Source organism: Terrapene carolina, unplaced genomic scaffold (genome assembly GCF_002925995.2).
Source record: "Terrapene carolina triunguis isolate 2854851 unplaced genomic scaffold, T_m_triunguis-2.0 Scaffold132, whole genome shotgun sequence".
Taxonomy (NCBI): Eukaryota; Metazoa; Chordata; order Testudines; family Emydidae; genus Terrapene; species Terrapene triunguis.
This window is the reverse complement of record NW_020664483.1, coordinates 18,610,797-18,754,975: the sequence shown is the minus strand read 5'-3', so window position 1 is coordinate 18,754,975 and position 144,179 is coordinate 18,610,797. Positions and strand designations below refer to the sequence as shown.

The following is a 144,179-nucleotide window of genomic DNA, read 5'->3' as shown; positions in this document are numbered from 1 at the left end:
TCAAACTCAAATGTTATCAAAAGTATGGAAATGTACAGTGAAGCCAACCAAACAACTACAATTCTTCCCTGTAGTGACACAATGCAACAGCCATACGATTAAGGCATTTCAGTATTTGTGGTCCCAAATGAGATTAAGCTGATTTTTAAAGACACAGATTACCAGCCCTCAACCCCCATCATGTCACTAAATAGAATCATAGAATCACAGAACTGGAAGAGACCTCGAGAGGTCATCTAGTCCAGTCCCCTGCACTCAAGGCAGGACTAAGTATTATAGATCATCCCTGACAGGTGTTTGTCCAACCTGCTCTTAAAAATCCCCAATGATGAAGATTCCACAACCTCTATATGCCATTTATTCCAGTGCTTAACCACTCTGACAGTTAGGAAGTTTTTCCTAATGTCCAACCTAAACTGCCCTTGCTACAATTTAAACTCATTACTTCTTGTCCTATCCTCAGAGGTTAAGAACAATTATTTTTCTCCCTCCTCCTTGTAACAACCTTTTATGTACTTGAAAACTGTTATGTCCCCTCTCAGTCTTCTCGTCCCCAGACTAAACAAACCCAGTTTTTTCAATCTTCCCTCATAGGTCATGTTTTCTAGACCTTTGATCATTTTTGTTGCTCTTCTCTGGACTTTCTCCAATTTGTCCACATCTTTCCTGAAATGTGGCACCCAGAACTGGACACAATACTCCAGTTGAGGCCTAATCAGCGCAGAGTAGGGCAGAAGAATTACTTCTCGTGTCTTGCTTACAATATTCCTGCTAATACATCCCAGAATGTTGTTCGCTTTTTTTGCAACAGCATTACACTGTTGACTCATATTTAGCACTATGACCCCCAGATCCCTTTCCGCAGTATGCCTTCCTAGGCAGTCATTTCCCATTTTGTATGTGTGCAACCGATTGTTCCTTCCTAAGTGGAGTACTTTGCATTTCTCCTTATTGAATTTCATCCTATTTACTTCAGACCATTTCTCCAGTTTGTCCAGATCATTTTGAATTTTAATCCTATCCTCCAAAGCACTTGCAACCTTTCCCAGCTTGGTATCGTCTGCAAACTTTATAAGTGTGCTCTCTATGCCATTATCTAAATCATTGATGAAGATATTGAACAGAACCGGACCCAGAACCGATCCCTGCGGGACCCCACTCTTTATGCCCTTCCAGCATGACTGAACCACTGATAACTACTCTCTGGGAACGAGTTTCCAACCAGTTATGCACCCACCTTATAGTAGCTCCATCTAGGTTGTATTTCCCTAGTTTGTTTATGAGAAGGTCCTGCAAGACAGTATTAAAAGCCTTACTAAAGTCAAAATATACCACATCTACTGCTTCCCCGCTATCCACAAGGCTTGTTACCCTGTCAAAGAAAGCTATCAGGTTGGTTTGACATGATTTGTTCTTGACAAATCCATGCTGACTGTTATTTATCACCTTATTATCTTCTAGGTGTTGGCAAATTGATTGCTTATTTATTTGCTCCATTATCTTTCCGGGTACAAAAGTTAAGCTGACTGGTCTGTAATTCCCCGGGTTGTCCTTATTTCCCTTTTTATAGACGGGCACTATATTTTCCCTTTTCCAGTCTTCTGGAATGTCTCCCGTCTTCCATGACTTTTCAAAGATAATTGCTAATGGCTCAGATATCTTCTCAGTCAGCTCCTTGAGTATTTTAGGATGCATTTCATCAGGCCCTGGTGATTTGAAGACATCTAACTTGTCTAAGTAATTTTTGACTTGTTCTTTCCCTACTTTAGACTCTGATCCTACCTCATTTTCACTGGCATTCACTATGTTAGACATGCAATCGCCACCAACCTTCTTGGTGAAAACCGAAACAAAGAAGTCATTAAGCACCTCTGCCATTTCCACATATGGTAGCATTAGGATTGTTTGGGTGCCTTAACTATACATTTCAGTAACATAACATGTTTGAATTTCCTTTAAATTAAATCTTAACTCTGAATTCCTGCATATATAATACTTGGTATAGGGATAACTACAACATCCCTGTAAGATATTTTACCCTAAATTACTGATATGCACTCTCAACTCTTAACTCTATCTTAACACAGTTTGAGTGTGAATTTTTTTTTTTATTAAAAATGTCATACATGAATAGCAAACAAGAAGCCCAATGAGAATATTACCATACAATGTAATGATCTGATTATTTGAAGTATTTTTTTTTATTTTAACTTTTATGGCAATATTCACCAGTATACTTTATAGCTGTTTTATGCCACTCGGGAGCAGCACAAAGCAGCAGAACATACTTGCAAGATAGCTGGCATTTACAGCTACTATGCATTGCCACAGTGCAAACCAGCTGCACTGCCATCCCAGTTCCTCCTTAGCTCCTGTCCTCCAAAAATCCCCCAGCTCTTGCACCTCCCTACATTTCACAGCACATACCATCCAACTTCTCCCTCCTCCTTGTATCCCACACTCATTTGCACACATGCAACACACCAGTTTCCCCCCCTCCTTCCTGTTCCATTCACCCTTCCATATATACACCTAGTTTCCCCCTCCTACCATCTGCTGAGGAGATCTGGTGCAACAGGTAGCCTTTTAAAAGAAATATATAGGATTATGTTTTGTTTATTTTTCTGCCATTAGTTTTTGAAACTGGAAGTTTAGATATCAGCAGAGGCTGGTATATAAAAAATCTCCTCCTCCATAGAAAATTTCAAAACTGGTGCCATCTCCAATGATTCTCAGCTGGACTGAGGTCATAGCTGCCCGCAGGTAAAACGCCTTCTTTCAAAATGGCCACAGCCTCACAATGTTTTCAGGGAGAGTTAAGCAAGTAGCCTGTGTCCTTTGTCCTACTAAGAACAACTGGAAATGGCAGCTACCATGAAAGAGGGCAGTTCTAGGTGGAATTATTTTAAGTAGAACATAGCCAGGAATAAAACAGGAAGCCGGGGGGTAGAATGAAGAATGGGGAGAGAGCACAGAAATTAGGAGAGAAAGCGAGGAAAAACATACACATAGAAAAATAAAAGAAAACTGAGAGGACAGACAAGAGAAAAGCAATAAATAAGATAGGCTGCAGATCAGGGAAAAATAAAAAAAAGAAAGTGGGAACTAGATATATAGGGTAGAAAATATAGGAAAGAAAGGGGTAGGGACTTAAGAAAACAAGAAAGGAGATTCGTAGAGACAGATACTTCTCCCCTCCGCACAATGCCAACTTGTGGTCTGTGCACCACCTAACATAGAACACTTCCAGGCAGTCTGAAGAGCTGCTTCTGTCACTGTTAGTTGAAAACACACAGGGAGAGACAGCAAATTGCAAAGTGACCTGGAGAAATTAAAGCAGTGAAGGATGAAGGCCACAGGGTAAGAACTAATCCTAATAATAAAGGGCCATACGCTCCACTGTGAGAAGCACAGGGGAGCAAAATGAGCAGGAAAAAAAAAACCCAAAACATACCAAAATGGCAATGTCCATATGGCATAGTCTCCCTGAGACTACAGAAATTCCTCCATATAACCATATAACTGGCACTTCAAAAATCTGGAGGCAAGAATCCAGGGTCAGAGGCAGGATTAAGATCAAGGAATGGATGCTCTCCAAGGCACTACCACTTTACCCATTCACATGCAAAAGTCCTGACCCAGTGATTATCTTATAAAAGCTGCCCATCCCCAGGGTGGATAAAACTTGATATAATTAATTAAAAAAAAATTAAATTTAAATTAAATATGTCACCAAGACCAGATGATATTCACCCAAGAGTTCTGAAGGAACTCAAATATTAAATTGAAGAACTCCTAACTGTGATACATAGCCTATTGCCTAAATCAGCCTCTGTACCAGATGACTTGAGGACAGCTAAAATAATGCCGATTTTTAAACAAGGCTCCAGAGGGGATACTGGCAATTATAGTATTGTTAGGTAAGCCTAACTTCAGTACAGTAGAACCTCAGAGCTACGAACTGACCGGTCAACCCCACACCTCATTTAGAACCAAAAGTACACAATCAGGCAGCAGCAGAGACAAAAAGAAAGCAAATACAGTACAGTACTGTATTAAACATAAATTACTAAAAAAGCAAAGGGAAAGTTTAAAAACAACATTTGACAAGGTAAGGAAACTGTTTCTGTGATTATGTGGACTCCTCATTATTTTTGCTGATACAGACTAACATGGCTACCACTCTGAAACCTGTTTCTGTGGTTTTTTATTTAAATTAAGATGGTTAAAAGCACCATTTTTCTTCTGCATAGTAAGGTTTCAAAGCTATATTAAGTCAATGTTCAGCTATACATTTTTGAAAGAACTATAACGTTTTGTTCAGAACTATGAACATTTCAGAGTTATGAACAACCTTCATTCCCAAAGTATTTGTAATTCTGAGGTTCTACTGTACCAGGCAAATTGGTTGAAACTATAGTAAAGAACAGAATTATCAGATTCATAGATGAACACAATGTCTTTTGTAAAGAGAAATCATGCCTCACCAATCTATTAGAATTATTTGAGGGTGATCCAGTCAATACAGTATACTTGGACTTTCAGAAAGCCTTTGACAAGGTCCTTCACACCAAAGGCTCTCAAGCAAACTAACCAATCATGGGATAAGAGGGAAGGTCCTTCTCATGGATCAGTAACTAGATAAAAGATAGGAAACAAAGCGCAGAAATAAATAGTCTATTTTCACACCAAAGTGAGGTAAATAGTGGGATCCTCCAAAGATCTGTACTGGGACAGGTGCTGTTCAACATATTTATTAATGATCTGAAAAAGAGGTGAACAGTGAGGTGGCAAAGTTTGCAGTAGATACTAAATTACTCAAGATAGTTAAGTCTGACGCTGTCGGGGAAGAGTTATAAAGTGATCTCACTAAACTGGGTGACGGGGCAACAAAATGGCAGATGAAATTCAATGTTGATAAATGCAAAGTAATACACATTGGAAAAAACAATCTCAACTATACATACCAAATGATGGAGTCTAAATTTACCTGTTACCACTCAAGAGAGATTTTTGAGTCATCGTGGATAGTGCTGTGAAAATATCCATTCAATGTGCAGCAGCAGTAAAAAAAGCTAACAGAATGTTAGGAAGCATCAGAAAAGGGATAGAAAATAAGCCAGAAAATATCATAATGCTACTTATATAAATCCATGGTATACCTGCATCTTGAATACTGCATGCAGTTCTGGTCAGCCCATCTCAAAACACAGATATTAGAATTGGGAAAAGTACAGAAAAGGGCAACAACAATGATTAGGGGTATAGAACAGTTTTCATTGGAGGAGAGATGTTTACAGCTAAGATTTTGTCATGGTTATTTTTAGTAAAAGTCATGGACAGTTCACAGGCAATAAACAAAAATTCACAGAAGCCGGGACCTGTCCGTGACTTTTGCTGCTGCAGCTCCATGGTTTCCCCCATCACTGTGGTAGCTGGAGGCTGTGGAGTTCCCCCTTCGCCCACTGCAGCTGGGAGCTGCAGGGTGACCATATTTCCCAAAGAGAAAATAGGACACCCCCAGCCGCTTGCCCGAGGCGTCCCCCTCCCCCCGTGCGCTGGAACCCTGAGGAGGGCCCCCTCAGGAGTCTGTCACCTGTCGCTGGAACCCTGCCAAGGCCCCACTGGCTGTCAGCTCCAGAGTCCTGCAGCCCCTGGGGCTGAAGCAGAGAATGTCACAGAGGTCTCTGAAAGTCACGGATTCCGTGACTTCCATAACCTCCGTGACATAAACACAGCCTTAAAGATGTTCAACTTAGAGAAGATTCAACTAAGGGGCATGTGATAAAGCAGTGGTTCTCAACCAGGGGCACGTGTACCCCTGGGAGTACACTGGTCTTCCCGAGGGTACAACAACTCATCTAGACATTTGCTTAAGTTTTACAACAGGCTACATAAAAAGCACTAGCAAAGTCAGTACAAACTAAAATGTCATACAATGACTTGTATATACTGCTCTATATGCTATACCCAGAAATGTAAGTAAAATATTTATATTCCAATCCATTTATTTTATAATTATATGGTAAAAATGAGAAAGTAAGCAGTTTTTCAATAATAGTGTGCTGTGACACTTTCGTATTTTTATGTCTAGTTTTGTAAGCAAGTAGTTTTAAAGTGAAGTGAAAATTGGGGCATGCAAGACCAATCAGACTCCTGAAAGGGGTACAGTAGTCTGGAAAGATTGAGAACCACTGTGATAGAGGTCTATAAAATCATAAATGTTGTGGAGAACATGACTAAAGAAGTGGTGATTACCCCTTCACATAATACAAGAACTAGGGGTCACCCAATGAAATTAATAGGCAGCAGGTTTAAAAAAACAAAAGGAAGTATTTCTTCATACAATGTGATCAACCTGTAGAATTTGATGCCCAGGGATGCTGTGAAGGCCAAAAGTAAAACTGGATTCAAAAAAGAATTAGGTAAGTTCCTGCAGGATAGGTCCATCAATAGCTATTAGCCAAGATGGTCAAGGACACAACCCCATGGTCCAAGGTGTCCCTAAATCTCTGATTGCCAGAAGCTGGGACTGGACGATAGGGATTGGATCACTCGATGCTTGCCCTGTTCTGTTCATTGACTCTAAAGTATCTGGCACTGGCCACAGTCAGAGACAGAATACTGAGCTAGATGGCCCATTGGTGTGACCCAGCATGACCATTCTTATGTTCTTAAGAATTAAAATTATGTTCTACAGGTTAAAATTTTAAAACTAAACATTTAAAATTAAATTTGAAAGTGACAACCTATATTAAGGCATACCTTACTATAATCATTAAATACAAAAAAATATTAAGCAGTAAATGTCTGCTATCAAATTTTAAAGAAAATCAGGCCACTGAACCGGTGGAATTCCTCGCTAAGCACCTGGTACCAGAGTTGGAGCTTTTTACAGCAGTAGCCTCCTCTGCAGGTGCAGAGAGCCTATTTTCTGTTCAGTTTATTCAGCTAGTGCAATTCAATGACTAGTTCAATCAAAGTAAAGAACCCAAATGGGAGATGAAAAAGCAGGAGAGCTTGTTTTCCTCTTCCAATCGATGAACAAAAACTGGATCTGAGATGATGAATTCTATTACTTCTAAAATCTTGAAGGGCATGGTGACTAGAAACAATCAGTTTAATTCATTAACTACAGATAATGCTACTTTTGTTAGTTTTAAATGCAAAATGGCTGATACAAATTTTCATCCAAGGAGGTTGACACAAATCTCAAATAAAAACTTAATCATTCCTTAGTAAATAACAGCTGCATCATTCACCATCTTCTAACATAATAAAAGATGGAAAAATTAATAATCTGAATAATGTAAGTTAAGCTAAATAGATGCTTAAATAAATTTATATAGATATATTGTAGCCTCCTGGTTAGTAAAAAGTAGTACCAAATTTTGCATAAAGGCTAAATGTAGTTGCAAATAATATGTTTTAATGGTTATCAGCTAGTATGTATAAATCTTTCTTTAGGAAAATAACTAAAATGTACCAGTGCAAAATACAACTAAAAGCAATTAATTTAAGGTTGTCTACTTGCTGATTTAAATCGCTTTGAATTAAAATCAATCCACCCTGCTCATCCTACTCTAAATCAGACAGACAACCACTCCTAACATCAGGGAGATGCTGAAGCAGCAGAGCTCTTACAGTAGCGGTGGGCAACCTGCAGTCCACGGACGGCCCGTCAGGGTAATCCGCTGGCGGGCCGCCAGACAGTTTGTTTACAATAAACTAGCCGCTGCTTCCCACAGCTCCCATTGGCCGGGAACAGTGAACCACAGCCACTGGGAGCTGCGGACAGCCGTGCAAAAGTAAACAAACTGTCTGGAGGCCCGCCCGCAGATTACCCAGACGGGCCGCAGGTTGCCCACCACTGTCTTACAGGAATCAATGTTGTAATGAGCTGCATGGTCAGGAACTTTTATGGAAGCACAACACACCTGGCACATGTCTCAGGATCTGCTTGGAACATCCACAAGTTTAAAGACACCAAACCCACTTCTTGTTAGAGTGAAAAGCAAACACCCCACAAAAAGTTGGAAGAAAACTTCTTGAGTGGGAACTTTCCTATACAGGAAATTATTTGGTCTCAAGTTCAACACTAGCAGAAGTGACAAAGGGACATCCATAATCATATTAAAGCAATTTTATCTTGTCTCCTTAATTCTATTTGAATAATTTACTCATGTAACCAAGAGAAGGGCTGTTACTGTAGAGACTGTGCAGAATCATGATCAGGTATATGGAAAGGTGGTGGCCCATCAAAATATTTCTATCTTAAAAAGATCCACAATATGAAGAAGTTTGAGAGTCACTGCTATAATGTGATTTCCCCAATACCATTTTCTACTATAAGAAATACTTATCCAGTATCACAAGATTAAATCATAATACTCATTATATACAAGAGAATGGTTGTAGTAACTGCTTGTATTTGGTTCATAACACAATAAAACTGAGCAGAATTGGATTTACATAACTAATCTTCAGCATTAATAATAGACTGGTTTGTGTAATGGGAAAGAACTATCTTCAGTAGTATAAATCAGACAAATTTCAGGACAAAAGAAAAAACAGTGTTATTTTAGATAAGACCAAATAACGGCAAACTCTAAAAGTTGCATACTCAAAAAACTAAGGCATCTTTCTAATTTTGGAAACCTCTTTAAGCTCGAATTCTTACCAATTATAGAGTGCTTTTCATCTTCAAATTGCTTTACAATTACAAACATTAACGTGAAAGTTAGCTAGACATTATCTTTTACTCTCACCTTTGTTTTTGCTTTTTAAAGTAATGGTTTTCTTTTAATATGTCAGTTTTATTAAGGGGGAGGGTGTCTCTCTTTCCATTTTACTTTTATGTTTCTTCTTCTTTCCTGGTTATTCTCACCTACTCCGAGCTAGGCTCTACAAAGCTCACGGTCACAGGCAACCCCAGGAGAGGGAACTATTTATGTAAATCTATTTTCATTTTTTAAAAATTGCTAGCCTGTCCCCTTACAAAGAATACCTACCTTATGTTTTCAAGGCTATGTAAATTGATTGCTAGCTTTTAAAGAAACAAGCAGCATGGCTCCACTTCTCCCACAGTTGCGCTAACATACTTTTTATATAAAAGTGAGTCAGTTATCCCAACAAATCCACCCCACAATCTTTTGGAAGGTTCTGCACATAGAGACTTTATAATGGTGGACAGGAAACAATTAAATTTGGCAGCAACAGATACAGCAAAATGTTGTTTTACAGGCCTCTCCAAAACTACAAAGGCTGGCTCTAGACAAGTAAGATCATTAACTTCCAAATTTAATGATAACCATTGAATGACTAGTATCAGAGGTAGCCGTGTTAGTCTGTATCAACAAAAACAACAAGGAGTCCGGTGGCACCTTAAAGACTAACAGATTTATTTGGGCATAAGCTTTCGTGGGTAAAAAAACCTCACTTCTTCAGATGCATGGAGTGAAAGTTACAGATGCAGGCATTATATAATGACAAAAGACAGGAGAACCTCACAAGTGGAGAACCAGCGTTGACAGGGCCAATTCGATGACTAGGAGAGGTGTAGCAGGATTCTGCCTACAATAGTTGCAAAGCAAGTACTCTGTATTTTCAGCACTTTTGCCAACAAAATACTTCCACCCCCAACGAGCGGCGTTTGCGTTGTTGACAGGAGAGCACTCCTGCCGACAACGCGCTGTTCACACTGACACTTGTCGCAGCAAAACTTTTGTCTTTCCAAGGGGAGTAAAGGGGGGAAGGGTTAGCACCTCTGAAGGACAAAATTTCTGTCGCTCAGTTGACAGTGTAGATCGCCTTAGTGATATTTTTCCCCATAACAAAAAATTAAACATTACACTGTACTGGAAAAAATTGGGATTTTTGTTCTACTTCATTGTAAGTACAGTTTCACTGTTAGAGGTTCACTAAAAGAAGGTTTCACTGCACACAGAATGTAACTAGGATCTCCGCATCCTCCAGGAAGGTCTAGTCCTCATGCATTACTAGATATGTATTATATCCCTTCAAGAGTATCTGATAGAAGGCCAAACCAGCTGTCTTCAGTACCTAAGTTATAAATACCAGCAAAACCCCTGAAGTTAGTTTCAAGTGTTTGATAGGTTTCTAATTTAAAAATCAACAGTTTATTTTGTAACAAATTTTGCAGACCATCTGAAAATTCTGAAGGCCATGAAGCTGCGTGTAAATATTTTATGATATGCCCATCTGTTTGCTAGTTATTGTGCTGTTTGTTATATGATTACAAGAGGGGGGGAGGGGTCACTATCTATGCAGGAAAGGAGACAATTAGTTGATAGCAACTGCTGTGAAGTCTATCCCTGACCCCCTGGTTGGCCACATAAATTGGTTTAAGCAGGTTCAAGAGACAATGAGGAAACAAAGGATTTTGGAAATGATCAAAGGATAGCCCCTAAAGAACAAGGGAGAGAGAGAAGCAGAGACTGCAGGGAAGGAGGCCAGATGAAGGCAAGAGGCCAGTTACCTGGAGGGCTGCACTCAGATGTAAGAAGAAGTCGAAGGTGCAGCAAGCCCTGACCAGTGACAAGTGTAACTAAGAACAGGCCTTTGTAATGCTTGCCAAATAAGAAAGACAGCCATTGGAGTTTATAAAAAGTCACTACACTCTGTATGCCCAACTCATGTTTGTTTTGTTTTTTAAAGATGCATGACTTATAAATATATTCCATTCTTAACTCTTGGAATATGACCATTTTTAGTCTGGTACCCACATGAATCCTTAGGCGTATGCATGTACAACATTTTCTGTTTTCCCCAGACAGTTGGTACACAGTCACAGTACACAACATAGCAGCTGTAAGTGTTATCACATCACATGCTGGAAATGTATACCAGCTATGAACATGTTTCTTGGCTAGTACGCTCTTTGAGGCAGGGATCATTTATTTCAAAATGTTTGTACAATGCCTAGCAAAAGAGGGTGCTACACAGCTAAGTTTGGCATGCTTCAATGTAATACTTAAGCTTTGTATTTTAAAAAATAAATAATTACACTGATCATTACCATTCATAAAAACTACAATTTTTTAAAATAATGGGCCCCAAATATTGCTACATTTACTCAAATTGAGTAGTATTTACTCATAGGTAGACCCGCTGACAAATGCGATAGGTTACAGAATCAAGCCTAAGGACTTGACATCCTGCAATGAGCTGCGCGTGCAGGCAGATCCCTGTACCAATATAGAGGTCATTCCTGGACTGAGGCTCCAATCCTGCAAACACTTATGCACATGCTTTATCTCACTGAAGTCAAACAGGACTACTAATGTGCTTAAAGATAACCTTGTGCATAAGTATTTGCACTATCAGAGCCTAAATTGGTAAAATTCATCGTTCTGTCCTATGAACAAAATAGGGAATTCCCATGTGCTCTCAAGAGAGCATCAAGGCTCAGCAGCCTGTTTCTTTGCTGAATCTCCTGTAATACAAACAATGCCAGATAATTACATCAGGAATTTTAAATTAAATAAAGACAAAAGGAAAAAGTATTTTTGGGGGGAGGTTGTTCTGTATAATAACTGTCCTCTAACAGTGAAGCAAGATGATGCCGTTGAACTTCAGTTTACATTCCTGGATCTCTGTCAAGATACTAATTCAGTAGTTTTAGTACAGTTAAAAGGCAACCCCAAATGCTCATCAGACAGGAAAGAAAGTTGCTAGCAGTCTCAGGCTCACACATTTTGGGCATGATCTCATTCTTACTATGATTTTTCATTTTTACTGAAATATATTTTTTAAAATGAGGCGTGCAATGATTTTTTTGGTGCATATAAATTAAAAATTCATGTAAATAATGCAAGGGCACTAAAGTAAAGCTATACAAATAAAGATATTAATAATAAAGCTAGGACTCCCTCTTTAATTCACTCTATTACATTTAGCTTTTCCAGGTAGCTTATATATTAAACCACCAGTATTTTAATGTCTAAACACAAAAAATTATATTCAGCCTTATTACAAATGACACTGTTACTGTGGGTTTAAGACAGCTTTTTATGTTGTTTGAACAGAGTTTATGGAGGTTAAATGTAAGACAACAGGAAGCATAATTTTCCCCAGGAAATTAACTACCAAAGTCATCTTCCCTTTTCAAATTTAAGAATAGCAAGATCACATCATTAAAATATACAGATTCACCAAGGGGAAGTCGTGCCTGACTAACCTAATTGCCTTCTATGATGAGATAACTGGCTCTGTGGATGAGGGGAAAGCAGTGGATGTGTTATTCCTTGACTTTAGCAAAGCTTTTGATACCGTCTCCCACAGTATTCTTGCTGCCAAGTTAAAGAAGTATGGGCTGGATGAATGGACTGTAAGGTGGATAGAAAGCTGGCTAGATCGTCGGGCTCAACGGGTAGTGATCAATGGCTCCATGTCTAGTTGGCAGCCGGTTTCAAGCAGAGTGCCCCAAGGGTCGGTCCTGGGGCCGGTTTTGTTTAATATCTTTATTAATGATCTGGAAGATGGTGTGGACTGCACTCTCAGCAAGTTTGCCGATGACACTAAACTAGGAGGCGTGGTAGATACACTAGAGGGTAGGGATCAGATACAGAGGGACCTAGACAAATTAGAGGGTTGGGCCAAAAGAAACCTGATGAGGTTCAACAAGGACAAGTGCAGAGTCCTGCACCTAGGACGGAAGAATCCTATGCACTGCTACAGACTAGGGACCGAGTGGCTAGGTAGCAGTTCTGCAGAAAAGGACCTAGGGGTCACAGTGGACGAGAAGCTGGATATGAGTCAACAGTGTGCTCTTGTTGCCAAGAAGGCTAACGGCATTTTTGGGCTGTTTAAGTAGGGGCATTGCCAGCAGATCGAGGGACGTGATCGTTCCCCTTTATTCGACATTGGTGAGGCCTTATCTGGAGTACTGTGTCCAGTTTTGGGCCCCACACTACAAGAAGGATGTGGAAAAATTGGAAAGAGTCCAGCGGAGGGCAACAAAAATGATTAGGGGTCTGGAGCGCATGACTTATGAGGAGAGACTGAGGGAACTGGGATTGTTTAGTCTGCAGAAGAGAAGAATGAGGGGGGATTTGATAGCAGCCTTCAACTACCTGAAGGGGGGTTCCAAAGAGGATGGAACTCGGCTGTTCTCAATGGTGGCAGATTACAGAACAAGGAGCAATGGTCTCAAGTTGCAGTGGCGGAGGTCTAGGTTGGATATTAGGAAACACTATTTCACTAGGATGGTGGTGAAGCACTGGAATGAGTTACCCAGGGAGGTGGTGGAGTCTCCTTCCTTGGAGGTTTTTAAGGCCCGGCTTGACAAAGCCCTGGCTGGGATGATTTAGTTGGGAATTGGTCCTGCTTTGAGCAGGGAGTTGGACTAGATGACCTCCTGAGGTCCCTTCCAACCCTGATATTCTATGATTCTACTACCCTATTTACAGATAAGCCACTGTTAAAAAGAGAAGGCATACATCGAACACTTATCTTTAATTAACGATCCAATTATCTGAACCTCAACTTAAAAATGGTTTCCAAACTAGATTAATTATAGAAATCAAGTAACATTAGGCTTCACACATTTAAATTTATGTTTTATTCCAGCCTAAAACATTAACATTCAAACAACCAATCTTTATTAAATTTATACATTGAAGCCATCAGGCCACTAGCAAATGAATTCTCCCTTCCAATAAAGTTATCAGACTAATACAACACTGATAACTGAACTACAGTCAATCTGTTAAAGATCAGCTGTTTGAAATAAACTGGCAGATCAAACACACAATCTACATTTTATCAAATTTTGCCCTACGCTCCACCCCAAATATTGTATTGGGGGAGGGATGATAGGATAGCATATGTATGCAGAGTTGTTGTAGCCCTGTTGGTCCCAGATATTAGAGAGACACACAAGGTGGGTGAGGTAATATCTTTTATTGGACCAACTTCTGTTGGTGAGAGAGAAGCTTTCAAGCTTAAACAGAGCTGAAATTGGTCTAACAAAAGACATTACCTCACCCTCCTTGTGTCTCAGGATAATAATGATTAACATAAGTAAACAATGAGAACAAGCACTGCTCAAAACAAGATGTTAAAATTACAAACTTGATCAAACCAGCTAGTAAAGTGATTTTAACAATCAACAGTTGCCTGAGGTTAACTTGTAATCTGTTTTATGCATGTCTCCAGGCCCTTAGGCCTACTGTTACTTAGGTTTATAACTAAAATATTGCTCAAAAATAGCAATGTTGATCATAGCTAAAAAGCAAGTGTTTACAGCAAGAAAAAAGGGGGGCACTAAAACACATGTGAACAGAGTGATATGTATCAATGTATTTTAAAACGGAACAACCCCTGTGATCAGGCCTCTCAGGAGTTAAAAAGGGAATGAGTCCTAAGATAGTACTTGTATAATGATCTACATTTCACTCCATCACAGTAAGATCTGCCTCTAAACTGTATATACATTAATATCTAAATAGCATTTATGAAATGTAAACCTTTTCAAACTTGCGTCTAGTCACAGATTTACACACAGATGTGTTTATTAAACACCCCAGCATCTCCACACCAAAGGTATTTGATTAAGTTGGTTTATTTATTAAACACTGCCTACGTACACAACATTACAAAACACGGAAGAGATACCGGGCCTGCCCCCGACAGCTTAGTTGGAACCGGTTCCAAGAGATGCCCAAGGCCTGCTGCACAGGAGGTGACAGATGCTTTGTACCGGATTCGGCTGCGGTGGGGTGGAGGGCCTACCCCCAGGGCTGCAAGCGTGCAGAGCCCCGAGCCCCCCGCCTTAGGTAACTCCCACTTGTGATGCGGGAACTTTGGAAGGAGCAAGAGCCAAGTCTCAAGCTCTGAAACGCCAGGGCGCTCGCCGGCCCAAGAAACCGTTTCACAGCCGGGACAGACGCGTGTCAGGGCCGGGTTCCCCCCAGCCAGCCCCGTCTGAAAATAGCGACGCAAGACTGTTGCCCAGCCGAGGACATCAAATATAATGGGTGGGGGGCGGATCATCCTCCCAACCAGAGCCGCCTTCTCTGCTCACGGGGAACCTGCCCAGGCCTGGTCTCCAGCTCCTCAGCCACAGGAGCAGCTCGCAGCTCTTCGCCCGGCACCACTAGGCCTTGCTGCGGCTTCCCGGGCCGCGCTGGAAGGAGCGGACTGGGCGCCACCGGGAGGCGGCTTTGGGGGAGGCCCAGCAGCGTTACGAGGCGGCACGACCTCCCTGCACTGCGGGGCCCAGGAGGGGAGAATTATGACCCCGCCCGGGGCCCAGCCGGACGGATTCTCCCTACCCCGTACGGAGGAGTCTCCTCAGCCCACCCCCGCTACACAGGAGGCCCAGCCGGGCGGGAAGGCCGTTATACCGCCTGCGGGGGGGCCCGGCTGGGCGAGGGGGCGGCCGCACTTACTCTCATTTAACACCTCCAGCAGCTCGGCGCAGCTCTCACACATTGTTCATTAACAGCAGCAGCCGCCGCCGCCGCCTCCTCCCGACCATTGATTGATCCACTCGGTGCTGATTGATGATTGATGGGGGGGAGAGGGGCCGGTCTGGGAGGGGGGAGGGGGCGGCTGATCAATGCAAATGAGCCTGTGGCGGCGGCGGCGGCGGCGGGGAGGAGAAGCCGAGTCACTCACTGGCTCCCAGGGACTCCACGCGCCGCCATTTTGCTGTGGGGGAAGGAGGAGGGGGGCAGGGCGCTCGGGCTCAGCTCGGCTATTTCCGACCAGGCAGGGGACGGAGGCGGCCGAGTCCCTCCGCCCTCGCCCCTCCCTCCAGGGCCGGCCCTCTCCCCCTCCCACCCCGGACTGAGCGGCGGGGGGGTGGGGCGGAAGTTGGGGCCGGAAGCGTAAAATGGCGTCGGCTGCAGCTTGCTCCTCGCTCAGGCTGCCCCTCCCCCACCCGAGGGCCAGGGCACGGGGGGAATCCCCTCAACTCCCTCTCCCCACCCGAAGGCCCTTCATGGCTTCATGGAACAGCGATCGGCTCTGCCTGGAGCCATTTCATTTCATGATTCTTACTCCTGTAATCAGTGAGAAATGTAACACTTTTAGAACAAACGCCAGGCTGTGGAACAATCTTTTATTTCTTTAACACTGCAATTAAAAAAAAAAATGCAAAGTTTGCCCTGGAATCTAGAACTGACATCTTGCCTTTGCAGCTACCCCTGTGCAGTCACTCGCCCTAATCACATACTCAGCACAGGTCACTCAACCCACACATTCATTTGAGACATACGTTTTTCAGATAAAGCTTGCCGTTCTCAGCACCGGAAGAGGGCACCTTTAGCCTGAATGTACCTTTACCAAAATGTACATATATTGTTCCAGTGTAAGGTATCACATGGTCTGCTTTGACTGCTCTTTCCCTAAACCCAGTAGTTTCTAGATTTTAAAAATTGCCTTTTCATTCGTGTTGTACCACCCTGTGGTGAAGTAGTATATTGTTCTACATAGATTTACATAACTGATTGCCCCATAGCATGGGAATAGAATAGATGCAATGCAAAAGTTGGGATTTTGTTTAAACAAACAAAAACTTGGCCAATATTTTTAAAAGACTATAGTGATTTTGACTGCCTTAGTGATTGAGTGCTCAAATGGTGAAAACTTTAAAGGGTCTATTTTCAGCACTGTTTGAAACAGTGCAGTGTTAAAGCACACTAGGGTAATTTTAGTATGCACTAGCAGGATCTACACAGACCAATTAGCAGGGAACAGGTTAGTGCATTCACAACCACATAATGCACACTGCATAATGATTTGCTACTCCGCTAGATATACCCTGAAGTCCAGAAGTACTAGTCACTTGGAAATCTTGTCTACACCTAAACAACAGCAAAGGTGTAAATTCCTCCTCCCACTCCCTGTTCCTTTCAATAAAGTGTTAAGATCAAAGCACAGTTTGTATATTTAAATGCTAAATTTATTAAGCCTAGAGCAAACGCCCTTTAAAAACAATGGTGGGTCAAATTACTCCATTGTAAGAAATAGGTCAAATTCTATTCTCAGTTACAGCTACTACCCCTGGATATAACCCCCATCGATTTCAATCAACTTTCCTGTTGCTAGTTGTTATCCAATTACTTAACTAGAACAGCTATAGTCCTCACAACTATTCCAGAATAGCTCCCTTTGGAGTATAAGGCCTGGTCTACATTATGAGTTTCGTTCAAATTTAGCAGCGTTAAATCAAATTAACCCTGCACTCGTCCACACAACGAAGCCATTTACTTCGAAATAAAGAGCTCTTAAAATTGATTTCTGTACTCCTCCCCGACGAGGGGAGTAGCGCCGAAATCAACATTGCCATTTCGAATTAGGGTTAGTGTGGCCACAATTCGACGGTATTGGCCTCCGGAAGCTATCCCACAGTGCACCATTGTGACCACTCTGGACAGCAATCTGAACTCAGATGCACTAGCCAGGTAGACAGGAAAAGCCCCGCGAACTTTTGAATTTCATTTCCTGTTTGCCCAGCGTGGAGAGCACAGGTGACCACACAGAGCTCATCAGCACAGGTAACCATGCAGTCCGAGAATCGAAAAAGAGCACCAGCATGGACTGTACAGGAGGTACTGGATCTGATCGCTATATGGGGAGAGGATTCTGTGCTAGCAGAACTACGTTCCAAAAGACAAAATGCCAAAACATTTGAAAAAAATCTCCAAGGGCATGATGGAGAGAGGCTACAATAGGGACTCATATCAGTACCGCGTGAAAGTTAAGGAGCTCAGACAAGCCTATCAAAAAACAAAGGAGGCAAACGGTCGCTCCGGGTCAGAGCCGCAGACATGCCGCTACTACGCTGAGCTGCATGCAATTCTGGGGGGGGAGGCCGCCCCCACTACCTCACCCCTGACCGTGGATTCCAAGGAGGGGGTAATCTCAGCCATGCCTGAGGATTCTGCGGACGGGGAAGATGAGGAGGAGGACGACGACGAGCTTGCGGAGAGCACACAGCCCTCCGTTCTCCCCAACAGCCAGGATCTTTTTCTCAGCCTGACTGAAGTACCCTCCCAAGGCATTATCCCAGACCCTGAAGCCGTGGAAGGGACCTCTGGTGAGTGTACCTTTGTAAATATAAAACATGGTTTAAAAGCAAGCTTTTTTTAATGATTAATTTGCCCTGAGGACTTGGGATGCATTCGCGGCCAGTACAGCTACTGGAAAAGTCTGTTAACGTGTCTGGGGATGGAGCGGAAATCCTCCAGGGACATCTCCATGAAGCTCTCCTGGAAGTACTCCAAAAACCTTTCCAGAAGGTTTCTGGGCAGTGCAGCCCTATTCCGTCCTCCATGGTAGGACACTTGACCACACCATGCTAGTAGCAAGTAATCTGGTATCATTGCATGACAAAGCCTGGCAGCATATGGTCCCGGTGTTTGCTGGCATTCAAGCAATATCCGTTCTTTATCTCGCTGTGTTATTCTCAGGAGAGTGATATCGTTCATGGTAACCTAGTTGAAATACGGGAATTTAATTAAGTGGACAGAGGTGGCCGTTCCTACTGGGCTGTTTGCCTGTGGCTGAAAAGAAATCCTTCCCTGCAGTTAGCCAAGTATGTGTGTGGGGGGGAGGGCGGTCATTGGCGCTGAGCTTTTCACGTTTGGCTAGCAGGGATCTTCCCTGATACCAGCCATGCGGTGGGGGGAGGGGTAAAGCGATCATCCCAGAGAATTGGATGGAGGGGTAGTTTGGTTTCTGCTGCTGCACGTTAACAGGAAAACCGCAGCACTCAACGGGCTTTGCTTGGTATGTGGGAAAGGAGGGCGCTGCTTTTAGGAAGGTTGCAGAAGCCGAAAGACAATGGCTTACCATGGCCGCATGCAAGCCGAATTCTGTTGCCCGGACCTGCGTCTGTGATCTCTAACACCAAAGCCACAGGCACTCAATATAAAGATGCAAAATGCGACCTTGTACCGAAATCACATGTACTATGTAATGTGAATAGTGTTGTTCACTGTGAAAGAGTATAAGCATTGTTCTGTAAAATGTATCTTTTTAAATACTTCTCTCCTTTTTCCCTCCCTCCCGCAGCTGCAAATTTTTCAAGCCTCCCTCCTCCGTCGTGAAGGCTATCTCAGATAAGGCAGCGAAAAAAAAGGACATGAGACGAAATGTTCTCCGAAAATCATGGAATCGATCCGCAATGAAAGAGCTCATCTGAATGAGTGGAAGGACACGGTATCAAAATACAGGAAAGATGACAGTGAACGTGAGGCCATGAGGGACGCTTGAGATGAGAGGTGGCAGGCTGCAATGCTGGGGCTGCTGCATGATCAAACGGACATGCTCCGGCATCTGGTGGAGCTTCAGGAACAACAGCAGGATCACAGAGTGCCACTGCAGCCCCTCTATAACCTCCCTCCCCCCTCACCATGTTCCATAGCCTCTTCACCCAGACGTGTAAGAACGTGGGGGGGGGGGAGGCTCCATGCACCCTCCCATTCCACCCCAGTGGACAGCCCAAGCAAAAGGCTGTCATTTTGAACTTTTTTAGTGGCCTTTTCCTTCCCTCCTATCCTCCTCCCAAACCCCACCCGGGCTACCTTGTCAGTTCTCTCCCTATGTTTATAATCAATAAATAAAGAATACATGATTTTTAAACTATAGTTACTTTATTTCCTTTGAAACCAAGCTGTGATTGAAGGGGGAGGGTGGTTTGCTTACAGGGAATGAGTCAATCAACGGGGCGGGTTTTCAACTAACAGAACTTTCACACCGTAGCCTGGCCAGTCATGAAACTGGTTTTCAAAGCTTCTCTGATGCGCAGCGCTTCCTGGTGTGCTCTTCTAATCGCCCTGGTGTCTGGCTGCGCGTAATTAATAGCCAGGCGATTTGCCTCAGCCGCCCACCCCGCCATAAGGTCTCCCCCTTACTCTCACAGAGATTGTGGAGCACACAGCAAGCAGCAATAACAATGGGAATATTGGTTTGGCTGAGGTCTGAGCGAGTCAGTAACGTGCGCCAGCGACCCTTTAAACGTCCAAATGCACATTCTACCACCATTCTGCACTTGCTCAGCCTGTAGTTGAACAGCTCCTGACTACTGTCCATGGCTTCATGAGCCATGGCATTAAGGGGTAGGTTGGGTCCCCAAGGATAATTATAGGCATTTCAACATCCCCAACGGTTATTTTCTGGTCTGGGAAGTAAATCCCTTGCTGCAGCTGTTTAAACAGAGTAGTGTTCCTGAAGACGCGAGCGTCATGAACCCTTCCCGGCCATCCCACGTTGATGTTGGTGAAACGTCTCTTGTGATCCACCAGTGCTTGCAGCACCATTGAAAAGTACCCCTCGCGGTTTATGTACTAGCTACCCTGGTGCTCCAGTGCCAAGATAGGGATATGGGTTCCATCTATTGCCCCACCACAGTTAGGGAATCCCATTGCAGCAAAGCCATCCACTATGACCTGCACATTTCCCAGAGTCACTACCTTTGGTAGCAGCAGCTCAGTGATTGCTTTGGCTACTTGCATCACAGCAGCCCCCACAGTAGATTTGCCCACTCCAAATTGATTCCCGACTGACCGGTAGCTGTCTGGTGTTGCAAGCTTCCACAGGGCTATCACCACTTGCTTCTCAACTGTGAGGGCTGCTCTCATCTTGGTATTCTGGTGCTTCAGGGCAAGGGAAAGCAAGTCACAAAGTTCCATGAAAGTGCCCTTACGCATGCGAAAGTTTCGCAGCCACTGGGAATCATCCCACACCTGCAACACTATGCAGTCCCACCAGTCTGTGCTTGTTTCCCAGGCCCAGAATCGGTGTTCCACGGCTATAACCTGCCCCATTAACAGCATGATCTCCAAAGCGCCGGGGCTCGCGGTTTGATAGAATTCTGTGTCCATGTCCTCATTACTTTCGTCGCCGAGCTTCCGTAGCTGACTCCTGCTCGCCTGGTTTTGCAGGTTCTGGTTCAGCATAAACTGCACGATAACTCGCGAGGTGTTTACAATGTTCATGACTGCTGTCTTGAGCTGAGCAGGCTCCATGCTTGCCGTGGTATGGCGTCTGCACTGTTCACCCAGGAAAAAAGGCGCAAAACGGTTGTCTGCCGTTCCTTTCCCGGAGGGAGGGGGAAGACGTACCCAGAACCACCCGCGACAATGTTTTTGGCCCCATCAGGCATTGGGATCTCCACCCAGAATTCCAATGGGCGGAGGAGACTGCGGGAACTATGGGATAGCTATGGGATAGCTACCCACAGTGCAACGCTCCGGAAGTCGACACTAGCCTCGGTACATGGATGCACACCGCTGAATTAATGTGCTTAGTGTGGCCGCATACACTCGACTTTATACAATCGGTTACCAAAAATCGAATTCTGTAAATTCGGATTAATCCTGTAGTGTAGACATACCCTAAGTGTCTTTTTCCAGGTTAGTGGATTAAGCTAAACCAGAAAAAAGCACTCTTCTTCCAGAATAAGTGTGTCCAAACAGGAAGCTAGTGTTGCATAACTATTGTACTTGAAAGTTAAGTAAAATGTGAATGTAAAGTGTAGTCAGGCACTAAAGTACAACATGGGACTACAAGTGAGTAAGGGAAGAAGATTCTGGCTCAAAATAGTGAATCCTAAAAACACCCCTGTGAAATATTATTTTCCCAGTTGCAGATGAGGAAACTGAGCCCACAGTAAAGCTTGTAAACTGCATTAAATTAAATAGTTGTAGATTTTTTTATTTTCTGTTAGAAATAGAGGAAAACAAAATAAACTATAAATGCAATATCATAAGTGTAGTCTCAAGCAATGGGAAGTTAAGCAATAGAAGCTAACAACGTTGCACATATGTAGTAGTTATGTTTTCCTTGTTACAGAATTAATGTTACATTTAAAAGAAATACAAACATGTTAAGGGATAGACATGCACAGTAAGGTGGCACATCCGTGGCTCTAAGAAGCCATGCAGGTCGATGCCACCAGTTCCCTCCTACACGGGAGCACAAAGCCAGCAGCAGAGGGGATGGAGAGCGGGTATTGGAATACAGATAGGGACCACACGTCTTGAAGAAGCTCCAGTTGGGGTAAGTAACCTTCTTCAAGTGATGGTCCCTATGTGGATTCCAATAGTGGGAGAGTAGCAAGCAGTGTTCAGCACGGAGGTGGGCACGAGGTCTTAGCAGCAGTCAGTGTGTGTAACACAGCTCATCCGACGGCAAGTCTGCCAACGCGGCGGGGCAATGGCATACCGTGTGGCAAAGGTATGGACAGATGACCAAGTGGCCACACAACAAATGTCCTGTCACGGAATGTCTGTGAGGAAGGCTGACATGCTGGCATGAGCCCGCGTGGAATGAGCCGTGAGCCCTGGTGGGGGACGAATGTGAGAGAGAGTATAGCCATCAGTAATACAGCAGCAGATCCTGCAGGAAACAGGTTGTGAGGAGAGAGCATTGTCTCAAAAGTAGTCAGCAATGGCAATGAAGAGGTGTGGGGAAGTGCAAAAGGGGCGGATGCATTGAAGATAGAATGTGAGTGCCCTACGTACATCCAGGGAGCGGAGTGCACAGTGCCTCGGGGAAGCATGTAGCTTGGGGTAAAAGGTGGGGAGATGTACACATTGATTGAGGTGGAACAGGGATGCCACCTTAGGGAGAAATTTGGGGTGGAGGCGGAGGGAGAATCCGCCATCATGGCTGCTCGTTCGCTGACACAATGTGCAGAGGTAATGGCCACCAAGAAGATGACCTTCATGGAAAGGTGGGTGAAGGAGCACATGGCACGGGGTTCAAAGGGCAGCTTAGTGAGGGCAGAGAGGACCAAGTTAAGGTCCCAGGGAGGGGTCGACTTGCAGACCAGAGGGAAAGACATTGAGAAGGCCGCAGAAGAAGCAGACAGTAGTTGGGTCAGTGAAGATGGAGAAGCCATCCACCGGAAGGAGGAAGGCACTGAGCGCCGCCAGGTGGACATGAACTGAGGAGTGGGTGAGGCCAGATTAGCTGCCAGGTAGCTCAGGATGACAGGGATGGAGATGTAGCCACGGTCACGCGACCAAAGGGTGAAGCAGCACCATTTGGCTTCATAGGAAGCTCTGGTGGATGGGCACTGGTTGTGCGTAAGGATGTTGCAGATGGGAGCAGAGCATACCATGTCTATCCGTAAGCCCCATCCAAATATCAGGCCGTGAGGTGAAGAGGGCGAGACTGGGGTGTTGGCTGTGGCCATGGGCCTGTGTCAGGAGATCAGGAAGGCAGATCAGGGGGTGGACGGAGAGGAAAAGAAGGTCCGTAAACCAGTTCTGGCAAGGCTAAGTGGGGGCCACAAGGAGGACCATTTACAAAAACCATGTTGACTCTTCCCCAACAAATTATGTTAGTCTATGTGTCTGACAATTTTGTTCTTTACTATAGTTTCAACCAGTTTGCCTGGTACTGAAGTCAGGCTTACTGGCCTGTAATTGCCAGGATCACCTCTGGAGCCCTTTTGGTACAGAAGCTGGTTTAAATAATAGGTTACAAACTACAATTAGTAGTTCTGCAATTTCACATTTGAGTTCCTTCAGAAGTCTTGGGTGAATACCATTTGGTCCTGGTGACTTATTACTGTTTAGTTTACCAATTTGTTCCAAAACCACCTCTAATGATCGCATGAACCCATTCTGTTCGGATCACCAATCTGCAAGCACACTATCAAAGAGCCTTCTGGTTTTGCAAAAGAGAGCAAACCTATCAAGCTTTTTGCAAAACAAGCTGTTTCCTGGTAATGTGCAGGGCATGCAGTAAAGTTTTCCCCACAGTGCACCATGGTCTTAGGGCTAGAGCAGCCACCTTTCGGGGGGCGGGAGGAAGGGCCCCTAGGGACTCTGGGATAGTTTTACTTTGACTTGGGTCTGCACACTGCAGTGTGGACGCCATAGCCCTAGGTTCAAGCATGGGTCAGAAAATTCTTGCCCTAGGGTTAAAATACAATGTGGATGCTCAAGCCCAGTGTTCCTTAACATGGGTCACCTGACTCGAGTCCCACTAACCCTGGGCTTACGTTGCAGTGTAGACATATCCAGTGTTTGGTAGGTCCAAATCCCAGTCTTGCACATGACCCTCTATAAATGGGTCATTTTTAGTGCACACAATTGTGTGCTGCATCAGACACTGACTGATTCAACCAAGGCAGTACTTCTGGTAAATTGGTACAGTTATCCAGAAAGGATGGAATCCATTGCAGTGGAGAATCCTTGATTTCACTAAAAGGAAACTGTACAGAGAAATCTCCCTTTTTGTATCTCACCACTGGTAAAAAGTAAAGTTATTTGTGAAAGTCTACAGCTGGCTAAAATGCTCATCACCAGTTTAAATTATATATATTTTTGAAGGGCCAGATATGATAGATTTTTTCAGTCTGCTCAGTACATGTAAATGTAAGTGGTTCCCACCCCTCCATTTAAATTTCAAAACTAAACCCAGCCATCTCTTGCTATTATACTTCAATGACTCAAACAGGGTATTTGCATTTTTAACCATTTGCTTTATAAAGCCTTATGTTTCAACCAACACAACTAGACTTTTAAGTCAACATCTTGTGAAGATGAAAAGTCACAACATTTGGCTTTCCCTAGATGAGAGAGAATAAACTGGAAGTAATTTCTAGTGATGTATATTAGGACACACATTTAACATGTTTTATAACAATAGGTAACTCTCACGTACAGCTGAGTCTTACTAAGAGTTTACAATGAAGATGATGTCTAACTGGCTTTTCAACATTTCACTCAGTGAATTACTCTCCTTTGTGTACTATATTGAACAGAAATGCACAAATGTTATCAACTACTGTGGGGTGTGGTAAGAATCAGTGTGTATACTGAAAGATCCTGGGGCCCCAATGTAGAGATGAGTCTCAGGCCAGGTCTGCTATACTGGCAAAGATTTCTAATGTAACATCAAGTTGAGGGACTGATTTTTTTGCCACATTTCTATACTGGCAAAGGCCCTACTGTGCATCATCCCTCTTGTGTTGGGTGGAGCTGGTGCTTTGGTGTCTGACCCTGAATGAGAGGATCATCAAGTGCCAACAACACCTGAATAGTCACCCTGGTGGGACAATGGAGGTTATTGGCAAATCCATTAACTTTTAATGACCCTCTGTCAGCACTTCCACTCAAGGGCTGAACTATGGTAAATCTTAGCATAAGAAAGAAGAGAAGGTATCACAGACTGATTTTTTTTAAAAGAGATGTTTTTCTAAGCCAGGGGGAGACACTATCACCAGAATGAGAAAACTGAACAGGAGATGGGGCAGGAAGGGCCTGGACGCCTAGAAGAATGCTGATTAGAACCAAAAAGGCTCTCAGGAATGGTGAGGAAACTAAGAGTATCTTTACAGTCTGATAAAAGATCTACAGCTGAGCTATTGCTGGCTTAGGTTATCTGTCTTAGGCTCATAGTGCTCAAGTGGTGGGGCTATAAAATGGCAGTATACACATTCGGGCTCAGGCTGGAGCCTTAGCTCTGATATCACATGAGGGGGAAGGTCCCAGAGCCCAGGCTGCAATCTGAGCCCAAATCTCTACACTGCAGTTTTTAGCCCTGCAAGACCAAGTCAGTTGAGAGGTGGTGTCATAAGAATGGCCATACTTGTCAGACCAATGGTTCATCTAGCCCAGTATCCCATCTTCCGACAGGGACCGATGCCAGGTGCCCCAGAGGGAATGAACAGAACAGATAATCATCAACTAATTCTCCCGTCGCCCATTCCCAGCTTCTGGCAAACAAAGGCTATGACACCATCCCTGGGTTTTTATGGTAGAGTAGCCATAACCTCAGGCAGGCAAGTACATACAGGTAGTTTTGGTTTTTTGCTTAGATCAGTAACTTTCTTATACTTTTCAGCAGTAAAGTGTGTGTGGTTAAGAAATTCCTTTGCAAAGCCCGTGCTCTGATAGCAGTCGTATGGTCCCTGAAGAGTTAAACTGTAAACTGAAGTGCCCACGAGGGTGGAGTTCTTGCTAGAGTGTACATAAGCTACTGAGGAGACTTGTGGGGTTCAGCACTGGTCTCCAGGTCTAGGCAAGCTGGGCCATGGGGACCCCACCTCCCACGAAGGTATACAAGACAGAGTCTGCATCCCAGGAATGTGCCTGAGAGGCCAGATCTAGAGACACTGTCAGGACACCACTTTGAAGCTCGTGGGGGCCAAGTATATGGAATCCAAAGATTGGGTCCAATGTAGCAGACTTGTGACAGTCCACAGGAGGGAACTCAGCCAAGGCTGTAACCCCAGCATAGGCTGCATCTACCGTAGGAGCTAAGTTCCCTCTAAGCTGCATAGCTGGCTATCAAGGACCACGGAGGCAGAGAGAGGCGCTTCTCACTCGGCCCAGCCCCACTGAAGCTGCCGTGACCGTGGAGAGGCACCCCAGCCCCGAGCTGCTGCGGCTAGAGAGAGCTGGGGGGGAATCCTCTCATCCTGCTACAGCCCCTGGGGTAGCCTCTCTCCCTGTCCCCCCAGCCAGAGCCCTCACCCCAATCCTCTGCCCCAGCCCTGAGCCCCCTTCCACACCCCAATCCCCTCATCCCCACCCCCACCCCTGCACCCCCAGCCAGAGCCCTCATCCCACTGCACACCAACCCTCTGCCCCAGCCCTGAGCCCCCTCCCACATCAAACCCTTCAGCCCCAACCCCACCACACATCATCTCCATATTGGTGCACATCAAATTCATCCCGCACACAGCCGTAAAAAGTTAAAGGGAACACTAGTGAGGAGGGTTTGCTGGTATCGCTATATTGGGAAACTTGTTCTAGTGTAGACTAGGCTTCCCCTACTGGGAGTTAAAAACCCTATTCATAGGTCTCAATTTTGGGGAATAGACCTAGAGAGATCACCACACACATTATATATAAAAATTAGTTATATGTGTGGCTTATCAAGGAATCTCTCCCCAAAATCCTCAGGTCAGCCCTGTGAATGGTGGTATGGCCATGGTGGGCAGGAATGTTTTACAGGAAGGTGGATGGATAATAAAAAATATTGTTTTGCAGGCCCAGCCAAAAATGCCAAGTCTGGATTTGGTGTTCAGCTTTCACAGAAATACTAACAGACATAACAAAATCTTACTTCATTAGACACTGACAAAGGTGATACCAAATTCTACCTAAATGAAACAGGTTATATCTGCAGCACCACTAAAAAAATATTTATTGTGAAAAGTAGACTTCAATCCACACACTTGTTATACAGCACATTTTCTTAACTGAAGCCAGTTACTATGGCTTCTGTAGAATGTAGCTTCCCGCCCTGCCCCACCCTCAGGCTAAGTTCATCAATACCTACTCACAGGGGCGGCTCTATGTTTTTTGCCGCCCCAAGCACCGCAGTCAGGCGCCTTCAGCGGCATGCCTGCGGGCAGTGTGGGGTCTGGCGGCGTTTCTGCGGGTGATCTGCCGGTCCCATGGCTTCGGCGTACCCGCCGTCGAATTGCTGCCGAAACCGCGGGACCGGCGGACCTCCCGCAGGCACGTCGCCGAAGGCCGCCTGACTGCTGCCCTCACAGCGAATGGCAGGCCGCCCCCCGCGGCTTGCTGCCCAAGGCACGCGCTTGCTGCGCTGGTGCCTGGAGCCGCCCCTGCCTACTCAAAGTCTTTCATGAATCAAGAAAGACGTAGGATTTGTGATAATACGAGTAGAACATGAATTGTCAGAAAGCTTCAAGTATGCCAACTAAATTTACATACAGATTTGTCTAAGAAAACTGAAACAAGTTGATAGTAGTAGTTTGAGGCAATGGCATTTAAAAAAATATTTACAGGGTAGTCAGATTTTTCAGGTGAAAAATCAGGCCCCTTATCATGGTGTGGGAGAGCTCACCGATGATGATTTTACCAGAGTCAGGACAGCGTTCACAAGAAATTTTTGTCATATAGGAGGTGGCAGGGAAGAAAAAGCTTCTCATTCCTCCCTCTTTTCATTCATTTTTCCTCAATCACCCCTCTTCTCTATCTTGCTTTAATTTTCTCTGTGGTTCTGCTGCCCTTTTATTCTCACCCTTGTATCTCTCACTCTCACTGACATATCCTCCATCACGTCCATTTTCAATCCTGCCTCCCCCATGCTCTTTTTTGTTTCTCCTGTCACAATCCAGTGATCACCTGTGGTGCAAAGGAGATAAGCAGAGGCATTTCCAGCAGTCCCATAGTGCTGCATATGGCAGCAGTGCGGCTGAGCAATGAGCTACAGGCTCACCGGTTGCAACAGTGCCCCCAGTTTCAAGTTCCAAATGGATCCAGAAGAGGGCTAGTGTGAGAAGGACAGTCATCAGGAGACTGCATGGCAGCACTAGTATATCCCAAAACCTGGGGATGGCCCATGAGGTGCACATGCACTCACCCAACATGCAGTTTCACCAGATTCCATCAGGTAGCCAGCCTCCCAGGGTTATGCTAGGACCAAACACTACTTTCTATAATAATGTTAAGACAGATCCTGAAAACTGTTCTTCAAAGGTGTGTTGCACATGTCCATTCCAATGTAGGTGTGTCGCACCCCAAGCACAGGTGATGGAATTTTTTTCCTTTGTGGTATCCATTAGGTTGGCTCTATCGCCTTCTGTGCCGCGCGCTCATAGTGTTGGTATAAAGGACCCTGCTGACCCTGCGCCCTCTCAGTTCCTTCTTACCAGCTGACTCCAACAAGAGGAGAAGGGGGGTGGGTTTTGGAATGGACATGTGCAACATCTCAAAGAACATCAGTTTCAGAAAGGTTACTAACTTTTCTTCTTGGAGTGCTCCCACATTTCAATTCCAATGTAGGTGACTCTCAAGCAGTTGCATAGGAGGTGGGCTCGGAATTCATGAACCCTGAAGGAGGGATTCCTGGAACTTTTTGAGACTATCCCAGAAATTAAAATTGTACCGGCCCAGCAGGGCCTGATGGTTTGCCACCCAAAATTGCAGGCTGGCAGTAGAATAAATCTTTCTCCCAAATAAATCAAGTTTCTTAGCATCTTTGTTTTTGGGAGTCAAGGAGGTGGGGACCTGCTTGTCTTTTTGCTGGCTGCAGATACAACTATTGAGCCCGGGAGCAGGTGGGGATAGCGGTATTGAAACCTTTGGCCAGCACAAAGTATTTTTTCTCAGCCCATTTCAAGGTGGGTGGGATGAAGGAGGAGGTCTGCCACGAAGCTATCTTTGGATATCTTGAGGACCCCCTCATGCACAGGCAGGGCGACCCAGGCGGGCGTAGAGGCCAAGAGGACGTTGAAGACAGTGTCCTCCTGCTTCGCTATCTCCTGTAACTAGAGCCCCAAGTTCTTGGCCGCATGCCGTAGAAGGGCTTGATATTCCCTGAAGTCATCCGGCGGGCTGGCTCTGGAAGGTCCTGCAACTGCCTCGTCTGGAGACAACAAGGAAGACTGGACCACTGGTGGGGATGCTGGAGTCTCGACCACCGTCAGAGAAAGAGGCTTTGGGGTAGGCATAGGTTCCTCTGCCCTGACTTCACAACGGGCTTCCAGTACCAGGTCCAGTGCCGGTGGGGCCACCACTCAATGTTCCGCCAGGGCTGCCAAGGAGTGCTGTGAAGGAGGCATAGTCATAACCAGTACACCCTGTGTGCTCCAATAAGGCCACTACACTGGCCACTGGCCGTGCTGCCAGTGCAGTGTCGCAGACAAGGGAGCGGACTCCGGTGCCCAATCACGCCAATGAGACCTTGGCAATGGGCTAAACTGGCCTTCCGTATCAGAAAAACCACCTTCCGGCAACCAGGGAGGGACTGTCGATGCCTGTGTTTGTTCGGTGATCGTGGCTACTGGTGACAATTGCCCAGGTGTAACCGAACAGTAACTGTAGCGTGGAGAGCGGTACTGGTGCCGGGGAGACTGGTACTGGGATGGGGAACGCTCCCACCATGCTGGTGATCGGGACAGACCACTGAGAAAGTGAGCAGTGCCGGGAATACTAACGGGAGCGTTGGCTCTGTGCCAGAGAATAGAGCTGTGGGGATCTGGGAGCTCAACTAGGAGACTCTCGACACAATGGGGATCTGCCCCGGGATCCCCGACACGGTGGTGAAGATTGATGCCTCCTGTCCAGCGACTGGCGTTGTTCCCCTGTCCCCTGAGGGGTCTTAACGGCGGGCTTGCCCTCTTGGAGAAACTTAGCCGGGTCCTGCAGCACTGGGGTCGTCATCGGAGCAGGTGGAGACCTGTGCTCTCTCTGCGCCGAGGGAGCTGGGGATGACGAAGGTGCAAGCAGAAGTGCCGGTCCCAGACCGCTCCCAGGAGTCAGTGGCAGACCTTTAAGGGAGTTTGGCACCCCAACCAGGGAGGCACGATCTCGTGACTCTGGAACAGACTGGAGGGAGGCCTGGGTCCCTTGATAGATGACTGTGGGCCTTCTTGCTTGGTGCCGGGGGAGAGCTTCTTGGCCTTCTTCTTTGGCACCGGTGATGGCGAACGGTGCCAGAAGGAGCCAGGTGCTGGTGATGCGCTATGCATGGAGGCTGTGGCATTCTGCACAACCTGCCTGGATGGCTCAGAAGCCGGGCGGAGGGTGGAGTCCATCAGAAGAGCCCTGAGGCAGATGTCCTGCTCCTTTTGGGTGTGGGGCCGAAAGTTTTTGCAGATCTGGCACCACTCCTTAACCTGTGACTCCCCCATGCACTTAAGGCAGCTGCCATGGGGGTCACTCACAGGTATAGGCCTGCTGCAGTCCGAGCAGGGCTTAAACCCGGGAGACCGAGACGAGACGTGCCGCGCTTGGGGCAAAGTCCTGCTGGGACCCTAACTACTAACACACACTTAACAACTACAACGACTTAAGACTAGCAACTATGTACAACGGCCTTAAGGCATGAAGTTCAGAATGGTAGACAACTGCTAGCTCTTACTAAGCAAAAAAGGTGCTCCGACTGACTACCAAGGGTAGTAAGAAGGAACTGAGAGGATGTAGGGCCGGCGGTGCCTGATATACCGCGGCATGAGCACGGCACTTCAGAGGGCACCACAGCCAGCCCTATGGGGATCACTGGAAAGGAATCGATATGAGCAATCACTCGAAGAAGAAAGGAAGGCCTTTCATCCTCTCTGCTATTGCTATGAATAGCAGAGTTCATCTGTGAAACAGCTTGGTCCTGTGTATATAGACCGCCAGGGCTCACCTAACATCCAGAGTGTAGATTTCGCTCCTCCCTGTTCAGATGCAGTTTCGGGAAGAACACTGGTAGGAAGATTGCTTGACTGCAGTGGAACTGCAAAATCACTTTCGGAAGGAAAGATGGGTGCGGATGCAGCTGCACCTTATCCTTAAAGAAGATCATATATGGGGGTGCTGATGTCAAGGCATGAATTTCTGAAACCATTCTGGCTGAGGTGATGGCCACTAAAAAGGCCACTTTCCAAGAGTGGTGAACCAGCAAGCACGTTACCAGTGGCTAAAACGGGGGACCCATAAGCTTCAATAAGATGAGGTTCAGGTCCCAGGAAGAAACAGGATCTCTAACTTGGGCAGGGTATAACCTCTCTAGGCCTTTAAGGAAATGGATAACCATCTCGTGTGAAAAGACAGACCAGAGATCGACCAGGGGCTGGAAGGCCAAAATTGCTGTAGGTGGACTTTGAAGAAATAGCTAGACACTGTTGTTTCAGATGCAAAAGGTACTCTAATATAGACTACAACAGAGATTGCACAGGTGGAAGTCTGCGCTGGGAAGGCCAGATGGAGAACTGCTTCCATTTTCGGAAGTAAGTGGTCCTGGTGGAGGGTTTCCTACCGCCTAACCAAACTTTACAGACTTACTTAAAGCATGCTTGCTCCTCAGGATTCAGCCATGAATCATCCAGACTGTCAGATGAAGAGCTGAGGTTTGGGTGGAGCAGCTGACTGTGGTCTCAGGAGATCAGGTCTGGGTATAGCGGAAGCAGAAGCGGGGCCTCCACAGAGATGGGTGGTGAAAGAACGGTTACTTACTTTTCGTAACTCTTGTTCTTCGAGATGTGTTGTTCACGTCCATTCCACATTAGGTGTGCGCGCGTTGCGTGCACAACCATCGGAAACTTTCCCGCTTTGGGGCTCCCGTCGGGCTGGCGGGGCCCCCGCCAGAGTGGCGCCACTGCGCCATGCATATATACCCCCGCTGGCCCGACCCCCTCCAGTTCCTTCTTGCCGGCCACTCCGACAGAGGGGTAGGAGGGTGGGTGGTAGAATGGACGTGAACAACACATCTCGAAGAACAGTTACGAAAGGTAAGTAACTGTTCTTTCTTCTTCGAGTGCTTGTTCACATCCATTCCACATTAGGTGAATCACAAGCTTACCTTTGGAGGAGGGTAGGAGTCACCGATCGGAGTCCCGCCAACTGCCGCGTCCTCCCGTGCCTGCTGGTTGACCGCGTAGTGGGTCGTAAAGGTGTGCAGCGATGACCAGGTGGCCGCCCTGCAGATCTCCTGGACTGGGACCTGAGCCAGGAAGGCCATGGAAGCTGCCTGCGCTCTGGTCGTGTGGGCCGTGACTGCTGGAGCTGGGACACCAGCGAGGTCATAACACACCCGAGTGCAGCCTGTAATTCACGACGAGATTTGCTGTGTTGACACCGGACTGCCCCTCATCCTCTCAGCCATGGCCACGAATAGCTGCGTGGACTTACAAAAGGGTTTGGTGCGCTCCAAGTAGAATGCCAACGCTCGGCGGACATCTAGGGTGTGCAGGCTGCAGTGACTCGGGTCCGTATGGGGTTTGGGAAAAAACACCAGCAGGCAAATGTCCTGGCCCAGATGGAATTGAGAGACCACCTTTGGGAGGAACTTAGGGTGTGGGCGGAGCTGCACCTTGTCTTTGTGAAACAGTGTATGGTGGCTCCGAGGTGAGAGCCCTCAGCTCCAATACCTTTCTGGCCGAGGTGATCGCCACCAGGAATGCCACCTTCCAGGAAAGGTGGAGAAGGGAGCAGGTAGCCATGGGTTCAAACGGGGGCCCCCGTGAGCTTAGAAAGGACTAAGTTGAGATTCCATGGGGGAACAGGGGGGCATGAGTAAGGGAACACCCTTTCCAGACCTTTGAGGAATCGTCCCACCGTTGGGTGGCAGAAAACCGAGCTACCTAAAAACCCTGGGTGAAAGGCGGAAATAGCCGCCAGGTGCACCTTAATCGAGGACGGGGCCAGCCCTTGTTGCTTAAGGTGCAGAAGGTATGCTAGAATGGTCGGCACCGGGGCCTGGAGCGGTTGCACCTGTTGTGACCCGCACCAGCACGAGAACCTCTTCCACTTGGCCAAGTAAGTCGCCCCCGTAGAGGGCTTATTACTACCAAGTAGAACCTGCTGCACAGGAAGGGAGCACTGGCTCTCCAAAGCATTTAACCACGTAGCTTCCATGCCGTCAGATGCAGCGACTGCAGGTCGGGGTGGAGAAGCTGCCCTCTGTCCTGCGTAATGAGGTCCCGGTGTAGGGGCAGGGTTATCGGGGCCTCCACTGACAGCTCCAGGAGTGTGGTGAACCAATGCTGGCGGGCCCAATGCAGGGGCGATGAGAATGATCGACGCCCTGTCCCTGCGTACCTTGAGCAGTACCTTGTGTATTAGGGGGATGGGGGGGAAAAGCGTATTTTAGTTCCCTTCCCCACCGGATCGTGAATGCGTCGACTATTGAGCCTGGAACGAGCAGAAATGTGGGCAGTGGGTGTTGTCCTTGGTAGCGAACAGGTCTACCCGGGGAAACCCCCACCTCTGGAAGAGCGAAAGAATGACGTCCATTCTGAGCATCCACTCGTGCATGCAGTAGGACCTGCTGAGGTGGTCCGCCAGCTCGTTTTGCTCCCCCAGGAGATACACCGCCTCGAGGTGAATGGCATGGGCTATGCAGAAGTTCCAGAGGAGGAGAGCTTCGAGGCAAAGCGGGGAGGAACGGGCTCCGCCCTGCTTGTTTATATAAAACATGGCGGTCGTGTTATCTGTCAGAACTGTCACGCTGTGACCACTCAGAGTGGTGTGAAAGGTCTGGCATGCTAAATAAGCTGCCCTGAACTCCTTCACGTTGATATGGAGCGATTGCTCCATCCCCAACCACAAGCCCTGAGTTTTGAGGTTCCCCAGGTGAGCCCCCCCATCCGAGGTCTGACACGTCTGTTACAGCGTCAAGTCCGGCTGTTGTGCGACAAAGGGGATGCCCTTGCAAACTACGGTCTGGGACTGCCACCACCTCAATGAGTCCAGCACGTCCCCTGGGGCTGTCACTATCAAGTCTAGGGGGTCCCTGCCAGGGCGGTATACACGGGCGAGCCAAGCCTGCAGAGTTCTGAGTCTCAGTCTGGCATGCTTGACCACATGCGTGCAAGCTGCCATGTGGCCTAGCAGTCGCAGGCAACATCTGGCCATCTTAGTGGGGAACTGGAACAGGGAGCTCACCGCCTGCCGGATGGCCAGGAATCGTGATTCTGGGAGGCTCGCTCTTGCCTGTACCGCGTCTAGGACCGCCCCTATGAACTCCACTCTCTATGTTGGGACGAGAGTGGACTTGGGAACATTGACCAGGAGCCCCAGTTTGCAGAATAGATTCAATGTCGTCTGTACATGAGTCCGAACCTCTTCTTCGGACCGACCCGCCAGGAGCCAGTTGTCGAGGTACAGGTAAACTCGAATCCTCAGTCTCTGCAAGGATGCTGCCACCACCGCCATGCATTTTGTGAATACTCGTAGGGCCGCAGCAAGGCCAAACGGTAAAACTGCAAACTGGTAATGTTCCTGGTTCATGGTGAAATGCAGAAATCGGTGATGAGCCGAGTGGATGGTGATATGAAAGTACACGTCCTTCAGGTCGAGGACAGCATACCAGTCTCCCGGATCCAGAGAAGGGATAATGGTGCCCAGAGAGACCATGCGGAACCGGGCCTTGATCAGGAACTTGTTGAGCCCGCGCAGGTCTAGGATGGGACGAAGGCCCCCTTTGGCCTTAGGGGATGAGGAAGTAGCGGGAGTAGAACTTTTTCCCCCTTAGGTCTAAGGACACTATCTGAACCGCCCCCGCCTCTAGGAGCGAGTGAACCTCCTTTTCTAGGAGATGCTCGTGAGAAGGGTCCCTGAAGAGGGATGGGGAAGGGGGGTGCGGGATAGATAGGGAGGAAAACTGTAGCATGTACCTGCTTCGCACCGTGCGTAACACCCAATGGTCCGACAATGCTGGACCACGCACGGGAGAAGCGGGACAGGCGGTTGAGGAAACACGGGGATGGATCCGGTGGATGATCTGATATGCTGTCCTCGAGCGCACCTTCAAACGCCTGGCTTAGAGCCTGACTGAGGCTTATGTTGGCCTTGGTTCTGGCTCGGCCTACTGGAATTATTGTTATTATTGCGCGTCCTCCTATTGTCTGGACCTCAGGGGGCAAGCTTGACTCCTGAAGCCACGCTGAGCACCGCATGACCATGCCTGATGCTATTGTCCTGGCTGCCGCGTCCAAGTCCAGGGACGCTTGGAGGGAGGTTTTCGCTACGGCCTTGCCATCCTCCACCAGGGCCGTGAACTCCTGTTGGGATCCCTGCAGGAGGTTGTCCTTAAACTTCCCCACTGCCGCCCAGGAGTTGAAGTTATGCCTGTTGAGGATGGCCTGTTGGTTAGCAATCCTCAACTGGAGGCCCCCTGATGAATACACCTTCCTGCCGAACAGGTCTAGGCGTTTTGCTTCCTTGGCCTTGGGGGCCGGGGCTTGTTGCCCATGGCACTCTCTCGTTCACTGCCGAGACTACCAGTGAACATGGGCTCGGGTGACAGAACAAGAAGTCGTAACCTTTTGACAGGGCGAAGTAGTTGCACTCCACCCCTTTGGCCGTTGGTGCGCTGGATGCCGAGGTCTGCCATATAGTCATGTAATTAGACTGAATGGTCTTAATGAGCGGGAGCGCTATTCTGGAAGGACCTTCTGGGCTCAGAATGTCCACCATGGGGTCTCCCTGCTCAACCGTCTCCTTGGCTTGCAACCCCAAGTTATGGGCCACCTTACGAAGCAGTTCTTGGTGGGCCTTGTGGCCTAATGGCGGAGGTCCTGACACCGCCGTGCCTGCTACTGCTTCATCCAGGGATGACGAGGAAGTTAGCAGCTGCTCAGCTTCCTCCTGCTTGTCTCCCTGGTCCCCCTCTCCCCCAGGGGAGGGGCTTCCAGCTCGAGCCGGGGCTGGTGGTCCTGGGATGGCACCGGGTACGGTGCCGGCCTCGCCGGTCTCTCGCTTGGCGAGGCCGCAGGCGGCTTGGACACCGTAGCTTCCCTTACAGGAAAGCATCGGTGCAGGGACTGGGACCGCTGTACCGTATAGCTGGCCCTAGAGGGAGCACCTTGACACTGGTGATAGGCCCAAGGGGTCCAGAAGGGCAAGTGTCCTGGCGGTCCCCATTGTGGTAGCCAGCCAGCTTGTTGTTCCCTGCTGTCCGGGGCCCATTGCGGGTAGCTGTATTGGCCCGAATCTGCGCCGGACTCTGGCAACGTTGAGCACGAGGGCCACGGTGGTGCTATCGACCTGTGCCGGCGGGAGGCTGATGATCGGCTTCTGGCTCATCGAGACCGGTACCGCTGTTCTCGGCAACTCCCGGCTCGACTCCTGCTGGTGCCAGTCTTGGGGGGGCACTGGGGAGCGCCGTGTGTCCTGCACCAACCCCATGCGTTGACTCGTCTCTGGTACCGAGACTTCTGTCTGAGTCAAGGGTAGCTGGGAGTCCACGGACTCAGAGCTCGACCAGGACCAGCGCCAGGAGCGGTACCGGGACAGTGACCTCGAACAGCTGGCTTTCCCCTCGACGGCACCCTGGGTCTGGGTGCCGGAGGCTTCTCCCGGGCCGGGAAGGGGCTCGCCGCCGACAATCTGATGAGGTCTTTTGCAGCCTCAAAGATGTCAGGTGTAGAGGGCTGATCTATCATGCCCTCGAGCCCTGTGTCCGCACTGAGCTCACTTAAAGCTGGACTCGGTGGGCCTTGTGGAGCCGGTGCCACCAGTGCCGGAGTGGGTACAGCATCCTTCCCGCTCTTCCCGGTGCCTGAGATGGCGCCTGTCTCCTTTGCGGGGAGCGTCCGTGCCTCTCCTTTGATTTTGGCTTGGGCCGCACCAGGGAGGATGAGTGGTGCCAGGGCCTATTTTGGCGTTCCGAGGCCAACGGCTTATGATGCTTGGCCGGTACCGGGTGTCTTGACGACTCGGGGGCGCTCCGCACTGAAGAGGCTGGGGCCGGTGTTCGGCCTTCCGGGCCTGTTGGCTGCAGCGCGCCCTCCATCAACAGCTGCCTTAAACAAAAGTCTCTCTTTCTTTGTTCTCGGCTTAAAGGTCTTGCAAATCTTGCACCTCTCTGTTTGGTGAGCTTCCGCCAGGCAATGTAGACAGGAGTCATGGGGATCAGTAACAGCATGTGGCGCAAGCCTTAAATCTGTGGGCCTGCAGCATGCCCTGCGGCCCGGGGTGGGTGCCGGAGTCCTCCAAGTACCTAATCTATTAAGTATTCAGCAACAATGAAATGCTAACTAACTGATAACAGCTATGCAACACTAAGGCTAAGGGAACTGCTTCTCTTACGAGAGTAAGAGGTTGTTCCAATGCCATCACAGACGGTAAGAAGGAACTGGAGGGGGTCAGGCCAGCGGGGGTATATATACAAGGCGCAGTGGCGCCACTCTGGCGGGGGCCCCGCTGGCCCGACGGGAGCTGCTAAGGGGAAAAGTTTCCGACGCTCGTGCACACGACATGCGCACACCTAATGTGGAATGGACGTGAACAAGCACTCGAAGAGGAATGAATGTTGCCTGGGCCATACAGGAGCTATGAGAATGATTCATGCCCGGTCCCACTTGATCTTCATCAGAACCTTGTGCATTAGTGTGATAGGAAGAAAAGCATAATATAAATGATCTATCCACGATAGCAGGAAGGCATCCGTAAGAGACCCCAGGCTGTGGCCTTGCAGAGAGCAGAACTGGTGGCATTTCCTGTTGCTTCAGGTACCAAACACGTCTATCTGGGGAGTCCCCCACAGTTGGAAAAAAGACAGTTACCTTTTCCGTAACTGGTGATCTTCGAGATGTGTTGCTCATGTCCATTCCATATTAGGTGTGTGCGCTTGCCAAATGCACTAGTGCCAGAAGTCTTTCCCTCAGCAATATCCGTAAGAGACTGGCTCTGGCGCCCCCTGGAGTGGCACGCACATGTCGCAATATACAGGGCGCCGCTGGTTCCCCCCGACCCTCAGTTCCTTCCTGGGGAAGGAGGGCAGGTTGTGGAATGGACATGAGCAACACATCTCGAACACCACCAGTTATGGAAAAGGTAACTGTCTTTTCTTCTTCCAGTGCTTGCTCACGTCCATTCAACTTAGGTGACTATCCCTTCACATTCTTCTTCGGCTTCATGACCAGAGCCATGGAGACTGGTGCTAGCTCATGAACGGCGCCGGGGAGGAGCATTGCGCATGGAGGCCACGGTGCTCAGTGCGGAGTCGGACCACTGCTCTGGTGCTGGAGTGAGTGCTGACTCCATTAGGAGCACTCTTAGATGGATATCGCGCTCCTTCTTCGTCCTAGATTTAAAGGACTTGCAGATAAGGCATTTGCCACTTATGTGCCCCTCGCCTAAGCACCTTAGGCAGCTGGTATGTGGATCACTGACAGGCATAGGCCAGTTACAGGGCTTAAAGCCTGGGGACCAGGGCATGCCACGTCCCCTGGCTGAGTCCCGTTCGGGATTAACGAAGAGTTGAAAACTACTACTAAGGGTTTAACTAAGAAACTACTATTTTACAGGTTTTCAAAGTTCACAAGAACAAAGAACAAAACAACGCTAGCCGAAGCAGATGTTCTAGCACCGCTGCTGGCAGCAAGGAGGAACAGAGGGTGGGGGGAGCCGGCAGCGCCTCTTGTATCATGCCATGTGGGCGCCACTCCAGAGGGCTCTAGAGCCAGTCCCCTACAGATACTGCTAAGGGAAAAACTTGTGGCACCAGTGCATGTGGCGAGCACACACACCTAATATGGAATGGACACAAGCAAGCACTCAAAGGACTCCTTTACAGCTACTTTGTGTTTCTTCTTGGGCATTGGTGATGGGGACTGGTGCTGAGATTCTTGACTGGCAGGAGTGTTCTGCACCAAAGCTAAGGTGATTGGTGCACTCTGAGTGACTCGGCTCTGAAATGGATCTCAGGGCTGCCTCCATGAAAAGGACCTTCAATCTCGCCTCCCAATCCTTTTTTGTGCAAGGTTTGAAGTCCTTGCAGATCTGGCAGAGGTGCTTTCTATGAGACTCCCACAAGCACTTGAGACAGCTTGTATGTGGGTCACCCAATGGCTTCAGGAAGCACAGGGCTTGAAGCCCAGTGATCGAGGAATGTTCTGGCATTGGGGAGCAGACGAACTTTGTTAACTAAGTGAGGAGTCCAACTACAATATAACTAAAAAATGACTCTCACAACTTTAAACTATATACACTAGAAAAATAGAGAAATAGCAAAAAACACTGGAGAGTTTGCCAAAGCAAACGAGAGCAGTTCCAACAACTGAGGGGGGCATAGGGTCAGCAGGGCCTTTTATACCAATGCTATGAGCATGAAGCACCAGAGGGTGCTAGAGCCAACCCGACAGATACCACTAGGGGAAAAAATTCCAGCAACTGTGCTCAGGGCACATATACCTACATTGCAATGGACATTTGCGGGCACTCAAAGAAGAATGTGCTGTTCATTCACATAAATATCACAAGGAACAATTTGGAATGAGGTTTTTTTGTTTTTGATTTTTAAAGGTTGGGACAGTACTGGTGACAAAATAATTTGCAGGCCAGATTGAAAAAATAAAAAGCCACAGGAAGCCCTGACAGCACCAGATATTTTCACCGTAATCATCCAACAACTGTTGCGATAACTCTTCAAGGAACTCATCAGTTCTCTTTCCTGCTGTACAAAATCTCAGAACTTCAACTGGGAGTAAACCATGAGTGTAACCTATGAACGTTTCCTCTCCAGGGACCTAGGACTCTAATTCCCAAGTTATAATGCCTTTGGTTTCATCCCAAATCATGTTTTATTTTCTAGCATCTCCATTAGATCACCGACTTCCTAAGAAGTCACTCGGTTTTGTTGATGTATCTTCAACTTTAAAGAAAAAGGTTATTTCTTCACACTATTTGCAGGTAGAAATGAAGTGCACAAATTAAGATTTTTCTAAAGGGACTAGTGATTTTGGGTGCCTCAATTTTCAAGTGACCAAACTTGACCCAGTTAATGGAGCCTTGGATTTACACAAGATAGCCTTCTGAAATATATTTCAACTTCCAAAGTTAGGAGCCTAAATACCTTTGAGGATCTGGGCCCAAGTCCTTTGCTAAGAATGCTGCTGCTGCTGCATCAACCTCAGAAATGAGGGAATACCATCGGAATCCAGAACTCTATCGAATTTCAGCTCCTAATTGAGGGAGGCAGGGGGTTGGAAAGAGAGGAGTATTTTCCTCATTGCAGCTCAAATCAGCTTTCAAAGCAGAATTGCAATGGGTATGATAGAGCAGATGGTTCAGCACTCCCATTTGCATGTCTGGAAAACGAGAATCTGAAAGAAAAAACGTGACCAAGCTCCAGACAAGTCTGAGCTGCCTCCTTTATTCACATGAAGAGAAGAGTAGCTGAAGTATCTCATACTGTTCACAATCTAGAATTAAATCCTTATGAATTCTCCAAATGGGTCATTTTTGTGCCCATGACTCAGTATGGTATTCTAATAGCTCCCTGACAGGTTTCACTTCTGTTGCCCTTTCTGCATTTTATCAAGGCAGTACTTGCAATATTTTTCTTCTAGTTCTATACTCGGTGCAGGACCTGGCAGCTGAAGTCTTGCTGTCTACTGCCCAACGCTGGTGGGCCACATCCCTTTGGCTTTCTGTCAAAATGAATATTTCCAGAGTTTTCTGCGTAAATCTTAAAACCTTATTGGAAATTAGATCAAAGTACTTAACAGATTAACAGACACTGAATATTATCAATTTGTATGTTAGAACACCACCCAAAAAAGCTTTTGGAATTGAATATTTCTGTAAAACATACTAAACATTTTATGGTAGACTGGAATGAACATTTAGGGAGTGTCCACACCAGTCTTTAACAAGTATGTTAACTATCTCATGTAAATTACCAACCAATTAACTTGAAGTAAAAAATTCGAGAGATGACAAGCTTTAAGTGAATATTATCACAAAAAAATGTATGTATGTATATACACAATAGTGAAAAATGGTCAGTGCCAGATGCTTCAGAGGGAAAGAACAGGGCAATTTCAAGTGATCCATCCTGTCATCCAATCACAGCTTCGGGCAGTCAGAGGTTTAGGGACACCTGAAGCATGGGGTTCTGTCCCTGGCCATCTTGAGCTAATAACCATTGATGGACCTATCCTCCATGAACTTGTTTCTTGCATGGATAAGTACGCCTTACCTGGACGACAAAGTGCAATTTTTTACTAAAATTCCTATAAATATGACAAATTCTGTATCAGCATGCAGAGTTCCATGTACTTGGTAACAAGCATGAATCTTCATAGATCCATTAAGTCTGCAGAGTGCAAGGCACCAATATTCAGGAAGACAAAGTGAGTAAGACCATTGTGGGGTTTCTAGATTAAAAGGAACCTCCAAGTTAGAATGAATCCAAAAACATTTGTAAGTTTCAGCTGCTCCAAAATTAATTCAAATAATAAAATAGCTATCTATTTGCTGAGCCCCAATTTAAATAAAAATTATCATGGTAGGCTGCAGTCTGAGAAACATCAATTTAACTTGAGAAAAATAAATCAAGCTGTGTGTATGAGAAATCAGCTTTATAATGGGAGAGTTGTTTCAACCTTAACTAGAGAGATTATGGAAAGATGACCTCTCTCCATAACCGCTCTAGAAGTATTATATTTTTCTTTCCATTAAATAGGCTGAGTTATTTTAAATTTCATGCAGAAGGCACTTCTTACCTCCATCTAGTTTCATGACCCTTCTTATTTCTGCTCTTTGCTGACCAGAAGAATGGGGCATTCATGTGAAACAATCATTTTACAGAATACTTCCTGAATCTTCTACATTTTAATAGATCATATTTTGTCTATTTGATTTCTGCTGCGCATGTGTCTTCAATGAGTTCTCACTGCCTAGCGCTCTTAAATTACAACAGACTCAGAAGAGAGTATGTACAAGTAGTTCAACTTATCCATTTCAAATAAGCTTTATCTTAGATTCCTCTACATCATTACTTCTATTTAGAAACTGAAATATTTTATCTGCTGGTTGCAGCATATGCTCAATTAGTGGATGACAAAATTACACTCATTATGGATATTAATGTAGCCCCTTCTCTGAAGAAATGTCCGCATAAAGAGGGAGAGCAATAGCTGCGCTAAAGCCAGTATGGAGTTGAGAGTCTTATGGCTCAACCTAACAAAGTTATATCATGTTCCAGGACACAAGAGGTTTGAAAAATCACTGAATACTGACTGGTCTTGGTATTGCCCCCCCCTCCAGCATTAATGGCTCAGGTTGACAGCATTTGTGCTGCTAAATGTTCTGCAGACAGGTATGGATCTGCCTTTATTAGTACTAGGCAAAGGAATCAAGCAAGCAGAAATGTTCTTAAGCACAACTGTGGGGAAAATGCCCACACCCACAAACATTTTGGTTGAGTATGTTCTACGTAGACACTTGCTGACTAATGAACTTTAATTTGATTTGAAAATAAATGCACAATACAAAAAAGTAACTACAGTATTCAAATTTTATATTAAAAAGGATCACACTAATCAACTAACCTCATTTCCTTTACAACTTCACATGAATGTTGTATTTTAGTATCATTCTGACAGTCCTAAGACTGCAGACCAGAGGAATGCAAGCTGTTCCAAGAATCAAAACATCAATAGTTTGGACTGACATACATTCCTTTGTTAGACGGCAAAGGAGAAATGCTAGAGAGGGGAAGCTAGGATGTCAAATCAAAGTGTTCAGTTTTCTTACCTTTGGTTTCACTACTTCATATACCTTTGAAAGGCATTAAACTACAAATGTAGGTGGAAAATAGTTTAATATTGTTCAGACCTGCTGATGCTAGTCTAGTCACAAAATCAGGCATCTCATTTTGAATTTCTGAACTGAAAAACCCACATGTAAGCTCTTCTTGAAGAGCTCTTGCATGTTAAAGTTTGTCATTGCAGTTACAGGAGCATTTATCTAGCCTGATATTCATCTACCTCTTATGGGATTCTTTTTTCTATACAACCAAACATCGATGTGATCACTGCATTTTTTCCAATAAAAGATAAGCCAAAAGAAGGAAAATAAATGTAAACCAATTTTATTTTGCTTTTAAGTAGTGTTCTTAAAGCACTACAGCATGGTAAACAATGTAAATTAGTATAAGTCATCTCAAAAGCCAGAGTTCTCTTTTTATGAGTTGTTAAAAAGATGCAGCCTATTCTAACAGGATAAATATTTTAACCATTTCACTTCGAGTTAATGAAGGCTCACAAATGAGCAACACTCCTCATTGAGGAAAACAAAAAGCTGTTGTCGACAAAGCGACAGCACACACACAAAAACAAAAGAACTGTGTAAAAATAACTAACTGTACTGTGTTCCCATACTCTTTTGAAGTTGCTTTACAGTGGGATGATATGCACATGATCTTGCTGCAAACTTGTCATATTACTTGCAAATACATGTAGCCTAGCCTTACCATTCAGTCCAAAAGCTGCTAACTGTTCAGGTAATGCAGCACTATACTCTGCTTAACAATCAACTCAGTATGTTTTACTCATTATCTTTTCTTCTAGACTGCAGGGCAGGTTAGAAAGAAAATGATCCCCTCATTAAAAATTGGTACTCTCACTGGAAAAATGTGTAATTTTGCAATAGACTTAACAAGGTATGTTTTGCCTCTCTTTTCCCCTTAGCCACAAAATGGGCATGAAGTATTTTTTTTTTTTTTAAAATGCCTTAATTCTCAACTTCATGCAAATCTAAATAAAGATGACCAAAACAAAAGCTTAAACAATGGAAGGATATTTCACAGAAAATTTCTTATACAAAAAACACATAAGAAAAAGGGCCACTAGGTGACATTTTAATTTACAAATTGGCATCATTTTGGTCAATATCCGAGTGCTGTTTTCTTCTACCACAACAAAGCAGCTGTACAGAAAGAAAACTGCATAACTGGTTTTATGCATTTTAATCACACATTTCCTCAGGAATTTCATGTGGATTAAGGATGCCAGGGACAGACATCTGAAGCTTATGTTTCTCCTCCTGAGCCTGTCGAAGGGCTGTTTCTCTTTCTTCCAGGAATAAATCGGATGTGTCTTCACCTGCAAATTCCTACACAAATAAGTAGTTTAGTTAGTTCAATGTAAGTGTTTTGAAATCCAAGAATAAAAAGTAAGAAGCTTCCAAAATCCAGACATTTTTATATATAAATATGAAAAATCAATTTGTCACACTTGACTGTCAGAACCAGAATTTAAAAAAAAATAATTTTCTTATGCAACAGTTGTTGCCACTAAAACCTAAATCAGTATAAGGAATGTAGTAGCACCCTGCATGATATTTGCATTTTCACTAGCTGCTGCAGGTGGGGATACCAGCCTCATGTTTTGAGTGGTCAGTCTTTGGGGTCCCATTGAAATGTAGGCATTACATCAAAATGTTAGAACTTGAATCTACATTGTAATTCTATTTAGGATACTTTACTGAGGGACAGTCCTTCCTTTAATTATCTCTTGAATGCCAACTTTTATTTCTATTTTTTTTAAAAAGAAATAAAATGAAATCCTGACTCTAGGAGATACAAAAAACAAAAGTTTAGGCTCCTGAGGACTGAAATGCTTAGGCTATCCCAAGTTACTGGGTTAAATATAGGGGAAGCTGGGTGAAATATAATAGCCTGTGATATACAGGAGGATCAGACTAGAAGATCTAATGGTCCCTTCTGGCCTTAAACTATGAAACTATTCCAAAACCAGGATTGCAATATGGCCTCTGTTTAAAAATGGGCTTACTACACATCTTCCAGTTTGGAAAGATTCACAGCTGCATAGAAATCCAAAAGGTGCATCAATCCATTCTCTCAGTCTAAATAGTCTAAGGCAAGAGGCATTCCTCTGCACCCTTATTGAAGTGGCCAATAGTCAACACTGTGGCCCTAAAACTCTGAGATGATGAATTATAAAAACACGCTGACCTGTTGCATGACTTTTCCTAAGTGATGAACCAGGCTCTTCCGTTTTGAACATTACATTCAACAGTCATTTAAAATTTACACTAACATTCCAAACATACCTTAATTTGGACCAGGAAATCCCTAAGGTGTTCCTTGAAGGCAGGAATATCCTGATTTAAACTGAAGAGTCCTGTTACAAATAGCTTAACCTGTGCACTAAGAGTAAAAATACCAATTAGTACACGGGAAACACAAGAACCACGCTCAAAATTTTTTAACAGCCACAGCACACTTACTCTTGCAGATGAGGAAATGCAGATTTAAGAAGATTAGCAACATACTCCTGAATAAACATTTGGTTGTTCAATGGATTTCCAGGGTTTAAAGGTGTACTTATTTTTCCTTCTTCTACTAAATTGAACATGTATGCAAGAATTGATGCATGCATTGTCAAACCTGCATATGTAAAACAGAAATGAAATTACTTGTTACTCAAAGTAAATTCCTTTATTGTTTAATGATTGCTGTACTGTTTCCCTCAACCTCAAGCACACTCTTACCAGCAGTATGTGAAGTGTCTGTTACAACAGAAAAAATATGCTGAAGAATGTCACAGAAATAAGTCTGATAAAAACTCTGAGCAGCAGCCTCTTCTTGCGCAACATTTTGTAATAGAGTATAAAGTATCTGAAGACCTGAAAGAAAGCAAAAGGATGAAAATGACCGAAATCTTTTACATTAGCTTTCCTTTCCAGAAAAAACTGCATATAATCAAGAAGTTCAGATTTGTGCAAAGAGAAGTCTAACCTAGACAGAACTATGTGAACCAATATTGAAAGATTTTCCAAGAATTTCTTCAAGTAGCTACCATATTTTTGTGGATTTTACATTTGTTATGATTACTAATTATCAGCACCTCAGGCCCTTACCAAACAAAAAACGTCCACTTAAGTGCTACCTTTGCTGTGATAGCGCATATTTAACTGCAATAATCACATACAAGCAGGTCAAGTAAAGCTGACTGGAAACGCCTAAAAAATTTTTTGTTGGAATTTGCTGACATCTAAATGTTTTGCAGAAATGGTTAGATTTAGTCAAACTTCCAAAGGAATCCAGATTTCCTGCAGTCTGCCCACCTGGCTTCTTCACAGTCCATCTGGTGGTCTGCTGAGATCAGGCTTCTAGGGTCCACAGCTCTTGGGCAACCTGCCAGGCACTTTCCTGGAGTCAGGGACCCCCTGGCTTCTAGACTTCTGGGGTCACGTAGATTCCTGACTCTGGGAGTTGAGTAGCCATAGGATCCCTTGCTCCCAAGCTCCTCAGCAGACCACCAGGTGGGCTGTGGCCCAGCTGGCACTCTCAGGCTCCCCTTTAGTTCACCACATGGTTGAAGGAGGGCTGGAAACCTCAACTCCTGGAGCTCTCAGAGCTGGCACTCCCTGGCTCCCTGTCAGTTGGACTACCAAGGACCTTTTCAATCCACAGCAGCCATGACTTTCAGGGTCCCTGGTTCTGCTGCAGTGACCAGACAGCTAGGGACCTCAGACAGCATATTTCATTTTGGAAACATCACATTTTGCTCTTCCAAAACAAAACATTATATGATTTCAGTTCTGCACATTTATTCAAAGTTTTTGGCTTTTCGTTCCGATTTGGGATGATAATAAAATTTCTGAAAATTAAGTAGTTTTTGCAGAACTTAAATTTGGTTTCCCTGTCAGCTCTACCACCAACCACCATCATTATTAACATTACAAAAATGGCAAACACCAAGCCCCCTCCACTATCACTGTTTGGCAACAATTTGGAGAACAATCCTATAGTTAGATACTTATTTAAAAACAGATAACCTCATCAGACCTTGCCTCTCTCTCTATACAACAGGCTGCATTGCCTAAAATGGGGGAGAAGTCTAAGATCTGTTACTCTTCCAGTGTATTTTGAAGGTACTCGGATGGCCTGCACCAGCATCTCCAGGCATCTCCCCCTTCCTGAAGAACTCCCTTCTAGTCCCAATATGGATGCCTCCTATTGGAGTTTCCTTCTTGTTGAAGGCTGGGGAGGTGGTGAGCTACAGGAAAGGAAAGGAAGCCAGCAAGGGGAGCAACAACAACAGGTACCCTCTCTCCTGGCTGTAGGAGACAACTTGCATTCAAGTATTTTAGCTTTATACACCTGGACAGACCGCAGAAGCCTGTGAAAATAATGACTAATGGAAAATATTGAAACAATACAGCAATACCTCCTCCACAAATATATATTTCCCTAAGTTGATCTACATATCACATACTCCCTCAAAATATAAAATTCAGACCTATTAACTGGCTATATTCAAGTTTATAAGTTTAAAAATACAGATAAACTCTATTCACCTGTATCTGCAACATTTCTCATTGTGTGTTTGAAAGCCCAAATAATAGAATCCAAAACAAGTTTGAACTGTGCAGGTGGAATGGCCAGGAATGCTGGAAAGCAATGAGAATTTACTGCTTGGAGTAGCAAGAAAAAGTTTGTTCTATGTTCAGGATACTCTTCAAAGTCCTAAAAAGAGAAATACATAATGAAATTCCAAGTTCCTTAAGCAGCTATAGTACACATCACAAGCTATCACCATTACAAAAATCTAACCCAGTAGCAGAAAGAGCAGTAGCTTTCCAACCCAGGACAACCTTTTTCCTTTTAAAAAAATATTATAAAAGGAAATATTAACAATTTCAGAACAGTATATGGACTCACTGCAATGCTTTTTGACTTAAAGTCTGATAATCTTATGTTCTGATGAGTTAATCAAATTGAATCAGTCAAGCCAGAGTTCTTCTAGTTAACATGTAAGAACTGTGCAAGCCATTCACATACCACTTAAGTTTGTATACAACAGTATAAGAGTCAGACACTTTGCATCACAGAAAAGGGGCAGAAAGGTTGCAGCAGAAGGGGGAAGGGTAGTTTCACAATATGCTTGCCTTATAGCACCAGGAGCCCATTAGAGTCCCACCGTACAACCACTACTATTTTGTGAGGTTACATGTTTGGTGTAGCCACAAGGCAGTTGCTTCACATAGCATGCTCCCTTCAAATCTGGTGGAAGCTACATTGTTCACTAGTATGCGTGAAGACAAGGAGAAGGGTGCAGGAGGAAGCCAATGGTAAATGCCATTGGGAAGACCAGAGTAGAGTAGAGGAGCAGATCCTCTTCCAAGGTGCTCTGGATTCCACATGGATGAAACCTGATTACACTGATGCTCAGGCTCTACAGGGTTTGGAAACTCTACCCCCCCCCACCCCCACACACTTCCTCCCACAAGATGAAACAAGTTTCTCTGAATTTTTCTTCTTATTGCTTATCAGGATAGCAAGGGTGGAAAAAAGGGGACAGCCATTTAGGCCTAATTGTTAACTCCAAACCACACAATCTTTTCCTGCATGCTTAGAGAAGTATAAAAACCATAAAGGCAAATAAAAGGACTTTGGAACCGTTTGTAAGAACATGATAAACACAGTTAAAATTTAAAAACTTTTTAAATGTCCAGGCAATATTCTAGAAACAGATCTGGGTACAGGTCTGAGGACAGCATGACTCCAAAGTATGTTTTTCCTCTTTAAAAAAAGCTCTCTAGGGTTTATAAGCTACTAAATAAACAAGACCCCTAGAAGCAGGTTAACAATCTGTCTCTCATACAATGAATTACTGTATTTTCTCACAATGGGGTATCACTTTTCACAAAGATTCAAGGGCTAGTCATTACAAAATTATGACTGGAGTCTTGTGCACCTGACAGCTGAAGGAAGAGCTGGGACAATATTCCAGTTCCATGAGTATCAAAACCTTAGTTGCTTTTGACAAGAAGTTTTCATTAGTAACATAAGTCTTGTCACAAGCCACAAAGTAGAGGTAACAATGTGTGGCTCAGAAACAGCACCAACTCTGGTGTTAATATTTTGGGAATTATTTCTGGCTATTTCTTACTTGTATACTACCTTTCTAATAGTGCTTCTCACTCTGACACACTTCAAATGTTATGAAATTATGTACATATCACTGCAGGTTATACCATAAGGATTTAATCACACAAGATATTTTACCATATAACTGCTCTGAGGGATAAGTTGTTTTTCTTAGCTTCCAAAAAGGGAGGACTAACAAGTAGTTCTTATTTAGAAGTCTTTGGAAGTTTAATGCAGTGGTTCCCAACTGTGATCTACAGGAACTTAAAATGTCACAAGGCTGACTCCTACTAGCTTCCTGCTGTACAGACTTATAAGCTCTTAATTGCAAGTTCCCTTTCAAAAAGCCAGATCATTAATCAAAAAATTCAGTCTTTGGAGGCTAAAAGTGAGATGCGTAAATCCACATTAAGGCACCTATGTTCAAAAAAAGTAAGCTCATTAGGGACTTAAAATAAAATCAATACTGTCCTAATTTCTTTACCACATAAGCACTTGCTGCAATTGCTACAGGAATGTTAAATAATTTAAAAAAGGAGGGGAGATGGTCCACAAGACACTATTCAGATGTGGGTCACTATGAAAAAATTGAGAACCCCAATGTGTTGACATTTGGGGCTGGATTGACAAAAGCACTTATGCCCTTAAGTCTGAGAATCAGGCCCCACTGATTCACAAAACCCTGGTTAATGGCTCCTGAACCCTATAGGCACCTGAAATCATTTGGCACTTGAATTATTGCAGTAAATATTCCCTAGGTGCCTATGTTTCTGTCTCTGAGCATGTGTTGTACAGCTTCATGCTAGAAGTCCGGATGCCTAAGACCCAGAGCAATGCACAAAGCTTACATAAAAACAGCCAGTAGTTGGGGAGAGGAGACCCTCCCTCATAACTTTTAGCCCACTGGTTAGGGTACTTACCTGAGATGTGAGAGACCACTAGTTCAAGCCACTCTCTCCCCACTGACAGGGAGAAGGGATTTGAACAAGAATTGCCACTTAAGTGAGTGATCTAGCCACTAGGCAATAAGGTATTCCGATATAGGGGCTTCTTTAGTCTCTCCTGATGGCAGTGTTCCACTGTGGAGCAGGAGACCTGGATCCTAGGTCTCCCTATCTCTCGAGTACTCTAATCACCAGGCTATAGACCAGGGGTAGGCAACCTATGGCATTCGTGCTGAAGGTGGCACGCGAGCTGATTTTCAGTGGCACTCTCACTACCTGGGTCCCGGACACCGGTCCGGGGGGCTCTGCATTTTAAGAAGCTTCATTTAAAATTAAATTAAACATTTTAAAAACCTGATTTACTTTACATACAAGAATAGTTTAGTTATATATATTATAAACTTATTGAAAGAGACCTTCTAAAAACATTAAAATGTATTACTGGCACGCGAAACCTTAAATTAGAGTGAATAAATGAAGACTTGGCACACCACTTCTGAAAGGTTGCCGACCCCTGCTATAGACACACTCATGCTTGCTCTCTCTGGCCCAATGGTTCTTTTCAATATTTATGCACAGTGCAACAGCTTCACCATTGGGCTGACAAGAGTAGAAGTATAAGAATGACTCTATAGACTGGTGGTTAGAGCACTCACAGGAGGTAGGAGACTGAGCATCCAGTCCCCTCGCTCCACAGTGGAGCAGCTTCACAGGAGAGACTGAGGGAGCATTCACATCAGAATATCTTATAGTTGAGTCACTATGGCATATATCTGAAAAGTGGCAGATGCCTGTTCAAATCCCTTCTCCCCCTCAGATGGTGATGGGAGGACCTGAACTGGGGATCTCCCAGATACCAAGTGAGAAAAATTGAGGGAGGCCCTCCCCCCGCTTACAAAAACAGCATAGGCACCTAACACCGAGAGAGGGTTTGCAGCTGAGAATCCCAAGCAGAGGGAGGTGCCTCACCACAGCCTGGACCCAGGCACCTATCTCCAACAGGGGCGAGGCAAAGACACATCCCTCAGTTTAACACCTCCCACTGGCTACCTTAGGAGGAGCCTCCTGGCTTTTGTGAATCCCATTCTGAGGGGCCTATCTCTCCCCATTCATTGTAAAGGGAGCCAAGGCACCTAATTCAGGCTTTGTGAATACCAGTGATTTTCTAGGCACCTAAAAGTGACGCATGAGGACACTCAGTATCATGCCTAAGGGTAAGTCTATACAGCAATGTAAGCCTGGGCTTGAACCCAGGCTCTAGCCTAACTCCCCCCTTGCATCCACACATCAATTGTGCTAACCTAGGGCTTGGACCTAGGATCCCAGGATCTTGCAAGACTGGAGGGAGGACCTAGGGCCCAAGCCCTATTACTTTCCTGTGTGCATGTGGCCCTGGCTTTACTTGGCTCCCAGAAGTCCTCCAGATGTATCCCAGAGTTCCCAGCGGCAGAGTAGGAGCATTGTAAACAGCCAGCGCAGTGGCTGCAAAAGCACCATTACTGCCTGGCTGAGCGCGCTTCCTGTTCCTGCTCTTCTCACAGTGGTGGCAGTTCCTGCTCTGGCTCCTTCTCGCTGCTGTGTGGAGCTTGCAGGGAGCAAAGGTGACAGGCAGGAGGCAGCTTCTGGCTTCCAGGATGCTGGGGTTTAGCCCTCCCCTGGCTGCATTGAGCCAGGAGCTCTGCTGCTGCCCCTCCCTGCAGGGCAGCTGCTTGGTCTGAGTCCGCTCTCTGTCCCTTGCTCCTGGTGCCCAGGCAGCATACAAGATGAGGGCAGTGAGTGGGAGCCAGACCAAAAAACTTCCCCCAGCCATCCCTTATCCCCACCTCCCAGGGTGTGGCAGGGACAGGAATAAGGAATCCCTGGGGGAGTGCTGGAGCACACTGCACCCCAATTCCTGGGGATGCACTTCATCGCTCTGCAGCGAGCAACAGCCAGGATGGGGTGCATGTGTAATTTTCCTCTGAAAACTACATTTTATGTCATTTCAAAATAAACCAACCAACGACTCCTCAACTGAACATACCATTTTAAAATATAAGAATTATAAAGTTTCATTTTAATAGTTTGACAGTCATGGAGACTGATGTTCTAATTATTGTTAGAACAGGTGCACATGGGCATTTTCCTGCCAATGTGACTCAACCTAGAGCTGGAGAGCCCTATTTTCAGACTAGATGGTAATTCAGTATAAAGCCTTCTGAGACTGCAGTCATTCTACTGAGACGGCCACCAAAGGAACTTATTATGCAGTTTAAATACTCATGTGCTCCTTATGGGCAACTGAATCTCATCAATAGCACCATCACAGTTGGGAAACAGGGTGGGAAGTAGAGTTTTCCCACAATGCACCACATTCCCAGTGCTAGAATTTTGACACAAGGTGGTGGGTGTGCTAGGCACTCCAGGATAGGGTCTGTGTGCTGCAACATGGGCGCCAGAGCCCTAGGTTCAAGCACAGGTCAGAAAATTCTGAATGTAGGGTTAAAATGCAGTGTAGATGCTGAAGCCCAGGGTTCCCTGACACCGGTCAGCTGACGCAAGTCCCACCAACCCTAGGTTTACACTGCTGTATAGACATATCCTAAGTTTCTTTGTGAATATAGTCCTTGGCTCCTATACTTGGGGAAATGCTGTAATATCACCTATCACGGTCATATCTGTATAATCAGTAGCAATAGCCAACTCCCTAATGGGCTTTGTGGAATGTCTGATTCTCTGCTTGGGATATCTTATTTGGTTGGTTGGTTTTATGTGATGTATTATAGAGACTGTAGGTATCCAAACACAAAAGATTAATATACTTACCTTATTGATCATATTTAACGTGCATTCAAAAACAGCATCAAATATCTGAGGTATTTCAGCAGTAATGTGTCCCCCCAATTTATTTACAATGATAGCCATTGTACTGAGTACTTCAGGTTCTCTAGCAGCTGGAACATTTCTCTGGTAATCAATGAGAACTGCATCCAACAAAGGAGGAACAAAGTTTTCAGCTACCTGGTAAAGAAAGCAGAACATTGTTAGGTATCTAAAAGATTGCCTACAATAATTGCATAATGAATGCTTTGTAGCAGAGTATGAGCTATTTTAGATACCTACAAATAATTTAGGTCCTAAATGCATTTTTTAAAAGGAGCTTGCCAAATATATACAGTGACTCCTTTAGAATTATTTCTACCCTAGTAATCATTGTTTTAGATTATTGATCATGTAGATCCAGATCTATTAAATCCTCTTGGCTATAGCTCATAAAATTCTTGCAATATCACTTCAATTATGTAAATCTCACTCGGACTTGAGTCCTAGAGTGTGTGTTACATGTGTTTTATGGACCTCCTGAAAATGAGTTGCTATGACAAAGGCAGAGTGTCTTAATTATACTTTTGTTCTGCTGTAAAGATTGTAGATTTCTCCCAGAGTGTCTTATTTATGAATATTGCTAGTTACTTTAAAAATCCACTTACCATCTGAGGATCGTTGGACCTGCTCACCCAACCAGAAATTAGTTTTAGAGTTTCCCTTTTTACTGTCCTCATACTTCTAATCAGAGGTTGTTTAGTAACCATTTCACCTGAAAAGGTTTGAAATTTTATTACAACTCAGTTAAAAGGGTTTGTTGATATCTGAATATACGAAAACTGACTTTTTACACCGAAGTTTTATGCCAAGTTGTTGTCAATCCTACACTTCATTTAGCAGCTCACGCTCTTTGTACGTGCCTATCCTATGCACCAAGTAGTCTCTCAATTGGGAAATATTACATCAGTTCTAATCTCCCTTCCTTTTCATTCAATGCCCCACTTATTTTGGTCTCCTTCCTTTTGCCCTGTCTGTGGCATATGATGTCACAAGAGCAAGTCAAAAGGATTATGAACGTGCAATATAACTGCTAATCTGCTACAGTATACTACCACTGGCAGGGCAGACATGCTCAAAACAGCCTCCAGCTGTGATTTTTACACATTACACATTCCAATTTATACATACTATGAAACACTCTGTTTAGGAGCAGATGTACATGATTGGCCAGTCAGTTGCCCTCTCCCCCATCATCTGTCCAGAACTTGCAGGACCTCCACACTATCTAAAACTATTGGAGTGGGTCTTGCTTTACAATCCTAGAGACATTTGTTAGAGCCATGTTAAGTCCTGAGACAGGTGTGATCCAAACTGTGGGATTACCCAGTAGTTGCAAATCCAGCACTGCACCTCTAAACTACAGATAGAGCTTCAAGAAGTACCTAGCAATAATTTCTGAACTTCATAACTACACATTTCTTGGCAAGGACAACTGCTGGCCTTTGGAGCTGCATAGAATCAAAGATATACTCTCTGGTATTGAAGGTTTCACAGAGGTCAAATCGTACAGCAACTCTATAAACATCAAGTACTACAACTCTACTCTCACTAGTCATCTGTGCAAGTTCTACCTGTATTATGTGATGAATATGTACATTCCCAAATACCAGCATATGGGTAGCACTGATTGGTACAGCAGAGATGGAAAAGCCTTTAATTGCTCTATTAGAACGTCCTATGGCGCACCAATGGGAAAGCAAGACCTGTTCCCAAACTACTGTGAACACCCTCCCCAACCCACCTCCTTTGAGAGAAAGCACCTTATATGTAATATTTGTATTTTTGTTTGACAAAAATGCTATGCAACTGTTAATTTCTTTCCAGCAATAACCTTTGATTTATAAAGTCTAGGCCTTGAATTTCAGTACAAATTATTTATTCAGAAGACAAAAGACTCTTATGTAGCAGCAAAATATTAGCTTGATATATTAGCACTTTTCAAACAGGATAACTGAAGAATGAAAAGGGAATGCTTGGCTCTGATTTAAAGAAACTACAATAAGCCACATTTTCAAGTGTGTGTTGTGGCTTTTATTACAAAATTTGGGATGAGTTTTCACTTCCACAGAAAAATATTTACTGTGTTTTACAACCCCACAATTTTTCTTATTCATAGTTTAACAGTATCATCTCTTTTTCCATCAAGAGACGACAGAAATTTATCTGAATATAAAGGCCAATAAATCTCTTATTAATCTGAAAGGCCAATATAATAAGCACTTGGTTATTTATTGATTAAAAGGTGGTAGTAAGAGTAGATGGTATTATTCCCATTTGGTTAGAAATAACACGGAAATTCTTACCATTAGCCTGAATAGCTGCGGAAATATTTTCACTTAGGCACTTGTACACATTCAGCATATCTAAATAAATTCTTCCAAGCTGTATCACAAAGGGGTGTCCGACAGCTTTACATGCTCTTACATTTGTTTTCAGAATGCTACCCAGCTGTTTAACTGTTTCAGGATCCTTTAGAATATCAACATTCTATTGAAGAATAGTAATTAAGTTAGTCTCATTAACTGAACAAAACTGAGCTTCTGGTATTTTTTTTATGAAATAAAAATTCAGTCAGTCAGTCAGTCATTTCAAACAGTTATCCTAGCAATGTGTTAAGACTATCCCACTGCAGGAGACAGCACCTATACCGCTGCTGTGGCTCATGGCACCTAGTGATGGCAAGAGCAACAATGGGATGAAATTGGGATTACTTCAATATTGCTTTTCTGGAGAAGTATCATGTACATGAGCAACAGTACAAGTATAACCCTAAAAGAAGGAAGAACATAAGGACAGGGAAATGGGAGAAGAGGCACATGAGAGGGTGAAAAAAAAAGTGAGAAGAAACAATGGTCCAATGGCAGTATAAGGTAGAGAACAAGCTTGTTCTTGTCACAGCAGGGATCTGCTTTCCTTCACAAAAGGGAGGATTGCTCTTCAGTGCATAGCTATTAGCAATGGCTGGAGGAAAAGACAACCCTCCTACCTGGAGTAGTGTTACAGTAAATGTGTAGGGCACGTGAACAGGGGGGAAAAAAGTAGATCTCTTTTGAAGGCACAAATTAAGCCCACAAACAGGTAAGCACCATTTTATATTACTACAAGAAATATGCTGCTAAATTCTTTAAAAGACTATGAAAAAAAAACAACAACAATCACCCACACTTCCCTTTTATTCCCCTCCCCCATTTTCACAGTACTTTTTACTATCATGCCAATTATCCTACTACCCAATGTTTGGCCAGGTACCTCCAGAATTAGTCCATACAATGCCAGATCAAGCACAAAATTAAACCTTATTAAAAACCAAACGTTCAGCAGGATCTCTCTAGCTGAACATAAAATACTTAGAAGTTAACATTTCCATAGTGCTCTTACTTTTGTTGCCTGCTGAATTATGCTGTCCCACACTTGATTAGGGAGCAACATGTATTTTTCTATCAGATGCTCCTGTACAGTTTGGTCAGTCTGTGCCCCAATCATGTATCCAACAGCTTCATAGAAAGTATGCACCTGATTTGAACGAGAAACAAGTGAGATAGGAAGGAAAGTTTTCAGAGTTAAGACCTAATGTTAAAACACAACACTTCTTTATGCAGCCATTCCTATATCTCTAGTGGTATATGCACAATTTTTAAAAGTTGTCCATAAAAAGTTGAAGCAGAAAGTATGTTTTAACTGAGTCTAAAAACATTCCCAACACACACTTTACACCAAACATCAAAATTGACTATTTTTGGATGTTTGCTGGACGCCATTAAAACATTTTCTAACTTCAGATTCTTTCATTGGGTTTGTTTGCAGGTTCCCAGTTTTTTTTTTTTAAATAACAAGGTTTATATCAAACTGGGGTATCAGGTGTACAGCACGGAAGAAGGAAGGCCTGTTTTAACAAATCTTATGAGGTCCATCAAAGTAAGGTACCTGTCCTACTGACTCAGTAAGCTATACGTTGCTGGGATAATGGTGTAGTGTACTGTAGGGGAAAATGGAGAGGGAATGGGGAAACAAATATTGAAATTTTGAAACATTTAAAAACTGTTTAGATAGAACACTTAACATGGGTAAAAGTATTTTATTCAGTCCTTCTCCATGCACCCCATTTACCTCCCTCCTCTCCTTCCATATCCCCACTCCTTTGCATCGCCTTCATCTTCCTTTCACATTCTATCAGTCTGTCTTCCCCATCCTTACTCTGCATCCCTCACAGAGCCACACATTGCAAGACCAGGCAGCTCAGATTCATGCCACCCAATTCCTTTTTAGTACATGTCTCCCTCCAATTTCTTTTTTTGTAATCACCCTCCAAATGTACCCTAATTACAATGGGAAGCTAATTATATCTTTCAACTATGGAGTGGCTATCACCACTCCCTAAAGTAGATCTTCCCCAGATGCTAAGCCATTTTACCCACAGAGAAAGTTGCAAGTATCACTGCTACAACATATACAGCAAGTTTGTGTTTGTCTCTAGTTTTATCAAACTATGGTTCCCATTTGGCATAATATGTATTGTTTGTTTTACCTGTATTCTTGAACATTTCAGTAGTTGCATGCTGTTAGTGGGATACTACCTATGCTATGTTAAAACCATTAACAAATAAAAACAATTAGGTGGGAAATGTTAAAATGTTTATCCCAAAAATTATTCAACCAGAATTTAATTCTTGTTAAAGAAATAAATGGGAACCCATTAAACCCACTTAATCTCCTGGAGAGGAGGAAGAACAAAGTCTGCTGAAGGACATTAACTAACCCCCCACACAATGACATAAGCATTCTTCTAGTGCCACAGGATTATGCCCTACCAGCAAGACTAGGAAACAAAATTCAAGTCTCCTAGAAAGCACCACCACCATTTCACCATGGCTTTTATATATTAGCCAGAGCCACTACGTATCATTACCTAAATTGCTGAATTTGACATACCTGCTGTGGCTGAAGATCACAAATGATTGTATTAATATTGTTCAGGATCTCATCAATGAATGGCATGACTTCTCCCACTTGAACCTGAACAAAGTGTCGGCGGCATTTCTGTGCTATTTTTATGAAGGTATCACAAGCCATATCCTGGACACCATCATGGGTTTCTAAGTTAAAATATAATTATGTGTGACTTTTATGCTCTTTACAAAGATTCTACAGGTGTAAACACACACACACACGCGCGCGCGATCAGTAGCTCCAATATGAACGTAATATTTGAATATTTAGGTCCCCAAAAATTTAAGTATTAGTAAGCAAAAAAGTGATGAAACGTCAAACATATTTACCATGCATGAATTCAAACAGCTTGTTGACTACTGTCTTCAAAAATTTCCAGTGAGCTCTCAAAAATCGTGGATATTGACCTACTATATACATGATATTTGATGCAATAATAGCTTTGTTATCTTTCCCTCGCTTTTGTTCACAGAGTCCCAGAAGATCCTGCAAGGGGAAAAAAAACCCTGTACTTATCTTCCTTTTCATGTTTAATGTTTGTATTTTCTTAGAACTGTGATGGGGCAAAATTTAAAGTACTATGATAACCAATGCTAAAACTGTAGTTTGGCAATACCTGACAAATACCAAAAAGATCACCAAATCAGGCTTCATAGTTGTTTCAATGCATTTGAACAATGTAGATTAAAGTTAGGCTATTAGAATTACAGAGATTTAATAAAACTTTCTGGAAGGACAAGAAAGCAGTTTTCTACCCAGAAATTATTTTAAATACAGCTTATTAAGAGTTGTCACATGAACTTAAATTCACTTCAAGCATGGATGTAAAAGTGTAAGCAATCCTCAGTGTTTTGTACAAAATGAAGGCAAGCAGTTTGTGAAATCTATTTAATAAAAACCAAGCAGTCTTAATTTCTTCCTGTAGCATAAGGGACTGGCTACCAACTAGTCTATATTGGTGAGTGTAAAAGAAATGATAATCGAAAGAAATAATTTAATATGAATTACTGTGTGAATTTTTAAAACATGGTAAGAAATGCCTCTTTTCTAACTAATCTTGAATTTTTACCAAGCAGAGCCTCAGTTTTGACAGGTTTTCCACTCTGCCACACATCTATTGATAAAACTAAAATTCTAATCAATCTAAATTGTATATGGCAAAAATGCTATTCTTCCCTCACTGACCATAGTAGAGAAGGTTACAACCTTAAAGGAAAGAGAAATGCATGATAAACTTAACTACTTCTGAATTAACCCCATGTAAAACTTATCTGGGTTAATTTCCTTTATAGGCATAATAGGCAAGACTCCTTTTCATATGATTTTATATAAATGTAATATATCCTGACTAGTCAGTTTGCTTTTTTCTACAGTGTAGTTCAATAAAAACGTGCAGCAAATATTAGTATCTTCAAAGAATTTAAAAGAAATCGCCATTGCACTTTTTGAACCTACCAGCTGTTCTGGCGTGAATGTGAGGAACCCACTAGTTTTATGACATTATACCTTAATTACTGTAACAAGAAATCGTTTTTCATCCTCTTCATGCATTGCTCCACTGATTGACCCAATAGCCCAACACAGAGTATTCAAATTCTTCCATGACCATTCTGTTCCATTCACTTGATTGTGAAGTTTTTCTGTCATTATTCGTTCAGTATCTGCATAATCCAGATGCGTAAGATAAACTAAAAGAAACAATTACATTTTAACATGTTACAAATCCACTTTTTAAGTAGCCACAATACATTATGGAGGTGCTGGTTACAACTCCATAGCAGAGATTGAGTTCTATTTCATACATATGCAGTTTTCATACAAAACATATGTTTTGCATGAAAACTACAGCATATCCTTCCTAAAGTTACAGTCCAGTGTGAACTTTTGAAGGATTTAAGTAAATGTTAGTTTATGAGTTAAAAATAATTAAAAACAGGGTCCTATAAAAATTTAACGTTTAAGTCAAGTTTTTTCTTTGTCCTAAACAATATAAAGCAGATAGTTCACACTTTCTATATAGTTAACGTTAATTGAAATCTTGTTCATAAACTGTATTTGGAGAACTTAGACTGCTACTAAGCTAAACTACTAACAATGGTTGTATCTAATTGTTAAGATTACATAGGCTCAGGTAACCCCTAAGTGAGGCCAATGTGACTAAGTGGTAAATCAACCCATTCCCCTCGTTAGTTTGCATGCAAGAATTCTATTGGTTGTAATGACTCAGTGCTATAATGGAGATGGAATTCCCACTGGTAGATTACTTGATGCAACTGTCACTGTTCTTTAAAGATTCTGTGGACGCATGTTATCTTGAGCCTCATGGTGAAAAGTCCCTCACAGCAGTGCTGCCTGAGCTCCAGTTGCACACAGACATTTCAGAGACAGAGCTCTCCCACCCTCAATTTTACACAGCAATGGTCTCATTGACTGTCCACTACATCAGTAAGTCAGTTGCAACCTGAAGGCCAGATTCACCAATATGCTTTGGCTGCTTTGTACTGCTCTGGCCGCTCTAAACCCAGTTTAACTAGCTAGTGCACTCTGGCTACTTTGGTGTACCAGTAAATCTACAGTTAAAATAAAAAATGTGACTTAAGGTTGACACATATCTTTACATTATATTGTAGGTTAACAATGTTTCTTGTTTAGTGTTCCTGTATGAAATTCTATTTTTTTATTTTATTTTCTATTTTTTTTTTCCCCTGAAACAAACTACATCTAGATGGAGTTGAGGTTGAGCATACATATCAGTAACAAGTGTAAAAAAAAAAATTTACAGGGATATGATGGTTGTCTCAAAACTAAGCACTAAGGCATCCAAGCAGCTTAACTCTGCCTGTAATGTCGGGGGTTGGGAGGGGGAGGAAAAAGTGTAGATTAAACGGACTAAAATCATCTGGGACAACAACCATTAAAATGCCTTACTCATAATCCTATATTTATTCCATGATGTAGCAGAGTTGGGTGCCTTATGTTTAGATTTCTATTAAGTATATCTTTAACTCTGAATTTCTATGGTTTATAACACTGTTGTAAGATAATTACACCAGTGTAATTGTTTTTTTAATCCTCAAGTTACTGATACACACTTTCAACATCAAGTTTTTTTGGTCTAGGAATATACAAGATGAACACAGTACATGGCTAGCATTCAATGACTAAACTGGAAGGTGAAGAACCATCACTGAACAGATGAAGATACCAAGCAGAAGAGTAGATATATTACATACGTAGAACAAATGCTGAAGACTACTGTTTCTTAGGTATGTAAAAAACACTGATCAGGTATTCTACCGTAAGTTCAAAGTCAAAGGATATGATAATTTTCACAACTCCTACAGATATTTCGCTCAGACTGTCTTAAATATGGTGGTTCACAATGCTTGCCAGAATTATTCATGACTAATAAATGCACATTTTGTATTCTAATAACCCAAAGTTGGGTTTTTAATTTTTCTGAATTTCCTTTAGTAAACATATTTAGATTTTTTTAAATTAGACATTGGAGAAGTAAATGAAGTATTTTGTATATTTGTTCAGGAAACATCTTGATACTTTCTAGCAGCAGGGACTCTTTCATAATGCTTAGTATGAATGATTTCTAATGTTTCATCATGGAAACACTCTTTCAAAGTTGTGATGTAATGGGAAAACCAAATTTTATTTCTACTATGCATGATACTGTCAAGATGGTAGCTTGTTGCTGGTTCTTTTTTCAAATGAATAGTTAAGGTTACAAAGAATTACATTTTTTATTGACTACACCTTCTGAAAAATTCTCCTTTGTAGCTGGTATGTCATGTCTCAGACAAGGAGACTTGTAAAAAGTTGTTCAAGGACAAACCAATTCATTTTGAGTTACTGGAGAGATAAACTATACCTATTTTAGCTTGAAAGCGCTGGGGCTGCTCAAAAATAACTCAAATACAGCTGAAGATAAAATTTAAAACCAACATGTCATTATGCAGATCTCCATGAAGTTTCCAGCTAGCTTAGGAAAAAAAAGTTTCTGTGCATGCTCAATGAGCATTTACTAAGATTTTAGCAGAGCTGTTTCCCCCCTCCCCCTATGTGACATACACAGATTGGGAAATTGCATATTCTCCTAACCCAGCTCAGGAAGACAAGAACAATGAGCCTCCCAGCACTGCCTCAAAATGAGCGGAGCTAGCGGTGTCCAGCTTGGTAGGTGAGTTTATTTGGGGGAAATCAATGGTGCCACAGTTGCTCCTGAGTATAGTGGATAAGGAGAAGTCTAGCAAATAAATTATTAGAATGCAGGTTAAGCAGTAGAGCTGGTTGAAAATTCTGACAGAACAGTATTCTGTCAAAAAATGCAGTTTGATCAAAATCTAAACATTTTGTTTCAATATAATCATTTAGAATTATTTACTATAATTATGGATACGATTTAGTCATGGATTCAGTGTCTTTACTGGACCTCTGTGACTTCAGCTTCAGCTGTCAGTGGTGGGGGTGGAGCTGAGGCGATGCACCCTCCTCGCAGTTGTGGCAAGAGTGTGGCCTGTGGGCCCCCCCTCCAGGCCACTCCTTGAGCCAGGGCTGTGCACCCAACCCTTTCATCCAGGGCCAGAGCTGCATATTTTGGTACAGCATAAAGCTACAAAGATGGGCACCAAGTAATGTATGAAATGAGAACTAATGAGTACTTATGCTGTTCTCTTTCATTCAGACTCCTCTACTGCACCCAACACCACCATAGTACCTGAGCCCCCTTCCAGCAATGCATTAAACAGGACTCTCATGTCATGAGTAGTTCCTTCTCAAAGGAAAAAAAGAATATGGAATTCTAGAAGAATTATGATGTGCTGTCTGGTTTTATTTGATAGCTAAGAGAAAGTGTGCCTTGTACTGCCAAAAGTAAGTGACAACACTGGAGGTGGTTCTTAGGTCCTATAGGCTTTCCAGTCTTGGTCCAGCCCCAAGGTAGTTCAGGCCTTGTCTACACCACAGAGTTTTGTCAACAAAAATTATTCCGCTTTAATTAAACCGCGGTTGCATATCCCTACTATGCTCCTTGTGTTGGCAGAGCACATCCACACTAGCAACTCTTGCATTAACACAGAGACCAGTGCACTGTGGGTAGCTATCCCACTGTGCAACTGGTCACAGGGTGCTTTGGGAAGGGTTTGCAATGCTTCATGGGGCAGGTACAGTATCATATGATGCAGGTTTCTCAATCCCATCGTTCCATGGGCATCCTACTAGATTGCCAGCTGCTTTTCAACTGAAACGTATGTGGGGGAAAGAGGGTAGTGAGAGAGACAGGGAGAGTGGGGGGGGGAAGAATGTGTATTAGGGGAGAGTGTGTGGGCATGTTGTCTCCAAGTTCAGACAGCAGCCTGAGCAACCAATTCTGGGGGAGAGGGGGACACCCTCCCACATCAGCCCATGGTTCTGCACAGCAGTCTTTTACCCTCCCCCCAGCAGCAGCCCACTCTGCCTGCCTGCCTGCTGATTCCACATTAATGGTTCTGTGATTCCCTCCAAGGTTTTCCACAGCCTCCTCAGCTACCAGGTGCGCCATCTTCAGCAACTCCGAGTTCTCCATGCTGGGTTGGCCAACTTTCTGATAGCAGAAAACCAAACACCCTTGCCCCGCCCCTTCCCCTTCTCACTCCATCCCCCCTTCCCCCCCCCCGAGTCACTCGTTCTCCCCCACCCTCACTCACTTTCACCGGGCTGGGGCAGGGGGTTGGGGTGTAGGAGGGGGTGAGGGCTCCGGACTGAGGCTGAGGCTTTGGAACGTGGAAGGGGTCTCTGGGCTGGGGAAGAGGGTTGGGGTGTGGGCTCTGGAAGCAAGTTTGGGTGCAGGAGAGGACTCAGGGCTGGGGTAGAGGATTCAGTATGGGCTCCAGGCAGTGCTTACCTGAGGCAGTTCCCGGAAGCGGCAACATGTCATCTGACTCCTAGGCACAGTGGCGGCCAGTGAGGCTCCGCGCGCTGCCCTCACCCGTAGGCACGATCCCTGCAACTCCCATTGGCCACGGTCCTGGGCAATGGGAGCTGCACAGCTAGTGCTCAGGGCGGGGGCAGCACGCGGAGCCTCCCTGGCCAACCCTGCACCTAGGGGCCACAGGGACATGCTGGCTGCTTCCAGGAGCCGTAGGGAGCTTGTCTTAGCCCTGCTGTGCTGCCGACTGGACTTTTAACAGCCCGGTCAGTGCTGCTGACTGGAGTTGCCAGGGTCCCTTTCCGACCGTGCGTTCCGGTCGAAAAACCATACTCCACGCTGAGGAATGTCAAAGGTTCCCAGAACTTCTGAAAGTGGAAGGGTGAATGCCTAAAGGGCACCAGAGTTCAAAACAGCGAGCAGAGCAGTCACGGTGGGCACTGTGGGATACTGAGGGAAGCCATTTATATTGCTATAATGAATGGCAGCGTCTACAGTGACTACAGTTTGTCACTTTAATTTTGCCACAAAAAACTTTATGCCTCTCGTTGAGTTGGATTTATTTTGTCGGCAACACAGTGAGAGTTTTGCTGCCAAAAGTAGCTTTGTACTGTGTACATCTCCACTATTTTGTTTGCAAAAACTGCCTTTTGCTGACAAAATTGTGTAATGTAAACAAGACCTTAGTTTCCTTCACCAATGAGCTTTAACGGCAGAGCTTGGTCCTAATAATTAAAAGCCTTTAAGATAATGCCCTGAAGCTACTGCCCCCTCCTATATACATTTATTTTTCCATTAATTTACTAACAACTTTTTTTCTGGTGCCACTTATTTAAAATGGTTGCATCTGACCATAATAAATTAATAGATAAACTTCAAGAGAAACAAAAGACAAGGAAAAAACTCCAAAAATTAAGTCAACTTCTTCTCAGGGGATAGTCTTCCTAGAGTACCACTCCATTCCCCATTCTTGCATTCCTCTCCTTCATACCTTCTTCCCACACTTATCTTGATCAGTAGTTATTCTTCCTTGCATTTTCTATCTAAATTAGATTGTAAGCTAGCATTTAGTCAAAGGATTTCATATGTTGTTGGTGTATATTCATAAGGTCAGATAAGTCATTAACTTACCCAGAGTCTCCCTCATATTCTTGTACAAGTTTATGGAATCTGTATCCTTCATGAATTCTCGTACGACTTCCCCCTGATCATTTTCCACAACCAGCACTTCTTCTGGTTTAGCCATACGGCTAACCATTAACAACCGGACCTATGTTTACCAGAGAATCAACAGTTTTAGATTAAAACAAATTTAGGGTTGGGCATTTGACTAGTTCAAGAGTAAACGGTCAATTGACCAGTCAAATATTTCAAAGCACTTATTTGTCAGGAGAGTAAAAAAAGAAGACTTCATGGTCTCCAATAGGTTTAGCCTTAGACAGACACTTTTGTCTAGTTACAAAAGAAGTTACTAACGGAGTTATTTTAACTCCGAAGAATGCCAAAAACAATGTTCTAAAAGAAAGGCAGCAAAACGCAATCAAAAGATAGTCTCTTCCACTGAGGCTTCCTCTTTCCACTAAGATAAGGACTACATTTTAGCTTTGAAATGCAGAGCACATACACACTTTAGCCAAAATACAAACAGGACTTCAAAATATATGCTTTAAACCAGGGGCCTCAACTCAAATGACCACAAGAGCCGCATGAGGACTAGTGCATTGGCCTGAGGGCTGCATCACTAACACCCACCCCTTGCTGCCCCCAGCCCCGCCCCCACTCCACCCCTTCCATGAGGCCCCGCCCCTGCCCCACCCCCATTCCAACCCCTTCCCTGAAGTCCTCACCTCAACTCTGCCCCCTCCCTGCCCCCAGGGGGTGCAGGAGGGGTGCGGGGTGTGATGGGGGCTCAGGGCAGGGAGTTGACGTGCAGGAGGTGTGCAGGGTACGGCAGGGGGCTCAGGGCAGGGAGTTGGGGTGTGAGGTGCAGGAGGGGAGAGGGGTGCGGCAGGGGGTCGGGGTACAGGGTGCAGCAGGGGGCTCAGGGCAGGGAGTTGTGGTGCGGGAGGGTGTGGGATGTGGAAGGGGGCTCCGGAGAGGGAGTTGGGGTGCGGGCTCCGGCCCCACTTACCTAGAGCGGCTCCAGGGTGACAGCACCGCGGCCAGGGCAGGCTCCCTGCCTGCCTGCCTGCCCTGGCCACTGTCCCCACTCCAGGAAGCGGCTGGAGTCCCGGGGGAAGGTGAGGGGGGGGGGCTTGGCGGGCCGCACGAAAGAACCCCGCGGGCCCCACGTGTTTGAGACTTAAACCAGCAGACAAGGATAATCTTAGAGGACTTGACATGCCTACTGGGCATCTCTCACACAAACAGACAAAAAATGTATTGGAAAGTTAAAATTTAATTTCCAAACTTCTGAGATATTGGAAGATATCAACATTAATGTTGCATTAAGTTATTTAAGGCACATTTAATCAAGATGTTTATTCAAATTTTTCCATTTAGTTTGTATTAAATATGGGCGATGAGGTTATGTGATTTTTACCACTGACAAAAGTTTAGATGCCATGGACTAACTAATGCAGGGGTCCTCAACGCGGTGCCCACAGGCGCCATGGCGCCCGCCGGGGTGTCTAAATGTGCCCGCGTACTGGCCAGTGGACGAGCATCCGCCAAAATGCCACTGACAATGTCGGCGGCATTTTGGCGGTGGCGCCTATTGACGTTGCTGCTTGTTGGCGGCATTTTGGCGGATGCTCGTCCGCTGCCACGGTCCTCCGTGGCTCGTTGTCTGGCACCTGCCAGACGAAAAAGGCTGGGGACCACTGAACTAATGAGTAGTGTCCCTCTATGTACTCTGAAGTATTAATGCACAAGGTATCAAACAAGATATAGGTGTGCCACAGTTTAATAGCTCAAGGGGTGGAGTAACTAGTCACCAGCCAAAATCGAATGTTGTCAGAAATATTCCGTTATACTGAGGCACTGGTCATACAAAGTACAGATTTCCTTTTCTACAAGGATGTATGTAAACTTATGGCTAAGGCTACGATTTAGTCACAGGTATTTTTAGTAAAAATCAGACAGGTCACGGGCAAAGAATTTTTGTTTATTGCCCGTGACCTGTCCATGACTTATACTATAAATACGCCTGACTAAATCTTTGGGGGGGGGGGGGGGGGAAGGGGGGGGAGGGAGGAGGAGGGGAATTTACTGCTGGGGGTAGGGCTGCCCTATGGAACAACTGCTGGGGGGGTGCATCAGCACCAGCTGCTAGGGTCCGCTGAGCAGCGGCTGCTCTGGCCACCCTGGGACCAGTGCCGGGGTCTGCCAAGCAACAGCTGCTCTGGCCGCCCCCGGGACCGCTGCCCTGGGCTGTCTGAGCAGCAGCCAGTGTGGCTGGCCCCAGAGATAGCTGCTTGGGCAGCCCTAGGGTTAGCCACACTGGCCGCTGCAAAAGTCACAGAATCCGTGACTTCCGTGACCAACATGGAGTCCTACTTACGGTGCATTCAATTAAACATGAATTCCCCCAACATTACCTTTGACAGAACAGGCAGATAAAGCTGTCTCCTGGGAGGAACATCAAAATGTTGACTTCCCGAAAGCAATGGAGAAGCAGATGTTGAAAATGGACTCTCTCTATACAGTTCAGCAGCCAAATGATTCCAGTATTCAAGACAAATCTTAAAAATTTCAGTTTCTTCGACTTCTGACACCAGCAACATATAGTGAAGAGCCTACAGAAATGTGATTTACACAAAATTGAGTTATTGGTCAATCAGTATTTTCTGTGGATAATACCTTGATGCTGAAGGTTTATTTATCCAAATAGTTTTAGTGAAAGGCTTTATATATATCTATATATATCTTTGCCATAACGTTTAGAAACAAAATGAATCAGTATGTTATAATTATAATTAAAAGGTCAGCATCCCAAGAAATGATCAACTGCCATGACTATGACCACAGGGAACTTTTCCAACATATGTACCTATACTTTTGAAAAGTTACAATAACCTGATTAAAAGGTGATAATTTCTCAAAATAATTGAATCTCCATGTATAATTCTTGATTAATCAAGATAATCATCTCTTCAGTTTCTGCAAGACAGTGTGGTTTTACAGTCTCCTAAAGCAAGGTGTTTGTCAGCAGGACAATACCAATATCTGGCTACTCAAGATTACCACTACCATAGTGTTGTGGAGCTCAGCATTTTGAAGAAGTCTTTGTTGAGTGCATCATCTTTTGCTGCTCACAGAAGGTAGATGTTTAAACTGCTGACAGAGGAACGGCAGACATTCCTCATTTGCACTCAATGAAAATTTCTATCAGGACACATGAAGGGAAATAAAAGTTACTTTTATTTGTAACTTCCTTTTTCTCTTTACTGCAATGGTGCTGACCAATATGCACACCAAAACATTAAAAGGAATCTATTTGGTATATTTCTGATATAGAATCATAAGTTGGGGCTACACGCTCCAACATTCAATGCTCTCTTAGCTAATCTTTCCCTCCAGCTAATCCCAACATCCCGTATCACCAGCCAACTGTGGACAAGATCAGCCGGAAGGAGTGAAATATCTTTAGATGTAGTCCCCATAGGCTGTGCATGCTAGGAGAATCAAGTGATCCATAACTGAACTGATTTAAGACAATGCAATGTGTTCACAACAGTTACATCAAATCAGTTTCAAAACGACATGAACACAGTTCTAAATAGTTTCATTTGCAATGCCACCTGAGTAGCACAGAACCTTGCATAGCTCCCACAAGCAGTGAACCAAGAGATTTCAAAAGGTCCTTGATACAATATGGGGTAGCAATGGAAAGACTAGTTGAACTATTACTATATGTTTGCCTTCACATTGGCAAAGAACATTTACTAACCTTTCCGTAACTTGTTCTTAGAGATGTGTTACTTACATCCATTCCATGCTAGATGTGTGCGTGCTGCATGCACTGTTGCCAGAGATTTTTCCCTTAATGGTATCCATAGGGCTGGATCTAGCGCCCTCTGGTGTCACGCGGATATGCACTGGTATAAGAGGCGCCGCCGGCCCCGCACCATCTCATTTCCTTTTTGCTGGTAACTCTGACAGATGTAGGAGCGTGGGTCATGGAATGGTCACAGCAACACATCCCAAAGAACAATAGTTACAAAAGGTTAGTAGTAACCATTTTTCTTCGAGAGCTTGCTCATGTCCATTCCGTGCTAGGTGACTCAAACAGTACCCCAGGAGGTGGGCTCAGAGTTCATGGACATACTGACTGTACCACTGATCTCCCGAAACTGGCATCGTCTTGTGCCTGTTGGGTCGAAGGTACGACCCAACAACCAGGTCACAGCTCTGCAGATGTCCTGGACTTGTACCTGCACGAGAAATGCTGCTGCTGAAGCCTGGACTATTGTGGAATAAGCAGTCACAATGGCCGGAAGCAGGATGTTCGCCTGCTCATAGCAAGCCCGAATACACGTGGTTAGTCAGGATGAGATTCTTTGCGGTAACACAGGTAGTCCTCTCATCCTTACCGCTATTGCTACAGAGTTGTTTGGATTTGTGGAAGGGCTTACTCCTTTCAATAAAAAAAGGTGAGGGCCTGCCTAAGGTCCAATGTACAAAGCCAATGTTCCTTAGTTGATCTGTTGGGTTTTGGGAAGACAGGTAGAAAAATGACCTGATTGTTATGGATTTGTGACATCATCTTTGGTAGAAAGGCTGAATGGGGGTGCAGTTGAAACTTGTCAGTGAAGAACACCATTTAAGATGGTTGCGACGTAAGGACTTTGATCTCAGAGACCCTGCTGACCGAGAGGACAGCCAGCAGGAAAATGAGCTTTGGAGCACGATGCTAACAATTTAAGGGGGGGGACACCGTGAGACACGACAGGACCAAGTTTAAGTTCCATGGTGGGGGAGGGGTCAGTTTGCAACCCTGAGGATAGAGTCTTTCCAACCCCTTGAGAAAGTAGACGGTCATCTTGTGGGAGAACACTGATCTGCCATTCACTGGTGGGTGGAAGGCTGAAATGAATGAACCTTAATAGATGAGAGAGCCAGACCTTGCTGCTTTAGGTGGAGCAGATAGTCCAAGACAGACCGCAGAGAAGATCAGAATGGAGAGAGATTCTATTCAGAGGCCCAACAAGAGAAACATTTCTACTTGACCAAGTAGGTAGCCCTGGTGGAAGGCTATTACTTTGCGAGACCTGTCAAACCTGATCCGAGCAGCCCTGTTCCTTGGGGTTCAGCATCCATGCAGTCAGGTGCAGTAAGGCAAGTTTCAGGTGAAGCAACCTGCCATGGTCTTGTGAGATCAAGTCCAGGCAGAGTGGGAGCATGAGTGGTGCTGCCACAGAGAGGTCCAGAGGCATGCCAAATCAATGCCAACATCTTATCAGGATAACCCTTCCCTCGTCTCATTTGATTTTTAGGAAAACATTGTGAACCAAGGGAATTGGAGAAAAGGTCTGTATAGTAGGTGGCCTGCGCACGAAAGCAGGAAGGCATTGGGGAGGGAGCCTGCACAGCGAGCACTACAGATGGCATTTCCTGTTCTCCCTGGTAGCAAATAGTTCCAACTGGGGAGGCTCTTATCTCTGGAAGATGACCCTGATGACTTCCAGGTGAAAAAAAACACTCATGGTGAGAGAAAAAAAGCTCTGCTGATGCGATCCGCCAGTACATTTCGGGCTGAAGATCGAGCACCTCCCTGCTTGTTGATGTAAAACATGGATGTGATGTTGTCTGTCAGGACCGACACCACTTTCCTTGAGGTCTGGGGAATGAACTTGTGGCAAGCTAAGCCCTGAGTTCCCAGACATTTATATGTAGGGAGAGTTCTTCTTGGGACCAGAGGCCCTGGGTCCTGAAATTGTTGAGGTGGGCTCCCCACCCTAGGTTTAACCGAGGTTAAGGCTATAGACAGTTGAGGATCAGCAAAGGGTACTCCCTAACATTACAGATTCTGGGTCTCTCCACTAGGTCAGGGAAACGAGGACTGTAGGTGGGACAGTGAGTCTAAATGGTGTCTACTCAGGGAGTAGACTTATGTCAGCCACATCTGGAGGGGCTGGAGGCGCAGCCTTGCATACTGTACCAGGCAAGTACATGCTGCCATGTGTCCCAATAGTTTGAGGCAGACCTGAACAGTCATTATTGGTGGACTGTGATGCTGGACATCAGGTCCGACATAAGTTTGGAATTGGGCCTCCAGAAGGAAGATTCTGCTGGAGTTGAGTCAAGCACTGCCCCGATTAACTCTATTCTCTGAGCTGGGACCAGAGTTGACTTTTGCTTGTTTAATCAGCAGGCCCAGTGCCCAGAAGGTGGCCCGGACAGTACTGATGCTGTGCCGTACCTGATCATGCAACTGACCTTTGATCAGCCAGCCATCAAGGCACGAATAGACTTGCACACAGTGCATGAGGAAGGCTGCTACTACTGTCATATACTGCGTGAAGACCTGTGGGGCTGCCGATAGGCTAAAGGGGAAAGCGGTGAATTGATAGTGGCTTTGACCCCGTACAAACCTGAGAAATCTTTGGTGACTGTGGAAGATAGAGATGTGAAAGTAAGCTCCATTAAATTGAGGGAGGCGTACCAGTCTCCTGGATCTAGGGAGGGTATGATGGAGGTCAGAGAGACCATGTAGAACTTTAGTTTCTTGAGATATCTGTTAAGGCGACGCAGGTTCAAGATGGGCCTTAGGCCCCCTTTGGCCTTCGAGATTAGGAAGGAACTTCCTCTATGGCCCTGTAGTGAAGCAGACCGGCTGCCCACAGACCTGGAGGGGGAGGGGTCCCTCACTGAACCTTGGTGGGCGGAGCCACGCCACGCTCAACCCTCCCACCAGAAGTCAGTGGGTGGGACAGGAAGTATAAAAGGCGGGCTGGAGAACTCAGATGGGGCCCCAGAGGAGCCAGTCGCCTCCTGCAAGCTCCCGAGTTGGGAGGCTGCCACAGACCCCAAGGAAGCGGAGGACTGGCCAGGACCATTTACAGACCTGAACATGGAGGAGATGCCAGCCCTGACAGAGGCCCTCTTCCCCGACGACCCTCTACAGATATAGGTACACCCTGAGGGGGAGTTAGGAAGTGACCCAGGGGTAGCCAACCCTTGTCTGACTGCAGTGCTGACAGCAAGTGAGTCAGTGTGTTACGGTTAGGATCCCCGCTGACTCAGTGGCAGACTGCTCTGCCACTGCTAGGGCCCTGGGCCGGGGTGCAGTGGAGTGGGTGGGCCTGAGTCCCCCCTGCCACTCCAACCCATGGGTGGCAGTCTCCCCCTCTCTGAGGCAAGAAACCTGTGCTTGTCAGCTCTCCACCAGAGCTAGGAGGCCTGACTGTTTTGCGGCTCAGCCTGAGTGCAGGCCTGAGCCCACAGACTCTCTACTGCTCCGCCTTGATTTAAGGGCCTGGGCTAACAGATTATTTGGCTACCCAGCCCAAGCACAGGCCTGAGCCAGAGACTCTTTGCTGCCCCACCCTGACCAGGGGCTGGGCTCTGTGTTTGTCGTTCGGCCCTGATCACAGACCTGCGCTCATGTCTCCCATCGCCCCGCTGATTTCCCACGCCAGGTGGCCTCCCAGAGACGCAGTGAGGTTGACTGGCTGCCCACAGACCCAGAGGGGAAGGGGCTACTCCCCCCAACGGACTACAGGCCCCCCACAAGTAGTAGGGATTGCATCTCCCCGGCAAGGAATTGCTGGTGAGAAGGGCCCCGAAGAGGGACCAGGGTGGGGGATGGGAGGGAGGGGTAGATACAAACTGGAGAGTGTAACCAACTGTTACTGAACTGAGGACCCAACAGTCCGATGTTATCTATGACCATACTTGGCTGAAGGGCAGCAAGATGGTCCAACAACAAGAGAGGGGATGAATCTGGAACTCAGACTGGTGTAACGCCCTGATGCACCTTTAAAAAGCCTGTGGATCAGTGATCACTGTGCCAGGATCATGGAAGTCTTGCTCCTAGACAGTGCTGTGGTGGTTGGTGCTGGCAAGGAGCTTGGCGCTTCCTGTTCTCTCCTATCCCCGGCTGTCGGAGGTCCTTGTGGGGTTGGCGGAATTGGGAGAGACAGGTCCTTCGTCACTTGGAACGCCTCCAGTGTCGAAGGAGGCAGCTGACACCTAAGCACCGTGGCTGCTTCCAGGAGTCTATGGTGGGTCCCGAAGCAGACTAGGCGCTCTACGTGAAGTTGGCAGGCCATCAGTGGCTCGGTGAGGACAAGTGACCTGGCATGGGTCTCACTGAGCTGTTCATTTCCTGCACCACAGAGCGCCCTCTCTCTGTGTGCTGTTTCTTATGCTTCTTCCTCAGCACCGGAGATGAAGAATGGTGGCAGGAAAAGCCCTGTGCTGAGGGAGTGCTCAGCATCGCTGTGGAACAGCTTGGTTCCGAGACTGGTCTGAGGGCCACCTCCAAGAGAAGGACATTCAGCTGAAGAACAGTTTTTTCCAGTGCGAGGGCTGAAGTCCCTGCAGATCTGGCACTTATCTTTAATGCGAGACTCCTCCAGACACTTTAAACAGCTAAAGTGCAGGTCACTCACCTCACATTGGCTTGCCGCAAGAGGAACAGAGTTTGAAGCCCAGGGACCAGGGCATGTCCAGCCTCTGGGGCAAAAAGTCCCTCGATAACAGAGACAACTATTTACACGACTATATATGCTAACTCTAAGGACTATCTACACTAAGAATAAATGGAGAAAAGTCCCAACCACTTGCCGCAGCAAAAAGGATCGTTCCAGCAACCATCATGGGTGGTAAGAAGGAATCAAGAGGATGTGGAGCCGGTGGCGCCCCTTATCCCAATGCATATGTGTGCAACTCTAGAGGGCACTAGAGCCAGCCCTACAGATACCACTAAGGGAAAGATCTCCAGCAACAGTGCACACAGCATGCACATACCTAGCATGGAAAAGACATGAACAAGCACTTGAAGAATAAATCAGTTCTTAAAACTCCAATAGCACAGTCTTCTGCAACCAGTTTTTAGAATTTTTGTAAAACCAGCTGAAGCCGCTGCATAGGATTTGAAGTGTTTTATAAGCATCCCAGGGACTTAGGTCCACATTTTTAAAAGGTATTCAGACTTTGCTGGCTCACTGTTGCAACACCTGATTTAAGAGCCTAAATCTCATTTTCAACAGGGATTTAGGCACTTAGTCTAAATTCCATCAACACTTGATGACCAAGCAACACCTAAATATCTTCAAAAATCTGGGCCCTGGACTCTCAGAATATTGATTTTTTTCTAAAGCAGAAAACAAAATCTATATAGTCTTACCAGTTGCACATGACAGAACTAGGAAGTCAGAATGAAGAAATTGTGCTACGAAGACCACCACAAAAAGAGGCCTTGTCATTACTAATGATTTGAACCTTTTACAACTAAACTCACTGTACTGAAGCAATTTAACAACAATTCAGCGTATTCATGCTAGCTATGCTGAATCAGTTTAAGATACTTTGCACTGTCTGCCCTGTGTCCCCCACTAGCATTGTCAGCTGCAATATTCTGGACCCTGATCAGAGTACTTAGTTCAGCTTCCAGAAGCAATGCACTGAGGGGGATTTCAAAAGGCCACCACACTACAACGTGGGACAACAGTCGAAGTAGCAGGAGACCCATGTCAGCTAATATGCATCCACCGTGGTGCTAAAAACAACCAAGGCAGAAAGTGAATCTAGTTCCACATAAAACTTTTGAAGCAGTTGCACATGAATACGAAAATACACTGCTACCTCGATATAACGCGACCCGATATAACACGAATTCAGATATAACGCGGTAAAGCAGTGCTCCGGGGGGGCAAGGCTGCGCACTCTGGTGGATCAAAGCAAGTTCAATATAACGCGGTTTCACCTATAACGCGGTAAGATTTTTTGGCTCCCAAGGGACAGCGTTATATCGAGGTAGAGATGTACTTAGCTGTTTGAAGGGCCGAGCAGGAGAGAGGCAGAAGCAGCAGCAACACAGAACAGCTGACACCCAGCACAACCTTGATTCGCAACACACAACTAAAGGTATCTATCCTATGACTCAAATCCTACAATCATCTTTTAGTTTCTTGTGGGCCGTGGGCCAAAACAAATTGAGAACCACTGTTCTAATCCTTCTGATGGTGCGGAACAGTTTTCTGCAAAATATTCACGAGTACCTTGCCCAGTTCAGTTTTAAATGATTGAAAAAATGGGGCTAACAATTCCGTTGCAAGATTATTCCCCAGTCTAAGGACCTGTCTACATTACAAATACAGACGCAGGGGACTCGACTGTAACTGTTCTATACTTGCTGCTTAGATAGATTGCCCTTTAAGTGTTTGATAAAATCTTCCAGGGTTTCAGTTTCACACCCTACTCAACTGCAACTGAAATTTTCTTTTATTCTATTTCATTGCACTGCTCCTAGTTTTATTTCATGACTAAGAGGAAAAAGGGATGCAGTAGCAACTAGGAAAAGGGAGCAAGCAGAATTGTAGTAATACTTTAAGCTTTGATTACTACTACATACGTACAGCATTTAGCATAATGAGGCCTTGATCTCTAACTGCAACCTCTAGGGATAGGTCTACATGGCAATTAAACACCCATGGCTGGCCTGTGCCAGCTGACTCAGGCTGGGGCTTGCGGGGCTGTTTAATTGCAGTGTAGACGTTCAGCCTGGGCTCTAGGAGTCTGCAAGGTGGAATGGTCCTAGAGCTGAGGCTGCAGCCCCAGGCCAAACATCTACACCACAATTAAGCGATCCCTTAGCCCGAGCCAGCAGGCACGGACCAGCCACAAGTGTGTAAATGCAGTGTAGACATACCCTAGGTGCTGCTGCAATGCAAATATAGTCACCAAGAGTGCATGGTAAATAGGGTTTAGCGTTCTGCTACTTTTAACCGCTAAAGATTACCCCAATGGCATGCATTACTGCAATGTATATCTCTGTTATTACATAATGATGGAATACTGCCCTCTGTGATTAGGTTGCTTAGTTTAATACTGAAAGTTTGAAACGGATCACTTTACGGTGGTTATGATAAATACAGAGAAGACACTAGGATAGTTTAAGTCAAAAGCTAAATGTTATATTACACATACATACACCCCTCTCTCACACAGCTTTCAAGTTTTACCATGTAATTCTTTGGTAGCAGGAACTGTATCTTCCTATATATTTGTACAGCATATAGCACAAATGGACCCCGATCATGACTGCAGTCTTTGGGCATTGTGATATAAATAATGTAAGGTCACTGCATATAAAAGTGCAATTAGCAGGTGTTACCAAGTGAAATATCTTTAATGTGTCTTAATCAGGGGTTTAAGTATTTGTTAGTTATGGGAAGGAAACCCAAGGACTTACTTCTCTAACTGCTTTTCTTTTGTGGTGAGTGCTACAGATTTAGTTCAAGTAACTGCACTAGGGACACATCATTTGAGGTACTCATCCAGCACAAGGACATACAAACTACGTTAACTGCCACTATAGAACTTACCTCCATTAAGGTTTCCCTCAGATTTAATCTCTTTTCTATAAGCTGACCATGTTCCTTGAGAAATGTGCAGAGAAACAAGCTGAGATTCTGAATGAAGTTCTGTTCATCATCTTTTCCATTGGAGTATGCAAGTCGGATATTGGTGTTTAAAGGAAGCATCTAATAAAACAGGAATGAATTTTCTAGGTCAGCAGTTTTTAAACTTATGTATAGTACGGATCACACCAAAAAGGTGCAATATTACCTGTAGAAGCCAGGGAACATTTGGATGTTTTTAATTAACAAATGTTTTGTCCTTTTTAGGAAAAAAACATTTCTGCTATTCACTGCATTCCCCTCCTCACAACCACCCTGCAAATGCTTCTCCCTTCCACCCCCGCCAAAAGCACACAGTTATATATGTATGGAAAGGTCCTAAGAAATGTGAATGAATTCCATTAATCTTTAATATGCTATACAGTGCCTAGATAATAGGGCCCTGGCCTTCAAGGGCTACCCACAATATAAATAAAAATAATCTCAATGCGTTACATTTGATGACTGCCTTAAGACAACAGTGTTGACATTAATTTAAGTGTTTCAGAGAGGAGCAGGGGAATCTAAATCTCTAATCTGCTGCCAAGATTATATTTTGGTGTTAAATTTTAAATTAGTTCGGTTCTAATATAGTTTATCTTTATAAAACAAAAAACAAATTCAGTCAAATGAAGTCTTAGAATAAGTAGAAGGAATTCAAATGGAAGTGTCTGGGCCAAATTCAGCAATGATATAATGTGGTACTAAAATGGGATTAAGTATTTTAACGTACCACAAATTTGGCATTCAATTGGTCCATAAAGTGAATAATAACTCACTAAGCCAGGCAAATTTAAGTAGTAAGAAGTAAAAGCACCTAACAGGAGCATGGAAGAACAGAACACCAGCTGCCAAACTAAACAAAGAGTAATACTCAGAACTCTGACATGTCTGAATTTAGCCTAAAAGGGTGTAATTCCTATTTTTTTTCCAATGGGAGCCACATTAGGATTGCGAAAAATCCTGTTTAAAACACTAGCCATATGTTTTCAGATGCTTTAAAACTTGCAGGTCCACTAGATGCTACAAGTGAACTAACAGAGAAAAATTAAGAGAAAATCTCATGTAGTCATTTACATTTATGAAAGATGACCTAAAAAGGACTACAAGCATCCATACAATATAAAATATTCAAGTTGCTGAAGATGCCATCCAAGGATGCAGATAAAAATATGACAAGGATATTGTTCAGAAAATGAGAGGTGAACTTTACGTACAATCAAACTTAGGTACAAACATATACCTGGGTGCAAAGCATGCTATTTGAGCTTGAGAAAGTAATAAACTTGATCAACCTAATGCACATTGTGGAAATAAGGCAACCAGTAGCTGCTTGGTGAATGATTGGTTGAAAGAATTGGTGCCCCAGATTTTCACTGACACTCCAAGAAACTCAGGAAGACTGCTACTACATTCACATCCAACTACACTGAGCATGAGGATTACTTTGATTAAAATAACAGCATTCATATAATACAAGGAACACTTTTTATCAGAGAGGCACTGTACTTAAAGCAACTGGAAAAGATTTGAGAGACTTGTCAGATTACAGGCTGACACTACTGTCACATCCTCAGTGGAAATCTGTCTCGCTTTAAGACAGGGGTGGGCAAACTTTTTGGCCTGAGGGCCACATCTTGGTATGAAAATTGTATGGTGGGCCATGTATGCTCATGAAATTGGGGTTGGGGTGCGGGAGGGAGGGAGGGCTCTGACTGGGGTACGGGCTCTGGGGTGGGGCCAGAAATGAGGAGTTCAGAGTGCGAGGGGGGAGCCCTCCGGGCTGGGGCAAGGGAGGGGGTCAGGGGTTTAGGCTCCAAGAGGTGCTTACCTGAAGCAGCTCATAGACTCATAGACTTTAAGGTCAGAAGGGACCATTATGATCATCTAGTCTGACCTCCCGCATGATGCAGGCCACAAAAACTGACCCACCCACTCCTGGAATAATTCTCTCCCTTGACTCAGCTGTTGAAGTCCCCAAATCATGATTTAAAGACTTCAAGTGGCAGAGAATCCTCCAGCAAGCGACCCCTGCCCCATGCTGCCGAGGAAGGCGAAAAACCTCCAGGGCCTCTGCCAATCTACCCTGGAGGAAAATTCCTTCCCGACCCCAAATATGGCGATCAGCTGAACCCCGAGCATGCGGGCAAGACTCTCCAGCCAGACCCTCCGGAAAAAAGTTCTCTGTAGTAACTTTTAATATCCCATCATTGACCATTGTTACTAATTACCAGCGATGGCACGTTATTGACCTATTGACTAAAATCACGTTATCGCATCAAACCATCCCCTCCATAAACTTATCAAGCTTAATCTTAAAGCCAGAGAGGTCTTTCGCCCCCACTGTTTCCCTCGGAAGGCTGTTCCAGAACTTCACCCCTCTGATGGTTAGAAACCTTTGTCTAATTTCAAGCCTAAACTTCCCGACAGCCAGTTTATATCAATTTGTTCTCGTGTCCACATTAGTACTGAGCTGAAATAATTCCTCTCCCTCCCTGGTATTTATCCCTCTGATATATTTAAAGAGAGCAATCATATCCCCCCTCCTGGAAGCAGCAGCACGTCCCCCTGCGGCTCCTATGTGGAGGTGCGGCCAGGCAGCTCTGCATGCTGCCCCATCAGCAGGCACCACCCCTGCGGCTCCTATTAGCCGCAGTTCCCGGCCAATGGGAGCTGCGGGGGGAGAGGGGTGCGCTTGGGGCGGGGGGCACCGTGCACAGCCCCCTGGCTGCCCCTAAGCATAGGAGCTGGAGGGGGAACATGCTGCTGCTTCCGGGAGCCTCAGCTTACGCATGTGGAGAGGCTTCCGACCCCGCTCTCTGGCTGGAGCAGGGCAAGCCCCAGACCCTACTCCCCAGCAGGAGCTCGAGCAACTGGTTTAAACCGGCTGGAGGGCCGGATGTGGCCTCCGGGTCGTAGTTTGCCCACCCCTGCTTTAAGAACTATCACTATCACAAAAAACAAAACAAACAAAAACAAAACAAGAACTGAATCAAAGATAAGGAACCTTTTCCATTACTTTGCCAACATGACTGTCTCAAATACAAGGTCATGGGTTGAGTCTACACAAGAGAGGAAATAAACTGAATACTGATGACATAATTTAGTTCATTTCTTGTCTTCCAACACTTAAAATTGAAGATCCAAAATTCAAACCCATAGCCTATATTTGTGAAAGAGGTTGAGCATAATTTGCTGCATGAGGATGATTGTTAATTGTGGAAATAAAGTCATGGAAGACAGAACCACTGAAAACAAAGTGTTTTTAGAATTGACTCCTGCACTTCAGTCCAGCCAACTTGGCATCAAAAATGCTCTAGGCTCATTTGGATAAGTCTGGCTCAAGCTTTGTAGTAGTTTAGATGCTGAAAAAGCAAGTACATTGGTAAAAGTGTTTTGATATCCTAGAGCAAATACACTTATAGTTTTCCATTTTGGATAAAGTTTATGCCTGTGTTTGCGGAATAACTATAATTAAGTACATGACATGGGATGTATTTCATTTCAAACCATTCTTTCCCCCCGCTAGATTGGGTAAACTACAACCTTGAGTCCCATCCCTTTTTATCAAAGCCAGATTTTATCCTAGCAAAATCCAAGTAACATATTCATTTAAACAGGCATTGAATGCCGAAACAGTAGAAGATACAGTACTACTTTGTTCAAAAATGCATTTTAGTAGTACAGTACAATCTACACCAAGGTTGAAACAAATTGTTAACATCACCACCAAAGTTGGTTTAAGGTCACTATGAGACCTTTATTCATCAAGAGTTGACCTATAACATGAACAGATTGCTAGAAAATGCAAATATCTGCTTTGGAAGTCAACTTTGATCTCAAAGATTTTTGTCAGTATGAATGCTATATTCCACACACACTTCAACTGCTTCACTGTCTCAAAACCAATTTGCACACTACACCGCAAAATCCTAGATCCATTACTGTCCACACTGTGGGAGATAAACCACGAAATGGTTTGGGGCCAGGGAGGAACAAGTTATTTAGTCCAAACAGCTTGCAAGCTCAGCCAGAGCAATTTTTATACATAAAGAAACTTAAGGAAATTTCCTGTCAAAAAAGTATTAAGTTGCAGTGAAAGCTGTAAATTTTTGTTACCTGGGGGGGGGGGGGGGAACACCACTCAGGAACATTGTGATCTTCATAAAAAGTCACAGTCAGCACTAAAGGTCACCAACCAACTTTAATTTGCCATGAATCACATAAATCATGCTGCGTCAGCCCAATGGGCCATCTAGCCTAGTATCCTGTCTGTGACAGTGGCCAGTGCCAGAAGCTTCAGAGGGAATTAACAGAACGGGGCAATTTAGAGAAATCCTTTCCCTGTTGTCCAGTCCCAGCTTCTGGCAGTCAGAGATTTAGGGATAGCCAGAGAATGGGGTTGTGTCCCTGACCATCTTGGCTAATAGCCATTGAGTGACCTATCCTCCATGAACTTAGCTAACTCTTTTTTGAACCCCGTTGTGCTTTTGGCCTTCATAACATTCCCTGGTTGACTGTGTGAAGTACTACTTTTGTATGTTTGTTTTAAACCTGCTGCCTATTAATCTCCTTGGGTGACCCCTGAATTCTTGTGTTATATGACGGGATAAATATTTCCCTATTCACTTTTTCCATACCATTCGTGATTTTATGGACCTCTATCATATCCGCTACTAGTCGTCTTTTTTATAAGCTAACCAGTCCCGGTATTTTTAACCTTGTATGGAAGTTGTTCCATACCACTTATTTTTGCTGCCCTTCTTGATACCTCTTCCAATTCTAAAATATCTTTTTTGAGATGGGGAAACCAGAAGTGCACGCAGTACTCAAGATGTGGGCATACCATGGATTTATATTTTGGCATTATGCTATGTCTGTTCTATTATCTATCCCTTTCCTAATGGCCCCTAACATAGTTAACTTTTTTGATGCCACTGCACATCAAAGAACTATGCACGATGACTATGATTTTTTTTTGAGTAGTAACAGCCACTTTAGACCCTGTCCTTTTGTCTATATAGTTAGGATTATTTTTGCCAATGTGCATTAGTTTGCACTAATCAACAGTGAATTTCATCTGCTATTTTGTTGCCTGGACACCCAGTTTTGAGAGATCCGTTTCTCAGTCAGCTTTTGACTTAGCTACCTTGAGTAATTTAGTATCGTCTGCAAACTTTGCCACCTCACTGTTCACCCCTTTTTCAAGATCATTTATGAATATGTTGAACAGCACAGGTCCCAGTACAGATCCTTAGGGGACCCCACTATTTACCTCTCCACTGTGAAAACTGATTTTATACATATCCTTTGTTTCCTATCTTATAATCAGTTATTGATCCACGAGAGGACCTTCCCTCTTATTCCACGACTGCTTAATTTGCTTAAGAGTCTTTGGTGTGGGACACTGTCAGAGCCTTCTTAAAGTCTAGGTACATTGTATCAACTGGATCACCCTTGCCCACGTGCTTGCTGACACCCTCAAAGATTTTTCATAGATTGGTGAGGCATGATTTCCCTTTACAAAAACCATGTTGATTCTTCCCCAACATATCGTGTTTATAGGTCAGATAATTCTGTTCTTTACTATAGTTTCAACCAATTTACCTGGTACTGAAGTTAGGTTTACTGGACTGTAATTGTCAGGATCACCCCTGGAACCTTTTTTTAAAAAAAAAAATAATAATAAAAATTGGCGTACATTAGCTATCCTCTAGTCATCTGGTGTAGAAGCTATTTTATGTGATAGGTTACAAATCACAGTTACGAGTTCTTCAATTTCATATTTGAGTTCCTTCAGAACTCTTGGGTGAATACCATCTGGTCCTGGTGACTTATTACAGTTTAATTTACCAATTTGGTCCTAAACCATCTGACACCTCAATCTGGGGGCAGTCCCTCAGATTTGTCACAGAAAAAGAATGGCTAGGTTGTAGGCATCTCCTTCACATCCTCCGCAGTGAAAACCGATACAAGTATTCATTTAGTTTTTCTGCAATGGCCTTGTCTTCCTTGAGTGATCCTTTAGCATCTTTGTTGTCCAGAGGCCCCAATGACTCGTCAGGCTTCCTGCTCCTGATGTACTTAATTTTTTGCTGTTCATTTCTGTGTCTTTTGCTAGATGTCCTTCAAATTCTTTTTTGATCTGCCTAATTATAGTTTTACACTTGACTTGAATTTATGCTGTTTTACTCACTAGTACGGACTTCCAATTTTTAAAGGATGTCTTCTTGTTTCCAACCACTTTTACGTGGCCGTTTAACCATGATTTTTTTATTAATTTTGATTGATTAAATCTTTTTAATCGTGTGATTAATTTTTTTTAAATAGCTTGACAGCCCTAGTTACATTTAGTTACCAAGCAGTTCAGCTATATTTACCTCTTGAACAGATAAAATGGTTACTAACCTTACATAACTTATTCTTTGGGATGTGTTGCTCATGTCCATTCCATGTTAGGTGCGTGCAGGCTACGTACACCATTGCTGGATATTTTCCCCTCAGTGGTATCTGTCGGGTCGGCTCTAGCACCCTCTGGAGCCATGCGCCAGTATAAAGGAGGCCACCTGCCACTCACCCTTTCCGTTTTCTCTTGCCGGTCAACTCCGACAGAGAGGTAGCAGAGTGGGTCATGGAATTGACATGTCCAACACATCTTGAAGAACAGATACGGAAAGTTAGTAACTGTTCTCTTTGAGTGCTTGCTCTTGTCCATTCCATGATAGGTGACTCACAAGAAATACCTCAGGAGGTGGGCTTGGAGTTCATGGACATGCTGACTGCAACACTGTTCTTCCAAACCTGTCATCTCGAGCCTGTTGAGTGATGGCATAGTGGGATGCAAAGGTATCCACCGATGACCAAGTTGCTGCCCTGCAGATGTCTTGGATTGGCACTTGTGCGAGGAATGCCACTGAAGAGGATTGAGCTCTCTTGGAGTGACCGGTTAGGATGACTGGAGGTGTAACATTGGCCTGCTTGTCGCAAGCCCGAATACATTCAGTTATCCAGGATGACATCCTCTGGGGCTGATACTGGAAGCCCTTTCATCCTTTCTACTACTGCTACAAAGAGTTGCCTGGCATGTCTAACATCCAATGTGTGAAACCGCTGATCCTCAGAGTTCTTGTAAGGCTTCGGGAAGAAGACCGGCAGGAAAATAGCCTGGATGGTATGGAATTGTGAAACCACCTTTGGCAGGAAAGCCAGGTGGGGGCACAGTTGGACCTTGTCCTTGAAGAACACTGTGTATGGTGGTTCTGATGTAAGGACCCTGATTTCAGAGACCCTTCTGGCTGAGGCGATCTTCCAAGAGAGAAGTAGTAGTGGGCACAACACTAGTGGTTTGAAAGGAGGGCCCACAAGCCTTGACAGAATCAGGTTTAAGTCCCAAGGAGGGATCAATTTGCAGACCCGAGGGTAGTCTCTCTCCAGTCCCTTGAGAAACCGGACAGTCATCTCATTAGAGAACACTGACCCGCTGTTCATTGGCAGGCAGAAAGCTGAGATTGCTGCTAAGTGCAACCTTGATCGATGCCAGGGCCAGACTTTGCTGCTTCAGATGGATTAAGTAGTCCAAGACAGACTGAAGGGAAGAATGAACCAGAGATGTCATTGAGATGCCCATAGCGAGAAGCACTTCCGTGTGTCCAGGTACATAGCCCCAGTGGAAGGCTTCCTACTACCTAGCAAGACCTGTTGAACTTGCTCTGAACAGGCCTGCTCCTCTGGGTTCAGCCAAGTAACACCCCTGCAGTTAGGTTAAGGAATGCAAGGTTCGGGTGGAGCAACCAGCCGTGGTCTTGTGAGATCAGGTCCGGGTGGAGTGGAAGCGGAAGAGGGGATGCTATTGATAGGTCCAGCAGCGTGCTGAACCAGTGTTGACATCGCCACGCTGGAGCTAGAAGAATAACTCTTGCCTTATTCTTCTTCATTTTCAGGAGGACCTTGTCAATCAGAAGGAACAGGGGAAAAGCATAGAGCAGGAGCCCTGTCCATGGGAGCAGAAAGGCATCAGAGAGGGCAGCAAGCAAAACTGATGGCACTTCCTGTTCTGCTTGGTCCCCTGGGGAGACTCCCACCTCTGGAAGATGAACCTGGCGATCTCCGGGTGAAGAGACCACTCGCGGTGAAGGGAGAAGGATCTACTGAGGCGATCTGCCAGTGTATTTCAGGCTCCCGAAAGGTCTGATACCTCTAGGTGGATGGAATGCTTCACGCAGAAGTCCCATAGGCGGATGGTCTCCTGACACAGGACAGAGGATCAAGCTCCTCCCTGTTTGTTGATATAGAACATGGTCATGGTCTGTCAGAACTTGCACCACCTTGCCTAAGATTTGGGGGAGGAACACCTGACCGGCTAAATGTACAGCCCTGAGTTCCCTGCTGTTTGTATGCAGGGAGAGTTCTTCCTGGGACCATAGGTCTTGAGTCCTTAGGTTGGGAAGCCCACCTCCACAATCTCAGTCCGACGTGTCCTCTGGAGGGTACCCTTATCACTGATCTTGGGTCTTTCCACCTGAGTGGCGAGGACCAGGGGTGGAACAGCGAGCACTCAGTCCAGGTGGTGTCTGTTCCGGGAGTAAACTGATGCCTGCCACATCTGTAGAGGCCCGAGATGCAGCCTTGCATGCTGAACCACGTAAGTGCATGCTGCCATGTGCCCCAGCAGCTTGAGGCAAACTCAGGCTGTCGTAATTGGGTGGACCATGACCTTGGATATCAGATCCAACTGTCTGGAATCAGGCCTCCGGAAGGAAGGCTCTGGTTTGGGTAAAGTGAAGCACTGCCCCAATAACCTCTATTACCTGAACTGGAATAAAAGTTGACTTTTACTTGTTTATCAACAGGCCCAGTGCTAGGAAGGTGGCTTGGACTACACACTAATGCTGTTCCACATGTGAGCCACTGACCGACCCTTGATCAGCCAGTCAACAATGTATGGGTAGACCTGGATGCCTCGCCACCTGAGGAAGGCCACTACTAGTGCCATATACTTTGTGAAAACCTGTGGGGCTGTAGACAGGCCAAAGGGGAGAGCGATGAAGTGGTTCTGGCATTGTTTCACAATAAATCAAATAAATCTTCTGTGGCCACGGAAAATAGAAATGAGAAAGTATGCGTCTTTTAAGTTGAGGATAGTGTACCAGTCCCCTGGATCCAGGGAGGGTATAATGAAGGCAAGCAGGCCATGCAGAACCTCAATTTCTTGAGATACCTGTTGAGGCGATGCAGGTCGAAAATGGGCCGGAGGCCCCCCTTGGGATTAGGAAATATCAGAAGTAAAACCCCTTCCCTCTCAAGGCTTGAGGAACTTCCTCCACAGCCCCGTTCCAGAAGGGACTACATCTCATGGGCAAGGAGTTGCTCGAGAGAAGGGTCTCTGAAGAGGGACGGGGGTAGATGAAAACTGAAGGTTATAGCCAATTGTCACTGCATTCAGCACCCAGTGGTCCGATGTTATGCAGGACTATGCCAGGGTGAAGTGGGACAGATAGTCCAAAAATAATGGGGAGGCAGGATCTGAAGCAGGAACTGGTATAGTGCCTTTGGACGCACCTTCAAAAGGCCTACTTAAGCCCACCGGAGCATCTATGAGACCCCAGCTGGGAGGTTGAGGTGGACAGGAGAGGCTGACGCTGCTTGTAACCTCTCCCTTTCCTTGTAGAGGGTTCCTGTCTCAGAGGTGGTGCCGAGAAACGAGGTGGTTGTTGGGGCCTGAAGAGCTGCCTGAAGTAGATGGAGCGTAGAGGCCCAAGGACAGGAGGGTGGCCCTTGAGTCCTTCAGGCCATGAAGCCTCACGTCTGTCTGCTCCAAGAACAGTAAGGAGCTTTCAAAAGGGAGGTCCTGAATAGACTGCTGGACCTCATGAGGAAGTCCCAACGTTTCATGGTGACAGCTGAGGCCATTGTCCTGGCTGCTGCGTTGGCTGTGTCCAGAGCCAGCGGGAGAGAGGTTCTGGCCACATTCTTACCCTCCTCTAAGATGGCAGCAAATTTCTGCCTCAAGATTCAAGGCAGAAAGTTTTAAAATTTGGCCAGGGAGTCCCACTGATTGTAACTGAATCTCCCCCGCAAAGCTTGCTGGTTAGAGATACACTGTTGAAGGCTACCCGTTGAATAAATCTCTCCCCCAAAACAGGTCCAGGTTTTTTGTGCCCTACCTATCCCCTCTTGTTGGCTGCTGACACAACCAGGGAACCCAGAGTGGGGTGCGTGCGCAAGGATAGGTTCTCAAACCCGCATGCAGGCACATATTTCTTCTCTGACCTCTTTGAGGAGGGGGGCGAAGAAGGGGGGCAGAAGGAGTTTGCCAGAGAGCCTTGACTGGACCCAATAAAGCCTCGTTAATGGGTAAGGCCACTCTAGAGGGAGCTGCCACAGGCAGAGTGTCAATAAGGCTGTGGGATGTTTCCTTAAGCTTCTCAATTTCCATCCGCATGTTAGCTGCTATCCACTTCAAAAGGTCCTGATGGGCCTTGAAGTCATCCTGCAGGAGCAAGCTACTGGGCTCTGAGATGACCTCGTCTGGGGGGGAGGCAGCGGCGGCTTCCTCAATGACATCCATGAGAGCCACATCCTGGATGTTGGTATCAGGGTTGGTACTGGAGTCAGAGTCTGGTGCCAAGCGGGAAGGGGTGGTAGCCCACCTCTTCAAGACCACAGAGTACGATCGATGGGAGGGAGAACCCAGTACTGGGGGACAACTCCCAGGGTTCCAGTATGGCCACTGATCCATTGGCCAGGTGCTGATGAGGGGAACCTGCATCCGGTGGTGGCTCTTAGGCTGCACATAGGTTTTCCCTTTGGACTCTGATGAAGAGTCCTCCCTCGGTGACTATGTTGGAGTGGTACACCTCTCTGCCTCCATACGGTGCCGAGAGTCCATGGACCAGTGGCAGACCGGAGGTCGTGATGACAGGATCAGGGCCGGTTTGCCCTTAGAGGGTGAGAGGGGGCCCGGTGCCCAGAAGGAGCTCAACGCTCCCTGCTCCCAGTCATTAGAGCCGGCAACTGTCCCATCGGAGTCAGGAGGGACGGGAGAACGGGAGTGATAGTAAATCCTCGACTGCTGCAAAGGCTTCTGGTGCTGCGGTAGTTTCCGAGTCTCAGCGGCGGGTACTGCACCAGACTCAATGCTCTGGGCGGAGTTGACGGTGCCACCAAGGTGCCGAGGGTGGAGTGGTGGCCCAGTGCAGGTTGAACTGCGCTGTCTTCCCCATGCTTGTCCTTTTTCTGCACCAGTGAGTGCCCTCTGTCGGTGCACTGTTTTTTGTCCTTCTTCCTTGGCACCGGAGATGGTGAACGGTGCCAGAGGAGTGCTTTGTACTGAAGCCAAAATGCTCAGTGCAGAATGGGAGCAACTTGGCTCTGTGGCTGGTCTGAGTGGCTTCCATTAGGATAGCCTTCAGTCTTTTTTCTCTGTCATTTTTGGTGCAGGGTCCAACGATAGGGACTATCTACACTATTATCACTAACACGATCTACAAAATCTATGTACACAAAAAACTATTTTTCACTAACAAACTAAGAATTAGAATCCAAAAACCATTGGGAAGAAGCCTTGCCGGAGCAAGAGGGGTCATTCCAGCAGCGGTAAGAAGGAACTGAGCGAGTGTGTGGCTGGCAGCACCCCTTATACTGGCTCATGAGTGTGCGTGGCTCCAGAGGGTGCTAGAGCCAGCCCCACGGATACCACTAAGGGAAAAATCTCCAGCAATGGGGCACACCGCGCCCCCCCCCCCCCCCCCCACATGGAATGGACATGAGCAAACACTCGAACAAGAACCTATGCTCCACTTAGGACTAAATCAAGAATAGCCTCTCCTTTTGTAGGTTCCAGGACAAGCTGCTCCAAGAAGCAATCATTAATGATGTCTAGAAATTTTACCTCTGCATCCCATCCTGGAGTGACATACACCCAGTCAGTCAGTATGGGGTATAGTTGAAATCCCCCACTATTATTGAGTTTTCTGTTTTTACAGCCTCTAGTCTCCCTGGGCATCTAACTATTACCATCATCAACCTGGCAGGTGGTCGGTAGTATATTCCTACTGCTATGCTCTTATTATCAAACACCAAATCTTTTTTCTAATATAAACACCAACCACAAAACTAAAAACTAGAAGACAATTCTGTACTGAAACAATGCACATCAATATATCAGTGACTGAAAACTTAAAAGTAATCTAAATTCACTTATTGATAGACTGACTGAACAAGAGTGCAGCATGTTCTTACAGAGAGGCCATCCTTTAAGGTCAATGAGCTGGGGGGGGGGGGGGGGGAGAGGAAATCACACTGCTTTTATATAATTTCAATAAAAGCAAACACTTCCAAGGGTATCATATAGGATAATCACCAGGGGGATTCCTGGTTTCAACTGCAGAAATGCATCCTTCTGAGTGACTTAGTTTAGACATGTAACTACCATACCTGAGGCTACAAACTTAAGGACCAGGTAAAATATTATGTAACATACACAATGAAGATGTACGATTTAGTGAATTTACTACACAACAGTCTGCAGTATTTTCCAAAGTCCTTATGAAAGCTTCCATCAAATGCATTTTTTTTTTAAAATATAAACACAAGCTAGGTGAACTTGCAAGGTCAAGTCAATGAGGGCAGGACAAAAAGAATGGTGGTTTAGATAATCTCAACTATGCATTTTCATGTTTTTGTTGTGTTTGTCTTAACCGGATCTTGAATACTTGAATATAATAGTAGCCTGAAAAGACACTCTTCAAGTAACCAATAGATACTTACAATCTTAACTTCAGTTTAAGTAGTATTTTGTTTGTGAACCTTTAACAACTTTTGAATAAATCTTAGTAACATCTTTAAAAATAAACTTAACAGTATAACATTCTGCTGCAAAAAGATTGCTAGTTTTCTAGGAATGAAATGATGTATGTGTATTGGCAAATATAAGCTAAGCTTCCTCTGTTAAATTTATTTTGTTAAAAAAAAAAAAGTCAAAATTTAAATTAGGAAAGTTTATTTTGTACTAAGTTAAAAAAAAGTTACCTGTTTCAACTGCATCATGGTCAGCGTAAAGAGGGTTACAAACTGTTCCTCATACTGGCTTACACTGACACCTGCAATCTCTGTGAGGCACTTCAAAGAGACGTTTCGAAACATGGGAACATTTAAAAACTATAAGAAAGATTTCACAAAGAAGATTAGGGATATTGCAAAAAAGCAAATTACATATTAAGCATTTTAATTTCAGTTAACAAAAACTTCCATCTTATTTGCTAGTAACCATCAATGAAAAACAAAAACAAAAAACAAAACCCCCCCACACGATTACCTTGTATATTAATGTGCTGATTAACTTGGTCTCAAAAATGTATCCCAGTGGAATCCAGTTAAGGAATCTTAGCAAAGTTTCCAAAGTTGCATGAACAAGGGGAGCGTTTTGGGAATTTTCCTGTAATGGAACAATATATAAACTGCTTTATTCTCTTCCTATGAAATTCCACTCTATTTTAAAAAAAGTTATTGAAATTAGACTTACCATCACAAACTGACACAGTTGAAATATCTGAGAGAATTCATTGCACATACTAAAAAAAATTAAAATAGTAAGATGTTAAACATTCAGCATCGCCACATTCAGTGAACTACACTACCCACTTCAATAATGCTGCTTTTGCAGTAAGAGAAAAGTTTCTATGAAAATTATACAAATATCTCCCCACGTACAAATTTTGGTTTGCAATCACAGGCACAGAACATCAGTCCTGCTCACAATTAAGAGGGCTGAACTACAATACAATACATATAAATGTAGAAGCTGATCACAACGCAGAAGTGTACACAGCTGCTAAATGAGTCTGGTAAGGTTTAACAGTGTCACTAAGAAAAAGGGAATCATCAAAATACTCAATCGAATCTCAAATGTAAAAAGTTACTACGATAGCTAACCAAAAACCTTCGATGAGAGCAATTGTGCAGCAGCAACTGAAAATTTGATGTACATTAGAAGTATGTGAAAAATTACAGAATATTTTACTTGCCTGTCTTTCAAATGCTTGGCTTTCACTTGAGTTATCTGTCCACTGGAGAAGTCAAAAACTTCTTCACTTAACAGTTTAAGGATCACCATATTGTTCTGGCAAAGACTCTCACTTGTCCGGCTTGCCCCTACGATATCACTTATGAATGTTGGCCAGTGTTTGGGCCATTCCTGTTTCAGTATCTGAAAGTACATAGAACATCCACGTGGTTGGTACAGCTTTCTTTCTAAACATTCCATATGCAAAACCAGTTTTTCTGGTTAGATTTGTTAAGTGTATAATTTTCTTAATGCAAGATTAAAAATAAACTAGGAGCTAGAGTTTACCTGTACAAGAATCATATTCAGTTTGCCAATATACACTTTTTCTTTCTAGAGTGGAGAAAAAGAGAGTTAAGTTATCAGTAATGCTTCCCTCCCTTCCCATTTCCCTAAAGAGAATTCACTTACTTCTACACATGTTGGATCAGATGAGGTCTTGATAATTAAGCCGACAACATACTTTTTTATTCCTACAAAGAGAGTTAAAAATTAATTTTCAACCTGATCTGCTATTATGGATAACTACCTACACATGGAACCCTGAATCCAGAAGCATTAAACAGTCTCTCAGCAGTGTGCACATGTACAACTTCAATCTAGTTTTAATTACACATGCACATCAACTGGAAGATACAACCAAAAACATCGGAAACTCTCCAAAGAATATCAGTTAGTGTCTTCCAATCATATGCATATTTTAGTTGCATGAACTGCATCAAATGGAAGACTTGCTGTTAAAACAAAGGAAGCTGCAGAATGACTAAGGATTGGAATCTTAAATTTTCATATTTTAATTTCAATAGACTGCCTGCTCTAATCCAAATGAATCTATGTGCTTTACTGCCACTAGAAGTTCCGCCAGGTTTCTTGGGCTTCACCAATATGGAGGCTGCTGCAAAAATCTGAAAGAAAAGATACCCCGGGTACCAACTGTGGAAAGCCTATTAGGCTACTTTTTCCCAGGAACTGAGTCTGACACTAACCAATCAAAAATGTCAAATATAGCAATTAGAAGAAGAGTTCTGTGCAGCTTGAAAGCTTGCCTCTTTCACCAGCAGAAGTTGGTCCAATAAAGGATATTTCCTCACCCACCTTGCATATCTAATATTCTGGGACCAACACGGTTACAATATTGTGACCATAAGCAATTGGCAGCTAAGGCAACGCTGCAAGGGAGTTCACTGAATACAGTGTATTCCCATCCCCTACCACTTTTAGAGTTTGTCTACACTTTGAAAATCTTTAAAAACAAAATACCCCCCCCGCCCCCCCAAGTTTAGCTAGATTGGTGTTAAAATGGTGGGAAATATATAGTGCAGACAAGGCTATAATAGCCAGAGTTGTTTTAACCACCACTTTAAACGTATTTTTCAGTTGGTTTAACAAAAATGGTAGTAAAACCAGGCCTAGCCTCCTCTACATTATGTTTCTGACCATTTTTAATATAATCTCAACTGACCTAGTGGGAATGTTTTTGTAAATTTCCCTCTGTACAGGCATGGCCATAGAGAGATTGTTCTGTTTATCTTGCCCATCTGAAATCATTTAAAAAAATTTAATACATTTTAAGAAGTTTCAGTCATATATTTTACAACATCAGATGCCATGTGTGAGCTTAACAAAATTATGCTTCCCTATAGTCTCAGTAACTTTTTCCATCACCATCACGACATGAGTCACTAACACATCAGTTCAGATCCACAGATTAGGCCTGGACTGATATATATTCATAATAATTTTATAAGGCTGCCATAGATTGAACTCGCTTTGCTTTTTTTTATTTTAAAGTAAATACAGTTCTTATTCATTAACAGTCCCACTTCTATTTGGCTTTCACACAGCAATTAGAGCAGGAGTCTCAAACTCAAATGACCACAAGGGCCACATGAGAACTAGTCCATTGGCCCGAGGGCCGCATCACTGACACCCCCCCTCGCTGGCCCCGGCCCCGCCCCCACTCCACCCCTTCCATGAGGTCCCGCCCCTGCCCCGTCTCTTCTCCCCCTCCCCGAGCGTGCTCCTCCTCCCTCCCTCCTGGAAAGTGCTAAGCATTATACAGAGCATACAGATCACTGCTGCTCCTACAACAAGTCATTTCCAAGCGGTTTTAATAAAATATATACACTCAGTAATGCACCTCACTCAAAGGACAAAACATGCACTTAGTTAGATTTACTTCTGATAAAGCCCCCCCGCTGCACTGGGCTGCACCACCACTCCACCACTGCTCTGCTTCTTCCAGGGGTGGCAGGTTTGTAGAAATTTTGGTGGTGCCCAGAACCTGCCCCCCCAAACTCCACCCCCACCTGCCTAAGGCTCTGGGAGGGAGTTTGGGTGGGGGTAGGGGTCTGGAGTGCAGGCTCCGGGCTGGGGCAGGGGGTGGGGGTGCGGACTCTGGGATGGAGTTTGGGTGCTGGGTGAAGGCTCCGGGCTGGGGCAGGGGTGCAGAATCTGGGATGGAGTTTGGGGTTAGGAGGGGGTGCAGAGGTGAGGCCGGGGGACACTCGGGGGAGGTGTGTGGGGGCGGCAGGCGGGGCCGGGGGAGAGACCCGGCCCCAAACATTGGGGAGCAGGGAGCTTAGCTGCCACATAAAATAACTCGGGGAGGAGGGGGGTGAGAGGAGTTTGGCTGTGACCGGAAGTAACTGGGGGGAGGGCACAGGGAGCTTGGCGGGCCGCAGGGAAGAGCTCCCTGGGCCGCATGCGGCCCCTGGGCCGCGTGTTTGAGACCCCTGAATTAGAGAATCTGACACATACTAGACAACGGAAAAAGAAACTTTTCTAGAAATATTTTTTTCTGTTGAATAATAGTTTAAATACACTATTTTCAGAAACAAGATATTATAGCCACTTAACGCCATGTAACATTTGGATCCATTACCTGCTGTGAAGCGATTAGAGCAGTGGTCCCCAAACTGGGAGTCATGAGGAGTTGAAAATCTATGCAAAGGCTGATGGGCCAAACCTGAGCAGGGCTGCGTGGCGCTGGAAGTCACGTGCATGTCATGCACAGTGTGTACCATTTTGTTAATCAGGCTCAGAGTGAGGCACCAATACTCCTTGTGGTTGTGTTGGTGAGATCCTTTGGCAGTGGGAACCTGTGCAAGGGCCAATGTGCCTGCACAGGGCCTGAATACCAGGGCTTTGGAGCTGTGCTCCGGCTCCACTCCAGCTCCAGGCAAAAACCCGCAGCTCCACTGCTCTGGAACTGCTCCGCGCTCCAACTCCGGGCTCCGCTCCAAAGCCCTGCGAATACCCAGCAGCTGCGCCACCACTGCCAGGAATAGAAAGCTAGGCCAAGACCACCAGCAATGTGGTGTAGGGGGGATGATGTGTGGGCACTCAGTACCTTCTACCCCAGCAGCCACTGATACCTAGGGCTGTACAGGTGCCTCCGGCGCTGGGACACACTTAGCAACTGCCGGCAGCATGAGTAAATCTCCTCCATCCACTTTGGTGCTGCCGGCACGTGATATTGGTGCCTCTCCATAAACTTGGCTGATACCAGGCAACTATCTCCTGACCTCCAACAGACCCTCTTCCATCCACCTCTAGTCAGCCCCCCTTCATACCCATCCCCTTTCCTCCCACCTCAACAAGTCCCTTTCTCTGCTCTCCTAGACACACACAACTTCTCTTTCAGCCCAACCCCACCCAAGTATCTCCCACTCAGGACAGAAGGAAGCACTCCCCCTCTTCCAGGTCAGGGGTCACGTTAACAGAGGTAAGTCCAAAGGGGGACATGGCACGAAAAAAATCTGAAGCACTGGATTAGAGCAGTGGCTCTCAACCTCTCCAGACTACCGTACCCCTTTCAGGAGTGATTTGTCTTGCGTACCCCCAAGTTTCACCTCACTTCAAAACTACTTGCTTACAAAATCAGATATACAAATACAAAAGTGTCACCGCACACTATTACTGAAAAACTGCTTACTTTCTCATTTTCTCTGTATGAAATTTTAGTTTGTCCTGACTTCACTAGTGCTTTTTACGTAACCGGTTGTAAGACTAGGCAAATACATCAACTCATTTAGATATCCCCAGGAGTACATGCACCCTGGTTGAGAACCACTGCTGTAGACAACAATGGACCAGGAACTTAAAGCTCTTTGCATATAAATGGTCACATGACCAACCTAAGTGACTGTTTATAGATTTTACCTAGTTACTGAGAAGTAACATATTCCTTACCCCAGGGGTGGGAAACCTTTTTTCTCGCACAAGCCAGACCCACAGGAAAAAAAAAAACCACCCCACCCACAATCATGGGCCACTCACCCGCCCAGGGAGGCACGGCGGCTCAGGGCTTCCCCCCACAGTGGGGTGAGCCAGCAGAGGGGTGCACCCCAGGGCAGATGAAATTAACCAATGGGATGGATTCGGCCCGAGGGATATGGGTTCCCCATCACTGCCTTAACCCATTAAAAAGCCTAAACTACCTAGTTCCCATTGCTTTTGGGGAGCTGAGATTATGCATTTCTACTATAACTATATATTACTTACAGGGAGTATTATGCAATTCTACTCCAGATTCTTTTAACCAAGTCATAGATCATATTTCTGAATAGGAGTAAAAAACATTTTAACTTTAACCCTTTGATAAAGTTTACAATAATGTTTCATTATGAGAGCAACTCAACGGAACTGCTGTCACAGGATAAGTTTAAACAAGTTTAAACAGTGAGTCAAGCACATGAATAACTTGTTGCATAAACTGCATTCTCCATTACTTCTTCTGTTCAAGCTTTAAAAATTTTAAACTTTCACACACCATTATGAAAGTGTTCTCCCTTCTCCCACATACCTGCTAATATCTATTAACAAAGCTTCTTAATGCTCTGGAAGCACACTGAAAGCTTCACAGAAGTTTGTTTTGCGGTCTTCCCCCATATTGTAGGAAAGAATGGAGTGTTCATAAACCACAAATGAACAAGAGCAGAATGTCTCTCTTTCAATCAAGACAGCAGTTAGAGACATCTTAGAAGATCACAGGACTGACTGTAAGGGTACACCTACACAGCAATCAGGCCAGCTGCAGGTGTTTGGGTCAGTCAACTCTGGCTCAGGGGGCTGTAAAATTGCTGTGTAAGACATTCGAACTCAAGCTGGAGCCCGAGATCTGGGACCCTCCAAGAGGGGAGGATCCCAGAACCCGGGTTCCAACCTGAACCCAAACACCTACACAGCAATTTTTAGCCCTGCAGCCAGAATCAGCTGACCCAGGACAGCTACAGGTCTTTTATTCCAGTGTAGACATATCCTAAAGATCTTGCAGAAGGTACTCCGCTGTGGAGGAGCAAGTCTATATCGTGAAGTTGGAAGCCATTCTGGAAGGAAACGGTTTCAGGGGAGACCCTGGCTAAACAATGCGTTGAATGGACAGCTGGACAACAGCGGAGGACACAATACCCAAGTTTAATAAATACTGTAATCATCTTAAACTGAGAAAAGGGAAACACCTCCCACACTTTGGCATGTTTGCTGCTTTTTAAAAATAAACACATTTTAGGTTGTAATCCCTTGTCTGTATCTGAACAGCCCATGTTCAACGGGGCCTCAGTACTGACTGAACTATAATGTCTGTCCCTATCCTCTATTACATGACAATGTGCACCCTTAACTGGATTATGCAAGTGCACGTAGATCCTCAGATAGAAGGTACTACATAAGTGACAAGTATGTCACAAAACTACGTTGTGAACTTAAGACCTTTATGCATAATATTGAATTTTAAACAGATATATATATAGCAGTGAAACCCCATCTATTTAAAAGCAAGTTTAATATTTTTATAGTGTAAGTACCATAAAAAAAATAAACTAACCATATGTGAGACAGGCAAATAAATACCCACTTTATACAGAAAGGGAAACAAAGGCAAAACTGAAGTGAATGCTCAAGGAAATTCAATATCAGAATTAGGACTAGAATTAAGACTTCTGGACTCTCAATCCCGTACTCATACCTCCAAGATCACAGATCGAGATCCATGACTCTTGTGATAATTGGCCAAGATACATACCAGGTTTGAACAAGCTCTGAAATACTGTCTTCTTACCAGTACTCTTTAGAAAGCTATAATACGTTCCCCACTATCTTAAATTATTTTTAACACCTTTAAAGTTGAGATTGGTTTGCAAATGAAAAGAGGTTGAAAACCACTAGACTAGATAATCACAATGATCCCTTCTGGCTTTGGAAACTATGAATAATAAAAGAGTAGCATTTGGCACAACATCCTATTTTCTTGTTCTCATAAGAAGTAGGGAAAAAACAGATCTTTTTTCCCCTTTCTGTTTATGTCCTCTCCCTGAAAATCTTATGCAGACTCTTATTCCCCCAACTAAAGTATATCAGTATGTGCCCTCTCCCCATCAATGAAATAAGCCAACTAGGGCTGTCAAGCGATTAAAAAAAAATTAATTGCAATTAAGCACACTGTTAAACAATAACAGAATACCATTTATTTAAATATTTTTGGATGTTTTCTACATTTTCAAATATACTGATTTCAATTACAACACAGAACACAAAGTGTACAGTGCTCACTTTATATTTAGATTACAAGTGTTTGCACTGTAAAAAACCAAAACAGTATTTTTCAATTCACCTAATACAAGTACTGTAGTGCAATCTCTATCATGAAAGTTGAACTTACAAATGTAGAATTATGTACAAAAAAACCTGCTTTCAAAAATAAAACAATGTAAAATTTTAGAGCCTGCAAGTCCACTCAGACCTACTTCTTGTTCAGCCAATGGCTCAAACAAATTTGTTTACATTTTCAGGAGATAATGCTGCCAGCTTATTGTTTAAAATGTCACCTGAAAGTGAGAACAGGTGTTCTCATGGCACTGTTGTAGCCGGCATCTCAAGATATTTACGTGCCAGATGCGCTAAATATTCATATGTCTCTTCATGCTTCAACCACGATTCCAGGGGACATGCGTCCATGCTAATGATGGGTTCTGCTCAATAACAATCCAAAGCAGTGCAGACCAATGCATGTTCATTTTCATTATCTTAGTCAGATGCCACCAGCAGAAAACTGATTTTCTTTTTTGGTGGTTTGGATTCTGTAGTTTCCGCATTGGAGTGTTGCTCTTTTAAACCTTCTGAAAGCATGCTCCACACCTTGTCCCTCTCAGATTTTGGAAGGCACTTCAGATTCTTAAAGTTTGGGTAAAGTGCTATAGCTATTTTTAGAAATCTCACACTGGTACCTTCTTTGCATTTTGTGAAATCTGCAGTGAAAGTGTTCTTAAAATGAACAACATGTGGGTCATCATCCGAGACAGCTGTAACATGAAATATATGGCAGAATGTGGATAAAACAGAGCATGGGACATACAACTTTCCCCCAAGGAGTTTAGTCACAAATTTAATTACCCTTTTTTTTTTTTTTTTTAATGAGCTTCATCAGCATGGAAGTATTTTCTTTTAAATGGTGGCCGAAGCACGAAAGGGCATATGAATGTTTAGCATATCTGGCACATAAATATTTTGCAACGCCGGCTACAAAAATGCCATGCAAATGCCTGTTCTCACTTTCAGGTGACATTGTAAGTAAGAAGAGGGCAGCATTAGCTCCTGAAAATGTAAACAAACTTGTTTGTCTTAGCGACTGGCTGAACAAGAAGTAGGACTGAGTGGACTTATAGGCTCTGAAGTTTTGCACTGTTTTGTTTTAGTGTGCAGTTATGTAGCAAAAAAAAAAATCTACATTTGTAAATTGCACTTTCATGACAAAGATTGCACTACAGTGCTTGTATGAGGTGAACTGAAAAATATTTTTTATAATTTTTACAGTGCAAATATTTCTAATAAAAATCACACTGATTTCAATTACAAAACAGAAAACAATATATATGAAAATGTAGAAAAATATCCAAAATATTTAATAAATTTCAATTGGTATTCTATTGTTTACCAGTGCAATTAAAACTGTGATTAATAATGTGAGTTAACTGCGATTAATCGACAGCTCTAATGCCAACCTAATTCCATAACCCACTAGAGCTGTAAAATGCGGGGTGGGGAAGGGGGGAGAGGAGGAGGGAAAGAGTCCTTCATCGCAACCCAGGAATAAGCTGCTTCTACAGTTCCCTGCCTTTGGTAGGCCAAGAGCTTAGTACTAAACTAAGCCCCCTGCTCTGAGCCAATGTGTTATACTGTCACTGAACACATTCATTGTCAAATGACGCTTGAGAAAAATGTTCACATTTCATAACAGACTGATTAAACAGGTGTCCACACTAACTCAGTGAAAGATAAGCTACCTTTACCACAAAAGTAGAATTTCATTTCACATTACAAAGTCAATTCTCTCTCTATTACTGGACCACAAGCACAAAAACCAAGGTATCTTTCTGAGCAAGCTTTCCATATTTTGTACCAGAAAACCAACCTAGTTCTCAATTTCCCATTATCATGGGATATTCCCTATAAATATGCTCTCATTAGTTAAAGAGTAACATTGTAATCTACAATAAAGTTCCTAATACTAATCAGCCCTATACAAAAAACACTTATAATATTTTAAAAAATTTAAATAAGCATCAGAGGACTTTGCATCAGCAATCACTGGTGAACATGTAGTATTCTTTCCTTGATTTTATTAACTAAAGTGCTTACATTCAAGATTGTGTGCCATTTTACTACTCATATACTCAAAAGGCACTATAGGGGGATTGATTGCCCCAAGTTCAATGTATGGACTGAACCAACACATCCTTCTTCCCACTCTACCCCTGAGAGGCCTTAATATATTTTCTTCCAGAGCTTGTAAAGTCACCCTGTACACTGGGAATTGACAAAAGCAATGCATTCTCCCAAGGGCTGAGCACCCTAGCAGCAAGTCTAGCTCATCCCTTTTGTGACCCGCATCTTGACACCTCAATATGGCAGAGACCAAGTTGCCAACAGTACACTGGGGCAGACACTTGGTCTTTATACTTTTTTTTTTTTTTTTAAATCATCTTAACATCTTCCCAAGAGTTCTGTATTCCAATAATCCATGTTTGTCCAGATGGCTTTTTTTGACAGGCCTTTAGAAACATTAAATTTGTAAAGTAGTTTAAACCGCTGACTTTATCTTTGTTCCTGATCTGGAATCAAATCACGAAGGATACAGTTAAAATCGGCACAAAAATGGCCAACATATTCATCAATTTTAAAAACTAAACTACAATACTTGAGAAAACCGAACGTAGCTGTGCACAACTTCAAACGCACTAGTCCAAGAACACCTCAAAATGCCAATCGCCAATAGGGCTGCACGGTGTTGAGAAATTCAAGGCAAAATGAGAGTAGAGATCCAAGTCCAAAGGACACATCTTCAGAAGATAGCTTCCTGTATTTGGAATTTTGGACTGAAGGCAAAAAAATAATCCCAATGAATGGAAATTCCACTGGTCCAAGACCTACTACTACTTAAGCCCGCATCAGTAACAATAAATATGGCCATTCTGAGGAACCAATAACCATTTTAAAACTAACCTCATTATCTCCATACTGATTTATACCTGCCTCTGGAAATTTCCATTACTTGCATCTGAAGAAGTGAGGTTCTTACCCACAAAAGCTTATGCTCCCAATACTTCTGTTAGTCTTAAAGGTGCCACAGGACCCTCTGTTGCATTTTAAAACAGTTTAACTAGTTTGTGTCTCACAAATAAGACTAGAAACAAATGCTGTACCCCAAAGGAAAAATTAAGAGGTTCAGCTTTCCAATGGTACACGGCACTGATTCATCTCCCATAGACCTCATGATCCCCAAATCTTTAAATCAGGTCATCCCAATAACCGTGTTTTCTTCCATTCACACTTCAATCCAGACCTAATTTTAAACAGTCACAATCCTGAGAAGTACTGTAGCTATCAGCAGAAACCAACGTTTTTTCCATCTGAAAATCGCTGGCATCCCCAGCTTTCAAGATTATAAATCATTACTTCTTTAACTTCATTTCAATAAATATTTACTGCGAAAATCCAGCCAGAGGATGGTAAGTGTTGTGAAAATAAGATGGTAATTAAAATTACCTGATTCTGAAGTATTGGTGTCATATTGCTTATTTTGTTACTGAAGGTTAAACTTCTAAAAAGTCAATCTTAAATCTGGCCTCATATTTTACTTTTATCCAGGAGAGTCAGTCTTGTCCTTCAGTTGGATGATTGGGTCAAACTGAGCAGGCCTCAGCTCCACCTATGTTCAGCTTGCTGGGCAATTAGATAGCCAGATGAAGGTTAGAGAAGTGCAGTTCCCTGCTATCAGGCCCTAGCCATTAGTAAAGGCAAAAGAGATGAAAACATGGCAGAGCTGAAATACCCATTCAGCAGGCTCTACCCCCTCCTCCATCTGATGCTGTTGAAGCCAAAAAGATGGAGCCATAGAGCCGTACCACCCCGCATATCTGGCTCCTCTCCCCTTCCCGATACAGTTCCCAGGATGTAGGGCAGAAAACAGAAGAAAAACGGAAGTAGATTGTTTAGTTTTAGAACTAGGGTTGTATTTTAATTTCTTTTAGCTACTAATCCAACTATGATCATTATAGTAGCTGAAAGCAAGTAAAACACAATCCCAGCCCTAATATTGGACTGATAGTCCCAATCTGCCAAAAGACAAATGAAACTAAAGAGTATAGTGTAGATGAGTGTGATTTTCAATAGAAGAGTGATTTTCATCTACTGTTACAAGTAACATCTAAGACAGTTTGGTCTATTCTCCACCCCCGTACCTCACACACAACTGGTTTTATCTGGCCTGCGCACTCATTAATCCAATGCACATTTAAGTCATTTACTCATGAAAATGTGTTATATCTGGTCAACCAGTTCACTCCTGCATCAGATATCCTGAGCTTTTACCACACCTTGTGATGTTGGGACTGTTGCCACCTACTTCTTTACCCCTGCCTCTCTCCACTAGGGGACACATGCGGTGTTGAGTTAGTAACTACTCTGTCCTCAGCATCAACTGCTGACCCCCCAACTTTCCCCCACCTTCCAGCTCCAATTGTAGAAAGTCTGAATAAGCATCAAACATCTCAATCAGCTGCCAACTGTTTTGCAAGTGACAGAGTGGGTGAAGGAGAGCAGCTCTGGTAAGCACTGTATAGAGAAGTGGTGCAAGAGGAGAGGAACAGAGAGCCTTACTTTACTTGGGGGCCCAATGTGACATTGTGGGCATCTTTGTTCTTATCCAACAATCTTTCCCACATATATCTTATTCAAAACTGCCTTCTTCTATGCCTTCTGCATTTGTCTTCTTGAGTCAAATAAGCATGTTTACAGCCAATTTGTTCCCCCCAATTTAAAATAAATCTACTTAGTAAATTATGCCCTGCCAATGGTTCCATCCGAACATCTATTAAACACGTTAATTTGACTAAACTTCATATAGAGTCTGTACCAATTCTCAGTGACCCATTTTGCTTATGTCTTACACACAGCAAGAGGGGTTGTTGTTGTTTTTTTAGAAAAAAAAAAAAGAAAAATGTAAAATTAAACAAGTATAGTACCCAAACCTACTATTAAATTTACTAGATTTCAAGTTGAAGATGTCCCTTTAGAGCCCTGAAAAATTCTCTGAAGTTCTACAGAGTTTAATGTTTTTATCTTGGCTTTGACGCCACTTCCTGAGAGACTGTGTGACTTCCTGCTACTGATGTCACAAACAAATCCCACTTCCACATCTATTGTTGGAGCGAGAATCTTAAAAATGGACAAAAATATCACATGGGATGGGAAACAATGATTTTTTCCATTAGTATTCATCAGACAGTACTCTTCATCAAGAACAGGTCCTCTTTAAAACCTGGAAACTGTAGTGCTTAGCACAAGAGAAGCAGCAGCACAAGTTCAAGTGGCATCTCAAAACTTCACTGAGAAAAATCACAGCAAAAATTATATTTTAAGTCGCCTGGAACTTCAGAAGTTTTACAAAAACCACTACCAGTAACAAAAGAGTATAAAAAGTTTAGAACGGTGACAACCATGTTCAAGAGTTTTTTACATAGCTAATATTACCATGAAATTAGTTTAAGGTCCAAATTTCCTGACTTGCCTGAGCTAGAAACATCTTGATGGACCAACTATTCCTTCTCGCTGGCGAAGGACAACATCTGATCAGTTCAGAATACTGGAGAGTTTAGCTAAGGATTCTCATCTTCATTTTGTCAGTTACACTATCCACTGCAATTTTAAAAACGTGTGCTGTAGACCAGTGGTTCTCAACCTGGGGTCCAGGGCCCCATGGAGGGCCGTGAGCAGGTTTCAGGGGGTCTCTCAAGCAGGGCCAGCACCAGACTCACTGGGACCCAGGGCAGAAAGCTGAAGCCCCACTGCATGGGGCTGAAGCCCGAGGCCCTGAGCCCCACCACCTGGGGCTGAAGCTGAAGCCTGAGCAGCTTAGCTTCATGGGGCTCCCTGTGGCCCCAAACAATTGCCCTGTTTGCTACCCCGATGCCGACCCTGGCTTTTATATGCAGAAAATCAGTTGTTGTGACATGGGTGGGCTGTGGAGGTTTTATAGCATGTGGGGCGGGGGGAAGGGGGGGGGTCTCAAAAAGAAAAAGATTGAGAACCCCTACTATAGACTAGTGAGAGAAAGGAGAATAGATCCAAGAATCAAGACTGATTCATGGAGTTCAACATTTCTTTAAGGGCAAAAAAAGCGAAGTGACAAAAGTGGAGGTTTGCCCTACACTATTTTAAGTTATATGAAATTTGAGATTTCTGTATCTTCTTATTTTTATATAAGTTTGAACAGACTCTGAAATATCTAATTGTCTAGTGGAATGTGTTAGCAGCAGATACAAGTGTTCCCTTATCTGGCAATGTTATTTTGAATAAAATTACCAACACAACTTACAGAACTCCTTAAGTGGTTAAAAAAAAGTGTAACAGTCAACAGAGATATCTATGGCCTGATTATCAGAGTGCTGAGCACTCTCTCCAACATCATTACAGTTAATGGAAGCAGCAAGTGCTCAGCATCTTTGATAATCAGCCCAGTAAAGAATAGAAAACTTGTCCTGATGTGCTCACAAATGTTACAGTATGTATCATTCATCTAGTAAATCCAAAAGACAAACCAACTATATTTGAAATTGAAAGTTGTTTAGGTGACATACTGAAGTTTCTAAATGTCAACAAACAGTTAACTATCAAATTCAAAATCATCATACAAAATGTAGTGTATTTTCCTACCTTCACACTGGTTCCTTGGAAGAATTTTCCATCTTGTTTTTATCACATTTTCCAAAATTTGCAGTCCATAATACTGAAAATTGGAGAAGAGCATTATGTGAGTATGTTATTGTAGGACTGACAATAACTTTTAGGATTCTCATTCAAGCAAACATTCACACTTAACATCTAAGATTTCAAAAATATTAAACTAACAAATTTAGTTAAAATTAAAGTCTATTCACCCATTTACTGAGTTGTTCATGCATTTTTCTTGTTTTTATTGTTTGCTACTCTAAGTAAGTCCTGCTGTTTGATCATGCTCACACCAGGAGAAATAAAAAAAGCCATTTGGCAGCCAAAGGGGCTATCTGTAGAAGAGAAAGTAGCAGCCAGATATGAATTCACAACATAAATGACTGCTCATATGTTCAAGTATTAAGACAACCAGGCTCCTAAAAAATTTAGCAGCTTGGATGATTTCCTCTACTATTCCTCTGAGCTGAAAGATCTTGGCTTAGCATTATATGTACTGTCACTGGCACTTTCTAAAGAAAGTGTTTCCCAAACTTCACTGGTGTGTTACTTAAGGAACAGCAAGACAACCCACAGGTTTACTTAATTTCAATCCCCACCCCTACGGCAGCTATTTCTACAGTTTAAAGATGATCTTTTTTGCTCAGTCAAAAGTAATTAAAATTTTAACATGCACTCTGAAATCCTTTTACCTTTCAAGTATTGCTTCCTGGGCTCTGACCCAAAAATTTGGCAAGAGTTTACTGGAGAGGGGAGACCACTTCATTCAATCCATTTTGTCCCTACTGCCTACTCACCATAAGTAGTAAAGAGACTTCTGGCATGACCAGCAACATTATAGGTCATGCACTTTAAAAGTGGACAGACAGAAAGGAAAAAAGGGAAAAGGAATTTTGTGTTTCTTTAGTCAGTGGTTACTTAGGGAGGAAGACAGTACCAATGCCTGAAAGGTAAACTTATTCATGTCTATGTAGTAGTATGACTAGAGTTTGGCTGAGAATAAGAGTTCATCTTTAAAATGGTTAGTTTTCATACAAAGTAGAATTCGTTAGCATTTCAACCAAAGGGATCATGTAAACTGCACACTTTAACAACAGCACAATGTACTGTCCCAAACTACATTGTACTCAAAAACATTAATGTTTTTGCTGTTATCATCTTGACAGTGTTTACTTCCATATGCCTTCCTGCTCACTATGAATTTTTGCCTGTTTCACTCAAAAGTTCCACATTTGCAGAATATTCCTTAGACTTCAAAAACATTGTACATAGTTATTCTGCAATTACAGAAAACAAATGCATTTTTTTTTCATAATCAGCAGTAAATGTTTATCTTCTGGGTTTTGTTTTTAAATTTGTACAACTATCTAACAGCTGAAGTGAAGCCAAGGTAACATTTGTATAGGAGAATCTGATTCACAAGCATACAATTTCTTTAAAACAGCATGCTTTACTCTATAGCAAGCAACCTCAGCAACTAAAACAGTTTTATAGGTATAGCCTCTGTTTCTGTTACAGGTAAATAGAAGCTAACAAAACAAAACAAACTTATAAAAGCTGGTGATAAAATTCAAATCTATACTCAATGGTTGAACACTGATATCAGACAGTATTAACATTCCCAAACCAGCTCTGAACCACTTTAAAGTTCCTAAATTGTATGGCTGCAGTCACATTAATAATACACTTAAAGCTAATGGCTAACCAAAACTGTATCTTACTTCCTTAATAACTCCCGAGAGCTGTATTTTAAACAAATCAAATCACTTTGCTTTGAAAGGGGGATGGAAACTTTTTGTTAGAGCTTCACACACACACACACACACACACACACACACACACACACTGACCTGAGACTGCTAGACAAACTTAATTCACAACTTTTTAATGATACAGGCGAATGTCTAACCATCGTTCTGTTTTTCATTTATTTCCTTTTCTAGATTCCTCGTCATCCCTTTCTGTCCACTATTTTTTTACCCATTTATTTCTCCCAGTTTATGTATAAGAAAGAAGAAAAGTGAACCTTGTCAACTTTAACTTTGCTGTATCACTTGCACATGAACTGAAGCAACAGAGAAAGCAAATGCCTCAACTCCATTACTGTGTCCAATCCACCCTCCTGGCATACCATGCTAGAAGACTTTGTAAGCCACCTTGTGGAATAGATGCTGATGGCTGCCAAACCCTATCCTGGATGATGTAATCTTCTTAAATCTTGTTTTTTTTTTTTTTTTTTAAAATAGTTAGTGGTTTCTGGCACTGTGTTTCAAGTACCTGCCCTGCTCCACTAGTTGGAATTCTTTTCAGCCCAGAATTACAAATACTGGCCAATTCTGAACATCTTGGATTTGATTCCAATAACGTACTTTTTATAGATTATAGACATCTATACAAACACACATTTATGTAGCACTCGAAATTAAAGTAATGTCTTTCTAGTAGTTATTTAGTCTCTGGTTTTATCTTATGCTAAATATCAGAAGCACTGCAGAAATCAACTGCTGAGTTATGAAGGTGAGGGACAGATAACAGCAAAGACTGAATGAAAAAATGCATGAAATGATCCCTATGGTAGAAATTTCTATGGTACCCTTATTAATTACTTATTCTATGCATTGAATCCCCTTTCCCTCCCGCCTCCCAAGAAACAAAAACAATTGATGAACAGAATTCAGTTAAAGGGAATCAAAAGGGTAGACCTTGTGGAGGCCTGCCGTCAAAGCCTAGCTGTGTCAGTTGCACAGGAAGACACCCCTTTTCTTCCTATTACAAGCAATCAACATAATGGAACATTATGATTAATATCAGATAGTGTTAACAGCTTTAAAGATAAAATATGATTGCATAAAAGCCAAATGTCATAGTGCATAAATTTAGCACCAAATCATTTGCAATTTATGTAAATTGAAGAATTCTTTACCTGTTGCTTTCTTTCTGTTCCTCTAATCATCTCATTTTTCACAAGACAAATTTGAGTTTTTAAAAATACTGTTGATAAATCAACTTAAACATTAGTAATGTCTGTCAGTATAAAAAGCAAAGTTTACCAGGCAAGCAAACAGGCAAACACTGTTACTTAAAGGTTAGCACTTTGAGGAAGTTCTTAAACTGTTTTTCCCTAAAATTTACAGAGTAAATTTTAAAAAGTTAGGACTGTTTCATGAATACTATCTGAATTCAGAAACATCTGAACATGGCTATTTTCTGTTCGAACACAAAGTATATTAAAGTAACGTGTATCAAGCAGAAAACCATGCATAAAAATTACTTTAAAATTAAAGAGAAGTGTGAGTCAAACTTAAGACAGTCAAAACACATTTTGATCAACTCTTCTGTTCAAATTGCTTATAAGTCTTAGATTAAAACATGTAGACTTGCAAATAAAAACTGAGTTCTGTCCCCTTAATCAGTCACTATAATGGTGGCAGGGTTTAAAAAGTTGTACAACTTAGTGTGCTCTGCAAGCCAATACAGATTATAGCCAACATTACAAAGTGTTCAGGGCGCCTAGCTTATATTGATTAGACTGCCCAAAATAATCCCAGTCTGATCTCTACCTTCAAAATACTCAGGAACAAATTCTGCCCTCAGTTATGTGCACACAGCTCCCAATAATGAGAGTAAACATTTATTCAAGGACAAAATTTGGCCCTAGCAGATTTTATATTACTCAGATCTGTACATATACCAAACTCATGAATTCTGCATGTGCCTTGAAATACTTTATTCCTAATTTATCTCTTCCTTAAGAAAACTGTGTCAATGTAAAGGGAAAATTAAATGATAGGCCTGTTTACGGCAGAGTTAAATTTAAGGCAACTTTAGGAATAAAAACAATAAAAAAAAAAGTGTGGTTTGAAGCAACAAAAGCTAATGCTAAAAATGAGATACCTTCCTCAAAGTTTATGAATGGAAGAAAGGGAGAAAAATCAATTAAAGACCAGGTGCTTACTTTGGTGTTCATATTCTGAGAGAACTCCAAAATAGTATCAACTCTGGTCCATGCATCAGGATGTTCTTTTAAGTGAGTCAAGACTTCCTGTGCCATTCTTTGCTAAAGGAGGATAACAAAAAACACAATTAAATGCATTTTAGAAGCTATTTACCATAATATATATACATAAAAAAATGAGGTGAAACCAAAAATGTATCTTGAACAGTTTAAGCACTTACCACATTAAAACCAAAAGTAGTTTGAATTAAGCCACGAGCAACAGATCACATCAAATGTTTTCTGACTCTTTGGGTCAGCAAGTTTTGTTAACTAACACTTCCATTCTGGTTTGAGAGAATGCCGAATGGAATTAGTCCATAAGGAGAAAATGTTCAGAATAAGTTCTACTTAATACTCTAAATTTACAAGCTTTCATATATTCATAGAATTTGAGGTCTGAAGGGACCAATAGATCATCTAGTCTGACCCCCTGGGCTTTAGTGCAAGTACTTGCATTACTCTACTTGCATTAGAACCCACTGCATCCCGAAATAGAATGCACTTAAGTTCATGTAAAGAACTGTGCAAATATGAAATAGTATTATTGTACTCGAGTGACTTTAAAGCAATATCACAGGACTCCACATTTATAGTCTTAATTTCTGTTGCCTTACAAGTAAAAAGAGATATTTCTAAAGCCAGCACTGCGTTCTTTCCTTCTCCCTCATTACAACCATTAATAACTAGGGCTGTCAAATGATTAAAAAAAATAGTTGCGATTATAGTTGAGAGATAAAAATAATCACAATTAATCACAGTTTTAACAGCACTGTTAAACAACAGAATACCATTTATTTAAATATTTATGGATGTTCTCTACATTTTCAAATTTATGGATTTCAATTACAACACACAAAACACTGCTCACTTTATATTTCTGATTACAAATATTTGCACTGTAAAAAAAGGAAAAAAGTACTCAGAAGTACTGGAGTGCAATCTCTTTATCGTGAAAGTGCAACTTAATTTTTTTTAACCTAACCGAACCCAAAAACAAAATGTAAAACTTTGGAGCCTATAAGTCCACTCAGTCCTACTTTTGGTTAAGCCAATTGCTAAGACAAAACAAGTTTGTGTACATATATGGGAGATAATGCTGCCCACTTCTTATTTACAATGTCACCTGAAAGTTAAAACAGGAATTCGCATGGCACTGATGTAGCTGGCATTGCAAGGTATTTATGTGCCAGATATGATAAACATTCATATGCCCCTTCATGCTTCGGCTTCCAGAGGAGATGCTTCCATGCGGATGACTGGTTCAATCCAAAGCAATGTGGACTGACACACGTTAATTTTCATCATCTGAATCAGATGCCACCAACAGAAGGTTGATTTTCTTTTTTGGTGGTTGGGGTTCTGTAGTTTCTGGATTGGAGTGTTGCTCTTTTAAAACTTCTGACAGCACGTTCGACACCTTGTCCCTCTCAGATTTTGGAAGGCACTTTAGATTCTTAAACCTTGGGTTGAGTGCTGTAGCTACCTTTAGAAATCTCACATTGGTACTTTCTTTGCATTTTGTCATATCTGCAATGACAGTGTTCTTAAAAATCGAACAACATGCTGGTTTGTCATTCAAGACCGCCATAACATAAAATATATGGCAGAATGCAGGTAAAATCACAGAGCAGGAGACATACAAAGGAATTCAGTCAGAAATTTAATGCATTTTTTTCAATGAACGTCATTGATATGGAAGTGTAAGGGGACTGTTGACCCCTTACTGAAACTTAGTGGGGGTTTTTGGTTAGCCATCTCCCAGTACCAAAAGAAAGTGGAAGGGCCAATGAGAAATCAAGACCCTGAGACTGACAGTACCAGGTCCAATGGGGAGAGGCCAATGCTCCAGGTCAGCCTCATTGACAGGGCAGGCAGGCCAATGAGGGAGTCAGAAGCCCGGAGGTCCCATCCTTTGTCTGAGCTGGAGTTGACAATGGCCAGAGTGGACTGCACGAAGGACAGAGCAAGAGCCCAAGCTGAGCTGGGGAGCAGAGCAATGCCAGCCAGAGGGGAAAGTGGAGCAGCCCAGGGAGCTGAGCTGGAGGCAGAACAGCAGCAGGGCTGAGTCAGAGTGAAGCTGGGGGTGGAACAGTCCGGAGCCAAGCACAGTGAGCAGCAGAGAGAAAACAAGGGGGACCCTGCGCAGGGAGACGCCACCAGCCAAGAGGCCTTGCAGGCCGGACTTGGAAGGGGAGGCCAGCACTGGGAAGAAGGGTCTTACCATCTAGAGCCCGAGGGTGTGGGGCCACAGGCAGAGCAAGTGTCCGACCCATTGCATCCATGCAGCACAGCCAGGGCCTGGCATGTGTGAGGAACAGACTGAATTTCCCTTACCCTCCAGAAACAGATGTTTTCGGTTCCCCCATGCTCAGAGAGTGGGGTTATGTGTTTTCCTTTATCCAGATGATACTAAACTGCTCAAGATAGTTAAGACCAAAGCAGACTGTGAAGAACTTCAAAAAGATCGCACAACACTAAGTGATTGGGCAACAAAATGGCAAATGAAATTTAATGTGGATAAATGTAAAGTAATGCATATTGGAAAAAATAACCCCAACTATACATACAATATGATGGGGGCTAATTTAGCTACAACTAATCAGGAGAGAGATCTTGGAGTCATCGTGGATAGTTCTCTGAAGACGTCCACGCAGTGTGTAGCGGCAGTCAAAAAAGCAAACAGGATGTTAGGAATCATTCAAAAAGGGATAGAGAATAAGAGGGAGAATATCTTATTGCTCTTATATAAATCCATGGTACGCCCACATCTTGAGTACTGCGTACAGATGTGGTGGTCTCATCTCAAAAAAGATATACTGGCATTAGATAAGGTTCAGAGAAGGGCAACTAAAATGATTAGGGGGTTTGGAATATGAGGAGAGATTAAGGAGGCTAGGACTTTTCAGCTTGCAAAAGAGGAGACTAAGGGGGGGATATGATAGAGGTATATAAAATCATGAGTGGTGTGGAGAAATTGAATAAGGAAAAGTTATTTACTTGTTCCCATAATATAAGAACTAGGGGCCACCAAACGAAATTAATGGGCAGCAGGTTGAAAACAAATAAAAGGAAGTTCTTCTTCACACAGCACAAAGTCAACCTGTGGAACTCCTTGCCTGAGGAGGTTGTGAAGGCTAGGACTATAACAGAGTTTAAAAGAGAACTAGATAAATTCATGGAGGTTAAGTCCATTAATGGCTATTAGCCAGGATGGGTAAGGAATTGTGTCCCTAGCCTCTGTTTCTCAGAGGGTGGAGATGGATGGCAGGAGAGAGATCACTTGATCATTACCTGTTAGGTTCACTCCCTCTGGGGCACCTAGCATTGGCCACTGTTGCCAGACAGGATACTGGGCTGGATGGACCTTTGGTCTGACCCAGTATGGTCATTCTTATGTTCCTTTTACCTTTCCCATTTTTTCTTATTTTTTAATTGGTTGCTGTTTAATAAATGGTATTTGCTTTGAACTATATGTAATATCAGTGGGGTCAGGGAAGTGTTCAACGAGAAAAGAATATCCTGGACAGGGGACACCCTAGCCTGTCTTAAGTGACCACGACAGAACTGGGGGTGAAGCCCCACAGGAATCCTGGGCCCAGTCTTGTTGGGGTTACAAGAACTCTGCCACACAGGAGAGAGGAAGCGGAGTCCTTGAGGTCAGGCAGGGCATAGGAGCAAGGACTCAGATTCTTTCGCTAGCCAATTTCACCAGAGTAGTATGTGAGCCAGAAAAGTTCCCCACAATAGCGGGACCATACCCCCACTTACATAATCATGTCCACTGGATTGTTGGCTGAAGCATGATGGGGCATATGACTGTTTAGCATATCTGGCACATAAATACCTTGCAACACTGGCTACAAAAGAGCCATTCGAATGCCTATTCTCACTTTCAGGTGACGCTGTAAATAAGAAGCGGGTAGCATGTTCTCCCATAAATGTACACAAACTTGTTTATCTTAGGGATTGGCTGAACAAGAAGTAGGACTGAGTGGGCTTGTACACTCCAAAGTTTTACTTTTTTTTTTTTTGGAGTGCAGTTATGTAACAACTAAATTCTACATGTGTAAGTTGCACTTTCATGATAACGAGATTGCACTACAGTATTTGTAGGAGGTAAATTGAAAAATACAATTTCTTTTATCTTTACAATGCAAATATTTGTAATCAAGAAAATAAAGTGAGCAATGACCACTTTGTGTTGCGTGTTGTAAATGAAATCAATATATTTGAAATGTAGAAAACCAATAAATATTTATAATAAATTTCAATTGGTATTCTATTATTAACAGTGCGATTAAATCTGATTAATAGTGATTTTTTTTAAATTGAGTTAATTTGTTTTGAGTTAAATCGCTTGAGTTAACTGCAATTAATTGACAGCCCTATTAATAAGGATTATACAGGCCAAAGTAGGCCCTCTGTGACCTGTCCAATCATTCTGTCTTCAGTGGATGTGCAAAACAACAACAATATGAAATTTAGATCAGTTTATATATCCGAGTACCTAAAATCAGACTCTTAAATCCACACTTAGAAAGCCAAATAAGTGGGCACTTCTGGAAAAAAGCCAATTACCAACAAATCCACTGCAATCAATGGAAGGCTGGTGCTCGGCACCTGATTTTATGAGAAGGCAGGTTTGAATTTTTTTCTGTACTAAACAATGGTGCACAAAAGGACTAATAGAATATACCTCACTCTCCCAGTATAACACAGCTAAAGCTTACTTTTTGTCACTCAAATTAGCAAATGGATCTGAATGTACATAAGGAGCAGATCTTTGAATAAGTATGTATATTTTTACCGTTACTTTTCAGAACACAGCTGTACTAAGACATTTGTATTCCTAGTCACTGGAAATAAGCATATTATATACCTTACATACATTATGTACACACATGTAATGAAGACAGTCCCCTGGCCCAGAGGGCTCAAAATCTACATGTCCAACAGATGGCAAACAAGATGGACAAAACAAATATGGTGGGGATGAGTTAAGACACCTGTATGGAATTTTACATATTTTAACATTCAGATCAAAATACAGAACTCAGCAATCATAACTTTAAAAGGTCTAACTTGGGGAAGGGCAGGAATGATGAAATTAGTAAGAATAAAGGGAACAGGAAAAGAAAGGAGGGGGTAGATGGGCATTCATAGCTTCTCACTTGCCTACCTGATAAGCAGGCTGAGGTTTTGTAATCATTATGGCAAAAATCAGAGGGGTAGCCGTGTTAGTCTGAATCTGTAAAAAGCAACAGAGGGTCCTGTGGCACCTTTAAGACTAACAGAAGTATTGGAGCATAAGCTTTTGTGGGTGAATGCCCACTTCATCAGACGCAAGCATCTTTCACCCACGAAAGATGATGCTCCAATACTTCTGTTAGTCTTAAAGGTGCCACAGGACCCTCTGTTGATTATGGCAAAAGTGAGCCTTAAGGACAGAGGCATTTTTTCCACATGTAAGTGGTTTCAGGGGAGAAAGCATGGAACTCTTACTCCTTTAATGTTTAAGAGAAGAAATTTTAAATATCTTAATCTTAGCTAACTTTGCATTCCTATTGCTTCTGCCAGTTTTGAAGCTGTGCTCTGTGCCAAGTCTGCCTTTTAGAGGCAGTGCTTCTGCTGGTACTAGTGCTTGTGGTGGAAATATACATACGAGAGTCAGTGATATGAAGACACTCACTGAAAAAATGTGTGCTTCCACAGGAATACACACTTTTTAATACACTACATACTGAAACTTTTCATGAAGAAGCCATGTATTTATGCTCTGATACAATTATATGCTTAAACATAATTTGCTTTTGACAATTTTAGTCCATTTCCCTTTTTCAATTCTTTTGTCATTAGTTTATCTAAGTATCAAAAGCTTAAAAGACACACAATCCAATGAAATTGTACCCATCTCATTTATAAACGGAACCATTCAATTTCTTCCATTGACAGAGCAATGGCATTTTTTTCAACAAAATTGTTTAGTATTCAGCATTCAGAGGATATATTCTGGTTGTAATTCCTCCTAACATCCAACACCAATTCAACAAAACAATATTAAACAGAGAGCAGATATCTTAAAAGCTCCTTCAAGACTTACTATTTAAATAGTATATGCAGCAGATATTCAGGAGTCAATACTATGTTACTTTGCATAAGAAATTTCACAGAGCTTCAGAGTATATGGGAAATTGTCATATTATGAACTTAAACTTGTGACCGCTTAAGTTTAGAAAAGGAGCTCACACATTGTACACATCCCAGAAGTTGTACACAAGTCAAACAATGGGTTTCAGCATCTATAATAATCTACACTAAGAAACCTGGCATAGCAAACTGCCTTTTATGGAGGTACCAATATACAAAGTGGGTATCTGTGTGGTTGGTTTTATTTGTTTTAATGAGGGGGATCCGGGAAAGGGGACAGAAGGGGTGTTAGGTTACAAATATTTACCCTCTTTATGATACCGTCGCATTCTTCAAGTCTTGTTCAATGTTTGATATTTTAGGGTGGGATACTTGCTACAAGCCATTACTTGCCACAAAATCTGTGACACTGTCCAGGTATTATAAAACAACGAAAGTATGCCAGGAAAACAGACATGTTACTATTGTTTGAGCAATACTTATCTTTAAAAATTAAACACCTAGCTTTTATATAGTGCTTAGATTAACCTTTTATTGCCTTTTAAAATCAATTTACTTTCAGACAGGTAGCATAAAGCAACTTTAAAATATAGTGAGTACAAAATGCCAAAAGTCTCAATCCACTGGATGTATATGGAAAGAGTGGCAAAAGAAAGAGTATAATGGAAAGAAAAGTCCAGACATCACATGCATTTTTATAATGTCTTTTGTTATGTATAATAACCAGTTATTTTAAACAAAAGGTTTTCCCCTTAAATATGATCCTGGAGTGAAGTCAGTGGTGAATTTGTGACATCACAACTATTTCCATGCTAACAGAATGTCAAACATGACATGATTATGACGTCCCTGCAGGAATAAAGTACAGAAGTTGGGCTGTGAGGGAGACAGCTCTCATCAAAGCACACTTTTCCATACCTTTAACAACAGAAGAAAGGCTGGGTAAGCAGATGCTTTTAGATATAAATGTTCTCTTCATGTGTCTCTCATCTTAAGGCCCCCTTTTAAACTGGGCCACAAATCAGCATCAGGTAGTCTGCCAAATTTGTAAGGTACCTTGTCACCAATACTACCAAATAGTCTTTCCATGAGTATTCTAGTCAGAGTGAAATTCCCTCTAGTTTAACTCCTGTTTAAATGCGTTGGGTGAACTTGAAATGAATTTAATTATTTTACTTAGTGTTCCTCTAAGGATTTATAGACTAATGTAAAGTTTTAATATGGCCAACTCTATAATACTCTTGAATTAAGACTTCCATATTTTTGGACATATATTTTACCTGGGCTCCTTCTCCATGGTACAGGCAATTCACCACATTGTCCAAGAGATTGATATCCAATTTCTGGTTGAAATCCAGCAGCTGACGAGCTGCATGGTCTGCTAACATTGTCATAATTGCTGGCATAGATTACTGTAAAATAAAATGAATCAGATCAAACTAGAGAAGTTAATCAGTTTCCAGCAACTTTGTAAGAAACTATTTCTACAGCTGCTTTTAAGTGACCTGTTCAATATAGCCATCTCACTTCAAAACTGGCAAGAAAAACTGCACAGTTAAAAGTTTTCTTAGACGTCAAAGATAAAGTTATATATCGATGTCACCATATGTTGAATTATGAAAGTGCAATACTGCAAATATTAGAAAAACTTCAATATTGACCATATCTATCTGAAAAACTTACAAATTATAATCCCAAACAAATTGGCAGTCGGTTTTACACAGGAGACTTAATACATGTGAATAAACTTAAGTTTAGCTGGCCTTAGTCTCCATTCCAATTCAAGGTAAGACTGTAGATATGAGAATCAGAATTCAACATGTTACAGCATTAGCAAGCCACACTAAAAGCCAAGTTAGGTTAACAGCAACAAAATTTTAAACAGATATTTGCAAATTTAACTAATTTGTTTTCAACTGGAGGTAATTTTGTGTTTTTTAATTTTCTGAAATATTCTAGCAAATAAGTTTATTGACAGGAATATTTGCCAAAAACATTAAATTTAAACTAATATTAAAGAATATTCAGACAGACTTTTGAATTTCCATACCAAATATACATGCTTGAAGTCTAGTTTTATGATTTTTGTGGAACTGAATTGTCACCTATGTATCCAATCAACACCAGCCCAGATCAATTTTCAAATATTTGCAGTGAACTGCTCACAAATGAGATAGATGCACCAAGAATTATTCAACACACAAGTAAGCTGGAGAAGTCAGCGCTAGGCTTAGGAGCAATTTTTCAAAAAGAAAAACACAAAATGTATTCATTAAGTTTTCAGCATAACTTACTTGCCCACTTTTAACTACAAAGAAATCTGACTAAGAAGGGGACAGTGAAGGTCTCCCATACTAAAAGAATAAACCTACCAACAGCATATTTTCCACCTAAACATACATATGTATTAAAGTACAGTGCAGTAAAATCCAGAGTTAGAAAAATTTATAGCACTCTTACAAGCCAAAAAGTCATAAAAGATTGGAGGGGCATCCACAGCAGTGAAGGCAAGACACTCAGCTAAGAGTAAGGTATTATTTGGAAGGGAATTACACCTCTACCTCGATATAACGCTGTCCTCAGGAGCCAAAAAATCTTACCGCATTATGGAGTGCGCAGCCCCGCTCCCCCGCCCCCCCCGAGCACTGCTTTACCGTGTTATATCCAAATTCGTGTTATATCGGGTCGCGTTATATCGGGGTAGAGGTGTATCATCCTGGACTGTGGCTGGGGGCTCTTTGCATATCAATCTTTGATTTGTAGGTACCTGATCAGCTTCGTGCCTCACTTTGGCTGCTGGGAGAAAGAGCTTTCACTCTCACCCCTCCCCCCCCCACTGCCATTAAGGGAGGTTTCTATGGCTTTACCATTCCTCAGTCTCTTGCTCATAACTTCCCCATGCAGCTATAGAGTGAAATTAAACATGACTGTCCATTTCAGTGATGCCCTTATCATTGGCTAGCAGCAGCAAAATCCCTGAACAGCAGCAGAAGCACTGGAGATATCTGGGAGGCTGAACATAGAGCTTCTAGTAGTCCTTGTGGCTATTTCAAAACAAGTTTAATACTACAAAAATTGTTGGATTAGGTCCCCCTGATTCACCAGCAGAACTACTGGAAGTAATCTGTATCTTCATTCCCAAATAATTCCTAGTGTATGTTAAAAAGTTACTGTTTCTTGTTTAAAAAGAAACCAGGTTTAATTTATGCCATCCAAGTTGAATTGTTAAGCTTAGAAAGGAAGACAGAGGCTGTATTCCAAGTCTGTCCAAGTAATTACTACACAAAATGTGAGAGAGACTCATGCATCAAAGTGCTCATTCAGAAAATTTCTTTCATTAGGATTTATATAATCAAACATGCTAAATAAGTGTTCCAATACCAGAGGGCCACATCTTTATTTTGAAGTCATACAATTCACTCAATAATTAGTGTTCTGAGAAAAAGTAAATATTAGAGCAGCGGTTCTCAAACTGTGTGTTGGGACCCCAACTCTGTTTTAATGGGGTCACAAGGGCTGGCCTAGACTTGCTGGGGCACAGGGCCAAAGCTGGAGCCCTCTATTAGAGGAATTCCTTTTATTACATCAGTTATCACATTTAGAACAAAGTATGTATGCTTAGTAGGATCATACCAGAATTATAACCATAATCTGAAATAAAAAATATCTTAATTGGTTCAATATTTTAAAAATAATCCACCATGGCTGTCAAATTTTTTTTCACTCCAAAATATAAATTCCATACCTCACTATGGTTATACAAATGGCAGATTCAAAAATGTCAAATCGGAAGCAGCAGAAAAAAATAAGAAATCATGTGAGATACTAACTCTGGAAAACCCTCCTTCCTGGGGAGAACTACAATTACATCTTGGACAAAGTGCCAACTGGTAAAAAAAGCAGTAAAACTATTCAATTCATATAGTCTTCCAGTTACATTTAACTCCCCCTCCGCCGAATTCACATTCAGACACGCCCCCTTCCGTTTGCATCTGCTGCACATGGCTAAACAGTGAAGTAGGAAAGCTGCTTTTAAATCTAACCAACGTTTAAATTGACAGACACATTCAATTTAGGTATAAGCCACCTCCAATTGCTTTAAAACGGTCTTAAAAGCGCACTTCAGCCTCCACGTGACTAGAAGTTATTAGTCGCGTGGAAGCAGAAAGGAAACATTTCTAATAGAGCACTTTGCCACTCCCAGTATTATCTTCAAAATGACCTACCTACTGGTGAACTGAAATACAAAAATGGCGGCTTTGTGGTCAATGCCAACTGCGATTAACTTGATTCCCTACTCCTAATAATGTGCCTACATCAAGTCTACAGTATTGCATGCGATCTGCAAGACTCCCACCCCCATCCATAGATCAGCCTGCACCTAAAAACGCTTCTAAATGCCACAATATATTAATGCAACAGTGCTAATAAAACTGGAGTGAAAACAAACCAAATAATATTAAAATTAATAAACATGGGAAGAATCTGACACTTGCCGAAGCCCAGAAGAATGGAGACTTACTGCTTTCATAGCTACCCGATGTTTCAGTGGCCTTGTGCAATGAAGTGCAAGAATACTTATACCAAGTGTACCGATTACCGTTCCATAAACAGATTAGAATAGCAATTTAAAAATGATTTGGGCTGGGTGAATTAGAACATACACGCAAAACCCAAGTAAAAAACTGCTTTAAAACACGCGAGTTAAACTCTAGGTCAAATACAACTCTCTACAAAGAGACAGCTACGCTACTTCGGGCTGCGCGGGGGCAGCAGCACGCTTCATTTAAGTATAGAAGTAGGAGAAACATACAGTTACCCCGCCTCACTCAGCGAGCGAACAGCTCCACTTCTAACCACAATGGAAGTCAAATCAGTATCCCACCACACTCTTACATCAGGCAATTAAAAGTTCAGTTTCTTCTAACTGTACAGCCTATGCACAATTAGACATGCACAGCACACCACACCAAACATGTATTATACACCAGTTTAGACACATACAAAAATGTAGTGCATTTATATTAAAGTTAATACCGCAGTTCCAGCCACTAATGAACGAGCTTGTTTCCCTCCCCCGTATACATGTGTGTATAGCAATAATGGGTAGCAGAACTTTGGTTAAATTTCCTTGCAAAGCTGCAGACACATCAGATTGCCGAACATGTATCCAAGTCAATGTAAATTCATTCGAATTATTAACAGCAAGATATTTGATGTACACAAATACAGCAGTCACACACATGTGAACACACAGACGCACACCCACCCAGTGTAAAGGCCGTTGCTGACTTCCCTTGCAAAGCAGCAGGAATACCGCAGTACATGGAACATTTATAACATTAAAACACACAACTACACGCCAATCGGTTTGCCTAACAGACCGTTAATACTAAAATATCTACCGGACCGGGGGAGGGGGGGAGAGAGGGGAGGGCTGTAGGGGGTTAGGAATAGAAGGCGGTTTGGTGGGTTTCTTTGCAGAGAGCAGCAGGGACACTGCAGCCCCTCCCTCCTCTCGGTCCCTGCGTTGTATACAGGGCCACCCCACGTGATCCAGGCGGACGTTTCAATACTGCTGCACAGACACACAAAAATATTTCTGGAAACTTCCACTCCTAATAATTTACAGATTATGTCCCTAGTTTCCCGAGTTCCCAACGCCAGCCCCAGTCCCACACTTCACCTATAAGGAAAGGCACAAAATGACCATAATCTACCCCCACGAGCCCTCACAGCAGCCTCCCAACAACATCTTCTCACACGCTCCGGCTTTCCCCACATCCATGGCATCAGTGGTAGAATCTGTGCTCCCAATTGCATTGCCGACACGTCTGATGGTGGTACCCCAAAGAGCACAATTCTCCCGCTCCGCGTCTTACACCCAGCTTGTGCCTCTCCTACCCCACAGACTTTCTGCTCTCCACACACATCCACCCTTCTGCTTCTGGCCCCTTTTAGTCCTCCCACTTTCGCCCCCAATACGTCTGACCCCGCACCCCATGATCCCCACCCCCACAGTATTAAGAGTTACTTACCTAAATAGTTTTTACAGCCTCTGCCTTTAAAAAAAAAAATACGGGCGGGAGTGTGAAGTTTCCAACCACACCAAAAAAAAAATTAGGAGAAATCACACACGCGCGCGCCCTCTCCCCTACTGAGCGTTTATTGGTGTCAACCTTCTTCCCCCACCGCCTCCAAGACAAGCGTGCACTGGGCTGGTTGTATGACACACGCTCAGCGCGGGCTGCTGCTACCCCTTGGCCAGGCTCACTTGCTCCCTGGCTCGCCCTGCAAGGACTCGGCCCCCAACTCCCGGCTCCAGGGCCAAGGCCGCCCAGCGCAGGGGATGGAGCCCCTCCCTTCCCGGCTGCTTGGCTCTGGCTCCCCAAGCCCCGGCTCGCTGCTTTCCTGGAGCTCCTTGAGTCCCTAGTTCCCCAGGCCCCGCTGAGTCGCTGCGTTGGTGGGCCCCGGGTCTCTCGCTCCCCAGGCCCCGGGCTCCTCTGGCTGAGTCTCTGCCTGCCCGGGCCCCCGCTGCTCCCCCTGATCTGGCCGGTGCTCAGTTCACCCCCATCTCCCCCCCGCTCGCACTAAACTTTGCCCCCGTGGATGTGTCGGCGGCTCCCCCTGCGGGCTCCCCTGTGAGCAGGTCACACACACAGCGACGGAGGCAGCGGCGGCGGCAGGGAGTGAGCGCAGCGTTTCTCCCCCTCCTAGTGCCACAGACTCGGAACCGGCTCAAACCGGTTCAGACTGGGAGATTCCATCTCGGTTTAGTTTTCAGCCCATGGCGCCGCAAGCGTTTGGAAACCTCGGGCCTCCGCCCAGCTGCTGCTCTCATTGGTTCCGAACACGGTCGCTGCGCAGGCGGCCTCGCCTCTCATTGGACAAGGGGCCTGTCCGTCTGCTGCGCTGCCGTGACGGGGAGGAGCGGGAGGCCCCGCCTCCTCTCCAGCAGCGATTTGCCCGCAGAGGGGGGAGGTGGTGGAGCGGCAACCCTCGCTGACTGGCCGCGCAGAGCTGTCGCTCAAGGGCGATGCCCGCCCACAGCTCCCGACCCGCGGGCGCAGTTTTTACCTGCCGCCGATTGGTTGGGCGCTTGGAATGACGTAGGAGTTCGATTGAAGCTTTTTACGACTGTGAATGTAGAAGGGCGCGCGGTTGCGTAGAACGGGTAGCGAGGCGCCGAGAAAGCGCGGGGTGAGATAGCGGGAGCGCTAGGCGAGTGTAGCGCTTGTAGGGCCCTCCCGCGGGATTGTTCCTAGTAGCAGCAGGGGCTTCTGCCTCAGCGTTCGCCGGGAGGGAGCAGGGGCTAGTGGGTGCGGCTGTCGCTGGTTTGTTGGGGGCAGCAGGAGATGGGCTCATAGAAAAAAACAGGGGGGGGGGGGGGGGGGGGGGGGGGGAAAAAGGGAGCGGGGGGGGGGGGGGGGGCTGCTGTGTGTGTCAAAGGGAGCCCTGCGGTTATCTCCCTCGGGTACTTGTATGGCCCCATCACCGTAGCGCCTCACAGCCATTATTAGAGTCTTTGTCTTCACAGCACTCCTGTGAGGCAGGGTAGCAGGCACAGAGGGTAAGTGACTCGCCCAGGGCCCACAGGGCAGGAAGTCCCTGGCCGAACCGGGAATGCCTGGCCTATTAGCAGCATTTTATACTGAATGGGGGTGTTGGGACAGCGCTATCCTGCTCTCTGGTGGCTAAAACTGGCCACGTGATGACTGTAACGCTCTTCAAGAAGGTTTGAGAGTGGTAGCCTTGTTAGTCTGTATCAGCAAAAACAACGAGGAGTCCTTGTGTCACCTTAGAGACTAACACATTTATTTGGGCATAAGCTTTTGTGGGACCCACAAAAGCTTATGCCCAAATAAATTTTTTAGTCTCTAGTGTGCCACAAGGACTCCTCGCTTTTTCTCTTCAAGAAGCAATTCACTGACAAGGGATGTGACCTGAGAGGGTGGGAGGAGGAGGCCCTTAATAACCACTCTTTGATGGGGACATGATAGTCTATTTATAGGGTGACCATACATCCCGTTTTGGCTGGACAGTCCTTTTTTAAGCCCTGTCGTGACTTTTTTTTTTTTTTTTTTTGGCAAAACCGTGTTTGTCTGTTTGCTCTTCCCAAGTGAGCATCAGTTGGCAAGAGCAAACTGGACAAATGAACAGTTTTGCCAAAAAAGTGGGATGCGACCCCTAGAAGGGCACGGAGGAACGTGGGAGGGGAGAGGAGCGGTTCGGGCCGGGTCAGCCCTGCCCTGCGTGAGCAGGTAGCAGGGGGTCTTGGGCTGGCCCCATGCACAGCAGGTGGAGGGGAGCCTTGGGCTGCAGGGGGGCTTGGGCCAGTCCCACCTGCAGGAGGGGGGGGGCCCTCAGGGTGGCCCTGTGGGGGGCCTTGGGCCAGCCCAAGCAGTGTCATCTTTTCCCTTTGGGAAAATATGGTAACCCTATCTAATTATGAAGACTAGAGCACATTTCTGATTTGCTTTCTTTTTGCAATAGCATTGTTGTATGTGAATGTGTTTAATTACACTCATTTTCAATAAGTATTGGCATAACAAGGAATACGGTTCCCAGAATCAGTATGCTAAGTAGTAAGGTCTATTCAAATACTGCTTGGGAAATACTGTAGGTAGGAGTTTGTGTTGTAACATATTACAAATTTTTAATGGGAGAAAAGAAGTTTGAATCTTCTAATGCACTTTTAAAGTATTTAATCCTCCTTCCTATAAAAAAAGTATAGATTTTTACCACATATATTCTTAAACAGTTTTGTTTTTCAACTGGGATTTGAATCAACAACACCATGATTTGAGCATCAAATCCCTAGCACAAGGAGTTTCCTTGGCAACATAAAAGTGATGCCTTTCAGTTGTAACATGCTTTGTCATATTGGTGCTTTTTCAAAGGAAAACACATAATTTGTAATGCTAAATACTGAATAAAGTTAGATTTAAAGACATTATTTGCTTTATTTCATAGGGGTTGAAGATGCTGCTTTAAAAGTATATAGCCAAATAGGAGGAAAAACATATACAACTTGTGTTTAGACACTTTTGTGTAAATTTTCACAAGTAACTATTGATGATGAGATGGCTAACTTGAAACCCTGTAAAAGACTGCTTGCCCTCACAAAATCAAGTTCCTTTAAGGTGTGTTAAACTGACATCCCAAAACTAAGACTCCACAAATCACTATGCCTTAGAAAATTTAGGTCAATTACAATTAGTCTTTTTAACTTACAAAAAGCCATGCAACATAATACTTTTGGTGACATGCATGGGATGAGAAGAACTCAACCAGTGCTTCTTGAGGTTCAATGCTTTTTATTCTACTTTTGTTCTTTGTTTTACTATGCAGAAAAATGTATGTTGTACTCTTGCTAGATGCTTTAGTGCTTACCTAATCAGGATTTTTCACTTTACATGCAAAGTACTTAATCAGTAGTCCCATTAAAGGCTGCAGATGAAATATACTTTGGCACTTAAGACTAAAGCTGGCCATATATGGTATCATGAGTAAGCCTTCATCACATTATGGTGGTGGATATTTTTAAATAAAAACACAACACGACAGTCCAGGGAAGAAAAATTATAAAAAGCAGCCTAAGAATATCAACAAAACCTGCTTTTGTAAGAAGTGATTGGTTCCCTTTGTATTTCCAAAGTGGAAAATACTACACCCAGATCTCTTGATTGTATCACTGAAGGTAAAAGAGATAGTAAAAGATCTTTGAAGGGGTTCATGTGGCACCTGATATCACTGCATAGGGAATTCTCAGGGGTTATGTATTATTGGCCAAAGTGTATCTACAAGGAGACTTAATTTTGACTGCCAACATAGGTCTGTCAAGCTTTGCTTGCTTGCTTCCTTGATGTAACTTAAGGAGAAAAGTCACTGAAAGACTGATTTAAAAAAAACCTCTTAAATTCCTGGCTTTCCATTGTTTAAAATAAAACTGGAAGTATGCGAATGTAGTAAAGATGCCCCCATCCTTCTCCACCAACATATGCACTGTCCACATCAGATGTTTCTGAATGTATTAGAGTCATAACTACTTGATATCGGAAACTACAATGCTCATTTGACCATGAGCTCTGTCACTTAGTCTAGGCTATGGACTATAAACACCTCAACTGGGGGGGGGGGGGGAGAGAGAGAGTGTGTTCCAGTTTGTCTGAAGATTTTAAAAAGTCTCTAGTTGTAGACCCTGTAAAATAATACCACCATGGTTTAAATAGGAGAATGTATATAAATGAACTGTGAGTTGGGTAGGTATATGGGGAAATCTGGCCCCACACCTAAAATCAAATACTGCAGCACAATGCATTAGAACCTGAAAGTGATAGTAAAATAGGCTAGAGACAAAAGTGAAATTGACTTGTCTGTTTCATTGACCAAGTTGAAATGAATACAACAGCAAATATAAGTTAGTGGCAATAAATATTTTTTTTAAATACCTACGGTTTTAATCACTTGTTAGGGTCAAAAAGGCATATGATGTAAAAGTTACACTATTTAGTTTAAGTAATTGTGAGAAAACGTGTGTGATCTTCACATTGTGTTGCACTGTAAAGAAAATACTAGTAGAAGTGCAAGATTGTATTTTACCTACTTTACACAGACTGGAGTTGGGAATGTGAAATATCCTATATTTCGCTTTTGCGTTACTTTCTTCCATATATCTCCTGCCTTCTCTATGCAATTTAAAACATCTTTGCCTCTGCTGTATCTGATAAAAGGTTAATAAGAAAAAACGATTATAAGTTAGGTTTCTAGTTCTGAATAAAATATTATAGTCCATCTTTTTGCCAAGTTATGGACCTTATCATGCCAATAGTTCGTAAGCAGAAATCTCTATTATATCATTGGTGATTTCTGCTTAATAACTGATGACATGGTCCTACCCTATGTGTGTGTCTATTATGGAAGGCAGATTAGAAGATTGCAGATAGCTTTCCATTATAAAATGGATTTTGGTACCCCACCTCTTAACTTTGTCAAAACTAAGACAATAAACACCCAATGTTTTGTTTGTTTGGTCCTCTCTCAGAGAAACATTGTTGAATCAAATTTAAGATATGATAGAAAGTATGAGAGTTTTCACTTTAAGACCGCATTTTTTGGAATGGCATCTCAAAAGCAGTTTGAGCTAGAAAATCAGAATTTGTTTCATTCACCTGTCCTTAGGAACCTTTTTGGAAAAGTATCATGCTTAAATTGAGTTATTAGGAACTCCAGTAGTTCCATTGCAAACCTTTTTAATGTTCACAGACTCCAAATATCATAATCATCTTGCATTGTGGAACTAATGGCTTTTCATTGCGCTACACATGTCGTCTGAGCAATAAGATGATAGACCTTATTCTTTGGTGGAAAAAGCCTGAAGAAAGAAAAACTACCTACACATTTCTTTACATGGACTCTGCAGAACTAAGGCCATGTCTACACTACAAATGTTGATTGATGTAAGTTATATCAGTGTAAAGCTGCTCCAGTTAGTATTGGCACATGCGTACTTGCATCAGTGCTGTGCATACTCACCAGGAATGCTTATGTTGATGTGCAGTGCACCATGGGTAGGTATATCAGTATGGAGTTTGCCATCATCTGACTCACTGTCTTGGGAAATCATGGCATGCCTGCCAAAGTTTCTTTGCTTTCCCATGGCACTGCTGCTGATCCCTGTTGTATCTTTTCGCCTGAATCCCCCATGCAGTCTGCTAGTAGATGTTCATGTTTGTACGACTGCTCTGTAGCTGTGCCTGCAACGCTGCTTCTCCCTGCAGGCCCAGGAAATCCAGTACCTCCTGTCTACTCCAGACAGGAGTTCATCTGGAAGTTGGAGCCAGCATGTTCAATTGGGAAGTTGCACACAACAATGCAGAGCTGCTAGATGTGCTCACCAAGCTGGGCAATCAGGAAAAGGCGTTTCAAAAACACATGGAGCTTTTAAAAGGGGGGTTGGTTTTCAGTCTCTGACCTCTGGGCAGGGGAGTTCAACAATTGTGACTAGAGCAATCAGTGTCAGGCATCGTGGGACAACTGCTGGAGAACTGTTACAGTCAACATAGGTCACACATTGTCTACACTTAGGGCATGTCTACACTATGAAATTAGGTCAATTTTATAGAAGTCGATCTTTAGTAAGCGATTTTATACAGTCGATCGTGCATGTCCCCACTAAGCGCATTAGGTCATCGGAGTGCGTCCTCAATTCCGTGGCTGGCATCGACTCACGGAGTGGTGCACTGTGGGTAGCTATCCCAAAGTCCCTGCTGCCCATTGGAATTCTGGGTTAAACTCCCAATGCCTGATGGGGCAAAAACATTGTCGCAGGCGGTTTTGGGTACATGTCGTCAGTCTCCCCTCCCTCCCACCATGAAAGCAATGGCAAACAATCATTTTGCGCCTTTTTTCCTGGGTTATCCGTGCAGACGCCATAGCACGGCAAGCATGAAGCCCGCTCAGCTGCACACTGCTTTTGTGAGCTTTGTAAATACCTCGTGCGTTATCCTGCAGTATGTGCAGAGCCTAGCTAGGAGCCTCCAGCACAAGGAAGATTGTGAGGAGGACATGGACACAGACGTTCCTGAAAGCACAGGATGTGGCAGTTGGGATATCATAGCAGCATTGGGGCATGTTAATACAGTGGAACGCCAATTCTGGGCCTGACAAACAAGCACAGACTGGTGGGACCGCATAGTGTTGCAGGTATGGGATGATTCCCAGTGGCTGCAAAACTTTCGCATGCGTAAGGCCACTTTCATGGAACTTTGTGAGTTGCTTTCCCACACCCTGAAGTGCAAGAATACCAAGATGAGACCTGCCCTGACAGTTGAGAAGCGATAGCCCTGTGGAAGCTTGCAATGCCTGACTGCTACCGGTCAGCTGGGAATCAATTCGGAGTGGGCAAATCTACCGTGGGGGCTGCTGTGATCCAAGTAGCCGGGGCAATCAATACCCTTCTGCTAAGGAGGGTAGTGACTCTGGGAAATGTGCAGATCATAATGGGTTGCTTTGCTGCAATGGGATTCCCTAACTGTGGTGGGGCCATAGATGGACCACATATCCCTATCTTGGCACCGGACCACCTTGCCAAAGAGTATATAAACCGCAAGGGGTACTTCTCACTGGTATTTCAAGCACTGGTGGATCACAAGGGCCGTTTCACCGACATCAACGTGGGATGGTCGGGAAAGGTGCATGACGCTCGCATCTTTTGGATCTCCGGGCTGTTCGGAAAGCTGCAAGAAGGGACTTTCTTCCCAGACCAGAATATTACCGTTGGGGATGTTGAAATGCCAATAGTTATCCTTGGGGACCCAGCCTACCCCTTGCTCCTATGGCTCATGAAGCCATACACAGGCAGCCTAGACAGCAGTAAGGAGCAATTCAACTATAGGCTGAGAAAGTGCAGAATGGTGGTAGCATGTGCCTTTGGATGTTTAAAGGGGCGCTGGCACAGTTTGCTGAGTAGGTTAGACCTCAGCGAAAGCAATATTCCCATTATTATTGCTGCTTGCTGTATGCTCCATAATATCTGTGAGAGTAAGGGGGAGATGTTTATGGCAGCGTGGGAGATTGAGGCAAATCGCCTGGCGGCCAATTTTGAACAGCCAGACACCAGAGCAATTAGAAGAGCACATCGAGGCGCACTGCGCAGCAGAGAGGCTTTGAAAAACAGTTTCATGACTGATCAGGCTACGGTGTGACAGTTGTGTGTGTTTGTCCTTGATGCAAACCCGCCCCCTTTGGTAAATGTACTTTCCTGTAAGCCAATCTGTCCCCCCCCCCTTCGACCACAGCTGGCACAGGAAATAAAGTACCTATTGTTCTGAATCCATTCATCCTTTATTTATTAAAAAAAACTTGAGATCACTGACAACTTTGACTAGTAAAAGGTAGCCCAGGTATACAAAGTGTTTGATAATGGGATGGGGTGGGGAGGAGAGAAGGACAAGGCCACATTGCTTATTGTAACCACACGACAAATCAAAGCTGTTTGAATGACAGCCTTCTGTTGCTTGGGCCATCCCCTGGAGTTGAGTGGCAGGATGCCCGGAACCTCCCCCTCCGTGTTCTTGGGCGTCTGGGTGAGGAGGATATGGAAAATGGTGAGGAGGGCAGGCTGTTACACAATGGATGCAGCAGAGGTCTGTACTCTAGTTGCTTTTCCTGCAGCTCCACCAGACGCCTCATCTGTCCATTTGCTCCCCCATTAGCCTCAGCATCTCCTCCTGCGTGTTCCAATCACGCTCACTGTATGCTTTCCTGGCCTCTGCCACTGAATGCCTCCAGTGTGGGAGGACTGCATGAGCTCGGAAAACATGTCATCGCGAGTGCATTTTTTTCGCCTTCTAATCTGCGATAACCTCAGGGACGGAGTTGATGTGGGGAGCATAGAAACATTTGCAGGGGGGGAAAAAGGGAGAGTAGATTTTAAGGAGATACATTTATGAGAACAAAAGGGAGACTCTTTCACAGTGAATCAAGCAATTCACAGCAGACAGCACATATGTTTTAGGTACAAGGTCGCATTTTGCCATTTATATTGAGTGCCTGCCGGTATGGTTACACATCACACACGGCTGGGCAACAGAAATCGATTTCCAGGCAGCCATGGTAAGCCAAAGGGTACGTGGGGTTGGCTTCTTCCGCGTTCATAACGTGGGAATGGTTTCAAACTGCAGCGCCCTCCTTTCCCACAGCAACCAATGCCAGTTGGGTTTACTGTTTAAAAGGAGGGGCTGCGGTTTTGGGGTGGATGTGCAGCACACCCTTTCCCTACCCCGCACCCCCGCGTGGCTATTCTCCGGGATGATCCCTTTTAGCCAAGCGCAAACAGCCCAGAATGACCGGGGTCTAATGTGTCGGGGATCACCAAACAGAGGGGATTACTGGTCCCTTACAAAATTTCCCTTATTTCAACTAGGTGACCATGAATGATATCACTCTCCTGAGGCTGACACAGAAAGATAAAGACCAAATGTTGCATGAATGCGACCAAAACACAGGACCATTCACTGCCATGCTTTGTGCTGCAATGATTCCAGACTATTTGCTACTGGCTTGGCGTGGTAAAGTGTCCTACTGTGGAGGACAAAATAAGGCAGCCCTCCCCAGAAACCTTCTGCAAAGGCTTTCAGAGTACCTCCAAGAGAGCTTCATGGAGATGTCCCTGGAGGATTCCCGCTCCATCCCCAGACATGTTAACAGACTTCCAGTAGCTATACCGTCCGTGAATGCATCCCAATTGTTCAGGGCAAATCAAACATTAAAAACAATTGCTTTAACCCCTGTAGTGTCGTTCAGAAAAGGGCAACTAAAATGATTAGGGGTTTGGAACGGGTCCCATATGAGGAGAGATTAAAGAGGCTAGGACTCTTCAGCTTGGAAAAGAGGAGACTAAGGGGGGATATGATAGAGGTATATAAAATCGTGAGTGATGTGGAGAAAGTGGATAAGGAAAAGTTATTTACTTATTCCCATAATACAAGAACTAGGGGTCATCAAATGAAATTAATAGGCAGCAGGTTTAAAACAAATAAAAGGAAGTTCTTCTTCACGCAGCGCACAGTCAACTTGTGGAACTCCTTACCTGAGGAGGTTGTGAAGGCTAGGACTATAACAGAGTTTAAAAGAGAACTGGATAAATTCATGGTGGTTAAGTCCATTAATGGCTATTAGCCAGGACGGGTAAGGAATGGTGTCCCTAGCCTCTGTCTGTCAGAAGGTGGAGATGGATGGCAGGAGAGAGATCACTTGATCATTGCCTGTTAGGTTCACTCCCTCTGGGGCATCTGGCATTGGCCACTGTCGGTAGACAGGATACTGGGCTAGATGGACCTTTGGTCTGACCCGGTACGGCCTTTCTTATGTTCTTATGTTACAAATGTGCACTCACCAGAGGTGCCTTCTCCGCCTTCAGGGTCTGGGAACAATACGCCCCTGGGAGGGTATTGGCTCCAGGGTGAGGGAAAGGTCCTGGCTGCCGGGGAGCACGGATTCTCCAGTTGCCTGCTGCGCATTCTCCTCCTCCTCCTCCTCATCCACAAAATCCTCATCTGTGTTGCGTGAGGCTGCCACCTGCAGGTGTCCACGGAGGGTGGGGTACTGGTAGGGTCCCTCCTTAGAATGGCATGCAGCTGATCATAGAATTGGCATGTCTGGGGCTCTGACCCGGAGCGACCGTTTGCCTCCTTTGTCTTTTGATAGGCTTGTCTGAGCTCCTTAATTTTCATGTGGCACTGCTGTGTGTCCCTGGTGTAGCCTCTGTCCACCATGCCCTGTGCGATTTTGGCATATATATCAGCATTTCTTCTGCTGGATCGGAGTTCTGCCTGCACAGATTCTTCTCCCCATACAGCAATCAAATCCAGTGTCTCCTGTTCACTCCATGCTGGAGCTTATTTGCGATTCTGAGACTGCATGATCATCTGTTCTGCTGAGCTTGCCACGCTGACCAAACAGGAAATGAAATTCAAAAGTTCCTGGTGCTTTTCCTGTGTACCTGGCTAGTGCATCAGAGTTGAAAGTGCTGTCCAGAGCGGTCACATTGGAGCACTCTGGGATAGCTCCCGGAGGCCAATACCATCAAATTGCACAGCACTGCGTCTACACTACCCCAAATTCGACCCAGGAAGGTCGATTTTAGTGCTACTCCCCTTGTCGGGGAGGAATACAGCAGTTGATTTTAAGAGCCCTTTAGGTCAGCGGAACGGGGTTGGTTGTGTAGATGCATTCATTATAAAATCGACCTAACGCTGCTAAATTCGACCTAATCTCATAGGGTAGACCAGGCCTTACACTATGCTGACCACAGTTGGTCAACCATTGCTCAATGCTGTTCAGAGAGGTGGTGTTACTGCATCACCGTAATGGGCACTTACATCAGCGGGGGACAAATCTGATTGCAGAAACATGTATAACTATATAGATGCAAGGTGACCTATGCTGATCTATCTTTGTAGTTTAGACCAGATCTCAGACTGGTTCACAGACTTTAGGGGAATGTGCAGATAGTCTCCTCAGACCTACTCAACTCCTTACAATCTTTAGAACAGGCTAGTTTGAATGACTTTAAGAGGTCCTCAGGCATAGCTTTAAAGAAACTTTGTTGCAGTTCCAGTAAGCAGAAGACAAAGAGGCTAATTTACACAGTTGTCATCAAAAATGCAATCAAATTTATATACTTTATAGAGGATAAATAGTTCTACATCAGGTTTTATATTGTTCGTTGACACTTTCAAAAATGCCTACATAAAGTTCAAAGCAAATAAACCTTATAAGCTGGAATTAAGGTTGTAAATGTCTATTGATTTAAGGAGAAAAAATATTTGAAATTTTTATGAAAACAGCAAGATAGAAAAATTCTAAGTTGAGGTGTAACTTAAAATTTGCACAGTATGAAAATGCAGAGGTCAGGTAAGCCGAACAACCTAAGTACCTCCTTTCAGTTAGTCCATTTTTTATTTAATGTTAGCATTCATACTTAGTTAAAAGACGTGCTAAAAATAATAACTTTTCAAGAAAGCAGTGTACTGTCTGGTGATCTCTTGCCTCTGTTTGATGAACACCACTGTTATTCTGTGCATGCTATCACTGCAGATTTCCCTGTATACCCACCCAAACCATAGTTCATCTACATATATCCTCCTATTTCAGTGATGGTGGACCTATTTTACAGAGTCTACAAGTAGATTGTGAACTCCTGGCCCTGTTGAAGTCAATGGCAATAAGGGCAGACTTTCACCTGCTGTTTTCACCTTTCCCTGGATGCTGTTACCAGTTATGATTGGCTGATCTTTTATTTACCCTTCAAATAGGTATGTGACAAGTAGATGGCTCATTTCATTTCTCAGTAGACAACTGTCCACAAAAGCCAGTTGTCACTAACTGGCATTCTTGTGAGCAATCCTGAAAGAGGGGCTAAAGATTGGATATGGTGACTGAACCATTGTGAGAGGACATCTGGATTGAGGCACACCGGTGGGGCAGCATGGGGAATGTTTCTCTGCTCCTGCCTATAGTGAACCAGTTTGAGGGATAGGTAGAGGATTTCAAGGTCCAGGGCTGCTCATCTGGCATCTTTCGCTAGCACTACTATTGGAGTCACCTCACCACTGTACTTGTTTTTAAATAGACTTAGGCCCTCATCCTGCATTTCTTGAACAGCCAGAATTGCCAATGAAGTCAGTGGTAGTTTCAGGTCCTCAAGGAATGCAGGCTGTATCCTGCACAGGCTTTTTTGAGGAACAATGAGTGTACTGATTTGTTTGAGCAGCATTTCCCCTGCTGTCACCAGGACAGATTAGGTTTGTAGGATAGCTTCCATACGATTATCAGGAGACAATGCAAAATGAACTGTAATGACTTCAGACTTGCGGCCTAATTCTAATATTTTGAGTCACTGATTACAAGGTTATAATAAACAGAAATGGTCTGTGATGGTGTGACAGGGCGCCTGAGACGACCCATGCCTGCCAATAGTGGGGGAAGAGGAGGGAGCAGAGTGAGGGCAGCTGGCTTCAGCAGTGTTACCGAGCATGCTCAGTCAATGTGAGTATGCTCAGTATAAGCCAAGCAGCAAATGGGGAGGGGGGGATAAATTTGGCTTATGAAGTCTGAGGTTGTTCTGTAATATTTTATGCAAAACATAAATAATGTTGCTAAGTCCCTAATAGCACTCAGTAATGTTATAGGACAAGGGTGACATAATGATAGGGGTCTACTGTAGACCACCTAACCAGGAGGAAGAGGTGGATGAAGAGGCTTTTCTTAAACATTAAAATTATCCAAAGCACAGGACTTGGTGGTGATGGGGGACTTCAACTACCCAGACATCTGTTGGGAAAATAATACAGCAGGGCACTGGGTTATCCAATAAGTTTTTGGAATATATTGGAGACAACTTTTTATTACAGAAGGTGAAGAAAGTGACTGGGGAGAGTCTATTCTAGATTTGATTCTGACAACTAGGGAGGAACTGGTTGAGAATTTGAAGACGGAAGGCAGTTTGGGTGAAAGTTCATAATTCTAAGGAATGGTTAGAGGCAAAACAACAGAATAAAAAGAATGGACTTCAAGAAGGCGGACTTTAGCAAACTCGGAGAATGGGTAGGTAAGATCCTGTAGGAAGAAAATTTAAGGGAAAAAAGTTAGGGAGTGTTACACACGTGCACACACATACGTGCGCGCGCACACAGAGAAAAGCCCAGGCACAAAATGAGATTAAACATTTTACAAATACATCAGAAGCAAGAGAAAGACCAAGGACAGAGTAGGCTCATTAGTCAATGAGGAGAAAAGACAACAGAAACAACTGCAATGGCCAAAGTGTTACATGTTTTTTTTGTTTCAGTTTTCACCAAAAAGGTTAGCAGTGATTGGGTGAATATCAGTGTAATGGGGTAGGATCTGAGACTAAAACAGGGAAAGAACAAATTAAGAATTACTTAGGCCGTGTCTACAGTACAAAAATTAAGTCAACCTAACTTACTTCAGCATACAGCTGCTGCAGTAATTACATCGCTTGTGCGTGTCTACTCTTTGCTCCTTGTGTCAGCTGTGCACATCCCCAAGGGTGCTTAGGTCAATTGTACTGTCAGTGTGAGGCATTGTAGGATGCCTCCTGAAAGCCAGTACCAGTTTATGTAAGCAACACAGTGTCTACACTGAGGGCATGTCTATAGTACAAAATTATGGTGACCAAGGTTACATCAGCATACAGCTGCCGCCGTAATTAAATAGCTTTTGCGGGTCCACACTACACTCCTTGTGTCAACGGTGAACGTCCTCATTAGGAACGCTTGCATCAATGCAGAGAGCAGTGTACCATGGGTAACTATCCCACCATACAACTCACCACCATATAGCATAGGGAGTTTTGGGAAGGTTTTGCAGTGCCTCCTGGGACTTAAACAAATGGTGGAGGGGTGACTGCAAACATGATTTCAAGGTCCCATAATGCAATGGTCTCAATCCCATAGTTTCATCTTGCATCCCCTAATGTTTCATGTCTCTTTTCAAAATCCCCACAAACCCATGCGTCCCTCCTCGCTGTCCACCATCTGTGTCAGAAGTATGAATCCTAAACAGCTCTGCACTATTGTGATGAGCATGGTAAACACAGGGTGTCTAATCCCACAATATTTGCAGAACTGCCAGAGGAGCCACTGGGAACATGATGATTCCTTGCTGTGGGACATAGAAAAAAAAACAATTCAAAGATGTTGGTGGCATTCACAGAGCAGCTGCAGATGGTGGAGTGCTGGTTCTGGGCTTGAGAAACGAGCAGTGACTGGTGGGATTGCAGGTTTGGGATGACGAGCAATGAGTGCAGAACTTTTGAACGCGCAAGGCCACATTCCCGGATCTGTGTACAGAGCTCACCCCAGCCCTCCAGCATGGCCATACCAAAATGAGATCTGCATGGACAATGGAGAAGCAAGTGGCAATCGCTCTGTGGAAACTTGCAACTCCCAATTCCTACCAATTGGTCGGGAATCAATTTGGAGTTGAGAGATCCACCATAGGGGCTGTTGTGGTGCAAGTGGGTAGGGCCATTAATTGCATCCTGCTGCAAAGGACTTTGACTCTAGGCAATATGCAGGACACAGTGGATGGTTTTGCAGCAATGGGGTTCCTAATCTGTGGTGGGGTGAAAGATGGCATGCATATCCTGATTTTGGCCCCAAACCACTTTGCCACAGAGTACATCAACAGAAAGGGCTACTTTTGTATGATAAAACAAGCATTGGTGGATCTCCAGGGATGCTTTATTGACATCCGTGTGGGCTGGTCAGGGAAGGTGCATGATGTGCGCATGTTTAAGCACACACAACTGTTCAGAATGCTGCAAGCAGGAACTTTCTTTCCATACTGGCAGATTACCACTGGGGATGTTGAAATGCCAATAGTGAACCTGGGAGACCCAGCCTACCCTTTACTCTCATGGCTCATGAAGCTGTAACATTGGTCACCTTGACAGCACCACTGAGCCCTTCAACTATAGGCTCAGCAGATGCAGAATAGCAGTTGAATGTGCCTTTGGTCATCTGAAGGGTCACTGGTGCTGTCTACTCACGAGATAGGGCCTTAGTGAGAAAAAATATCTCAATAGTTATAGTTGGAGGTTAAATGGCTGTGTACTGGTTTTGAGCAGCCGGATACCAGGGCTATAAGAGCTCAACACAGAGCTATTCAGCTTAGGGAGGTTTTTGAAAGACCATTTCAATAATGAGCCACAGCAATGTGTGTTGCTGTAGTGTGCTCTGCCTGGCATAGTTTTTTTGCACCCCACTATGAACCTTGTAATAAGTGCTGTGTGTATGGTAATATAACATTGCAAATGCACCTATTACTATTATATGTGAATGATGTCAGCCCCAGCCAGCATATGCTGTGAACTAATAAAGATGAATTAGGTTTCCATAAATAGACTTTTATCCCATACCCATGCAAACAGACAAATTAGTAACTGAATAAAACTCAATAAATAGAGGGGAAAGAACAGTCATTTCAATTTCAGAAGCACATACAGCAACCATGTCTTTCACAGGTCAGTGTATGTGCAGCTGTGATTGCCTGTACTCTCCCCTGGTGTGGAGTAGTAGGGGTAGTGCAACTGCCCCAGACACCATGTGGAATGCATGGGGGGAGGGGAGAGGGAGGTCCCAAAATGAAGTTCTCTATGGGCTGCAGAGGGAGGTGAGCATTAGACTGTTGAACCTGAAGATCAACAAGAATCTGCAGAGTGTCTGTTTGCTGCTTGAGAAACACTAGGATCTCCTGCTGAATGTTCCTCTCCTTTTCCTGCACCGTTCTCCTCTCCACTCTATCCCTGGCCATGCTGTCCATGAGGGTGTTCCTCCAAGCCCTGTGCTCAGTATCTGAAGCAGTAGAGGCTTGCAGGATCTCTTGGAACATGTCATTCCACATCCTCTTCTTTCTCCTCCTTATCTGGATGAGCCACTCTGCTGGTGTGGATGGAGAGACCCTCAAGGCCACATTTCCAGCTGCAAAAGATACAATACATAGAGGTACTATCGTGAGAGTAATCACGAGATAAATCGAAATTTGGCATACTGAACTCACTCCCCTTGATCCACACAAGTTGCAAACAATACATTCGGACTTCTTCTTGGGATTGATAGAACAAAGTGGCAGTCCCAGCCATGGTGAGTATGGCCCCAGGGGAGTGGGGTAGCTCACAGGCATGAGAATATGTACTTAGGGCAATTGAACTGAATACTGGTGCCATTTCCACAAGTGATGGTTATTTTAGCTGATTTTACCTGAGATTAACGGAGGCGGAAAGGGAAGAGCTCCTGCAGGTATCCAGCTGCAGACAGGGGCCATATACTGCTAGCTGTGTGCTGTAATGGTGCCTGCTGAAGTAATCATTGAGTGGGATGCAAAAGTGTCCTACCATGGCAGAAGAAATAAGGCAGCCCTACCCAGAAACCTTTGGCAAAGAATTGCAGACTACCTCCAGGAAAGTTTCCTCAAGATCTCTACAGAGGATTCATGGTACATCCTGGTGCACACACATAAACTGTTCCACGGGCCCCCCCGCTGCCTACCTCTAGAGGGGGATAAAAAGTGGATAGCAACTCTACCTCTTGGTTATTTCACTACCTCATCTAGCATAAGTAAAAAAGAGTAAATCAACAGATGTTTGCTGGTATATTGGCAGTTCCATCCTTGCAAATTCAAAACCGCATTCTTAGCAGAGGTTCCTTCCCCTGCTTCAAGACTGCCTGAGCTGGACTGTAGGGACTGGCTGGATTGTGCTGGAGTCAAAAACAGGTCCTGGCTTGCTGCACCGCTGGATCTCCTGGTCACCTGTCCCCCATATTCCTCCTCTCTTCAATGTCCACTTCCTCCTCCTCGCTGTTCATGGCAGGGCCTGTGACTTGGGGTCCTTCAAAGTATCCATGGGAGTCTTGGGATGGCAAGCAGCTCTTTGTAAAAGCAGCATGCCTGCGGCTCAGCACCAGAGTATCTTATATGGAGTTGATTGGTCCCTGTTTTACCCCTGCCACCTTGTGTAGTAGTTCCTGCTTAAAATGCTTTCTGTAGCTTTGACTGGATGAGACTTGAATGTTTGTGTTTGGTTAATGAAAGCCATAAGTGAAAGCTGTTCCATCCTTTGACCCATAGGAGTCTTTAACCTAGCTTCATTACAGGGATCAGAAGCTGTAAGGCCAGACGTGTCTGTCCTTTTGCATTTAACATCTGATTTTTTAAATGAATTTATGAGTTACACTTGCCGCTTTAGATCAAGATTCTGCTATAGCTATTTAACTCCTCAAAGATTTTTGGTAGACTTTTTCACTTTATTTTCCAAATTTGTTTATCTGATTTTATGTTTAACTGATCATCTTGTACAGAAGGAAACAACTGGTGTGTCCAGCTAACTGTTCCAAATTAATAAGCAGCAGATTCAAAACAAACAAAAGGAAGTATTTTTTCCTACAATGCACAGTCAACCTGTGGAACTCCTTGCCAGAGGATGTTGTGAAGCCAAGACTATAACAAGGCTCAAAAAAGTACTAGATAACTTCATGGAGGATAGGTCCATCAATAGCTATTAGCTGGGATTGGCAAGGATGGTGTCCCTAGCCTCTGTTTGCCAGAAGCTGGGAATGGGCGACAGGGATGGATCACCTGATGATTACCTGTTCTGTTCATTCCCTCTGGGGAACCTGGCATTGGCCACTGTTGGAAGACAGAATACTGGGCTAGATGGACCTTTGGTCTGATCCAGTATGGCTATTCTTAATGATCCAGAGGAGGGTGTCAACAGAATGTTAATAAAATTTGCAGTTGATACTGTGACACCCTGGCACCCCAGTATTCACCGCTGTCATGTAATTAGGATATGTTTTGTACAAAGTATGCCTTGTGAAGTATCATTCTAAAAGTCTTGATCTGCTCGACGTTGGATGTTATGTGCCATTATGAAGTTTGGCTATGTATGTGTTACCAAAACATGTTGTGAGGTTGAAAACACCCACAAGCAGCCTTTCAGGTACAACAGTAAAAAAGACAAACAATGTTAATGGCTTATTGAGGAAATGCACACAAGCACAAAGATTACTCCAGGAACTGTGTACAATAGAAACCTCTCAGAGATAGCAGTACACAATGGGAACTGTTTGACCCAGGTCACAGCAAAAGGGAAGAAGATATAAAGGGTGGGAAATGACATCACATGGGTACCTCACTCAGCCTACAACAACACACCTGGAAATACCCGAGGAATAAAGACTGAACAGGGGGAAAGTGATGGTCCCAGGCTAAGGGTTTGCTAGCCTGTGTATGAAAACCTGGGAAACCCAACCTGCAAAGCCAAGGCAGCTTGTGCCTTAAGAATCTGCCAACCTGTTTATCACTCAGGGTGAGAATTTGCTAATTCATATCCTACTTATCTAGTAGGTTAAGCTCAGTGTGCGGTTTTGTTTATCTACTAGGTAATCTGCTTTGATCTGTTTGCTATCTCTTATAATCACTTAAAATCTATCTTTTGTAGTTAATAAACTTATTTTTGCTTTGTCTAAAACCAGTATGTGGGAGTCATAACTTGGGTCAGAAAGCTAATAAAATGTACTTTAAATCAGCCCTCTGAAGCCAACTTGAGAGACCTTTTCCCCTAACAACCTTTCTCCCCAGTGGGTGAGCAACTGGCCACTGCGAACCTGCTGTTAATTACTCAATACTGTTCTAGATGTTAGGTAAATATCTGGGATGGTCTAAATCTATTGCTTATGTTTGTGTGTGCTTAAATCTAATAAACTGCAGTTTTAAATAAAGCACACTTACTTCCATGAATCTTATCAGATGAAATTGCTGTGTTCCTATTAATTTATTTCTAACACCGCCTAAAGTGAAATAGTTAAGTTGCCTCTGTTGGGGGTCCTGAAAACCCTGGATAACAGATTTTGGCGCACCAGCCAGGAGCTGGTGTAGAGGAAGGGAACGATTGATGCAAGTGGTTTGTGTGTTTGTTTGTTGCAATAGGTGAAGGGGGCAGTGGAACAGGGTAGCAACCTGTAATTCTCCATGCTATAGTCTGTGAGTTGATTTATGGTCAAATTTACGATTTACAAGCTTAGGCTCAAAAGCCTGGTTAAGTAAAAAGATGTGTCAGAAGAACAGGGAACACCTGGAAAGAAAGAAAAGCTAGAAGTAAATTTGGGTAAGAACTTGGCAAATTTCATGCAAGTGCATAATAATGGTTTTTGGAAGCCTGAGAGCTTTACTGATCCCAGAGCGTTCCTGCAGCCCTGTAAACATATGGTAACGATGCTAGCAGATAAGCAAATAAAGAAGTTAAAGGCAGAAATAAAGAAAGTTAAGAAAGACAAAGAAATATCCAGACTGAGGGCAGCTCAAATATTGGTGCTGAAGAAGCAGGAGTGTGACAGGTTGGAGCAGGAAGTGTCTGGATTGAAACAGAAAACAGAGTGAATTTGTTGTTACAGCCTTACCAAAGGAATCCCAGGAGAAGAGCCAGGCAGATCTTGGGGAATGTAAAAGTCAAAGTTGTGCACTCAGGTCCTGTGGGGAGAGCAGAAGGGAATAGTGGTTACAACTTGTTGGAGTCGTAGCCTAAGAACCGGGGGGGGGGGGGGGGAATCAGATGAGGATGTTGACTCGTATTCTCATTATAATGATAAGAAGTGTAATCCCCATGAGCTTCCTTTTCCCTTGGACTCTTCTGGGCAGTCCCCGTAGGGTCCCTTGCTTGAAACACTGGAAGAACTGCAGTCGCCCATAGCCCCCATTAAAAGCGAGATTGGTACCCAAGGGGGTAACCCAAGAGGGGAAGAATGGGTAGAGGTCAGGCTCTTCACCCCTAACCAAGCTAGAGCCGCAGGAAAACTGGTTGGCCCATTAACCCAGAGCACAGCCTTGGAATGGCTGGCAAAGATAGCTGGCACCCACGATCTCTGGCAGATGTGGCAGCAATTCCCACTCTCCTCTTGGAGTCAGGATAGGGGCTAGGGGTCCAGGTTCCCAGATGCTTTGGTCTGCGAAGCCCTACTTCTAGATTTGTTGTTGCTATCTGTATTTCCTCGGTTTAGGTTTACCTTTCTCCCTAAGTCGTTCTTTTTTCACTACCCCGTCTCCGCTTCTTCTCCCCCTCTCTCTGCTTTTCTTGTCTCCACCTCTTCTTCCCCCTCTCTCCCCCCCTCTGCTTTTTCTCTTTGTTTCCCCTCCCCTCCCCCAAAGTATTTACTGTCTTTGAAAATATGGTTGCCAGGAGAAGGATTGGGCCCAAAGATTGAAAAGTTTGTGTCCACATGAAGCAATCTGCAATCTTGTTTAAAGCCATGGCTCCTCCTAAATAAAATTTTAAAGGAGGGCAAAAAAAAAAAAAAAAAAAAAAAAAAAGCAGGGGGTGGGTAAATGAAGACAGCACCTTCAAGGGTCGAGTCGAAGCTCTTAATCCCTGGCGGATGGAAATTTGAAGACAGCTTTTAAGTCTTGTCCACCCTCGAATTTTTGTTAAGGCCGGCTGAGCATGCAGGGAAAATCCAGAGTGCACTGCTACCACTGCCAGTTGCCTCCCTGTAGGAGGCCTGGTGCCCCCAACTTCCTCAGCACTGGCACATTTGGACACCAATTGGTGGGGGAGATTCATGGTTTATGTGGAGTTTGAAGGAGGGGCGTTCAGACAGAATTTGTTGTTAGATACAGGTGCCACTTACTCCTTAGTAAGTACCCAGAATAAGGACCTGTTTGGCCCTCTGGCTGGAGTTAAGACCTTACAGGGGTTTAATGAAACAAAGAGTGTTGTTCCCTTTTGCAAAAATATTTTGTATTAAATATAAAAAGCAATTTGGCTTAATCAATTTAATTTTTTTTAAATTAATGTTTTTAAAAAATTTAGAGTAGTAGCTAATTTTGCTAACAGGGTTCTATGAAAAATGCCTCCTGGCACATCCTGGGAACCAGTGAAGATTTTAGCAAGTTACTAGATAGCGGCCCTTAAGGCATCTAAAGAATTGAAGTGGCCCACGTGGAATTCAGAAATTTTGGCAATTTGTGGGCCAAAAATAAAATAGAATGTGGTAAAATTGAGGCAGAAATCCTAGTTACAGACCCTGATCCCGCACCCCAGAAGCAGTACCGGTATCCAAAGGGAGGCAGAAGCCAGCCTGAAAGAAACAATTTATGGGCTTTTAAACCAAGAGGTTTTAGTCAAGACCCAATAATGCTGCTCTCTGGCTGGTCCTTAAAGGTGATGGCAAGACCTGGAGACTCGTAGTTAATTTTCGCCCCCTTGATCGGGTGACACCACTGATGGCTCCCATAGTGGCTAAGTATCAGGAGGTGATGATCTCCATTGTGTGTGTTTGTGTGGGGTTGGAACAGTGGTTTTCAGTTTTGGATTTGTCCAATGCTTTCTTTGCTGTCCCTTTACCTTGGCACCGCTATTACAAATATGCTTTACCTTTCAAGGAAAGCAGTTGTGTTTTGCCAGGGTCCCCCTGTAATCAAAACCTGGGATGGAATGTGTCAGGGTTCCCTCCCCACTCTGAACTCTAGGGTACAGACGTGGGAACCTGCATGAAAGACCCCCTAAGCTTATTTCTACCAGCTTAGGTTAAAAACTCCCCAAGGCACAAATTCTCCCTTGTACCTTGGATTAGGTAATGCTGCCACCACCAAGTGATTAGACAAAACTCACGGAAAGGACCACTTGGAGTTCCTACTTTCCCCTAATATTCCCCCAAGCCCTACAATCCCTTTCCTGGGGAAGCTTGAGAATACACAAGATAAGCACAAACCAACCTTGGGTTTTTTTAGACCACTAAAAAAAACAAACAAACAAAAACAGAACTTTATTAGAAAGAAAAATGTTAAAAGAAGCACCTCTGTGAAATTAGAATGGAAGATAATCTCACAGGGCAATCAGATTCAAAACACAGAGGATTTCCCTCTGGGCAAAACTTTAAAGTTACAAAAAGAAAACCAGTAATACACCTTCCTCTCAGCACAGAGACAATCACAAGCCAAAATAAAAGTAAGCTAACACATTCCCTTGTTAGTACTTACTAATCTAATGGAGTTGGATTGCTTGCTTTTTTGATCTGACTCCGGCAAGCACACAGAACAGACAGACAAACAAAGAACAGACAAAACAAGGCCTTCCTCCCCACCCCCTCCGATTTGAAAGTATCTTGTCCTCTTATTGGTCCTTTTGGTCAGGTGCCAGCTAGGTTCTCTGAGCTTCTTAACCCTTTACAGGTAAAAGGATTTTGTGCCTCTGGCCAGGAGGGATTTTATAGTACTGTATACAGAAAGGTTGTTACCCTTCCCTTTATATTTATGACAGGATGCCTGAAAAAGACAGTATGATTTTTTATGTAAATAACATCCTGATTTGTATTTAGACCAAAAATATTTTTTTGAAAGTATTGAGTAGGGTGTTACAAAAGATTCAGAAAACTGTGTTTAAAGCAGTGGTGGGCAACCTGCGGCCCGCATATGGCCCATCAGGGTAATTTAATTGCGGGCCGCAAGACATTTTGCTAACATTGACCATCTGCAGGCATGGCCCCCCACAGCTCCCAGTGGCTGCAGTTCAGATTTACTCCCTGTGAAAAAGGAGGTTTTGGCAGTAGTTTGGGTTTTGTATCATTGGGAATATCTGGTGGGATTGTCCCTTTTTATTGAAAACTGTCCACTCCCCAGTGAAATATGTGCTTACTGGCAAAGTTAATAATGGTCATGTCTTCAGCCACAGCAAGCCCTCAGCAAATTAGGGCTGATGAATTTGCTGAGCCCCAAGTGGGTGCTCAAAGCACAATTAAGAGTTTAAAAGCTCCTCCCAAAGGAAAAGGGTGGAGGGGAAAAAGGGACTTAGACCCATTTGGGCCTAAGTACAGACTAATAAGTTAGTTAAATGTTTAAGTTATGTTTAAATGTATACTTCCCTCTATATGGGGAGGGCAGAAGTTTTGTTTTGCTTTGCGTTTTAAATTATTAATTATGTGACTGTTGGAAGACCTTGGAAATGATGCATTCTTGTGTGCTGTTTTGGCTGGCATTTGACTCACCGGCCTCCTCCTCTGATGGTCTGAATTCGGAACTTGGTGTGCCCGCAGCATGGGAAAACTTCCTGTGGATGACAGGAAGGCAAAGTAAATGACACAGTAAAAAATAATGTAGATCTTGGTGACCAGAAAAGTCTCCAGCAGTGCTGCCAGTACCTCTTGGAAATGGTCAAATGTCAATGGGACAGAAGTGACCCCACCCACAACTCACCTCCAGAAGCCACAACAAAGCATCTACTTTGGTGGAAAGAAAAAGCAACAGCAATATGGAACTTTGGGACTGCAAACTGGTGACAATTTTAGTTTAAATTTTAGTTCTTTTTCCACCTGTAAACCCCTTTGAGTTCATTTATGAATGGACATTCCCAAGTGGACAGCACCGGAAAAAAAACAATTTATGTTAGGCTGAAACACTCCCTTTTATTCCCAAACATTGGGCAGGAAAGTTTTGGGGAGGCAAAACCACAAATAAAAACACCATAAGGGGAATAATAGGCTCTTTTGCCTTCCATTTAAAAGGCCCGAGGTTCTCAAAAAAATTATATAAAAAATAAATAAATAATAAAATAATTAAATGGTGCTTTAATAAAATAGTCAAAAAATATAAATTTTAAAACCACCTGTAATTAATTTAATTAAAGCATATATATTTCAAACCAATGTAAATAAGCATATAAAAATAAAAAGTAAATTAACAGTCACTATGTAAATGTACAGTAAAAACAACAAAATAATATCAAAAATAATAAGTAAAATAAATGAGCTGGGTCAACACCTAAAAAATTTTGCAATGCCCCTAAGGATATTTTTAAATCAGCTAAGCTGCATACATGATGGGGTGGCACAAGTTTTACAAAAATAAAATCAATCCCCAAAAAAGAACCATTTCTACCTCTTGCAGGCTGTTGGTGCCCCCCAGGGTAATGTTTCCTTAGCCCTGGCATGCACGCAAATGCAAATGTAAATTATTAATATAGTAAAAAACATAATTTAAAATAATATAAGTAAAATACTTCCATTAAAAATTTAAAGCCTACTTAAACATTTTTAAAATTAAATATAAAAATCAGAAATACTTTGCAGCCACAAAATATATATTTAAAAATAACAAAAAAGCCTGTATTTATTAAAATAAATTTAATTATAAAAATGTTATTTAAGCATTCCTATTTAAAATTATTTGTAAGTTGCTAGGCAAAAGGCGCGCAAAGTCATAATTACCATCCACCATGCTTCTAATTAAATAAGTAATTAAAAGGGTTAGCAAAAATTCAGAACAAAATTAATAAAAGACATTATTAAAATGGTCCCCCACAGCATTGGGGATTTAATTTGGCCTTACATTTAATTGTGGTAAT

General features: G+C 43.7%; 2 protein-coding genes across 2 annotated transcripts in view; both read right to left on the bottom strand.

Annotated features, from left to right (window-relative positions):
* USP34 (ubiquitin specific peptidase 34) overlaps window positions 1-15,667 on the bottom strand; it is a 257,649-nt gene extending 241,982 nt beyond the window's left edge. The window contains exon 1 of the mRNA XM_029911897.1: window positions 15,414-15,667. Within this exon, the coding sequence (XP_029767757.1) occupies window positions 15,414-15,456 (43 nt within the window). The 5' untranslated portion in view covers window positions 15,457-15,667. The remainder of the gene's footprint in view (window positions 1-15,413) is intronic.
* Window positions 15,668-42,688: 27,021 nt separating this feature from the next.
* On the bottom strand, window positions 42,689-120,321 carry XPO1 (exportin 1). Its single transcript, XM_026653116.2, has 25 exons — window positions 119,797-120,321; window positions 115,039-115,170; window positions 107,570-107,671; window positions 103,600-103,672; window positions 90,799-90,860; window positions 90,676-90,720; window positions 90,350-90,531; window positions 89,848-89,896; window positions 89,641-89,760; window positions 89,355-89,483; window positions 76,251-76,409; window positions 67,296-67,493; window positions 64,888-65,026; window positions 59,346-59,527; window positions 58,169-58,325; window positions 57,822-57,985; window positions 56,271-56,405; window positions 55,196-55,379; window positions 53,498-53,604; window positions 52,836-53,030; window positions 47,514-47,682; window positions 45,702-45,836; window positions 45,438-45,597; window positions 45,261-45,357; window positions 42,689-44,300 (listed from the first exon to the last, which is right to left on the bottom strand). Exons 2-25 carry the CDS (start codon window positions 115,162-115,164, stop codon window positions 44,154-44,156), a joined length of 3,216 nt encoding a protein of 1,071 aa, XP_026508901.1. The 5' UTR covers window positions 115,165-115,170; window positions 119,797-120,321; the 3' UTR covers window positions 42,689-44,153.
* Between the last annotated feature and the right edge of the window lie 23,858 nt (window positions 120,322-144,179).

Excerpts from the sequence above, each read along its gene's own strand:
- XPO1 (XM_026653116.2), bottom strand. The coding sequence starts at position 115,164 with ATGCCAGCAATTATGACAATGTTAGCAGACCATGCAGCTCGTCAGCTG. Across the intron at positions 90,532-90,675 it reads TGAATATGATTCTTGTACAG|ATACTGAAACAGGAATGGCC; the intron begins GTAAACTCTAGC and ends ATGTACTTTCAG. Across the intron at positions 89,897-90,349 it reads GCCAAGCATTTGAAAGACAG|TATGTGCAATGAATTCTCTC; the intron begins GCAAGTAAAATA and ends AATTTTTTTTAG.